This window comes from Pseudonaja textilis, chromosome 7 (genome assembly GCF_049901715.1).
Source record: "Pseudonaja textilis isolate UNSWEBS1 chromosome 7, rPseTex1.2, whole genome shotgun sequence".
NCBI lineage: Eukaryota > Metazoa > Chordata > Lepidosauria > Squamata > Elapidae > Pseudonaja > Pseudonaja textilis.
In genome coordinates, this window is record NC_141996.1 from 9367510 (window position 1) to 9511688 (window position 144179).

Here is a 144179-nt window from a genome sequence, read left to right on the forward strand (position 1 = left end):
TTGACTTCTGGGCATCCTTAACTTAATGCAGACCTGGATATGTTACAGGCCACTGGCTACATCTGGTCCTTTGTCTGGCCCTGTCTGGCCCATGTGGTGGTGATGGTAGGAGGCGGCAGTGATGAAGGCCTCCAGTCTGGAATTCACGGTCTTCCTGTCTGATCTGACCCTCATAGCCTTCACCTGATGTTTGCAAGTGGCTTCCAGGATTTGTCTTGGATCCCCAATTATCGATGAACATTAGGACTATAATTTTTCATCATTTGGAGGCAAGAAAATACACAAAAGCTTTTCTTTAAGTCATAGAAGGCTTAACAAAGTTTCAATGACACAGAATACTCTGGAATCTCTTCAAATTATCAATAAAATCAAATAGGCTTGTCCTTTTTTCATCGTCTCATCCACCTAAGCTATTGAGTTCCCCAACTCCATCCTGCAAAATGTTAAATGGAATTGATCCTCTCTGAGCTGGCTCATTTTCTTGCAGATGTTTCATTACCCAAACTAGGTAACATCCTCAGTGCTAGTGTTCATAGGTAGATTCACCATTGGACTGATGATGTGATCTGGTTTGGTAATGAATTGTCTACAAGAAAACAAGCAAGCTCAGAGCGCCAAGGGTCTCTCATTGCAACCCCAAGCTATACATATTCTCTTTCATTGGTTAAATGGAATCCTATTTGCAGCTTTACAAATTTAGTAACTAAATGAATAGGTGCTAAAAAGTATGCACCGCTGATCTCTTTGTCAGACTGGAGTTTGTTAGAAATTCTGGGCTGAGTTAGAAAGTTCCACCCAAGGAGAGAGAGTGGGAACCTCAATTTTGCTAAGTCTCCTAGCTTTCAGCTTCGGTTCACCTGCAGATATTTAACTGTAGTTTTCTTATTATTCTGATTCCTGAATTCCTCTGCTGTGTGATGAATGTGTGATGACACTACTTAGCTGCAATTCCGTCCCTTCTCAACTTCTTCTCTATACTGTACTGATATCACACAACTTGCCAAGCAAAAGGTGTAGAGTTGAGGCTAGAGGTGACAGTTTACTATTCCTTGGACAGCAAGAATGCAGGACTATAATTACTTCTTCCTTCCTCAATCAGGTTTTCACTGTCACTAGCACAGACTCCCCATCCCTTGGCTAATACTTGTCATTTCCTTAGCTAATGCATCTATTTTTTCCTGTCGTGTTCTCTGCACAAACCCTGGTTTTGAGCAACACCAATATTTATATCTCTTCTAACCGTGAGGTTTTTCTCCCGTGTGATGCCGAACGTTCAGCTTAGAAAAAGCAAGTTGAAAGAAAAAATAGGCGATGACTTCTGCAATGGCTTTATTGAAGTTTTTTATTTTTTAAAATTAGAATATGGCTCTTCTCCATTTGTTCATCCCCACAATGTGGGTTCTTTTCTGAACAATCTGGAAGTTGTTACGCATCCTTTCCTCATCCCTGCTAGCTCTTCCTCGAAGGACATACAAAGGGGATATTTAAAGAGATATACTTTGATAAACTCTTTGAAGATACTTAGCAGAAACTTGCCACAGTTAATAGCCAAAGAGTCCATCATCTGTACTACAGGTAATCCTTAACTTACAAATGTTCATTTAGTGAACATTCAAAAGTTGTAACGGCACTGAAAAAAAGTGACTTATGAACATTTTCCACACTTATGACGGTTGCAGCTTCCCCATGGTCACGTGATCAAAACTCAGACTCTTGGCAATTGGCTCAGATTTATGACGGTTGCAGTGTTCCGGGTCATGTGGTCACATTTTGTGACCTTCTGACAAGCAAAGTCCACGGGGAAGCCAGATTCGCTTAACAACCATGTTGCTAACTTAACAATGGCAGTGAATAACGGTGGCAAGCAAGCTCATAAAATGGGGCAAAACTCACTTAGCAACAGAAAGCCTGGGCTCAGTCATGGTCCTAAGTTGAGGACTACCTGTGTTTTCAGTTCATTTTGCCATTCCTCTTCCCCAATGATAAGAGTTGCAGTTTTGAGACTTCCTGATGATGCCTTATCCTGTCCTAAAATTCAGTCTCAAAGCTGCTCAAAGCCAATCAGATTGTCCCTGAATCTTTACTTGGACGTGAAGTAGGGCTGTTTGGCTTAACCCTAGGATGCCTCCTGAGAAGCCAGGATGATGGATGGAGATTTTAGGCATTAAGGTAAAGGACTGGATTATTTTTGAAAGGTTGTGAGGCTGGATATGAAGTAGCTGAGCTTGATAAGAGTTAGGCTGGACTCAAAGAAGGATCCAGTCCAATAACAGACTTCTGTGAGTAATTAGAACTACAGAAAAAACAACTACTACCAACCTGCCTTCCATCGAGGACCTGTATACTGCATGAGTCAAAAACAGGGCTGTGAAAATATCTATAGACCCTACACATCCCAGACATAAACTGTCTCAACTCCTATCTCAAAATGACTGGGTTGCCCAGGGAGCTGCCATGGCTGAGCAAGGAAATGAATCTGGGTCTCCCACTCTTAATCCTACACAACATATTGTCCTTTGTGATGACCCGGGGCATGGCATGAAGGCAACACAGCTAGAGAACCTTTATTTGCTCCAATTTTGCTCCCAACGTCCCATTTACTCTCCGGGCTGGAGAAAAGCTCTCCCACAAACCTGCAACAGCCTCTGGCTGCAGATACTCCAATCCAAACGCTATAAGCAGAATGACTACAATCGATCTCTCCAGCAGGGCAAGATAATGAGTCTAATAATTCCAGCAAGGCAGATAAGAACACAGAAGCACGGCAATAATTCAAAGTTAGGAGGAATGCTAGGAATGCAGGCTACAACTGTTAACACTAGATGAATTCAACATTTGTTCCCAACAAACACTCCTCCCAACTTCCTTTTCTTTAAACTCCATCCCCAGGTATGCCTTGTGAAGGGAATCAGGGCCCTTTCCTTCCTCATAAGCCACACAACCCACGTTGGTCTCTTCTGTGTTCTTCCCTGCACACCCTAGGATGAGGAGGGGATGGGCCTTGGTCTTCTTCTGAACCCCCTCTCCTTTGTTCTACCTCTCCCAGCCTGACTTTGCCCTTCCTCAGTTTCCTCCACAGCCAACGGAAACACTTTCCCACTCTCTGTCAGCTGTTCATCTTCCCCCTCAGATTCAGACCCAGACGGGGGCATGACAGTCCTTGATGTAGGACCATTCCTTCAGGGACCATTTGAAGTCACAACATCATTGAAAAAAGTGACTGATGACTGGCCCTCATGTTTACAAACGTCGTAGCCTCCTGACAGTTGTGTGATCAAAATTTGGCTGTGCATTTACAAGGGTTTGGTTGATAATCCTTTGTGATTATCCCAGTTCAATTCCAACATGGAAAGAGACGAGGGAAATTTTGAGCCTGAAAATTTCTTGTTGCCAACTCAGATCTTTGTTAAGTGAACTTTGCCCCCATTTTATGATGGTTCTTGCCATCGTTGTTAAGGGAATTAAGTTATTAAAGGAATCCGGCTTCCCCATTGACTCTCTTCGTCAGAAGGTCGCAAAAGGGGATCATGTGACACTCCCTCCCTGGGTTGCTGCAACCGTCATAAATAGGAGTCAGTTGTCAAGTGTCTGAACTTTGATCTCATGACCATGGGGAGGCAGCACCGGTTGTAAGTGTGAAAAATGGTTCTAAGTCACTTTTTTCATTGCAGCCATAACCTCGAATGGTCACTAATGCACTGTCGTAAGTTGAGGACTATGTATGTGCTCCCCCATCATGCAGATATTTATGTTTGGTTTGGAAAGTAAATTGTTTCCAACGGTTTCCAAAAGGCCATGGTTTCCCCAAATCCTTTGCCTTACCTATGTGTGATGATCTGGGGCATGGCACAAAGGCAACACAGTCAGATAATCAGTAGGAGTCCCTTTATTAGCTCTAACTTTGACCCCAAATGTCCTGGTTACTTTCTGGCTGGAGAAAAACTCTCTCAGGAACAGCCTTTGGCTGCAGAGAAGCAAGTCCAAAACGTGGTCAACAAAAACTGTAACTATAAGTCCAATCAAGGCAAAATGAGGTAATTAGTTCGGCAGGGCAGGAGCAAGAATTCCAGATGTGAAGGTACAACAATAACTCCACACAGTTGGGAAGATGCCAGGAACACAGATAAGCGAAGTCAACACAAGATAAACTCACGTTTGTTCCCAGCAGCTGCCCCACTAAGCATGTATCTCTTTTAAACTCTCATTCCCAGGTGTGGCTAATGAAGGGAATCAGGGCCCTTTCCTCCCCCGTAAGCCATGCGGCCTACATTGCTCTCTTCTCCGTTCCTCCCCTGCGTGCCCTAGGATGAAGAGGGAGTGGGCCTGGGTCTTCCTCTGAACTCCTTCTCCCTTATTCTATCTCCCCCCCTGCTCTGCCCAGCCAGACTTTACCCTTCCCCACTTTCCTCCACAGCCAATGGAGCCACACTCCCACTCCCTATCAGCTGTTCGTTTTCCTCCTCAGATTTAGACTCCAACAGGGGCATGACACTTATGCATGTTAAACTGGCATTGCCTCTGGGATGCTTTTGATCCCTTTCTAATTAACTGTAATTGACTGAGAATATTGGAAGCTCTTTACTTTCTCTTGTTGAAGCTGTAGCAATTTTGCCTTCTTTTTCAAGCTGCTTTATTCATCTGCCAGCAAAGGTAAAATTTTCGCTTCCATTACTTACGCCAATCTCCTGTCCCATCAAGCCATGTTATTTCCAGGGACTGAAGGAAAGTTCAAAAGTCCCAGAGATTTTTTTCTGGAAAAAACAAAGCAGCCAAAGATGCAAATCTCCTTCTCTAATTGCCTCTGTGTAGTTTGGGCAGACGGCCAATGACTGTAATAACTTCAATTTATGTTTTGTGTATCCAGGAGTGTATTTCATTTTTCTTTTTAATGCTTCCTAGATTTAAATAATTATAAATTATCAGGAAAAAGAGAAAGGAAGGGAGGAAAAAAAAAGAGAGAGGCTTTGGTACAAGTGATTAAAGTAAAGCTGTTGATTTTTTTTTTTTAAACAAAAGAAAATTGCACTCAAGTCTTCAAGCAGTCCTTGGAAAGTCCCAGATGCTCTCAGCTAAATGACTCTCTGTTGTATTCGAACCTTGTCCTGTAAGGATTGTCCCTGTTGCTTTGTCTGTGCACAGCTTTGGAGATTCCGCGGGGGCCACAGCAAAAAACGCCAACCGTTTTCCTAGGGAGACCAAGGGGAGAATGACCAAAGTCAACAATGAAAAAAATAACAATAATAATTAACACTGAGCCCACTCTTCTCCTTCCCTTCTCTGGCTTGTAAAGCCTAACAGGTGTGGTGGAATATAGTCTGGATTCCCAGGAGGGAGAGAAGCACAACAGGAAGCTCCGTTTAGATAGTTTGCATGGGAGAAAGTGGGTGAAGACAGCTTCTCCCTAAGAGTTCCCAGAATCTGAATGCCTCTCCCTTCCTCCCTCTCTCCTGAATATGATGAAAGAGTAAAGATAGAAAGTAGAATAATAGGGTTGGGAAGGGGTAATCTTCTAATCCAACCCCTTGCTCAGGCAGGAAACCCTACCTTCTGGAAAATAGGTTGTCCAGTCTCTTCTTAAAAACCTCCATTGATGAAGCACCCACAACTTCTGTAGGCAAGCTGGTTAATTGTGGTCACTGTCAGAAAATTTCTACTTATTTTTAAGTTGGAACCGTCTATTAATGATCTTCCACCCATTACATGTGGCTCCTAATTGCTCACATCTCTGAAGCGGTACCTTCAGCTTGAGCTATTTGGGGGTGTTACAATAGTTCTTTTCTTCTGAGTGAATATAATTGTGTGCATTTATCTATCCATTGATCCATCCATTGATCCGTCCATCGATCCATCCATCGATTGATTCATGCATTGATCCATCCATCGATCAATCGATCCATCCATCCATCTAAATACCTGTCCATCCATCCATCCATCTATCTCTGTATCTGTACCATTGATATTTATATCTATTTATCATCTATTTATCATATAATCTATATACCCATCCATCCATCTATCTCTGTATCTGTATCATCTATATCTATATATATCATCTCTCTCTCCCTCCCTCTCTCCCCACCTCAATCCAGTCACTCCTGGCAAGAAACAATCATAAAACATGTATATTGAATGGCTTCATTCAATCATTCAATACATAATATCTATCTATCTATCTATCTATCTATCTATCTATCTATCTATCTATCTATCTATCTATCTATCTATCTATCTATCTATCTATCTATCTCAGAGTGAGAAGCACAGAGCAGAAGACACAAGCCTGAAGATGATGAATGAGACTTCATCGAAACGTTGCCTAGACACTTCCAATTTTACGTGGGAGAAAACCCGAATAACCAAAGATCCATACACACACACACACACACACAGAGAGACAGAGAGAGAGAGAGAGAGATTCAATATAAAGTTTTATGATTGTTTACTTCCCAGAGTCACTGATCTGAGATGGGCAGTTATACAAATTGAATATGGGGAGAGAGGGGGAGGAGGAGAGAGGGAGAGAGAGAGAGAGAGAGAGAGAGAGACAGACAGACAGAGAGAATATGAATGAATGGATGAATGAATGAATGAATGAATGAATGAATGAATGAATGAATTAGAAGAGAATTTCTCCAGTTCCTTGATCATTTTAATGGAGGGAGAGAAGCACAACAGGAAGCTCCGTTTAGATAGCTTGCATGGGAGAAAGCGGGTGAAGACAGCTTCTCCCTAAGAGTTCCCAGAATCTGAATTCCTCTCCCTTCCTCCCTCTCTCCTGAATATGATGAAAGATGGGTGGATCTTGGGTGGATATCATTTCAGCTCATCCACCCAAGCTCTATTATTTTCTCCGGTTGGCCAAATCACATCGTTCCAACTTCGGCTGCACAACGTATTTGTTTGAAAGCAGTTGCCATATATATTCGGTGTGCCCTTTTTCTTAATGGCCTCAAGACAACCTTTGCCTTTTGCACGGCAGTTGCTGCTTGGAGCAACCCTATCATGCAACTGTTACTTCTCACTCAAAGTTCTCATGGGCGAGCTGTCTCCACAGCTTAGAAGCTCTGCTCTTTGGGAGGAAGAGATTCTCATCACAGTACTAGTCCAGAGAGATTTTTTTTTTCCTTTTTGGTTGGTCCATTAATTGTTAGCATCTGTCTCTCTTAGATGGGTCTAGAGTTCTGGAGCTCCTTTGGGTGACTAATTAATTTAATCGGTCTGGTGCTTGACGAGGCTGATCTTGGATTGTCGGGACCGATCACAAGTCTTATGCCCATATATAATCTCCTGTGGGAGAGTCACAATTAATAATCCTTCTAATGTTGCCAGGAACATTTCACGGTGACAGCATCTGTGCCAGATGTTCTTGTCACTTCCTAATCGTTACTGTCGTTTTGAAATAAGATGACTCAAAGATGGCACCATTTACCCCTTCTGTAGATCAGTTCTACACAGTGATTAATGACTGCTTGAGAATCAGAATTTGAATCTGCTGTTGGAGCCGCTAAGCTTCACCTGGAGATCATTCTCTTCTCTCTATATATAAAAGCGAAATACCTCTCATACATCATCACAAAATCTCCAGAACCATAAAGCCTACAAACTTGAAATTTGGCACGTATGTTCCTCTTGGCTTCTAGGTGCTCATTAAGAAAGGATTTTTTTAAAAAAAATGACTACCAGAACATGAGTAGTTCGTATATTATTATTATTATTATTAACACGCTCTGATGCTAAGGAGTTCTACTCCCCCTCCTGGCCTGAAAAGTAATCTCTTCCAAATGGAAAACACAAGCAGAGGAGTTTCAGTTTCACAGCAGCAACCAGCTTTAGTACAGAACAGTTGAGCTAAGCCGTACCCAGGCTCCTTGCTGTCTCCTTCTTGCTCACACAGCAAATACTGCTTCAGTTTCCAAACAGCCCTCAACTCTCTCACACACTGACAGGATGCTAGCCAGATGAATACCGATGGTTGCTGATAGGCAGAGGCTGAATTCCCCCCCCCCCATTTTCCTCCCCCCAAATTAAGCCCGATCATATACTTTCATAGCGAAGCATGGGTATCCAGCTAGTCATTAATATAAAAAATTTTGCCAAGGTAACCCCAACATTTCAATACCAATCATGCATCTGCAATCATAAAACATAGAACCATAGAGTTGGAAGGGACCTTGGAGGTCTTCCAGTCCAACCACCTGCTCAAACAGGAAACCTTACACAGGTAGTCCTTGACTTAACAACAATTCATTTAGTGACCGTTCAAAGTTACAACAGCACTGAAAAAAGTGACTTATGACCATTTTTCACACAGTTACGATCTTTGCAGCATCCCCAACAATCTGGGTCCTCATTTTACTGACCTTGGAAGGATGGAAGTCACAGTCAAACTTGAGCCAGTGAGACTCAAACTGCCAAACTGCCGGCATCCGGCAGTCAGCAGAAGTAGTCTGCAGTACTGCACTCTAATCACTGCGCCACCATGGCTCTTTCCAATCCAGGGAAATGGCCCCCTGCCTCCATCTGAGTGCCTTCAGTGATGCCCACACCTTAGCAGGAACATATTATCACATGTGGTGGACATGTTCAAAAGCTGTTCTGACCTAGGCTTCCCCCAAAAGCATCAAGCAGACTCTTTGTCTTGGCAAAACCCTTTTTATTAAACAAAGGTGAGTTTCTTGCATTCACATTCAACCACAGGCCTGGCAAACAGTCTTTCAAGGATGGAATTAGGAGCGCAGACCTTATCTAGCTTGGAGAGTTGCCAAGTAAATATTTCCAAACGCAGTGCTGACAAGGAAGGGCTCAGCACAGAGTCTCTGAGATGCACAGACAGATCTTCACACTGCTGCAATTAATGAATTGTTTCCTGCAAAAGCCCCCTTCTCTTTCGCTCCTCTTTTAATCCCTATGGGATGGGCCATTCAGTGTCTACCTGTAGCCTTACTCCTTAGTTCGTAATTGTTCTTTTCTTTTGGCAACTCTGTGCATGCGCAGGCTAGGAACCAGCTCCAGCTGTTCCTCCGCCTCACTGCTGTCCGACTCCACAGCTGATAACTGCCAGCCTGCTCTGGTCCCATCTCTACCTCTGATGCAGAGCCCTCATCTGAGCCTTCCTCAGCCTCCAGGACTGGCCCAGGTTCCTCCCCAACCTCCTCACTGTCTGATTCTGCTGCCAGCTCTGCTAGCCACCAATGGGCCACAACAAAAGCCAAAAAAAATGGACAAAAGTGCATATGTAGTTAGAAAAAATGTTACGGTAGCATATAGATTATAAACCAGACTTTTTTTTTTGTTAGTCCTAATACCCCCCCAAAATATGATAATGGGGATGTGTATTTAATATTACACGTTTTGACAGCAGCAAGAATTGTACTTGCATAATACTGGAAAAATGAGGAAACACCTACAGAAGAAGATATATTTTTAAAAATATTAGACTGTGCAGAAATGGATAGACTAACACTGAAGATAAAAGAAAAAGAAGACACATAATATTTTCAAATTTGGGACTTGTTTTATCAACGGTTGGATACTAGAGGTAGAAATTAGGAACTGAAAAAGTATTATTGTGTAAGCAAATTGACCCAGATAGTGTGCTGTTCACTAAGCACTTAATGTATGTAAAAAGAAAATATATAAATAAATTGATAAAAAAAATGATGCCCTCTCCCCTTTGACCCACTGGTTCCATCAAAGAAATGCTCTAAATGTAAGGAATTTTTGGAATTTGACTTGGTGTAGTTTAAATTCAATCACGGTGTAGCAGGCAGCTACTCTTGCATCGATCTTGCAGGAGTCCGTTATATTTCTCTCTCTCTCTCCAGCTGCATTCATCAACCCATTCTAAAATTGTGTGGACCCCAGAGATGCTGCAAAAGAGAGAAGTGAAGAGAGCTGAATGGGCTGGAATGCGACAATATGGAGTGGGGGAGAGAGTTGTTGCTTGCTTTCCTGCAACATCGAAAGATCCAAGAGAGCCACAAATGTTCCTTGGCGTTGGATGCACCAAGACCAGCTGCTGAAAAATGACACAGCCACAAATCCTCCTTGTACAGCTCTTCTCCAAATTGGAACTACAAAGTGGTAGAACAGAAGCTCTCTTTCTCCCTCACGGTGCTCAATGTTTTAACAGAGCAAAGGACAGCCTTGACGATGGGATGAGGATGAGGATGTTATCCGGTGGTGGGATTCAAATAATTTAACCACCGGTTCTCACCCAGGTGTCAGGCTGGCTGTGATGGGAGATGTGGCCCATCAGCATCTTCCAGCTCCACCAGACATGCGGGACGAGCCTCCCGCGACCACCAACCTGTCCCTGGGCGAACCGGTTGTTAAATTTCCACCCTTTGCCAAAAGGCTGTTTCCGAGGGTGATTGCCTGCACGTTGGTCACAGGGCTGTTTCAGTCTTCCGGATGCTGAGGCAAAGTTTCTGAGAAATGGGGGGGCTGTTACCATAGGGACAAAGAGTTGATGCTCCTGAGAGCTCAGGTGGAAGGTGAGGAATTGTGAAGAATTGCGGGGAAGTGGAGGGAGGGATTTTCCCTTCCCCGTTGAGCTGCGTGTGGGTCAGTCTGCAGACAAAAGTGAGAGGGGCGAGGAATTAAGTTGGCAGCACAATCGAAGCTGGGCCCAATGTAGGGGAGACTGTGGGGTTAGTTTGGCCAGGCAAATTATTAACACACACACACACACACACCCTGCTATCAAAGTGGATCCTGGGTACTGCGGTGCAATAGAGAAATAGGCAATGAAGTGGCCAGTACGAGGGAAGAAGGAAGGAAAGCAGCCTTCTTCTTCCCTCAGACTGGCCACTCTGGTGCCTGTTTCTCCATTGCAGCACAGCGCAGCACCCAGGAACCTCGGTGGCACAGTGGTTAGAGTGCAGTACAGCAGGCTACTTCTGCTGACTGCCGGCTGCCTGCAATCTGGCAGATTGAATCACACCAGCCTCAAGGTTGACTCAGCCTTCCGTCCTTCTGAGGTCGGTAAAATGAGAATCCAGATTGTTGGGGGCAATAGGCTGACTCTATAAACTGCTTAGAGAGAGCTGTAAAGGACTATAAAGCAGTATATACGTTTAAGTGGTATTTCTATGCACTTTGAGAGCTTAATTTAACAATCGGTTTGCTTGAACCGGTGCAAACCGGCTGAATCCCACTACTGATGTTATCCATTCAGATATGGGGCTACAAAACAGTTGGTGGTTGGAAGGCAGAAGAACCTGAGAAGGATCGGTGCAAGCTATATAGGTGCCAGTAGTGGACAAACCTTTTGATTGACAGAGCTAAACTAAAGGATTGAGGAGGCGAGCAGGATGAAATAACAAAACCAAATCCAATGGAATAGTTTCCTGCCGAAAAAATATTTCTACCAGGCTAAAAATATGCTAATCTTTTCGAAAAGACCAGGGGTTTAATTCTCCAGCAAGCTCATTTAACTGCCTCCGTTAGCATCTGTTGGAATGGAGTCACAGCAGAGCAGAACCCTGGTGGCATAGTCGTTAGAAAGAAATATTGCAGGCAAACTCTGCCCACAGCCTGGAGTTCAATCCTGATGGGGCTCAAGGTTAGCTCAGCCCTCCATCCTTCCAAGGCCGGTAAAATGAGGACCCAGATTGTTGGAGGTGATAGGCAGATAATGCTTACATTGTAAACCGTGACTGTTTCAAGTTACAGAGGCACAGGAAAAACGTGACTTATGTTGCAGCAACCCTATGGTCACATGATCAGAATTTTGGAAGCCCGGCAACTGCCTCATATTTATGACGGTTGCAGCATCCCAGGGGTCGCATGATCTCCTTTTGCAACCTTCTGACAGGCAAAGTCAACGGGCAAACAGATTCACTTAACAACCATGTGTCTAACTTAACAACTGCAGTGATTTGCTTCACCATTGTGGCAAGAAAGTTTGTAAAATGGGGCAAAACTCAATTAACGCCTGTCGCCGTGGTGGCACAGTAATTAGAATGCAGTACTGCAGGCTACTTCTGCTGACTGGTGGCCGCCTTCAATTTGGCAATTAAAATTTCACCAGGCTCAAGGTTGACTCAGCCTTCCATCTTTCCAAGGTCGGTAAAATGAGGACCCAGATTGTTGGGGGCAACATGCTGACTGTGTAAACTGCTTAGAGGGGCTGTAAAGCACTGTGGAGCGGTATATAAGTCTAAGTGCTATTGCTATTGCTATCTTACTTAATGTTCTGACCCAAACCTTGTTCCGAGGAAACAAACATGAAACAGAGGTAACAGAAAAACCTTTTAATGATTCTTTATAAATTCTGTCCCTTCATGGTTAAAAGGCTGTTTCAAATTAATTACCTCTGATAAGAACGAGCCTTGCCAAGGTTGTGCAAGGCTGCCAAGAACACCAGATAAAGTTACCAAGAAATATTTCAACACAAAGAGTCTCCAAACAGCAACCAAGATATTCTGAACGTCCACAAGGCGTGAGTGCAAACACTTCTTTGCTTCCTGCAAAGAACTCTGGTTTCTCAGCTGGCTTTTATCTCCTCAGGGAGGGGCCATTACCTTGCAGCTTTACTCCCCAGTTGCCCATGCTGCTGCAGCTGCTCTTTCCTTCGAGCAGCCCTGCGCACACGCACACTGGGCACAGGCTCCTCGGGGGCCTCTTCATCATCACTGCTGCCAGCCCCCACAGTCTCCAAAGGCAGAATTCCACTCCCTGATGGTCGTGGCCCCATCCCTGCATCACACGCAGGCCCCTCATCTGAGTCCTCGCTTTCCGAGATCTCAGCCATCCGCACCTGCTGCCAGCAAACCACAACACTTACCAACATAAATTTGGGGCTCCATTGCAGTCATAAGTCGAGGACAACCTATATACATTACCTCCCCTTGTGTTTCTTTGTGGGAAAAAAAATTCTCTATCAGTTATATCACACAAATGACTGCCTCTACTACAGCAACAGATGGTGTAGTTGTGTTTGGAATCAGTACCTGCAACCTTGAACAGCTATCCAAGGGCCATGAGGAAGCCTTGCTGATCAGTCTCCCACTGAGATAACATCTCTACCGCAGCCCTTCCGTGCACTCACAGACACACACACAAACACACACATCACATTCTGAGATTAGGTGCAAGGGAAACGCAACATGCAATAAATTAATTACAAATTCGCTGCTGGAACTGAATTGGATTAATGGTTCTAAATGGCTGGATTTCCAGACAATAGGTTCACGGACCAATCTACTTGGCTTGTGTGTTTTCAGCAGGGAATACAAGATGCATTAAAAAATAAAAAAACCAAGTTCATTTCTTGAGACCAAAGGCAGCCTTTCCTTGTTTGAAAAAAAGAAAAATCCTGTAAGCACAAAGGATGTTTTGTGCTGGATCCCTCAGCCTGAACTAACAACAAACGGCTATCCAATCTATTCAGAGAAATTGCAAATATATAAATTGGACACTTGAGAGAAGAAGCTGCACTCAATCTTCTAACCAGTTATTTACCAGCAGATACAGCATTAATGTGCCAAACAGCCTTTCTCACCTGCAGCCTCTAGATGTTCTGAGCTACACCTTCCCAGCCAGTTACCTGGAAAGGCTGCAAGTGATAATCTCACACCTCTGGAGCCCAAAATACTCGTTGGAATTCAGGTGTTGTCACTTAAACCATTTCCTCAATAAATGTCAGAACTCAAGACTTGTTCCTTGTAAGTCCATTTCCAGTCCTGGTTATTATTAAGAGTTCTGATTCTAAGGATTTGAGGAGACAGATATCTAGATCTAACACACCTGGACAGGTCCAATGTAGAGAAAGGGAGGATAGCTAGGGTTGAGAGGGTTATAGGCAGCCCTTGATATACATCAGTTCATTTAACAACTGTTTGAAGTTACGTTGGCACTGAAGAGAATGACTTCTGATTGCATTTTCCATTTCAGGCTTCCCTTAGTCACATGAGCAAATTTCAGACACTTGGCAACAGATTCATATTTATGACAGTTGCAGTGTCCTGGGGTCATGTGATCACCTTCTGATAAGCAAAGATTCACTTCACAACCAACAACAACTAGAACTAAGGAGAATTTTAGAATAGAATTAATAGGATAGGATAGGATAGGATAGGATAGGATAGGATAGGATAGGATAGGATAGGATAGGATAGGATAGGATAGGATAGAATAGAACATTTACAACTTCTGGAGGCAATTTATTCCACTGGTTAATTGTTCTATTGTCAGGAAATTTCTCCTTAGTTCTAGGTTGCTTCTCTCCTTGATTAGTTTCCACCCATTGCTTCTTGTCCTGCCTTCAGGTTCTTTGGAGAATAGCTTGACTCCCTCTTTTCACAACAAAACAATTAAATCAGTCGAATAGTTTGCCTTCAGAAGTTGTGGCTGCTCCATCACTGCAGGTTTTTAAGAAGAGCTTGGACAACCGCTTGTCTGAAATGGCATAGGGCTTCCTGCTTGAGAAGTGGGTTGGACTAGAAAACCTCCAAGACCCCACCCAATTCTGTTATTCTGTATTCTGTTATGCAAAAGATCAAGAAGCAATATATATGCTTGGCTGCTGTTAGAAACTGAGAGAGAGATTGGGTGTACTTTAGAAAGTTTGAGTAAGACCATTTTTATGTTCTCATGTACATTTCTGGGACGCAATTAGAGAATGTCAGGGCCACCTGACTCCACAATCATTTCCTTTCCCAATGATAATACTGTATATCCAGCATCTCCGCTACTTTCCCCCACAAGTCCCACCTAAATGGGGATGTGTGGGTGGAAAGGGCTACCAACAATCAGCTCCCATTCACTTCAAGAGATCCGTGCAGGAAAATTTCCCCGTGGATTGCAGATATTTTCCTAAGCTAACAAACTCAAAGACATGATAATAGCAGATGAGACAGGTGCCAGCGCCAAAGCAACACAGACTGCAAACAAGGCCAAGGTATGGAAATATAGCAGAAAGTGCAACTGTTCTGACCCAGGCTTCCCAAAATCACGAAACAGACTCCTTGTCCTGACAAAAACCCTTTTTAGTTGGCTAATGTGAATTCCTATCACTCACATCAAGCAAAGTCCCGACAAACAGTCTTTCAAGGGTGATTTACAACCACAGACCTTATCAGACAGTGGTGGGATTCAAATTTTTTTACTACTGGTTCTGTGGGCCTGGCTTGGTGGGTGTGGCAGGGGAAGGATACTGCAAAATCTCCAGTCAGAGGTGGGATTTGCCGGTTCTCCGAACTACTCAAAATTTCTGCCACCGGTTCTCCAGAACTGGTCAGAACCTGCTGAATGCCACCTCTGCTTATCAGGCTTGGAGAGTTGCCAGGCCGATAGCTTCCAAGCAAGTCACGAACTTAGATATACGAATCTTCACACTAATAAAACAAATTAATTGTCTCCTGCAAAAAAATCTTTTGCTCCTATTTATTCCCTATAGGAGTGGCCTTTAGTCCCGAGTCGACCATTGTTCCTTAACTGTTCCCTTCTCCTGGCAGCTCTGTGCATGCGCACATCGCTCACAGGCTCCAGCTGTTCTTCTGCCCCACTGATTTCTGACTCCAAAGGCAGCTGATAACTGTCAGACGGCCCTGGCCCCATCTCTGCCTCCGACGCAGAACCTTCGTCAGAGCCTTCCCCAGATTCCAGGACTGGCCCATGTTCCTGTTCCCCAACCTCCTCACTGTAAAAGTCTTCCGCCGCACTGCTGGTCACTGACAGGCCACAACAGCAAAATCTTTGATGGATGTTGAAGGAGAAGCGTTTCTTTTTCTCCCCCACCCCCGCACCAGCTGGTTAACTGGGAAGATGAAGCACTTTGATTGTGGAAACTGACAGTTCTTTGCTAAAACTCCATTTCTCAAGATACAACATATTAGATAACAGCAAGCATCAGGTGCTTTGGCATTAAATGAATGTATTTAAACCCAGACTCATTTCCATACAAATGCAGTTTATTAAAGCCCCCCCCTCCTTTCCATTCCTCAAGCTGCTGCATAAACCAAGTTGGGAATCTCACTTACTGTCTGTTATACTTGGCTATTTCATTAAATAGGAGTTTCCATCGTGGACGTCCAATGAAAAGCCGGCGGTTCAGCACTTGGTATTTCTCGCCAATTATTTTCTGCAAAAAAAAAAAAAAAAGCCCAAAATATTCCCCTTGGTGCCCTTTGCAGATTGCTGCTGATCAATCAGCCTCCATTTTGCATGTCAGCCTAAGAACGTGTCCTGAACATCATCCGGACAACCCAAAATACTGGTGCTCAGTTCAATTCATCTGTTAATATGTGTTTGTGCATGAGTGCGTGTATCTGATTATATGGAAATTCTCCTGCTTCCTTAAGCATCTCTTGAGACTCCGGTGCCCTGAGTGTCTAGACCAGCAATCCCAACCTTTTCAGCTCTGCAGATCAGTGGTGAGGGGAGGGTTTCATGCACAAATGTGCCTCTTGCAGAAATGCACTCACCTGCCACTTGCGCGTCTCGGTTCCCAATGGGCCACAGGCTGGTACTGAGCCACAGACCGGAGTTGCATACCCCTGGTCTGGACAACTAGGAATTGTGCCATCTACATCAGTGTTTCATAAAACTTGGCAACTTTAATATCTATGGCCTTCAACAATCGGAATTCTCCAGATAGCACAACAGCTAGAGAATCCTATGAGTTGAAGACCACAAATCTTAAAGCTGCCAAGTTTGAAAAACACTGATCTAATAAATGTCCCAAAGGGGCTTTTTCAGGAGGCAACTGGACTTTCTTGTTTTTTTCTTTGAAGACGTTTCGCTTCTCATCCAAGAAGCTTCTTCAGCTCTGACAGGATAGTGGGGAATTTATATTCCTTGCAGTTAGCTGGTCATTTGCATCCTTTTAGAGGCTCGTTGAGGCACTTGGAGGTTTAGCTGTGTCCTCGGGGTCACCTGAGTGGTGCAAATGGTTCCTGTAGTCTGCAATTTTTCCTCTGGAAATCCATTCCTACACCCACACCATTCAAAGCGTATTCATCCCAAATTGTATAGCTAAAATTCTGTGGAGATTCTCAGTCATTTAGATCGTGGTAATCCCAAAGGTGCTTTTTCAAGGAGGAAACTGGACTTTCTTGTTTTTAATTTGAAGACGTTTTGCTTCTCATCCAAGAAGCTTCAGCTGCCTCCTGAAAAAGCACCTTTGAGACAACCATGACCTGGATGACTGAGAATCTCTACAGACTGTTCTGAATGAAGAGTCACCCAATTCTTCAATGGTTAGTGCTGTTCTCTGTGCCAATGCTTCCAAGTATTGACAAGATACTCTGGAACAGGAGGTTTCAAAGTTTTTTCAGGCTACAGAATCTGTTTCTATTTTATTTTTTTTTAAATATTCCAAAACCTGTTTTCAACAAGCAAAGTTCAAGTAATAGAAAATGGGCAGTTTAATTTCTCTGAGGACTCTTGGATTCTGTGGAAGACATTTTGGAAAATCCCGCTCTGAACGGCAGTTCTCCACACCACTTGATGGGCTCTTGTCACACTGGCTGTCTACTTATTTCTGCTTTTTTTAAGCTTACTCTGACAGTAAGGATAAGGATGGCCAGAATCTAACGTAGAATGCCAAAGATATAATAAAAGCATTTTTTTTCCTTCCTAGCATTTTCCTACAAGTGCAGGGTCTACTTTTTCCAGATCTACAAGGTATTGATCCCTAGTTTGCAACAGGAAAGCAAACTTCCTGACGTTAAGCCTGACATTGTCACCTAGATCAGGGGTCTCCAACCTTGGCCACTTTTAAGATTTGTGGACTTCAATTCCCAGAATTCCTCAGCCAGTTTTGCTGCCTGAGGAATTCTGGGAGTTGAAGTCCACAGGTCTTAAGGTTATCAAAGATGGAGACCCCTGACCTAGATGGCTTTCATTCATAAGGTGGGACTAGAAGTCACAGTCTCCTGGTGATTGGCTCAAAGTCACCCAGGTAGCTTTCATGCCTAAGGTGGGAACTAGAACTCCTGGTTTCTAGCTTGTCGCCCTAATCTCTAGACCAGGGGTATCGAACTCAAGGCCCACGGGCCAGATCTGGCCCATGAGGTGCTTAGATCTGGCCTTCAGGGCCACCATGGAAACAGCAAAGGTTTGGCCCACAGTGCCTCTGCCAGTGACAACGGAGCTCAGGAGGGCTGCATGCGGCTGCCCAGGCTTCATTTTTAGTCACACCGGCCTCCTGCAGCGCTTTACCAATGAAAATGAAGCTTAGAGGGCCATGCACGTCCCCCTATCCTGAGCTCCATTTTCAGTGTTAGAGGGCTGCAGGAGGCTGTTGCGGCAGAAAACAGGGGCCAAAAGCCCATCTTCATTGGCAGAGAGCAGGCGCTACCACAGGCGCCCCAATCATGAGTGGCATCATGCTGGCCACACCCCTCCTAGCTATGCCCCTCCCCTCGAAGTCAAACAGAACCCTGATGCGGCCCTCAATGAAAGCAAGCTCGACACCTCTGCTCTAGACCAAACTGATTCTTTTAGGTGTAATAATAGCAATAGCACTTAGACTTATACACCACTTTATAGGGCTTTACAGCCCTCTCAAAGCGGTTTACAGAGTCAATCTATTGCTCCCAACAATATGGCTCCTCATTTTACCCACTTCGGAAGGATGGAAGGCTAAGTCAACCTTGAGCCTGGTAGGATTCGATCTGCCAAATTGCAGTAGGATTAGCTTGCAGTACTGCACTCTAACCACTGCGCCACCAAGGCTCCTTAAAACCATACTTGGTTTAAAAGAAAAGCGAAAGACAAGTTTTTCTTTCCTGAAAAACATTTTGCTGCCGAAGTGCCCCATTTGCAACCACGGGCTACCAACCCTGGACTAAGATACCGTGGCACCTCCATATTTTCCATCATTCCATTAGGTCACCAATGAGCCTAAGCAGCAGAATACTCGTGGATTCAATTCTATTTCTCAAGCTCCCAGCATCAGTGGATGATTCATGGTGCTCGAGGCAAACTCCGAATCTTAATCAGACATAGGTTTTCAACTATTTGAAGCACTGCTTCAACTGCAAACTGTATTTTGCGACATACCTGTATCCCGTCTGTTTGACTCAGGTACAGCTGAATATTGATAAAATCTGGTCGGTTTTCTTGCCAGAGCTAGTGCATAGTAGAAAAAGAAGAAGAAAAATCACAAGTGAATCAGCATATTTCCTAAATTTGTGGAAACAAAGCTATTTCTATCATTAACCTCACTCTCAAGAAAGAGTTAGATGACCACTCTATTGTGTTTTGCTGTCGTACCTTGACAGCAAGCGTGTGCATTTCAAATTTCAACTCTGTTTTTTTTTTCCTTAGCCAAGGAATTTGGCTCTTCCATTGTGATCCGACTGTGGGAAGGAGGAGATATGGATCTTCTCCATTCACTCCAATTCTCTTCCAAAGTTGAGCCATTGGCAGCTGTTCGAAAGGAGCCAAGAATCAAATGTCCGAAACAATACTAGAGGGATTGAACCAGGAACCATAGCTAAAAGAACATAGCAACACAACAGAACTGGGAACACATTCCTGAAACAAAATCTGTCTCAGCCTCTGATCTAACAGAGCCCATCCAGAACAGGTCAGAAGTTAGCTTTCAAGAGTCCCAAGATATGATGTTGGTTTGTCCAACTGAGATCCCTTTGCGTTTTTAAACAGGATAATTACAATCCTAAGGACTGCATCACACTAAATGCTAGGTGTAGTTAGGGCTTGACTTTAGTTAGATTTGGATTGGGGTGGGGGAGGCAGAGTACACTATGGATACACAGCCTACTTGGCTCAGAGTATTGTGCAAAGGAAGTGTGGCAATTCAAAAAGATGGCGAACTGAACATAGACCATCCCTAATATCTGACCGCCAATTCTAAGACAATCGTCAATTATTTTTCATGGTATTATGGGGAACTCAAAAACAGTAACCGCGAGAGGGACCTTGTGTCTGAGTCCTAGTGGATGATTACTTGAATATGAGCCAGCAGTCAAAAAAGCTACTACAACCCTTGGTTCCATGAACATAGGCATAGAATCAAAATCAGGTGAAGTATTAGTACCGCTTTATGAAACCTTAGGAAGGCCACATCTGGAATTACTGCATCCTGTTTTGGTTGTCACATTACAAAAAAGATGTTGAGATTTTGGAAAAAGTGCAGAGAAGAGCAGCTAAGAGGATTAAAGGCCTGGAGACAAAAACATATGAAGAACTATTACTGGGTATGGCCAGTCTAGAGACAAAAAGGACTAGGATTGACGTGATAGCATTATTCCAGTATCTGAAAGGCTGCCATAAAGAAAAGGGGCTCAGCTTATTTTCAAAAGCACCAGAAGGCAAGACTAGAAGCAATGGATGGAAACCAATCAAGGAGAGAAGCAACCGAGAACTAAGGAGAAACTTCCTAGCAGAGAGGACAATTAACCAGTGGAACAGCTTGCCTCCAGAAGTTGTGAATGCTCCATCACGGGAGGTTATTAAGAGAAGACTGGACAACCACCTCTCTGAAATGGTACAAGGTCTCCTGCTTCAGCAGGGGGTTGGACTAGAAGACCTCCAAGGTCCCTTCCAGCTCTATTCTGATTCACTTACTCCTTACCTTGCTATGCACTTTGCAGAGTAGATCCGCAAACCAATGGAAGGACAAGATGTCTCTGCACACCCAAATGAAGTAAAGCCTCCTCAGTTTGTAGTGGTTCCAGTCATCCCTTCGCACATGCACCACGTTTTTTTTTTGGGGGAGGGGGAGAGTAGCAATAAGAAATCACTAGTTCAAAATCAAGCAGCAGTTTAATAGCAATAGCATTTAGACTTATATACCACTCCGCAGTACTTTACAGGGTAGTTTACAATAGCACGTTGCCCCCAACAATCTGGGTCTTAATTTGACCAACCTCAGATGGATGGAAGGCTGAGTCAACCTTGATCCCCATCAAGGTCGAACTTGAGGTTGTGGGCAGAGTTAACCTGCAAATACCTGCAAGTAGTTCTAACTACTGGGCCACCAAGGTGCCTTAAAATCCCTTTGGAGACATGGTGCTGAGAAGATGCAGCTGGTACCCCAGGCAACAATGAGATGGCCAGTGAGACAACAACGCTAGCCTAGAAGGACGCCTATTTTAAAGTTGCTGCGTTATTGCCACTAAGTTCTGGGGCCAATTCAAATTTTTGGTTCTTACTTTTACAGTTCTACACAGTGCAACACCAGGCAAGGGTAGACAGAACTGAATCTGTTACCCAGCACCTATAAGGAATATGCTTACGTTCCATGAGATCTTCTGGACTAGAAGACCTTCAAGATTTATTCTATTCTATTCTATTCTATTCTATTCTATTCTATTCTATTCTATTCTATTCTATTCTGTTCTGTTCTGTTCTATTCCCTATCTTGTTCTATTCTATTCTATTCTGTTCGGTTCTATTCTATTCTATTCTATTCTATTCTATTCTATTCTATTCTATTCTATTCTATTCTATTCTATTCTATTCTATTCCTCTCTTATTCTATTCTATTCTATTCTATTCTATTCTATTCTATTCTATTCTATTCTATTCCTTTCTATTCCATTCTATTCTATTCTATTCCTTTCTTATTCTATTCTACTTTCAGAAGTAGAATACTTAGTACAATTCCTAAGTTCCTATAGTAGTGCTTAGAGTACCTAAGTACTTAGTAGAATTCCTAATTCTACTTAGGAATTACCTCTTCTAGAGGTAGATGCAGCTCCTACCTTGCTCCCATCTCTGAAGTGGTGCCTTCAGCTTGAGCTATCTGGGGTGGGTGGGTGTTACAACGTTTGCATCTTTTTCTTACATTTATTGCGCTAGCTTTAATTTTTATCGTTCACTGCCCAGATCTTTTTGGACTTTACACTGACCTAGAAATGCAATTCACCATCTTCATTTAAGGACCCCATAATCCCTTATGGGGTGGAGTCTGGGCAACTGAATAGAGCTAGCAGAGTTTTTAATGGCCGGATGCCCTTCCTGTTGCCAATGTGGAGTTTTGTTCAGCAGACATATTCTCAGTGTGCCCAGAGAGAGAAATATTTGCCTCTACTTAGGATTGAACTCACAGCCTCCTGACTGTGAGATGAGAGCTCCACCTCTAGGCCACCACACCACTTTGACCAGAAATGCAGTTAATAAATAAAAATAAATACTTTAGGTTTACTACAAGAATTGCTCTTGAAGATTGCAGCAAATCAATCAAATCCGATAAAGCCTGAATAGAACCACTTTGCTACCTATCTATTTATTTCCATCCATATATTAGTATGCTGACTAGTATGGTAGGGGAAACTGCTGGCAATAGTGTTTACTGCCAAGGAAATTGCAAGATAAAATTGTTTGGTGAACAATTTTCACACATGCTCAGCTCTTTCCTTCCTTTCTTTTTATTCTCCCAGAGTGGAAACTCAAGTTTTCAAGTTATTCAGAGGAGACAGCTGGAGTTTATTGCAAATGCCCCTGCTTGACGGGGTCACGCCAACTGGATCTTCCATGCACCAAGACTTCATATCTCTGCACAGATTTAAGATTCCAGATCTGTAAATGTTGCTGAAGAAAAATCATGTTTTTTTTTTAATATTCCAGGAGGAATCTCATTATTACAAATGAGGTATTTGGTAGAAGACTCTAGGTCAATCTTGGGGTGACATGGGGCAACATTAATGCAATGAAGCTTACATACAGCAGGGTATTGAAGATAGCTGCAAATGGAGTTACTCCGATGCCCCCAGCTATGCACAGGCTGACTTCATAATTGAAAGATTCTTCAAAAGGGCTCCCAAAGGGACCATCAACATACAGCCTAGAGGAGAAAGGAGGAACATTTTTAAGAATCAGTTAGCACAGCTCATTTTAGATAGATAGATAGATTGATAGATAGATAGATAGATAGATAGATAGATAGATAGATAGATAGATAGATAGATAGATAGATAGATAGATAGATAGATAGATAGATAGATAGATAGATAGATAGAGATAGATGGACAGACAGATAGAGAGAGAGAGAGTAGGTATAGATAGCTAGATAGACAGATAGATAGATAGATAGATAGATAGATAGATAGATAGATAGATAGATAGATAGATAGATAGATAGATAGATAGATAGATAGATAGATAGATAGATAGATAGATAGATAGATAGATAGATAGATAGATAGATAGATAGATAGATAGATAGATAGATAGATAGATAGATAGATAGATAGATAGATAGATAGATGAGAGATGGGTAGGTATAGATAGATAGATAGACAGATAGCTAGCTAGATAGCTAGATAGATAGGCAAGATAGATAGGTAGGTATAGATAGATAGATAGATAGATAGATAGATAGATAGATAGATAGATAGATGATAGATGATGATAGATAGATAGATAGATAGATAGATAGATAGATAGATAGATAGATAGATAGATAGATAGATAGATAGATAGATAGATAGATAGATAGTCAAGGACTGCCTGTAATATAAATAAATGATAATTGTAAAATTACTTTATAAATTATAAATATTCTCCCTCTACAAATCTACATCTACAAATAACAGGTCATTTCAAGGAACGTAACTTTTCATGCTACTCCCCTCTGTGAATTTATTCAATCCATTTTTTAGAAATGGTTGCCTTGATGGGGATGGAAATCCTTTGCCAAATGAAATTATTTAAGGCTTCTGCTCAGTAACCAGAATGTGAAAGGCTGCCCAAGCATGGATTTGCCCATCTTGCAATTGTTTGGCATTTAATAATGCTTAGATATTCATGAAATTTCAAAAGTGCTTTTCCGTAAGAGGTTGTCATGGCTGAGAGAAAACCAAGGCCACAGCCTCCTTTGTTTCAGAATACATATATTTAAAACAATGACAAAGGGATTAGAACTGTAATCATTTTAGCAAAGTAGTTTCAAATACTTCACCTTAAAGCTTCACCTTAAAAAAGACCCTTGAGAGCTATTAATTACACAAGTATAAAAACTCCAGACAAATAGTAGGTTCTGCTAATTGAGGAGTGAAAAGAAAGAAAGAAAAAGGGACAGCATCTTGAAACAAAATAAAACTTTCCAAGGTGACGCTAACTTCTTTCAATGACTTTTTGCATAACAATTGCTCAAAGTTACAGCAGCCTTGGAAAGGTGCTTTACGGTTGGTAAAGCACTTCCAACTGTCACAAAACGTTGCACAGTCATATGATTGCAATCTGGGCGCATGGGAATCATGTCATGCTTTACAAATCAATTGCCAAGGGCCCAGTCTGACCAGTTTGCAATCCCATGACTGCCCCTACAGAATATTATGACATTTTGTGACAGGTGGAAGTGCCTTGCAGGCCATTAAGCACTCTTTCCAAGGCTGCTGTAACTTTGAACCATTGTTAAGCACATGATTGTTAAGCAAGGACTAATTTATAAGCCAACAGAAGTGATTGCTTTCTAAGAGCTTTCATGGCACAGTGGTTAGAAGGCAGTATTGCAGGCTAATTCTGCTGGCTGACTGCCGACTGCCAGCAGTTTGGTAGTTCCATTCTCAACAGGCTCAAGATTGACTCAGCTTTCCATCCTTCCAAGGTGGGTAAAATAAGGAGCCAGATTGTTGGGGGCAATAGTCTGACTCTGTAAACTCCTTAGAAAGGGTTTATATACAGCTTAGAGAGAAGCCGTATATAAGTCTGAGTGCTATTGCAGTCTTCCTTGGTGGCCTGATTCATCAATCATGGCATATTTACCAAATGAGACGCTGAGAGAAACCAATAACGGATATATTCCTCTATCCCATTATTATAATCCAAAACTGACATTCACTCAGCCTTATCAAAGGTCATTATAATCGTCTCAATCCACTTCTAGAATTTCCTTCCTTATTGACAGTGATCAATCTATTCTATCAGCCACAACTCCTCTGAAGGCTTCTTGATATGGAAGGCATAAACTAATCTACCATGAGCATCCTGGAGATACGTTGGCCACTATGGAAGACAAGTAGCTGGATAGGTAGGCTTTAATCTAATTCATCGGCAGTATCTTACACTCTTTAGAAATCCAATTAGCTTCCTGTGTTTCTTTTTATCACTGAGATTTTACTGGATGTCAGTGAAGTGTCCTTTTCTTTCAGTGTCATCGAACATCATTTTCAAAGAAAAAAGATTTTTCACTCTTTAGTTATAGGCTTTCCTTACCTATCCTTCTTTGGCGCTTATAAACTTTACTTCTTTGGATATTTCTTAATATGGTATCAATGTTTTAATTTTAAAAAAAGATCCAGGATATAACCCAGTGGCATTAAATTGCTTGATGTCAAAACTGAAAGTGAAAGAAATACATTTTAGAGCCGTGTTTTTTTCAGTCTGGGCAGGTTTAAGATGTGTGGACTTCAACTCCCAGAATTCCCTAGTCAGCAGGTTCACAGGTCTTAAAAGCAAGGCTGGCTGGGGAATTCTGGGAGTTGAAGCCCACATGTCTTAAAGGGTCCAAGGATGAGAAACACTGTTGATTATTGTGTGATTTTGTTTAATTAATATGCATGAGCACAAAGTGTCTCTGCAGACAAATTACAAATTTTCCTCTTTCGGAACATGGCATTTATAATCTCTTTTCTTGAAAAAGATTTTTGTAAAATATTTTTATTATTTTAAGTTTGGGAAGAATGAATGTAACATGTTTTAAGGCTCACCTGTTGTTTTTTAACTTAGTCTTTTCATCACCAATATTAGCCTTTTGAATGGGTTGTTCTTACTTCATAATTCTAGAATTTTTAAAATATAGCTACCAACTGCTTTGATTTGATTGTCAGGTGTGCAACAGTGAAGACTAAACTATTCAAGCAATTAATAATATGAGTTGTACCCAGACTCCTCTCTTAACAGGATAACAGAGTTGGAAGGGACCTTGGAGGTCTTCTAGTCCAACCCCCTGCTTAGGCAGGAAACCCTACACCACTTCAGACAAATGGTTGTCTAATCTCTTCCTAAAAACTTCCAGTGTTGGAACAACCACAACTTCTGGAGGCAAGTTGTTCCACTGGTTAATTGTTCTCACTGTCATGTCAGAAAATTTCTCCTTAGTGCTAGGTTGCCTGATTAGTTTCCCTCCATTGTTTCTTGTTTTGTCTGTGGAAAGCCCCCCCCCCGTCCCCCCGAAAAATGAAATATTTTGGGGAATATTAAAAGAAGCAGAATATTATATTTCCCCAAAGGGAGAAATGGAAAAATGAGCTTTAAAAGGCAGAAAGCAGACTCTGAATCCCAGCAGATATTTTGTGCCCATTAAGAAAGATTGGGCCAGCCTATTGACAAAATAAAAGACCTTCGCCTCCAGGGATGGGATTAAAATTTACATCCTCCTTCGCCCAAATTCTAAGAACAGGACATGACCCTTCAGGACATAATAGGATTAACCTACCACTTAGCAAAAGACACAAGCCCCTTCATTGCACAACCCCCCAGAACAGTTCAGACTTCAAAGTCACAGAAACTTATAAAGATCCATCTATTCATTCAACCATGAGGTCAGCCATCCCAGAATCACATGTGGTTGGTGGTTCTGCTTCATCAATAAAGAGACTCTTTCTTTCCAATCAGCCTCCAGTCTCCATTTTATCTCCATTTTATTCCCAGCTTGGAACTGGACCTGGGATTTTTCTTTCTACATGCCTTCAAGTGCTTTGGAGAACTGGCTGACCTTCCTCTTCTGTGCGGAAGCCTCTTAGATATTGGAACTGTTAGAGTTTGCAGCAGAAATTCAAGTCCAGAAAACACACAGATGACTGATTTAGCAGGATCAAGAACTTCTTTATATTCATAACAACATGAGTAAAGTTTACAATATCATTTGTAGATTCTTTCAACGGAACATAACCCAAACAGCAAGCAGCAGCTCAGAGCAGAACTCAGTTTCAGCAAGCAAACAAGTTAGTTTCACTTTCAATTCTCAGCAAAACACACAGAGCCAAACCACACCCAGGCTGTCAGCTTCCATTGGCTGGTCTGTTGCCATGCTTACTCACTTGTTGACTTTGTTAACCATGCCTCTGCCAGTTAATGAATACACTCTGACAGGAACACTGCTGTCAGTACTGATATGCTGCCGGTTCGCACTGGTTCTAGTGATCTGGTAGCACCAGTTAGCAGTTGGCTCCACCCACCCACCCTACCCTTTCCTGTCCTATAGTTCCTTTGTTTGTAGATCAGCTGATAGGCATGGATTGTCGCGCCTCAACTGTTTTACTCACCAGCACTGACGGTAAGTTTTCATACTTAAAATTGCCCAATTTAGAACAATCCGTGTGCCTGAAGTACGCGCCCACAGAACCAGTTGTAAAATATTTTGAATTCCACCACTAACTGGTGTCATGTCACCCCTTCTTTTCATTAAACTAGAATACCCAATTCCTATAGCTGTTCTTCGTATGCTGTCAGTCACCTAACCATCTTTTTGAAACATCAATCGACTCCAGTAGGGAATTTATCCAGTTTTCTTGCATTCCTGTAGCACTGAAATTTCCACCAGGAGTTCAAAGCACCACTAGATGTAGCAAGCATTGTTTTATCACAGCTCTAACAAAGCGAGGTCAGTGCAGAGGGCAGCTTATAATGATTACTATCCAGTGAAAAATGTTTCCAACATTTCTACCAAAAGTTTTCTTTCCCCTCTCTTTTTGCAAAGTGAAACCAAAGCCAGAGGTCAGCTATTATCTCTTAACCCCTGATGACTTCGCTGTATGTTAAGATACAAAAGACGGTTGAAAAATGTGTGTGCCAGGATAAATTAACTCTGTTGTTACAAGAGAGAGAGGAGACCGAGCATTATAAGATTTGGGGAAAATGGTACGACTGGATTGAGCAAAGATAGATAAATGTATGATGAAAAAATTAATGATAAGCAACATATAAGTTGAGTATTTACATTTACATAAATTGTATATATTTGTAAATAATGCACAAAATAGTAGCATAAGATGTATGTTACAATCTGTTGAAGTTAAGATATTTACATCCTTTGTTTGTTTGTTTTAAAGTTATAAAAGATCAATAAAGTTTATTTTTAAAAAATGTGTGTGCCATTTTTTTGTTTTGTTTTGTTTTTAATCTCCTTAGAGAGCAAGGCCTAGCATTCCAGTACAGTGGAAGCTATCCCATTTTCTGAAAAGATTGCAAAGTGCGGGAAAGACTCTGAGAGAATAAACAGTACAGGCAGTCCTCGACTTACTAAAGTTTGTTTAGTGACCGTCCGAAGTTGCGACAGCGCTGGAGAAAGAAGATTTATGATCGTTTTGCACACTTAACGACCGTTGCAGCATCTCCATGGTCTCATGATCAACATTCAGATGCTTGACAAGGGACTCATACTTATGGCAGTTGCAGTACCTTGGGCATCATGGGATCAACATCCCTTTTGTGACCTTCAGACAAGCAAAGTCAATGGGGGAAGCCAAATCAATCCAAATTAACAATCATGTTGCTAACTTAACAGCTGCAGTGATTCACCTAACAACCATGGCAAGAAAGGTCATAAAATGGGGGCAAAACTCAATTAACTGTCTCGCTTAGCGACACAGATTCGGGGCTTAATTATGATCGTAAGTTGAGGGCTATCTGTAGCCATCCAAGTGTTTAGACTGGGTTTGGCTTTTTTGTCCACTTATTGAATTATTCCCAAGGACTTGGGATAGGAAGATATGGCTGTTTGCTGCTATTAATTGTTGCAGAATGAAAGCCGTTCCGAGTGATTAGAAAGCCATTCTGAAGTGTGGCCTTGATAAGACCGTGCTTAGAATATCGCATCCAATTTTGATTGCTGAGATATAAAAAAGACGTTGACACTCTAGAAAGAGTGCAGGGAAGTGCAGCAAAGATGGTTAGGGGACTGGAGGCTAAAATATACAAAGAACGGTTGCTGGAATTGGATATGTCTACTATGATGAAAAGAAGGACTAGGGGAGACATGATAACAGAGTTCCGATATCTCAGGGGCTGCCCCAAAGAAGAGGGAGTCAAGCTATTCTCCAAAGCCCCTGAGGGCAGGAGATGGAAACTAATCAAGGCAAGAAAAGCAACCTAGAACTATACTCTCAGTACACTGAGTGTATACTGAGAGTATTTACACCAAGACAAATTCCTTGTGTGTCCAATCACACTTGGCCAATAAAGTATTCTATTCTATTCTATTCTATTCTATTCTATTCTATGAAGAAATTTATTGACAGTTAGGACAATTAATCAGGGATCAGATAGAATAATAGACTATAGAACAGAATAGGAATAGAATAAAAACTGTGGTCACTTTAAATGTATACTAATCAGCATGCATTAAAATGAAATGTTGTTGCATCCAGCTCTCAAAAGATAACCATTATACATATACCCACATATGCACACATACATGACACAGAGAAACATTACGGTCTAATTCAAATATATACATAGACATGGTGGGGAAAAAAGAATCCTATGAATTTGAACAAAGCTGTTACAGAATCTGGAAGTCCTGCTCGAAATAGTTTGAAACCTCCTCCCAGAGGGGAATAGAAACAGATACTAAGAAATGGGTGTGTGGGGTCTTTATCAGTGTTTCGAGCTCTAAGCACATAGCGCTTATACGCAGTATCATGAATAACAGGAAGCAAGCTTCCTATAAACTTCTCAGCTGTCCTTACTACTCTCTGTAGGGACTTTCTATTTGAGGTGCGGCTACCACCAAACCAAAGAAGAGATTTTTTAAAGAGTTTTTTTTTAAGAGTTAAAAGAAGAGTTTTTAAGAAGAGATTGGACAAGCGTTTGTCTGAAATAGTATAGGGTTTCCTGCCTGAGCAAGGGGTTGGACTAGAAGACCTCCAAGATCCCTTCCAACTCTATTATTCTGTTATGATGATGTTTGTTGCCACCACTCGGGCAGGTATCCCAATCCATCATGCATGGTTACCAGCCAGATTGCACACAGTCTGTCACCCTCCCTTCTCACACCTGCTCTGCTGAAGGCAAGAACGTTTTCAACCTGGGAAGCACATACATCTCTCCCCTCTAACCACATTGATCTCGACATTTCCAGCAAATGGTTTGGTGACCTGGAACAGCTTTGGATCAGAGCTCGCTGGCTGCTCAGCCTCTTTGGCATCTGTCGAGCACATCTGCCAGCTGTCCTGTAAGCCTGTTCAAAGACCAGAAACCTCTTTTGCAAAGGGACAGTTCACTAGATTGGTAGCCAGAGGTGATCAGCGCTCTGGAGGGGCACAAGAATATTTAAGTTCACCGATGAAGCATCGCCTTGATTTCCTTGGCTAAAACAAAGTTTTTCTTTCCCCTCGTTTCTTTCCTCCTTAAAAAGTGGCTTTCTTTTCTTTTTCTTTCCCTATTTCTTTTCCCATTTATTCAACAAATCCGAACAGAGCAAACATTTTAAAATGCAATGGAAGTTGCATCCAGGTAGTCCTCGACTTACAACCACAATGGACCCAATTCAGTTTCGGCTGCTAAATGAGACATTTGTTAAGTGAGTTTTGCCCCCAGTTTACAATTTCTCTTGCCACATTTAAGGGAATCACTGGAGTTGTTAAGTAAGTAACACGGTTGTTAAGTGAATCTGGCTTCCCCATTGACTTCGCTTGTCAGAAGATCACAATGTGGTGGTCCCTGAGGTCCAAAAAGTTGGTGACCCCTGTTTAAGTTTTCTCTTTCCTTATCTGAAACATGTGATTCAGATACCGTGACTTTACCTGCAGAATTAATTTGAATGAATGTATCTATTTGTTGTTCATCGCAAAATCGTGTCTGACCCATCGCGACCCCATGGACAGTGTTCTTCCAGGCCTTCCTGTCCTCTACCATCTTCTGGAGTCTATTTAAGCTCACGCCGACTGCTTCAGTGACTCCATCCAGGCACCTCATTCTCTGCTGTCCCCTTCTTTTGCCCTCAATCTTTCCCAGCATGAGGCTCTTCTCCAGTGAGTCCTTCCTTCTCATTAGGTGGCCAAAGTCTTTGAGTTTCCTCTTCAGGATCTGGCCTTCTAAAAAGTAGTCAGGGTTGATCTCCTCTAGGACTGACCATCTGGATCCCCTTGCATCCCAAGGGACTCACCAAGGGAGTCTTCTCCAGCACCATAGCTCAAAGATCTCAATTCTTTGGCGCTCAGGTTAACAGAATTAGAAGGGACCTTATAGGTCATCTAGTCCAAGACCCTACCTACATCTTTTCTGATAGTGCTCAGTGAGTCCTTCCTTCTCATTAGGTAGCCAAAGTATTTGACTTTCATCTTCAGGATCTGGCCTTCTAAAGAGCAGTCAGGGTGGATCTCCTCTAGGACTGACCAGTTGACTGATGCAGTCCAAGGGACTTGCAGGAGTCTTTTCCAGCACTATAGTTCAATTCTTTGGTGCTCAGCCTTCCTTATGGTCCAACTTTCACAGCCATACATTGCAACTGGGAAAACCATAGCCTTGACTATACACACTTTTGTTGGCAGGGTGATGTCTCTGCTTTTTAGTATGCTGTCTAGTTTTGTCATAGCTTTCCTCCCCAGGAACAAGCTGTCAGAGCAGAGGTGGTACTCAGCAGGTTCTGACCAGTTCTGGAGAACCGGTAGCGGAAATTTTGAGTAGTTCGGAGAACCAGCAAATCCCACCTCTGACTGGCCCCACCCCCATCTATTCTCTGCCTCCCGAGTCCCAGCTGATCGGCTGGGTCTTCTTTTGTTGCCCTGCACAGGAGAATGGAGCTGGAAAGCAGGTTAGTGGGGTGGGGAGGGAATGGGGATTTTGCAGTATCCTTCCCCTGCCACGCCCACCAAGCCACGCCCACAGAACTGGTAGTAAAAAAATTTGAATCCCACCACTGTGTCAGAGTATATTCATGAACTGGAATAGAGCTTGGTAACAAGGTCAGCCAATGAATAAGCATAAGTCAGCCAATGAGGACTGTTTGGAAACTGAAACTGGAAGGAGCCTAGGCACGGCTCTATATTAAGTTCTGCAGCTCTGAAGCTGTGTTAAGGTCTGAGTCTTGTCTGCAACTCTGAATCAACACCGAAACTGTTCTCTGCTTGTGTTTTTGCTTGTAACCTTTACCCCGTTGGAAGAATCCACCACTGGTATTGTAAACTTTACTTCAAATATTATTTTGTGTATAAAGAAGTTAATGAATCCTGATGAATCAGTCATCTGTGTGTGTCTCCTGGGTTTGAATTCTGCTTCAAAATCTAACACAAGCATCTTTTAATTTCTTGGCTGTAGTCCCTATCTACTCTATCAGCCATGTCTCCTCTGAAGGTGATTTTATAGTTCAGCAAATAAATGCAGACCTTTTATGCATTTTAAAAGATTAGGTCTCCTTCAAAACGGACTCAACTCCTGATGGTTTACGGACAAATCCATGAAACATTGTGGGCCCTAGTAAAACAGAACTGCTTTGTTCCTAACTATTTTCTAATATATATATATATATTTTCCCCTCAATTTCCCAACCTAGCCTACAGACCTGGCGTCCCCTACTGATTTCCTTTCCAAATCCTCCCCCAAATCCAACCTGGTTACTTTTGGGACCAGAACAAGCTGCCACCTGCCTGAGCTTTAGCATTTTTATAGAAATGCTGAACATTTGTCAATGTTGACTGGCAGATGGCAAGAAAGATGTCAGGTTCCCTTCTGTTTCTCAACTGTGCCTCCAGGTAGACTGTAATTACGATATCAGTGGGTAAAATAAATTGCGGAACATATATTGCCATGCGGCAAGATGTGTAGCTAGAGAATTTTAGAAGGCTAGAGAATATTTGCTGCACTGGCTGCTCAAGATATCCTAAGACAATGATTCTTAACCTTGACAACTTTAAGGTGTGTGGATGTCAACTCCCAGAATTCCCTAGCCAGCAAGTTGGCCAGGGAATTCTGGGAGTTGATGTCCACACACCCACACATTTTAAAGGTACCAGGGTTGAGAAAAATCACCCTACGATCTCCATCATAAACTGCCTTTTTTTGGGGGGGGGGGGGGGGGAGGTTTCTAATCAAATGACATATATCTCTATATACAAAAGCGAAATACCACTTATGCATCATCACAAAATCTCCAAAACCCTAAAGCCTACAAACCTGAAATTTGGCACATATGTTCATTCCTCTTGGTTTCTAGGTGCTCACTAAGAAAAGATTTTTCGAAATGACCATCAGAGCATTAGTATTTTGTATATTATTATTATTATTATTATTATTATTATTATTATATTATTATTATTATTATTATTATTATTATTATTATTATTATTATTATTATTATTATCATTATGCTCTGATGCTACTCCCCCTCCCCACCTGAAAAGAAATCTCTTCCAAACGCAAAACACAAGCAGAGGAGAGGAGTTTCAGTTTCAGTTTTGGTTTCACAGCACCAAGCAGCTTTAGTATAGAACAGTTGAGCTAAGCCACGCCCAGGCTCCTTGCTGTCTCCTTCTTGCTCACACAGCGAATACTGCTTCAGTTTCCAAACAGCCTTCAACTCTCTCACTGACAGGACCCTAGCCAGATGAACACTGATCGCTGCTGGTAGGCAGAAGCACAATTCCCCCCACCTTATTTTCCTCCCCCAAAACTAAGCCCGATCACATAGTTTCGTAGTGAAGCACGGGTGTAGAGCTAGTTCCACATATTAGAAGCAAAATACACAGGCATATGTTCATTTTTAAGTGTCTTCAAATCTTACTTGCTCACTTGATGGGCCGTGTGGCACTGTGGTTAGGAGGCAGTACTGCAGTGTCCCAGTTGCAATATATGGCTGTGAAAGTTGGCCCATAAGGAAGGCTGAGCACCAAAGAATTGAACTATGGTGCTGGAAAAGACTCCTGCAAGTCCCTTGGACTGCATCAGTCAACTGGTCAGTCCTAGAGGAGATCCACCCTGACTGCTCTTTAGAAGGCCAGATCCTGAAGATGAAAGTCAAATACTTTGGCCACCTAATGAGAAGGAAGGACTCACTGGAGAAGAGCCTCAGGATGGGAATGATTGAGGGCAAAAGAAGAAGGGGACGACAGAGAATGAGGTGCCTGGACGGAGTCATTGAAGCAGTCGGCGTGAACTTAAATGGACTCCAGAAGATGGTAGAGGACAAGAAGGCCTAACAATTGCAGACTAACTGTGCCCACGGCCAGAAGTTCTATTCAACATTGATTCAGGCTTCTATCCTTCCAAAGTCAGTAAAATGAGGACCCAGATTGTTGGGGGGTGGGAGGGGTAAGAGGCTGACTCTATAAACCGCTTAGAGAGGGCCATAAAAGCACTGTGAAGTGGTATATAAGTCTAAGTGCTATTGCCAGTGCTACTGCTTCTAATACTCATAGGTAGGATTCAGATGATGTCCTATTTAAATTCATGTGGCTTGAATTGGTTTTCCGCAGTACCAATGGGAAGTGGGTTTTGGTATTCCATCTTTAAACATTTTGTACATTATAATAGTAGCATAATAGAAATGGAAAGGAGGACACTAGGTGATCTTTCATTAGAGAAACTAACCTTGGTGGTTCTCTTGCTCAATCTTCTTTTGCTAGATAAACAAGTTGCCAGAGACCCATAATAATAACCCTGCCACTAATGATCCAGATCTTTGTCTCTAAAACAACTACAGATAGTCCTCATCGTATGACTAGTTGCCTAGCAACCATTTGAAAAAAGGGACTTACGACCCAGATTTGAAGTTGCAACAGCTACTAACTTGAGGAGTCACGTGACCACATTTTGGTTGCTTGTCAACCCACATTTATGGCTGTTGGCAGCACCCCGTGGTCACTTGACTGCGATTTATGAAATTTAAGTCAACAGATGTTTACTTCTGTTTTCTAGCTAAATAACACCCCACCACGAAAAGTGTATTCCCTTAACAACTTCATTTGGCCTGTCCTTGCTAAATCTGTTTCATTTGACAGTTGTCCTGGATTGCCTTGCGTTATTTGTAGAAATAATAACAGTGGGATACAAATAAAATAAATAAAAAAATAAGCAAACCACAGCATTCACTTCCCAACCATTAACATTCAGCGAATGACTGCTGCAAAAATCATAAAATCAGAAGCACTTTTGTGGTGACCTGCTTATCAACCATCATGACGTACGACCAAAATTGCAGGCTCAATTATGGTCATAAGTTGAGGGTTACCTGTTACTCACACGTTTGCAGAAGTGAACTGTCGGATGACGCATTCTGGACTTTGTCCCTTTAGATTAGATTAGATTAGATTAACAGAGTTGGAAGGGACCTTGTAGGTCATCTAGTCCACCCCCCTGCCCAAGCAGGAGACCCTGCACCATTTCTGACAGATGGCAATCCAATCTCTTCTTGAAAGTCTCAAGTGATGAAGCTCTCACAACTTCCAAAGGCAAGTTGATTGTTCTCACTGTCAGAAAATTTCTCCTTATTTCCAGGTTGAATCTCTCTTTGTTCAGTTTCCATCCATTATTCCTTGTCTGGCCTACAGGCGCTTTAGAAAATAGCTTAATCCTTGCTAGGGTGAAAAATAAAATTAAAAAGACTGAAGCAAATACTGAGCCAAATAGTTATTGTTAATTAAATTTAGGGACAGGAGGCTGAAACATTGCAGGAATTGGAAATGTCTAGTTTAATGAAAAGAAGGACTGGGGGAGACATGATAAAAGTCTTCCAATATCTCAGGGGCTGCCACAAAGAAGAGGGAGTCAAGCTATTCTCCAAAGCACCTGAAAGGCAGGTTAAGAAGCAATGGATGGACATTAATCAAGGAGTGAAGCAACCCGAAACCAAGGAGAAATTTCCTGTCAGGGAGAACAATTAATCAGTGGAATTACTTGCCTCCTGAAGTTGTGGATGCTCCAACGCTGGAGGTTTTCAAGTAGAGATTAGACAAACATTTCTCTGAAATGGTACTAGAAGTCTTCTAGTCTAATGCCCTCTGTTGAAACAGGAAACCCTATATCATTTTAGACAAATGCCTGTCCAATCTCTTCTTAAAAACTTCCAGTGTTGGAGCATTCACAACTTCTGAAAGCAAGTGCTTAATTGTTTTAACTGTCAGGAAATTTCTCCTTTTTCTCCTTAGGTTGCTTCATTGCTATCATATCATCCCTAGTTCTTCTTTACTTTGATTTGTGACAGGTTGCAAGGGGTGTACCGATTATATGTTTCAGAAACAGCAGAATCAAAATTGTAGAGCTATTTTTTTTTCCATAAAAAAAAAAAAACAGAAAAACAAAAGCAGAAAATTAATCCTTCCCCTCGCAAGTTATTTGGGGATACCATTTCTGGCACAGAAAGACAATGGAGTAAGAACACTGCGCTGTACTTTAAGCAGAAAACTGATGCCTCAAGACAAGAATATGTTGGCGGGGCAAAGCAAGTGTTTACTCTTTGTGTGGGTTGTTGATAAAAATAAGATGCTGTAAATGGGGAGAGGAATTCCTGGTACGAACAGATCCCCAAGTCCTCGTGTGACTTCAAACAATGTGTAATGCTAGTTCCAAATGACACAGGGGAGTCTGAAATTTGCAAGAGCCTAACCTTAAGCAGGTGTTGGGCAGGTGTGAATTATTTCATTGCACAAGAAACCCACAAACTTATATTGGAGGGGAGAGGGAATTCAAGAGCATATTCTGCAAAAAAATAATAATAACTGCCTTGTTGTCAAATGTTTGGCGGTACTAATTTGAGGCTAGGGGTGGGTGGGAGAAATACAGCAAAATTTAAATGCCGGAAGGGCAATCAGATTTAAGCTATAAAAGAATCCACTAGATGGAAGCAGAGTTACACTTTTCTGCTTCCCTTTGCTGCCCTCTAAGGTTGAAGATTTTTTTTTTAAGCCAAGAGTTTATGATAGCCTAGTTCAGTGTTTCTCAACCCTGGCAGCTTTCAGATGGATGGATGCTGGCTGGAGAATTCTGGGAGTTGAAGTCCACCCATCTGAAAACTACCAAGGCTGAGGAACACTGTTGGTTAAGCATAGCTATTTTAAGGTCTGTGGACTTCAACTCCCAGAATTCCCCAGCTAGCAGTGCTGAGAGTTGAAGCCCGCATACTTATAAAGATGCTGTAAGTCCCAGAAAGAGTGCAAAGAAGAGCAACAAAGGTGATAAGAGGTCTGAAGGTTAAATCAACCACTTAATAAAACTAAGGTATGTTTAGATATCTATGGAGATTCTCAGTCATCCAGGTCATGATTCTTCCATAGGGGCTTTTTTCCAAAGGCAACTGGGCTTTGTTTTTCGTTGAAGAAATGTTGCTTCTCATCCAGGAAGCTTCTTCAGTTCACTTCTTTAGAAGTGAAGAATCTCCTTGGATGAGAAGCAAAACGACTTCAAGGAAAAACGAAGTCTAATTGCCTTTGAAAAAAAGCACCTTTGGAATAAGGGACGTTTAGCCTGACAAAGAGAAGGCTTAGGGGAGATAGCAGTTTTCCGATATTTGAAGGGCTGTCATAGGGAAGAAGGGGTTGATACATCTCCATTGCACCTGAGGGCAGGACAAGAAGCAAAGGGAGGAAGCTTGTCAGTGGGATATCCAACCTGGAAATAAGGAGGAATTTCCTGACTGTGAGAACGATTAATCAATGGAAAAGCTTGCCTCCTGGAGTTATCGGTGCTCCATCGCTGGAGGTTTTCAAGACAAAATTGGACAACCATTTGTCCAGGATGATATAAAGATTCTGGTTTTGGGCAGGAGTTTGAACTAGAACAGGGGTCGCCAACCTTTTGGGCTCAGGGACCACCAAACTCATAATTTTAAATCCCACGGACCAGAGACCCTGGGAAAATCCCCCCCCAAAAAGTGTGCAGGAAAATTCCCCACCCCGTTTTCCTACCGATTGATCATTCTTTATTTGGGATCGCAGGATACTGTCTCCAGCTCTGTTCTTAGAGGGATAGAGAGAGAGAGAGAGACTTTTGGCTTCATGCAAGGAAAGCAGCAGAAGCAGCAGAAGTCTTTTTTTGTCTCCCCCAAACTCCTCCAGAAATGAGTCTTTGTGAGACTTGTCATGTCAGCGCAGCCTCTTGGAGCAGGATACCTTGCAGGGTCCCAAATACTCATTTCTGGCAGAGTTTGGGGGAGAGAAAGAAAGACTTTTGCTGCTTTCCTTGCGTACAGCCAAAAGCAGAAGAAGAAAGAAGTGGAAAGAAGCAGCCCGGTGGCCAGGCCAGGCCAGGCACATGGGGTGAGTGGGGCATGTCCCCACTCTGCCTTTCCCCACTCTCTCCTCACTACCTCGAGTTGTTCGCAATGCAAGCGACGCAAGCCTTGTGTTCCCCCGGGCCAGGTGGGCGGCGTAGCCTTGTGTTCCCATGCAGCCTGGATTAATTGCTTTGGGAGTGGCATTTCTCATGGACCACCAGTGGTCCCCGGCCCACTGGTTGGCGACCACTGAACTAGAAGACTTCCGGATCCCTTCCAGTCCTAAGATTCTAGTTGATGAAAGAAACCAAGAAGTGGGGGAGGGGATCAACCTATTTTCCAAAGCACCGGAAGGGGAGATAAGAAACAACGGATGGAAACTAATCCAGGAGAGAAGCAACCTAGAACTAAGGAGGAATTTCCTGTCAGTTAGAATAATTAACCAGTGGAACAACTTGTCTTCAGAAGTTGTGGGTGCTCCAACACTGGACGTTTTTAAGAAGAGGTTGGATAACCATTTGTCTGAAGTGGTGTAGGGTTTCCTGCCTAGACAGGGGGTTGGACTAGAAGACCTCCAGGGTCCCTTCCAACTCTGTTATTCAATTGTATACAGTATCAGATTGTCTTGTTATAAGGCAATTTTTATGTTTTTAGAATAGAGTAGAATTCTTTATTGGACACACAAGGCATTCGTCTTTGTTGCATAAGCTCTCGTTGTACGTAAAAACTATGAATCATGATCATAGTCGTCATAAATACATTCATCAAGAATCTTAAGATACAACAGTTAGTGATAGTCATAGGATACTAAATAAGCAATCAAAACCACACTAGGAAACTAAATAAAGCCCTATAAATCGTAAAGGTACAAGCAACAAGGTTCTAGTCATAAGTGGAAAGAGATAGGTAATAGGAAGGATGAGAAGAAGAAGAAGAATACACTCTTAGTAAATAGTTTGACAGTATTGTAGGAATTAGCTGTTTAGCAGAGTGATGGCAAGTGGGGAGGGAAACTCTAGTTGTTCTGGTGTGCAATGCTTTATAACAGGGGGTGTCAACGTGGATGTCTTCAAGGGCTGGATCAGCATTGTAGTTCTCCTCCATGGGCTGAGGATGGGATGGATGCCTCCTGCAGGGCCCTGCTGGCCAAAACACAATGCAGGGGGTCCACATGCAGCCCCCTGCACCGTGTTTTCACCCTCCATGGCCTCCTGCAGCACTCTGCTGGCCGTTTCTCGGCCTGTTTTCAGCATGTTTTTCGGCACATTTTTAGCCTGTTTTCAGGCCTTTTGGGGGGCATTTTCTGGGCTGTGTTTGGGGCCATTTTCAGGCCATTTTCAGCCGGCAGAGTGCTGCAGTAGGCCATGAAGGGTAAAAACGAGGCACGCAGCCCATTTTAGCCACCAGAGGCTCTGCGGTTTGGTCCTTTGATATTTCCAGGCCGGCCTTGTGGGCCGGATGTAAACACCCCGTGGGGCCGGATTCAGCCCGCGGGCCTTGAGTTTGGCACCCTTGCTCTATAACGTAGTTTTGAGAATAAGATGCTGAAACAATTTATGTCCAGGGCATGAGGGGACTGTAGATATTTTCCTACCTCCACTTCATTCCATTTGAGAGAAGCTGGCCTGTTTCAGGGCTCAGCCTCCCATGGGCCACCCCCCATCTAGGGCCGAGTTTCAAGCAATTTGCAATAAAATCCCTTCTTCAGTCGATCTAATCGATTGATTCAGAGTGCAGAGGATGTCAATATACCTCTGGCTCTAGGCAGAAATAAAACGGTAGAATGGCAAAGGATTGAAATGTCAAAATATTGGAAAATGTAAAAAAGACCCCACGGAGGCCAAGAAACCCTTTGAAGAGCTTAATAGGAATTCACTCAAATGCTCCTTAGAGAAGACAAAATGAGCTTTCCAACTCTTACTGGCTCTTGTCTAATGCTCCAATAAAGGTAAAATAAATCATGAAAAAACATGCCTGTGGCAATGTACTTCACTAAGCAAAGAGGCTAAGTGGATGCCTCTCCCAGCTGGGCCATCATCGACTTAGGAAAAGCGAAATTCACAGCACATTATATGAAGATCCAAGTTTGCATCCTAATAGGAAGCAATGATAAGAAATGACTTTATAAGTCACATAATCCAAACTTAGGAACCCACTAAAACAAGTCCAGTTACCTCCTGAAAAAGCACCTTTGGGACTACCATGACCTGGATGACTGAGAATCTCTACAGAACTGTAGCTATACGATTTGGGATGAGCATCCTTTGAATGGTGTTGGTGTGGGAATGGATTTCCAGAGGGAAAAATTGCACAGACTACAGGAACTAGGAGCACTACTTGAGTGACCTTGAGTGACCATCCATTGTTTCTTGTCTTGACTTCTGGTGTTTTGGAAATTAGGTTGACCCATTCTTCTTTGTAGCAGTCCCTCAAATATTAGAATACTGCTAATTACATCATCCCAAGTTCTTTTCACTAGACTGGACATACCCAATTCCTTCAACCTTTCTTCAAATATTTTAGTCTCCAGCCCTCTAATCTTCTTTGTTGCTCTTTTCTGCACTCTTTCTAGAGTTCCTCTGTCTTTTTTAGATCTTGACTATGTATCAGAATGGTCAAAGAAATGGCAACTTCAAATCTCAACAAATAAATGCTCTGTCTTACATATTGGCAAAAAAAATCAGAAAATAAAATACAAGCTGAATAGTCAAGATCTTGTTGATGATCCAAGCTCTGTCAAGGACCTTGGAATACTCACCTCTAATGATCTAAGTGCTAGAGCCCACTGCAACTACATAGCCAAAAAGGCATTAAGAGTTGTTAACCTAATCCTACGTAGCTTTTTCTCTGGTAATATCACACTACTAACTAGAGCATACAAAACATTTGCTAGACCAATACTCGAATATAGCTCATCAGTCTGGAACCCACATTACGTATCTGATATTAGCACAATTGAGAAAGTCCAGAAATATTTCACAAGAAGAGTTCTCCACTCCTCTACTCGTTGTAGAATACCTTATGCCACCAGACTTGAAATTCTAGAACTAGAAAACCTTGAATTACGCCGTCTTCGGTCTGATTTAAGCATGGTATATAAAATCATACATTGCAATGTCCTACCTGTCAATGAATACTTCAGCTTCAACCATAACAACACAAGAGCACACAACAGATACAAACTCAAGGTTAACCGCACCAAGCTTGATTGCAGGAAATACGACTTCAGCAACAGAGTGATCAATGTCTGGAACACTCTACCTGACTCTGTAGTTTCTTCCCCAAACCCCAAAAACTTTAACCTTAGACTGTCTACTATTGACCTCACCCCTTTCGTAAGAGTTCTGTAGGGGGCGTGCATAAGCACACCAATGTGCCCATCATCCCTGTCCTATTGTTTCTTTTATTTTTCTTATATGTACCCATTTCATGTATTCATAACTATGTATACACTTATACTTATTATCTTGTAAACAATTGACAAATAAAATAAAATAAATAAAATAAAAAATAAATATGGTGACCAACACTGGATAGAACATGCTCTTGCTGAGGCTTATAAAATGGTACTAATATTTCACGTGAACTTGATTCTATCCCTTTGTTAATGCAGTTAGGATTGTGTTGGCTTTTTTTTTTTTTTTGGCTGCTGCCAAACACGGCTGGCTCATATCTAAGTGATTGTCCACTAGGACTCCAAGATCCCTTTCACAGTTACTGCTATTAAGCCAGGTTTCACATCATTTGATCAATGGAATTTCTTAAGTGTGGTGACAAAGATTTTGGAATAGTCAAATAACTATTTGCTATTTACCAACTATTTACTAAGTCTGCATTGCTATTAGTATTAAACTTCTCATCATTCCTATCACTCATCCTCTCCCACTTGTGACGGTTTGACTGTAACTTTGTCGCTTGTAACCTTAGGATTTATATTGACTGTTTCCTAGTATGATTTGATTGCTTATTTGTACCCTATGACTATCATTAAGTGTTGTACCTTATGGTTCTTGATGAATGTATCTTTTCTTTTTATGTACAGAAACCATACATGCACCAAGACAAATTCTTTGTGTGTCTAATCACATTTGGCCAATGCAGAATTCATTTATTTATTCATTCATCGGTTATCCTGCCAAATTTGTGGATCCCAAGTAGTTTTCTAGAAAAGATTCAGATCAGCTCTCATTTTTAATCCACAGTTCCTGCTTTAAGGGTCTCAATACTTGTGCACTGAATGTTCGCCTGGATTTCTTAAGAATCCGTGTATATTCTATCAATAGTCTTCAGCTTATTTGTTAATGAGTGGCAATGCCAATGACTCATTTCCTGTAACGGGCAAAATTCTTCTCTCTCTCTCTCTCTTTTAAATTAATGGCATTATAAACAGCAGTCAATGGCTCAGAACAACATAGGTAAAGATTTCTCCTTTAATTAGCTGCTGAAGAGGGGCTAGAAACATGCACGAAAGTACAAACCCACCCACACACTCAAACCATCAGCCTAGTTACAGAAAAATTTCAGCCAGTTCTGTTCCTGTGCTGTAATGAGAGACTTTCAAAGAGTGTACGACTTGTAATCTAAAGCAGCGTGAGACTGGTTCAAACAATACGGGGTTTTCAGAAAAGGGACTCCAGTGCCCACTGATTTGATGGAACTGAACAAGGAGCTAAAATGTGCGGTCCATTTTGCTCTTACTTGCAGGAAACATCAAGAGGAGAAGCAGTGGGAAGCTGTTCTTTGCATACAAATTACACAGTCAAAAATCCTGGGTTTTTTGGGGGGTAAGCAAGCATCCTACACCCACACCTACACACAGCTATTATGACAATATCTGGAGCCTGCCAATCTTTTCAATGCAGGAAGGAAGGAAGGAAGGAAGACAATGACAGAAAGGAGGAGAAAAGTGGAAGGAAGGATGGAGCGAGGGAGAAAGAGGGAGGAAGGCAGGAAAAAAGGATGGATGGAAAGAAAGCAGAAGGCAGAAGGAAGAAGTGAGTGAGAAAGGGAGGAAAGAAGGAAGGAAGGAAGGAAGGAAGGAAGGAAGGAAGGAAGGAAGTTGTAGATTGCTTTTCATTACAGTAAGCATTTCACTGAGAAGGTAAAATGATAGCTATGCATCTAGAAGAGAAAGATTTATTCCCATTCACTTCGTTTTCATTTGTTTTTGTCCAAGGCAGACTAAAAATTTAATGACAGAAAGGAGGAGCAAAGTGGAAGGAAGGATGAAGCAAGGGAGAAAGAGGGAGGAAGGCAGACTAAATTTTTTGTTTATTTGTCACAGATAGATCTTTCCAAACATCTTCTGATTCCTTTAGTTACAAGATGGTCATGGATTGTGTGTGAACAACCCATCTTTGCCTGTGTCAGCTCTTCGAGATAGACCAGCTCTGGAAATAGATTTCACAGGAATATAGAACCCTAGTTGATCAAGAGAAATACAACAAAATCTTGCAAAGTCTGCTTGCTCTTCTCCATCTCATCTTCTTACCCAAGTAGTCCTTGAGTTATGACCATAACTCATGATGGTGGCAAAGTAGATCAGTCATGTGATTGGCCCAGTTTTTAATGACCTCTTTGTAGCGGTTGTTAAGCAAACCACTGCATTGTTGTTGTTTTTTCAAAAAATATTTTAGATGCTGTAAATATTATTTATTACTTTGCTGTAATGGGTTTTATCTTGTTTTTAATTATAGTTTTAGTTTTTAATTTACTTTTTATTGTCATTGCACCTCGTACAACAAAATTAAATACCATCTTCAGTGTACATAATGACTATGAAAATAAACACAAACACACACCCTACACATTCTATACATTGAATTGAAAATCCCTGATATTGCATTAATATTGCACTATATAGAGTAGAATTCAGTACAGTTACTGCCCTGGGATCGAGGCAGTGTATTTGAAGTAAATGGTTGAATAATTGGATGAATCAATGAACTGGTCCCTTTGGGATTTTGTTTAAGTGGAAAGAAAGCCCGAGCAAACAGGGAATAATAAGAGGGGTGGAAAACAGTCTTACAAGAAAGAAGCAACTTTCATTCTTTTTGCAAAATTCAATTTATGTTACACTGCACGTATACTGCATACGCGTATTCAAATCATTTATAAGACTGCCCAGCTTGATCACTGCAATTCCGCCCAGCGTACAAGCAAGTCAAAACAACAATCAAATTAAGATAAACTATTCCAATTAAACTTCAAAATTGTAAATAGGCAACCAGGAACCCACATTCATACCCTTCGCTCAGATTTTTAATTTTTTGCAACTAACTAGAGGGCCTCTCGCTGTGTTAAAGTGAACTCAAAATGGAGTATTTTTCCATGGTCTGTAAGCTATCAAGTAACAGTTTGAGCCTCATTAATCTGTCTTCCGATTAGTCTGAAAATGTTCTCCTCCTTGAGGTTTTGGGCTCAATTGTTGTCATAAGTTGAGGACAACGTGTATTTAATTCCGGGGGAGGGGGGCTCATAATGGCACCATGGTGATGTTAATTTATTTACTTTGCTAGAGTAAATTTCTTTTGTTTCACACAAATTCAGTTCGAAAAACTACATTTCTTTTTTCCAGAAACACAAGAGCTGTTTTTATTTCATTACCGAAGAAGCCGTTTCCCTTTTAGCCTCTGTGATCTGAAACAATCTTCTAACGTTTTTCCACTTTGGTGACAATACTTTGCTAATTCCTATACATTGATCCCTTTAAAGAAAACAAAACCGGCATTTCAGTTTAAAATTAAAGGGTAAACCTATAGACATATCCTTGGAAAGAAGCATTCATGAGACCAATTAACCTCAAGAGAAGATACTTCTGGATTGCTTATAAAGCTGGAGTACTCCCCAAACACGACAAACCCTCCGAGGTGAACTCAAAAGATTCCTTTATTAGGAATTCTGGCAGCCCCAGCAAAAAGTTTATCTCACGGATTAACAAGTCCGTCTAACCGAAAGGTGACTAGTTGTTTGCCTCTTCTGATCCAAACCTGGTTCCAAGGAAGCAAACACGAGACAAAAGTAACAGCACAACCTTTTAATGTTTCTTTACAAACCCCGTTCCTTCACGGGTAAAAGGCTGCTTCAAACCAATGAGCTCCGATAAGAAAGAGCCTTGCCAAGGTTTTGCAAGGCTGCCAAGAACACCAGATAAAGTTACTAAGCAATAATTCCAACACAAAGAGTCTCCAAACACCAACTAAGATATTCCTAACATCCACCAGACTCGAGTGTAAAACTTCTTTGCCTTCTGCAAAGAACTGCGGTTTCTCAGCTGGCTTTTATCTCTTAAGGGAGGGGCCATTACCTTGCAGCCTTACTCCTAAGTCACCCGTGCTGCTGCAGCTGCTCTTTCCTTTGAGCAGCCCTGTGCACATGCGTGTAGGGCATGGGCTCCTCATCACTGCTGCCAGCCTCCACAATCTCCAAGGACAGCATTCCACTCCCTGATGGTCCTGGCCCCATCCCTACATCACATGCAGACCCTTCATCTGAGTCTTCGCTCTCTGAGCTCTCAGCCATCTGTACCTGCTGCCAGTGAACCAACACTGCCACATCTATTTATCTCCGCCCCTTGCCTTTTATCCCCAGAGCTAGGATGGGGCTTCGCTAGCAGCAATGGCTCTTCCATCCCCAAGACCGGCCCATAGATTTCCACTGCTCTCCTCTCCTCGGCCTTTTGCGCATCTGTGCATCAGGCACTGGACCCAGTTGTTCCTCCTCTTCCTCATTGGCCACCACCAGACCTGGGGGCTTGACTCTTCATATGAGTGCTGATGGAGGGCCTACTCTCTCTCTCTCTCTCTCTCTCTTTCTCTGCCAGCTCCATTCCCTCTTCCCTCTCAGAGCTCCCAGGTTTCCCTGACGCTGATCCTGACTTCCACGCCTCCTCCTCTTCCTCCTCTGATTTGGTTGCTGGAGGGGCCGGCGGCAGACAGGCCACAACACTGAGGTTTTTATTTTATAACAGAGTGGGTGGAGGGACAGTACAGGTAATCCTCAGCGTCTGATCACAATTGAGCACAAAATTTCTGTGACTACCCTGTTTCTCCAACAATACGGCCTCCCCGAATAGGAAGTCCCAGCATGTTTTATAGGCATGAAATGAAATTAAACTCCTCCCTCCAAATTAAGGCCTATATTAAAACATGCGAAATGGGGGGGAATGGTGGGGGGGCTTGCCGTTAGGAAGTATTTTTGTTGCACACCCGGATATGTTGCTGCCTGCGTTGACCCCGATACGAACTGCCCCACCAACGCTGAGGTCAACATCCAAGCCGTCGCCACCCGCCCGAAGATGCAAGTGGGGAGGGAATTAAGTCACCCTCGAAAAGACGGCCTAGCCATTTTTTCAGGGCTCAAAAAAACAATAAGACCCGGCCTTATTATATGAGAAACACAGTAGGTGAGACAGTTGTTAAAAGAGTTTTGCTCCATTTTACTACCTTTCTTGCTACTGTCGTTAAGTGAATAACTGCACTTGTTAAGTTTGTAACATGATTGTTAAATGACAGTCTTCCCCACTGATTTTGCTTGTCAGAAGATTGCAGGAAGATGGGCTTCCGTGATCCTGGACACGACAACCATCATAAATACAGGCCAATTGCCGTGCATCCAAATTTTGATCATGTGACCATGGGGGATAATGCAACTAGTCGTAAGTTTGAAAAATGATCAGAAGTCACTTTTCCCATTGTCACCGTAACTTTGAACGGTCACTACATGAATGGTTGTTAAGTCAAGGACTACTTATAAAAGAAAATTTAAAAGGCCAACCCAATGATGTGGATAACAACAGCAATGACAATCACAGCATCAGTGGCAGATACAGTTGTGTGCATCAGGTATAAACTGTTCTACAGCATATATGTATATGTTCTCTCTCTTTCTCTCTCTCTCTCTCTCTCTCTCTCTGTGTGTGTGTGAGAGAGAGAGAGAGAGAGAGAAAGAGAGAGAGAGGATGAGAGCAAGAAAGAGAGAGAGGGGGGGATGAGAGCAAGAAAGAAAAAGGAGAGAGAGAGGATGAGAGCAAGAAAGAGAGAGGATGAAAGCAAGAGAGAGAGAGAGAGAGAGAGAGAGAGAATGAGAGCAAGAAAGAGACAGAGCGAGAGGATGAGAGCAAGAAAGAAAAAGAGAGAGAGGATGAGAGCAAACGAGAGAGGGAGAGAGACAGAGAGACAGAGAGAGACAGAGAGAATTAGAAGTGAGAGAGAGAGAGACCAAAGGTGCTAAAACCATCATGATTTTACTTTGATTGTACTGTCATTGTGTTGGGCTAGGAATGTTTATTTCTGATGACTTTAATATTTTTATGCTGCCCAGAGTTGCTTTCAAATGAAGTGGGGCAGCAAATAAATTGAATAAATAAGTAAATATACTTAAAGACATGACGATACTAGCAAAACTACTTCTCCTATTTGTTTGCAAAAGTTCCCTCAAAGTTTATGAACCTGTAAAAAAAATTATCCAAAAATCTATATCAAGAAAAAGGTGAACCTCTCATACATATAAATTACACAAAGAACCATGTGTTTGATATTTAAACATACAAGGCCAAGCAAAATAAAATGCAGCTCATCAAACTAGGTGCTCAAAAGATGCTGAACCATCAGTCCAATTATCTTCCAGCAGGTATCCTTACTTCACTTTCTAACATGAGTCATATTGAAAGTTCCCCGTCTTAAAAATTCTTCCTGGATTTACTTACTTAGGATGACCTCTTTGACGGAAGACTGGCAGAATCGTAGCATCCCAGCTTGAATGTAGGAGAAGCTGATCTCGAAATCTCTCTGTAAAATGATAGCAATAATGATAAACAAACACATACTAATTTGAATCGGCCCTATCAGCACAGTCACTGAATTTAGATCCTGCCTGTATAAATAGCACATAAGGCTATAATAACTGTTATGGTCAGGTAGTAATAGCAGGCGATGAGAAATATTGGGAGACCAGTTTGTTCTAGTGGGCTAAGCTAAGTGAAATATGAAATATTGTTTCTAAAATAATGTTTTGACTTAAATAAGGAACTAGAAAGTTAAGGGACTTTTTGAAAAATTATTTAAAACATCATTTTTCTTACAGTTAACAACATGGTACAGAAAAGTGCAGAAAGAGTAGGAAGAGGCAGGGTGCTTTCTGAGCAAAATCTTAGAAAGCACATTTCAAAAATATAACCAATTCATGAAAAAGAGCAACGGGAAGTTAGAGTTTATGCAGTGAAGCATAATCATACACCTATGTCAGTTGGGAGTTTGGAGGGTATATTACTAATAGGCGTTCTGTACAAGTTGTGAGCTTGCTAGCATCCAGCCAATGGGGAAACAAGACAGTGTTGAGCATTGGATAAAAGGATATAAAAACCTGTTGCATGCTTTGATCTGGGTCCAGCTTGCGTGAGCCCAAATTTGCAAATACATTACTAAACTTTTACTACTTTTTGGTACCAGACTGCCTTCGTTACTTTATTGCTTCATTCCTATTTGTAATAGCTAGAAAACGGCAGGGGTGGGCTTCAAAAATGTTAGCGACGGGTTCTCTGCCTGGTTGCTGGGTGGGCGTGGGCGTGGTGGGTGTGGCCTAGTCAGCCTCCTGTACCATGGTGGGAGGGGCGTTTTTGCACTCCCCGGGCTCCGGAGGCTTTCCTCGAGCCTCCAGGAGGACGAAAATGGCCTCCCCTGGCTTCGGAGGGTCTCTGGAAGCCGAAAAGAGGCCCATTTCCAGCTTTCCCGAAATCCCTGGAGGCCTGTTTTTCACCTTCCCCGAAGCTCCATGTGCGCCCTGCACTTACCTGCATCTAAAATGGGGGACTCCTGGGAGCGGAGTGGTGGGGTGAGCGGGGCCAGCCAGGAGTGGGATTTGGGGGTTCTCCAAACTGCACAGCATCTTAGCCGGGGGGGGGGGGCTCTCCCGAACTCCTGTGAACCCCCATCAGCCCACCCCTGGAAAGCAGGAGTCTGTGAATTCTGGCCCCGCCTTAGGCCTCTATCTTAGCCCAATTCACCTCACAGGGTTGTTGTTGGGGGTGAAAGTAGAAGGAGGAAGGCGTGTTGGATAGGTTTGTTGTCTTGAGTGATTTGTAAAAATTATAAAGGTGGATAAAAAAATAAATAAACTCTCCCAGTGCTGACGAACTACATTTCCCAGCATCCCTCACCGCTGCCCAAATTGGCTACTTCTGCTTGAAAGTGCAATTCAAGAACCCTGGACGGTGAGTTTTCCTGCCCTTTATGTTTAGGGGATTGGATCTGAGAGAACTGAATTCAAATTTCTACTCCTCAGGCTAAACATTTTCAATGTTCAGACATCAAGCTATGCCAGAAGGCAGATTCAGTATAACTGAGCATTATGCTAAGGCACGATAGTCTTCTATTTATGACCCGTTCATTTAGTGACCGATTAAAGTAATAACAGCACTGAAAAAAAGGGGACTTATGATCGTGTTTCACACTTACGACCATTGCAACTTCCCATTGGTCAAAACTCAGGCACTTGGCAACTGACTCCTATTTATGACAGTTTCAGTGTTCTGGGCGGTCATGGGGTCCCATTTTGCAATCTTCTCACAAGGAAAATGATCGAGGGAAACTACATTCACTTTACAACTGTGCTACTACCTTAACAACTGATTCACTTAACAACTGTCTTGGTTAGCAACAGTCTATTTGGACTCTACTGTTGTTATAAGTCAAGGACTATCTGTACAATGGCAATAAATAAAATGACAATAAAGTTATCTTATGTTATCTATGGCTTAATTGATTCTATTTGACTCCTGTTCCCAGCAAACAGTTTCTTTTATGGTTTCTTTAGGAATAAAATCTTAGCTGGATTTCTGGTTTGTTCCTGTTCTAAAAAGGTAAGTGTTGAGGTCAAAGTAACTATAGATTTCTAAGCTTTTTATGAACAGATACAGGAGAACATTACATCAAATACCTTAGAACAGTGTTTCTCAATTTTGGCAACTTTAAAATGTATGGACTTCAATCCCCAGAATTCCCTAGTCTGGGAAACTCTGGGAGTTGAAGTCCACATCTTCAAATTTCCAAGGTTGAGAAACACCACCTTAAAACATCTTGGGAACATTTCAGGAAAAAAAAAAAAGCTATTTTCTGCCCCCAGCTGCATCTGAGATTCAGTGATGCTGTATAACTAAACCGAGCTGCTTTTTCTGGGAGAGTTAAAAAGAGTTACGGAGTTATGTTGATGAAATAACCAAAGATCATTTTATAAAAATAAAGATCGGCTGTTACAAGCAGCAGCGTTACACATCAGTCAGCAGAATACCTCAACTTTAAGAACTTAAAGAATAAAAGATCTTCATTCTTTAGTTAGTCAAAAGAAAATACTTTGGTCTAAAACCTATTGAGGAGGAAAAAAGAAGAAAGGAAGGAAGGAACAAGAAGTTCTTTTTCTTCTAAAAATATAAACAAGCAGGATAAGCTTACATGGGCTCAGAAGAAGAAAAAGTACCATTTTAAAATATGTATGTAAAGGGGGGGAAATCTTGAAGAATCAGATGGAAAGCAGTTTAAATACAGGTAGTCCTTGACTTACGACCACAATTGAGCCCAATTGTCAACCCTTAAGCTAACCTGATTCTGGCCATTTTGGAGCTTCATTGTTGCCACTCTGGAGCTGAGGGATAGGGAGGGTAGGGTAATAGAGATATCTGGGGTTTTGTAGCCAAAACAAAATACTTTCTCCTGGGAACCAAGGACATTCCCGCAGGAGGTCAGAGAGAGGAGTGAAGTTACCAAGCAACCAGATGGCACCTTGATTGGACAATGTGACTGATTGTTTGGGAAACTGGAAGAACTTTTAGTTTTAATTAGGTGAAAACGGGTGGGATTCAAAAATTTTAACAACCGGTTCTGTGGGCGTGGCTTAGGTGGTGGGTGTGGCTTGGTGGTCACGTGACTGGGTGGACATGGCTCAGTGGTCATTTTATTGGCTGGGTGTGGCCAACTCAATATCACTCACATCGAGGCACGGATCTCCTCGCCTGGCCTCTGGTGACTATGGGGATGCTGCAACAGTCGTAAGTGTGAAAAGGGTCATGAGTCACTTTTTTCAGTGCCATTGTAACTGTGAATGGTCACTCCACACAAGCAAAGTACCAGCAAAGGAGGGAAAAATATCTCCAGAGAGGTTCCAGAGACAGGAAGTCTAGTCCTGCCAAGAATGTCATAAGGGTTAACGGAGAGGCAGTTTCTGTAAGCAACACCAGAATGTTTCCTTCCTGCCTTCCTTACAGGATTAGGCCAGTAATTCCTTCTAACAACCGGTTGTCCGAACTGCTTAGAATGTTAACAACCAGTTCTAGCAAACAGGTGAACGCTCAGAGTCAGTTTTCACCAGTCTGTGCCAATATGATATATCCAAAAAAAACCCTATTCTTTGAGGAACCTACCTGCCTCAGAGTTTCGTTTGCTATGGATGTATTCCTTGGAATCCTGACACCAACAATTTTATTGCTAAGTGAAACACATTTGTTAAATGAATTTTTCCCCATTTTATGACCTTTCTTGCCACAAGAAAGATTCTAGTTTATGAAAGAACCAAAGAAGAGCGGGAGGGGATCAATTTATTCTCTAAAAAGCATCTGAAGGCAGGACAAGAAACAATGGTTGGAAACTAATCAAGGAGAGAAGCAATCTAGAACTAAGGAGAAATGTCCTGATAGCCAGAACAATTAATCAGTGGAACGACTTGCCTCCAGAAGTTGTGAATGCTCCAACATTGGAAATTTTTAAGAAGAGATTGGACAACCACTTGTCTGAAGTGGTGTAGGTTTCCTGCCTAGACAGGGGGTTGGACTAGAAGACCTCCAAGGTCCCCTCCAGCTCTGTTATTCTGTTCTTTCTGTTTTGATTTGGATTTATTTATTTTTTTGAATGACAAGAGCAATGCATTAATTGGATAACTCAGGGAAAGAATCTTGAAACAAAGAAAGAAGGAAATAGATTCTTTCAACAGCTGTTCAGGAATGAACAACAGCGGTGAGTCAGTTATTCTAAAGCTTGATTCCCAATAAACTTCTTGCTAACTTAGGCTCAGGAGCGTCTGCCAGGGAAGGCTGTGGAAAAGAACTGTGAATTTCCCAGAATCTCATCTCTTTGAAACTCATGTTTCTTATTATCATGCAATTCCGAGTGACAGAAATATTTGGGGAAATGCAGACGTATCTTCTCTGGGAGTTAAGCTTATAGGATCTCAAACTGAGAAAATTGCTATATTTTTTAAACGTAGACATTCAGATGAGGTCTCCTACTAGGTATGCATGTTTTGGTTGTTTGCTTTTATGTGCATTTTTAATTGTTTATTATGACTCAAGTTCATAAAACAAACAAACAAAAAAACAATCTCTCTCTGGATTTCAGGATGGCCGGATTATCTATATATATAAAAGCCAAATACCACTCACACATCACCGCAAAATCTCCAGAACCATAAAGCCTACAAACTTGAAATCTGACACGTATGTTCCTCTTGGCGTCTAGGTGCTCACTAAGAAAGGGTTTTTCGAAATGACCATCAGAGCATTAGTAGTTCCTATATTATTATTATTATTAACACGCTCTGATGCTAAGGAGTTCTACTCCCCCTCCCCACCTGAAAAGAAATCCGTTCCAAATGCAAAACACAAGCAGAGGAGAGGAGTTTCAGTTTTAGTTTCACGCCACCAAGCAGCTTTCGTACGGAACAGCTGAGCTAAGCCAAGCCCAATCCTTTAACATGAAATGGTTCCAAGCCATTTAACCATTGAAAAATAAGAATCAGCATGTTGAATTGGGTTTCAGAATCAACTGATAAAGAAAGCCACACATTTTCGGGCAAGATCTCTTCATCATTCCACTGTGCATGGGGCACAGATTCCGATTCAACTGTATGAAAAAACGTGTCTATGAACCAAGGAGCATTTCAGTCCATAGACGATGCAATTACTAAGAGAGGTAGTAGGTTCTCATTCATTGGTTATGCTCAGGCAGAGCTGAGGCATCCATCTGTCAGGGCTGCAGTAATCTGTATGTTTGTGCCAAATAGGGATTGGGATAAGATAGTCTAAATGGGCCCTTTCAGCTCTCGGAGACTAGACAGCCATCTGTCACGGATGCTCTAATTTTTATTCTGGTTACTGTACAGGAAGTTGAACTCTGTGTCTCTGATTCTACTGTAATCCTCCTGTTTCACTGTCAGCCAAAGATGACAGTTTTGTTTAAGTGATCGCTGCTCCCCCACACTGAAAAACCATTTTATTTTTCTCCCTACAACTATGAAATCTAGGAATTGTGGGAGCCTTCCTTGATCGTACTCAAAGAGTTTCCATAACAGATTTAGATCAGGGGTGTCAAACTCGGTTTCATTGAGGGTTGTATTTGACCTTGGTGTTGGGGCAGGGTGTGTGTGGCCAGCTCAACATCACTAGTGTCAGGGGCACCTGTGGTGCCCTGAATGCTCTACCAGTGAAAATAGACTCCTGAGCTCTGCTTTCGCTGGCAGAGGCACCATGGGCCGGTCCTTCGCTGTTTCCAGGATAACCCCGCAGGCCGGATCTGGCCCCGGGCCTTGAGTTTGACACCCCTGGAGTAGATCATTTTAAGTTAAGCTATTCGCTTAACAACTGTGTCAAGAAAGGTTGTAAAATGAGGCAAACTCACATAACTGTCTCGCTTAGAAACATAAATTGTGGGGTCAATTGTGGTCCTAGGTCAAGTACTACTTGTAATTTAAATTAGCCTCAACATTGTCCAACTATTTACAAAGTCTGTACTACTATTACTATTAATCTTCATCCTTCACTCCTTATCGCTCATCCCCTCCCACCTGCAACTGTATGACTGTAACCTTGTCGCTTGTATCCTTACAATCTATATTGACTGTTTCCTAGTATGATTTGATTGCTAATTGTACCCTATGACTATCATTAAATGTCATACCTTATAATTCTTGACGCTTGACGAATGTATCCTTTCTTTTATGTACACTGAGAGTATTCACACCAAGACAAATTCCTTGTGTGTCCAATCACACTTGGCCAATAAAGTATTCTATTCTACTCTCTACTCTACTCTACTCTACTCTACTCTACTCTACTCTACTCTACTCTATTCTATTCTAGCCAATAAGCAGTCATTGTCACTGTCTCTGCTCAGAAGTTACAAGTTTATTCTCACCCTGCATTTCCTTCCCTAGAAAGCTGAATCAAAGCTATCCAATGGTGGTCACTAGTGATTACATTCGCCAACACTTCATCCATTTAATCACATCCCTGGGGGTACTCAGGAAGATATATGGGTCTACTGGGAGCTCCTTCTTCTTATTGCTATCCTGTGTGCCTTCTCAGCTGACCTTAAAAAATCTAACTAAATAAATCAATACATTTACCCAGTGGAGGCCAATCCAAGGGTTGATGAGTCCCTTGAGAATTATGATGGCTATCATGATTTAAGCTAGTAAGGCATACTAGCCCACAAGACACCCATTACCTATTTTGAGCTCACCTGTGGATGCTGCTGGATTCTGCCCATGATTCCATGCAAAGATTCTTGAAAAACACATTGTACATCTTATTTGGTAACTCTTGCATTGCTCTGCTTTTTTGGCAATACTTTCTAAATGAGGAGAGGGAGTGCACTGGTCAGGAAGATATTCCCTATACTTCAGCAGGTGTTCTATCCTTCCACATTAATTATTTAGGATGGTTTCTGGAAGTTTTTTTATTGGGGGCAAACTGTATTCCTGCCAAGAATGTCTTCTACAAAGAAATACATTCTAATGAACATCTAGAGTATAATTAAAAAGAAAAAAATAAATAAGAAGAGCCGAATGCTGTTCTGATTTACTAGGAAGTTTATGATGATGTTCCTCTGTTTTTCTTTATTCCTGCATTAGAGAAAGCATCAACATGTTATTGGGTCACAGCTCCCCTCAACAGCAGAGACCTTCAAATTTCTAGGTTCTATTATATCACATGACCTAAAATGGACACCTAACATCAAAAACATCATCAAAAAAGCACAACAAAGAATGTTCTTTCTGCGCCAACTCAGAAAGCTCAAACTGCCCAAGGAGCTGCTGATCCAGTTCTACAGAGATATTATTGAGTCTATTATCTGCACCTGTATCACTGTCTGGTTTGGTTCTGCAACCCAACAGGACAAACACAGACTTCAGAGAGTAATTAGGACTGCAGAAAAAACAATTATAACCAACCTGCCTTCCATCGAGGACCTGTATACTGCACAACTCAAAAAGAGGGCTGTGAAAATATCTACAGACCTCTCACATCCTGGACATAAATTGTTTCAATTCCTTCCTTCAAAATGATGCTATAGAGCATTGCACACCAGAATAACTAGACACAAGGACAGTTTTTTCCCAAACGCCATCACTCTGCTAAACAAATAATTCCCTCAACACTGTCCAACTATTTACAAAGTCTGCACTACTATTATTGTTCATCTTCTCATCACTCCTTATCACCCATCCTCTCCCACTTGTGACTGTATGACTGTAACTTTGTCGCTTGTATACTTACAATTTATATTGACCGTTTCCTAGTATTATTGTACCCTATGACTATTATTAAGTGTTGTACCTTATGATTCTTAACTCTTGATGAATGTATCTTTTCTTTTATGTACACTGAGAGCATTTGCACCAAGACAAATTCCTCGTGCGTCCAATCATATTTGGCCAATAAAGAATTCTATTCTATTCTGTTCAAAAGGTCCTATCCAGAATTCAGATGGAGAGCCTTTAAGTGTTAAACTAAGATTGGGTAAAAGCATCCTTAACCATGGAAAATCATTGAATAACAAGATAGCGGTGCTGGAAGAGACCTTGGAGGTCTTCTAGTCCAACCACCAGCCCCCCATTCAAGCAGGAGACCCTATACCATTTCAGACAAATGGCTGTCTAATCCCTTCTCAAAAACCTCCAGTGTTGGAGCATTCACAACTTCTGGAGGCAAGTTGTTCCACTGATTGATTGTTCTCACTGTCAGGAAATTCCTCCTTAGTTCTAAGTTGCTTCTTTCCTTGATTAGTTTCCACCCATTGCTTCTTGTCCTGCCCTCAGGTGCTTTGGAGAATAAGTTGACTCCCTCTTCTTTGTGGTGGCCCCTTAGACATTGGAACACTGCTATCATGTCACCCCTAGTCCTTCTTTTCATTAAACTAGACATTGTGTCCAGCTGCGGGATCCTACCTGTTCCACTACTGGTTCAGTGATCACGGGCACATGCACGCCCACCTAATGCGCATGCACCTAACGTGCGTGCGCAGCTTTCCCCACAACAGCTGAGGCCTGCAGTGCCAATCAGCTGAGAGGATAAAGAAGACAAAAGGGCAGAGGTGGGTGGGAGGGATGACCCTGTGCTTTTCTCTCCTTTCTCCTCTCAGCTGATTGTGGAGAATTTTTTCCTCCTCTCAGCTGATCGTGGGAGGCTTTTTTTAAATTATCAGTTCAGTTGAACCGGTCCAAACCAGTGGCATGCCAACACTGATTGTGTCACTCTCAACCAGCTGTAGTTAGGTAACCCAAACTACCTGATGGAGATATTCTTCTGGGTAAAGAAAAGGAGGAGGGAGCAATATGTATGCCCTTTGAACTTCCCGAGAAAAAGCAGGGTATAAATCTAACCAACACATTAATGAGTTAAAGCCAACAAAATACAGCAAAGTAGAGTCAAGGAAAAAGCAGAACAGAAAACAAGAAGATAAGCAAGCTTTTTAGCTTTTAAAAGAGGCACTTGGGGTTCTGTCTCACCTCCGGGGACCGGAGGGGAAAATAGTCCACAGGCAGGGGCAATTCATGGACCCCACCAGTCAGAATTCTTTACTTTATGAGGTCTGCAATGTAACATTCCTGCCATAAATTGTTACTCAAGCAAAAGGTAACGGTAATGGTTGACTCTGGGGGACGATGCTCATCTTCATTCCTTAACCAAGGGATCTAGCACTGTCTGAGGATGCTTCCATGGTCATGTGGCCAGCATGACTATATGCCAAGATCTATGGAACACTGCTTTTCTCCCCACTATTTATCTACTCACATTTGCATGCTTTCAAACTGCTAGGTGGGCAGGAGCTGGAGCAAGTTACAGGAACTCACCTCATTGCACAGAGCTCGGGTCTCAAACTCGAGCTGTCAGCTCTCCAACTCAGCCTCTTTCACCAATTTAGACTTAGGACTAGTTTTTTCAAAAGACCTATCCTAACGGAATAAAACCCTTTAAGTCCATGGTTGCACTTACCCTAGGAAAGACAGAGTCAAGTTCCAAAAGCGATAGGGTATATAGTTTCAGAACAAAACAAAATCTAATTAAAGATACATTTATATTAGATGGAAATGAGTATTTTGAGAGCAGTAGACATTTTAACTCAATGGTCAGTACAATAATAGACCAGGCCATGTATCCCCTAAATAATGTGGATGAAGCAAATACATTTAGGTTAAGTTTTGTTAATTGCTTGAAATTGTCCCTGCTAGGGAGAACTTTGTGTAAAAAATGAATGTTTTGCATGGAACGATGTTTTTGTTTCAAACAATACCTGTTTTGACAACTGATGCATCATCAAGCAGTAGCAAAGTGATATTTCTAAATTTATACGGCAGGGGGAAAACTCACAACACGTAGTGTTACAAGAGGCAGAGGAAAGAGGATAGGGATTGGGTTTAGTGGATTTGAAATTGTATTTTACAGGTTGTTGCCTGGTTTGGGTGAAAGAATGGTTGTTGATGAGAAAGAAAAGATTTTTAAAATTAGAAGCACACAACCTACTCTATGGATATCAGCACTAGAAGCATGTTATAGAAAGGAAACAACAGGCAAAGGCAAAATGTTAATGTACCAAGAATTATTGGAGAATCACCAAGGGAATATAAAATTAATTCAAGAGAGCAACTAACGAGAGAAGGATATAGTTGTCAATCATTTTTCATTACAGAAAAAATTAACATAGATAAAAAGATTATGTGAAAGAAAGTAAAACAAAAATTGAGATGTAATTTTGCACCAATGATGAAAATGCCATTGTTAAAATTTGTAAACTTTTGTTGACATTTGAAATGGAAGAAGAACAGGCTAAAGAATGTATGATAAAGTGGTCTGAGAAGGTTAGAAATACAGATGGATTCATGAAAATATGTGGTAAAAAGTGTTGAAATTTAGACTCTAGAATGTATCAAGGCTGAAAATCTTGGAAGCATGAACAATGTGGAGGGACATTTTATCATGCTTGGTGGACATGTAAAAAACAAAAATATATCCTTGGAATCAAAGGGTTCCAAGGGTTTTTGGAATACAGAGAATATTAAAATTTATAATTAAATTGAAACTGGAACTTTTCCTTTAAGAACTGCTGGATAAACAATTAGAAATCATGGAATATCATTTCAATATATGATTACTGTAGTGAGATTACTACATGCACAAAGATGGGAAGATTTGACATTACCCATCATGGAGGAACGGTTGGTGAAATTGTCAGAACTTGCTAAGATGATAAACTGACTTCTTTGATTAAAGAAAGGTCATTATTCACATTTATCAATGACTGGAAACCCTGCGTGGACTTTTTGCATAAAAAGAAACTGATTTTGTGACTCAGTTTTAATGATTAGAAAGAAGAAGTCATAGAAAGAAGAAGTTAGAGAGAGGTTTAATTGTATGTATAACTGCTTAGAAGAACACCTTTGTATTTCTTTATATTTCTTTTTCATGTTTTCTTTATATTTCTTTTTCATGTTTTTGGTTTTCTTTCTTTTTCTTTTTGCTGACTTGAACCTTCTTTATCTCTTCTTCTCTCTTTTCTTTTTCACACTTTCCATTTTTTCCTTTGAATGTCTTATAGCTATAAAATCTTTTAATAAAACCTATTTTAATTTTTTGATATATTTGTGTACACAAATCACGTATACATATGCAAGTGCGATCATTTTTGTATTTGCATTATGATGCAAAGGACACATATTCGTGAGATACAAGCCTTACACACAATAAATTATTACAGCTCTAAAAAGAGGGAAAAACCGCTCTATTAACTGAATTCCCCCTTCCGCAAATAAATTAACTCTATCTGCCCTATATTTTTATAACTGTTAGGGTTCCCCCTCCCTGCACTGTTGATCCAAATGTGAAGCCATTTTCTTTCATTCAATTGCCTTTCTATCCAACCTATTTGATGTAAAAAAATTAAAAGAGAACCATAGAATTCCAGATGACTATGTCTGCTGAAAGGATGTTTCCCACCACCCAGGAGAAGAAGCAACCCGTGAAATGAAAGGTAATGTAGCAATCACAATGTGATGTGGATATTAAGTAATTGAGAAGGCAATCAAACAGCTGGTACAAAAACCTCCTTACCTAGCAAGACATATTTTCTGTGACAATTCCCAGATACGTTGCAAAGGAAATAAAGGCATAGCACACAAAATCTCTCTGGCTTATGATTGTAAGCTGCTGAGTCTTACCTTGAGGTAATGTGGGCAGCCAATAAATTTTACAAATAAAACAAGCAAACTGCCAGTGAGGCTGGAAGGAGGAGTCAAGTGAGGGTCTAGCTTGGAGTCATTTGTAACCACAAGCAACATAAAGTTTGACCTCCCACAAGATCCACGAAGCTTTACCCCACTGTTCCTAGGGAAAGGCAAGCAGTCTGATGACATTCTTGTAATGTGGGTGGTAGACAATGAAGTTGTTAACTTTAGCTATTCATGAGTAGCTCTAGGTCCTTGCATCTCTCTCTCTCTCTCTCTCTCACACACACACACACACGCACACACACACTCAAACAGAAACAAATCAAGCCACCTTACAGGTAGTCCTTGATTTACAGCCACAATTGAGCCCAAAATTTCTTTTGCTAAGTGAGTTTTGCCCCATTTTATGACTTTTCTTGCCACCGTTGTTACGTGAATCACTGCAGTTGATAAGTTAGCAACCTGGTTGTTAAGTGGATCTGGCTTCCCCCACTGACGTTGCTTGTCAGAAGGTCACCAAAGGGGATCACATGACCTTGGGACACGGCAATGGTCGTAGGTATGAACCAGTTGCCAAGCACCTGAATTTTGATCACATGATCCTAGGGATGCTGCAAAGGTCATAACTGTGACAAAACGGTCATAAGTCATACACGGTCAGTGCCGTAACTTTGAATGTTCAATAAATGAACCACTGTTAAGTCGAAGAGTACCTGTATTTATGATTAACAAGACCTGTTATCCAGTTTTAGAAGAGTAGGGTGTCTATGAGCATACTCCAATCAATTCATACCACAGTAAAATTGCTGGGAGGCCGCAGGTAGGAAACAGGAGTTACACTCTGCAATGGCACACATGGCTGGGGCTTTGTATCAAGGTATCCATTTCAAGAGAAAGTGTACAGGTGTGCTGTTCACATACCTGTCCAGTCTCCTACGACTTTAATGTGCACTCCAAACGTTGCCTGGGTGGCTGTTGGGCACTGCAAAATGAAACACGTTAAAATAGTCAGTGATAAAGCAATGCTACATTAACTCAGAAAGATGGAAGTAGGACTCCCCATTGGGTTGGCTACTAGTAATTACTAGTCTCCATCAAAATTAGTAATTCACTGTAATGCAATTATGAGGAATGGGGCATTTCCACAGAGCATTGTTTTCACTCTCTTTCTTCTCTCCATTATGGCTCGGGAGCCAAACTGAACACAACTTTTTATCTGCCTTCCTTCTGCTAGCTAACATTCCAGGGAGCATCATCAGCTATGCAGTCATTTTCTCCTTGATTAATTACCGCAATGGATCAACAAAGAAGATATATCATATCTTGCCATTTGAAGCATTAGAGATTTTAATGTAATAATAATAATCCCTTCACACCGCTTCCCCCACACCCTAGAAAAAAACATTATTATGATTCCCCCAACATACCTTTGGAGGCACTTTTCTATCTGTTTTGCAATTTAAAAAAGAGGGGCTTCTCAAGTGCAAAGAATCTGGACCTTTGGTTGGGTTGCAGCATAGAAGATTTATTCCAGTTTATGTGCAAGAATCTGGTCAACTAAAATTCAATACCAAATTGGTACCAGATAAGGGTCAGTGGTGCCATATTTTGTGTCAAGCCCAAAAGCTGACATATGTGTAGCCATTTTAGTTAGTGTAGTATTATAGTATATTGTAGTATATATTATATATATTATATTATGCTATCCCTTTTTCTTTTTTCCTGTAAGTGGGGTTTTGGGCTCACCATATTTCAATGGATGGGAGGAGGGAGTAGATAGTGAAGGTTATTTTGGCTAGGTCACATTCTTTCCCATGGGAACAGACCGTGGAGTTTGCAGTCACCATAGGTGCTGGATTGAATGTTGATTGGAGAATGTGATTTTGGTGGGACATTTCTAACTTTCAATCAAATATTGGGTGTAATTCCGGGGTCAGATCAGATCCGGAATTACAACAGACTTTGTCAATTTGATATATACCCAAATAAAAAGGAATTTGTTTTGGAAAATGGACCTTTTTGAAAAGGGTATTATCACTTGGAAACCTGACAGGTCAATAGAATTCAGGAAGGTTGGGCTTGGAGCACTTGTGGGAATGCAACAACTCTAAGCTGATGATGTGTTTAACTCCGCCCCTCACCTCTGCCTGCTCTTCTTCTACAGTACATGGCTTTTGGGATGGTCATCCTGCTGAGAAGAAGCCACTCTTTCTATTTCTATTTTGCTGGAGAAGACTCTTGAGAGTCCCTTAGTCTGCAAGGAGATCAAATCAATCGTTCCTAAAGGAAATAATCTCTGACTGTCCTTTGGAAGGACAGATCCTGAAGCTGAAGCTCAAATACTTTGGCCACCAAATGAGAAGAGAGGACTCCTTGGAAAAGACCCTTTCCATGTTGGGAAAGATAGAAGGCAATAGAAGAAGGGTATGGCAGAAGATGAGATGGTTAGATAGTGTCATCAACGCAATGAATATAAATGTGGGCAAACTCTGTGAAACTGGGTATGATGTACTGTGGTCCATGGGGTCACAAAGAGTCAGACACAACTTAGCAACTGAACACCAATTATTTCTATCTAAAACAACCTTTCCTTGGCAAATATTTGCTGGAGAACCTCAGTATTGTGGCCAACTTGATCTAAAAAAGAATCATTGAGTCATGAGATTAGCAGGATGATTTGTTTAGATTTTTCAATTTAAAACATTTGGATCAATTAAACTGAAGTTCCCAATTAGCATCGTGGAGTAGAATGTCATTTGGATCAGGGGTCTCCAACCATGGCAACTTTAAGACTTGTGGACTTCAACTCCCAGAATTCCTCAGCTGAGGAATTAAAGTCTTAAAGTTGCTTTGCTGGCTGAGGAACTCTGGGAGTTGAAATCCACAAGTCTTAGTGGCCAAGGTTGGAGACCCTTAATCTGGATACAGGAAATCAGCAGAGCTCCTGGTAAAGAGATTTAGTAAAGGAAGAGAAAGGATCTGATACCAAGTGTAGTTTTCTAATTCCATCTTTGAAAGGCATCCCTCTAACAAGAAAGGAAGAAATGGGAAAAGCCACTTCTAAAAAAACCTCCAACGGCTTCTTTTCATTTGTGGTTTCCAGGAAACCAGATGTGTGTTAAGAACACCAAGGCAGAGAGATTGTGTTTTCAGAAGAAGAACATGGATTAAAAAACCTTTCTCACATAGCACTTGGCAAGCTTTCAATGCTCTCTTCTGAATAGCGTTTACAACACCCTACATTCTTCTGAAGTCAGAGGAAAATGTACGGCCTTGTAAAACCTCACAGACATTCCAATGGTTTTCCTTTAATATTGCCCACAAAAATAACATTCCCTCCCTCCTGCACACAAGCTTTGAATTTTAGGAAACACATTTCAATGTCACCTACAGTAGCCAAGTGTTCCTCTGAAGGTTCTTAAAAGCCCCAGTCTATGGGCTGCTTCAATTCAGAGAAGAAAAGTGTTGGGAAATAGGTAATAAATGTAAGAGCCTGTCGAGACAAAGACATTGATCAATTGCCCACAGCCTGGAGTTCGATCCTGACCGACTGAAGGTAGACTCAGCTTTCCATCCTTCCGAGGGTGGTAAAACGAGGACCCAGATTGTTGAGGGCAATATGTTGACATTGTAAACTGCTCAGAGAATGCTGTAAAGCGGTGTATTGGTCTAAATCTTAGTGCTATTGCTGTCTTAAAAATCAGGGGATTTCAACATATGGCTCCTAAGATAAATATAACTTCATTGCATGTCTTTGGAATTGGACTAAGACGTTACTTCCTCCCCTCCCCTGTTCATTATCAAAACTGGACAGGTTAAGTATTCACATTATGCTGGAATGGTGGATAAATTTGTTACATTCTTGTGCCTTAGGAAATTTGTTTACCTTTCATGTGTGATTTTTTTCAGGTACCAACCAAGCACAAGCCATTTGTGATACAGGTAGTCCTTGATTTACAGCCATTCATTTAGTGACTATTCAAGGCTACAGAGGCCCTGAAAAATGAGACCTACACAACTCTCTTATTAACCACCGTCACTTATCCTTGAATCTTCTACTTTGCTAAGGGCTTACGTTAAACTCTATAAACATTTTAGTCACGGTCAGCCTAATTAAACTACTAAAATTTCACACTTAAATGAGCATCTACCCAACCACTACCCCCCAAATTACACAATTACACACAATTTTTAGAAAGTAAATATAGGCCCGCTACAACATATAATTTCGCTAAACTCTAATTTCAATCATCTGTTGCTGAGATGGAGGAGACGTAGATTCAAGGCCACCCAAACCATGGAAGTTTCCTGGATGGCTTTGGGTGAATTGCCCAGTCTAAGACCAATGTACTTCACAGGGTTACTACATAGTGTGGTGGAATGTAGTCTGGAGTCCCAGGAGGGAGGGGTTGTCTCCCAGAGGACAAAAAAAGCAGATATGCTTAGAACGTCTGGCAGGGAAAAAGACAGTGAAGCTGTCTCTTCCCTAGCAGTTCACATAATATGTTATGCAGGCAGTTGCTTTAATCAGGCAAGATTCTGTCTGTAAGTGAACAACAGCAAACTAACTCGTGTCATTTTTTTATTCCTAAGCCTGACAGATAGGGGAAAATGAGAGGAGGATATATTATGTGCAGAAGTGATAAACATAACTCAATCAATGAAACAAGAATGAATAAATCCCTCTATTCAAGATCTTGGAGATGAGTGGCGCGGTGGCCTAGAGGTGGAACTCTCGCCTCACAATCAGGAGGCTGTGAGTTTGATCCTAGGTAGAGGCAGACATTTCTCTCTCTGGGCACCACTGGGAATATATCTGCTGAAAAAAAACTCCACATTGGTGACAGGAAGGGCATCGGGCCAGGAAACACTCAGCTCCATTCAGTTGCCAGACTCCACCCCCGCAAGGGATTATGGGGTCGTTAAAAGATGATGATGATGATTCAAGATCTTGGGGAATCTGCTCTCAGTGGCAGGACTGGAAGATATTGGATTAAATGGGTAATTACACCGATCTGGGCAGAGCAGGTTCCAGGACCTTAGAAAAAGGATTTCCTCTTGAGTTATGTTAGCAAGTAGTTTTAGTTCACGGAAACAGAAAATGTCAGCAGATCCGCTTATTTTGTCTCATTGCCTTTTGCCTCCAGGGATATGTCTTATTTGCAAATATACTCTCTGCTGGCTGGTTTTTTCTTTGTTTTTTTTTAAGCTACAGATCTGTTCTACACAAATATATACAAACGTACCAACAAATCAGAAGCAAATGCATTTGTGCAATCAGCTGGATTGAAGCAGCATTCTCTGTGTTTTCTGTGCTCCTTCTCAGGAAGCCGAAAATCCCATGGGATTTCTGCTTTCTTCAGCTTCTAAAGAATTCCGTGGTTTTTTTCACTCTCAGAAAATTGACTCATGGGTACGGTTATTTTCCCCCCCATGAACTGGGAACAAAGGCATATCCAGCCATGCTACATCATAGCTAAACCAAAATATTAAAAACAACATTCAAAAAGATCAGACAGTCTTAAGTCTGACTCATGGAAAAATAGATTGGGTTGACCTGATCATCTCCTCCTTAGCTAATGAATCAGACAAATCTAGCAGCTGTCAGACAAGATAAGTGCCCTTTTTTTCTTCCTGTGTACTTGTGTTCGGGCACATGTTTGGGCCTGACTTCCAAAAAGACAGGAATCCAAAGAATATCAAGCTGTCCGAAGTTTTGTCGGGATGTGAATGGGGATAACCATATATTATGAACCTGGAGGGTTTATCACTCAGATGAGGGGCCTGCGTGTGATGCAGGGATGGGGCCGGGACCATCCGTGAGTGGAATGCTGCCTTCGGAGACTGTGGAGGCTGGCAGCAGTGATGATGAAGAGGCCCCCGAGGAGCCTGTGCCCAGCATGTGTGCGTGCAGGGCTGCTCAAAGGAAAGAGCAGCTGCAGTAGCACGGGAGACTCAGGAGTAAGGCTGCAAGGTAATGGCCCCTCCCTCAAGAGATAAAAAGCCAGCCGAGAAACCGGAGTTCTTTGTAGGAAGCAAAGAAGTTTTTGCACTCAAGCCTTGTGGACGTTCGGAATATCTTGGTTGGTGTTTGGAGACTCTTTGTGTTTGAAATATTGCTTAGTCACTTTACCTAGTGTTCTTGGCAGCCTTGCACCACCTTGGCAAGGTTCGTTCTTAGCAGACACAATTAGTTTGAAACAGCCTTTTAATCGTGAAGGAACGGAATTTGTAAAGAATCATTAAAGGTTTTGCTGTTACCTTTGTTTCGTGTTTGTTTCCTTGGAACAAGGTTTGGGTCAGAACAGAAGTGGTATATAAGTCTAAGGATTATGGCTAGTGCTAGCGCTATTAATGGCGAAGGAGGCCCTCTCAACAATTTTCCCTATATAGTTTGTATCCAATGGGTCAATTCTAGTTGAAGGAGGCAGGCCTAAAGTTCTTTTGCCCCAAGTCCCATAGGACTTCATAGGTTTAAAAAGTAGCCCTTTAGGTTGTCCCTGGAAACCTCTTTGAGCAGCCTATTTTAAAAGCTTCTCCCTGTAATTCCCCTCCTTCAAGTATAATGCGATTGTCATGCCCCTAACAGCCTCTCTCAGATCCTCAAAGTGTCACATAAATCAGGTTTCCTTTAAAATGTGAACCTTACCCCTTCAGAATATGAAAGCAGCAAGTGAGCCATTAAAGGCAGGGAGGGGGTGTCTTTGTGAAAAGATTAAAAAATAGAGGTAGCTCTGGTGGCCTAGAGGTGGAGTTCTCGCCTCACAATCAGGAGGCTGTGAGTTTGATCCTAGGTAGGGGCTAATATTTGGAATAGACCTGTGATGGCAAACCTATGGTGACACGCAGAGCCTCCTCTGTGGGCACACCAGCTGTTGCCCCAGGCCAGCTCCCATCATGCACGTCCATTTTGGTGTCTTATTCTATCAGTTTATCTGTATTTAATTTAGTTAGGCTGGATTCTATCTATCTATCATCTATCTATCTATCTCTATCTATCTAATTTATCTCTAATCTATCTACCTCAATCTAATCTATATCATCTATCTATCTATCTATCTATCTATCTATCTATCTATCTATCTATCTATCTATCTATCTATCTATCTATCTATCTTAAAAACTGTTCATTTACATCTCTAGAACAAGCAAGCAAACCAAACACTAGCTAATAATACCCAACAAAAATAAATTCCTTACCATTGTAAGAGTGAAGGGATGGCTTTCCAGAGAGGACACGCTTGGGCAGTGCAGAATGACATACTGAAATATATCAGCCAAAAAGAAAAAAAGAAAAAAAAATAAAGAACAGGAAGCAAACATCACAGGGGCTTGTTAGTCCTAATGTTGGGCTGCTCATCCCACTGGAAAGTTAATGCATACGATATTACTATACTATCATTCTCTGTGGAAGTTATATTTGTGCTAGGACTGGAAGCTCCAGCTGGTGCAGAAGACAAGCATTGCCAGGATGCTGAGAAGGAGCACCAGCTGGCTGCAGATTATACCTTTGTTGAAACAAATGCAATGACTTTCAATCACCAACCCAGCCATGTTCGAGTTTTTGTTTAGAACATACAAGGTTCTAAACAGCTTGAAGCCCTGGTGGCATAGTAGTTAGAATGCATTATTGCAGGCAAACTCTGCCCACAGTCTGGAGTTCAATCTTGAACAAGGTTGCTCAGGCTTCCATCCTTCCAAAACCAGTAAAATGAGGACCCAGATTGTTGGGGGTAATATGCTAATCTTATGAACTACCCAGAGAGTGCTATAAAGCACTATGGGGTGGAATATAAGTCTAAGTGCTATTTAATTGCTACTGAAGCCACCATATCTGGGAGGCTGAGTGTTTTGCTATGATAGATCTGGTCAATTCTTTAGGACATCTTGAAAATCCTATTGTATACTCTACAACATCAGAAGACACTCCCCTAAGATTCACGAGGCACTTAGGAACTGCATATTTCTTAAAGTGACAAATTTTAATTCAGTTACCCACAATTATAAGGAGCTATGACTGGATTAGTAGCTGGCTGGTTTAAATTAATTGTGGAATTTTTATTCCAAGCCTTGACCAGAGACATAAGGAATTCCACTATGGATCTAGTTGGAGTAGATTCTTTCACCATTAGCAAAATCATAATAGGATAAATGCTTGCAAGAACAAAGTCTAACTTCGTCTCTTCAAAAATCCAGCTCACTTTTAAACATCATGTCACCAACAGCACTATCTCTTTTCACAGGAAAAAAAACCCACAAATTACACATTCTCCATATAGCATAGAATTCACTTGTACCACTTCTTGAACTGACCATGAATCTATATCAGGGGTCTTCAAACTTGACAGCTTTAAGACTTGTGGACTTCAACTCCCAGAATTCCTCCTCCAGTCATGTTAGCTCAGGAATTCTGGAACTTGAAGTCCACAAGTCTTAAACTTACCAAGTTTGAAGACCCTTGATCTACATAATACTAGTGGAATTCCTAGTCAATCTGCAAAACACAAAACTTCCTGGCCGAGCAATTTATTTACTGTAAGCATGCAGAAGAACTCCATTCTGGCTATCTCATCCTTTCTTTAAAAAATGCATATCCAACTCTCCCTAATTTTATCCCAAAATGTTTTTTTCATTATCAGTTCAACTCTAAAACGGTGCCTGTAAAGAAAGCAGATGAACATAAGTTGCAAATCCTGAAGATCTGGAATATCAGCTGATCATTATTAGCTCACCTGTCCTGGTCTTGCCTTAAAGCCTTCCTTCATCATCTGTATTTCAAGGACATCACACGGATGGTTGATCACCGCAGTGAGTGTGACAGGTTTATAACTGCTATAGATATAGCGGTACAGTCGTTCCACACAATATAAGCATAAAGGCCCAGAAATCCAAAGCCAAGTCTGAAGATGAGAAACAAAAGCAATATTTTTTTTCCTCCTAGGAAAAGTCTGCAGGCAAGAATTAGTTGGCAATTTCAACTCAGTATGCGCAATCCAAACCAGTAGGACAAAGGATGAACGGATTGGGTTAAATCTACTCATTTCCTTCTCTGGGGGATAGACTTTCAAGCCAGCAAATTATGATATTGATTTTTCATTTACCACAGAAAAACCGAACCAACAGAAAACTAGGAATGGATGGAACATAGATTATTTCTGTGGGGTCCTTGGTGCTCTCTGAACTTGCTAGTTTTCTTGCAGACATTTCATTACCAAACTAGGTAAAATCATCAGTGTTAGCACCAAGCTCAGAGAGCTCAAAGGACCTCACACAGTTCAACTACAAGCTACAAATATTTTTCTTCTATTGATAGATTATTCCTTAAAGTGTATTAAGCCACTGAGTTTCTCTACCTTTTTTCGTTTAAGAAAAACGTACCTTTATACCAGCATCAAGTTCTTTGAATAGAGAAGTTTACAGGTAGTTCTTGACTTACGACTGTAATTGAACCCCCCTTTTATTTTTGGGTTAAGTGAGTCATTTGTTAAGTGAGTTTTGTCCCATTTTACAACCTTTCTTGCCACAGTTCTTAAGCGAATCACTGCAGCTGTTAGTAACCATGGTTGTTAAAGTGAATTTGGTTTTCCCATTGACTTTGCTTGTCAGAAGATGATCATACGATGTTGGGACACTGCAACTGTCATAAATATGAGTCGCTTGCCAAGTGTCAGAATTTTTTTAAAATTTAAATTTGTATTAAACAAACACAAAAATGAAAAAAGGACATTAAAAACAATGGACATGTGCAATCATCCTAACTCACATAGTTTGAATATAAAAAAAAATAGTACATATTTACAATCTATATACGTAGTATATAATATATACACAAACCTTAATCATTTCTTATTTTCTTACTCCTTTTCCAACCAGCGGTAAAATTTATCCCATATTGTATAATAATCCAATTTATCCTTATTTTTTAGTTCTTTTGACAATTTATCCGTTTCTTCGCACATCCAAATTTTCCTAATTATTTCTATTTCACTTGGAGTTTCTTTACATTTCTACTGTTGTGCATAGGCCAATTTGCAGTGATTACATGAATTATTAGATATATAATATCTTTATCATATTTTCTCATATTAATTCCTAACAAGAAAAATTCAGGTCTGTATTCTATTTTAATCTTACACATTTCTTCTAACAATTTCTGAATTTTCTGCCAAAACCTTGGGGCTTCTTTGCAATTCCACCATAAATGAGAATACGTTCCATTTTCCTTGTTACATTTCCAACATACAGGGGAAAGATTTGGGTACATTTTAGCCAATTTTGATGGTGGAATATGCCATCTATAAAACAATTTATATAAATTTTCTTTAAACAAGTGTCTGAATTTTAATCACGTGACCATGGGGATGCTGCAATGATTGTATGTATGAAAACCAGTCATAAATCTTTTTTCAGTGCTGTTATAGCTTCAAACAGTCAGTAAACGAACTGTTGTAAGTGCAGAACTACCTGTATTTCCCAAGCACTTAATGGAATGCCCAGGTGTCTGTGCAAATATTATCATTCCAAGAAGCATCAGAGAAGAAATACTGTTTTTCAAGAACCCTCTGCTAATGCAAGTATAATATTTATTTATTTTTTAAAGTTAAAGGTAAGCACAACTTCATCCACTTTACACATCTTAGAAAGTAAATAAAATGTCATTGCTTAGATCTGAGTTGCTGGATGGGGAATTTTGGGAGCTGAAGTCCAGACATCTTAAAGTTGCCAAAATTGAGAAATGCTAATTTAGGGAATAACAGATGCCCATTAAACTTGGATTTAATTTTTATTTAGTCAATTTCTGTAGTTGCCCATCTTAATCCAATTGACCCTTGGATTGTGCTAAAATCTTCTTAAGGTTGCTGCTAGATTCAAAACAGAAGCCAGCTGAATCATTTTTAGATAAAGGTAAAGGTTCTCCTCACACATTTGTGCTAATTGTTTCTGGCTCCAGGGGTCGGTACTCATCTCCGTTACAAAGCCGAAGAGCCAGTGCTGTCCAAAGACGTCTCCATGGTCATGTGGCCAGCATGACTAAACACCAAAAGCGCACGGAACGCTGTTACCTTCCCACCAAAGTGGTCCCCATTTTTCTACTTGCATTTTTTACATGCTTTCAAACTGCTAGGTTGGCAGAAGCTGGGACAAGGAACGGGAGCTCACTCTGTTACACAGTGCTAGGGATTCGAACCAGCGAACTGCTGATCTTTCTGATCAACAAAATGGTTTTCGACTGCACACCTAAAAACACAATTAATTTATGCAACAAATTTGAAACAGCTTTTTTAGTTAATGCTCAATATTCAGCGGAGAGTGTCGCCTTATCAAATGCATGCTTAATTGCAAACCTGGATTTGCAACTTTCAATACATTATACATGAGCAGCTCATGCCCTCCACTGGCTACTCCATGCTAAGACTGTCAGATAAGTGGAACAATAGTTGTTTATTAATGGTTTGTTTATTTTTATATTGTTTATACCTCCTGAGTGTGTACACTTGAAGAATATGTAATGCGTATTTTTAGGGTTAGACTTGGGCCTGGATTGCCTTCCTATCTCCTACCAGATCTCTTCAACCCCACAAATACACCTGTCTAAATTTGGAACTCAGCCTACATGACAACTCTCTCTTCCCTCCCAGACGTTTAGCTACAAACATTTTAACAGCTTGTTCCCTGTCAACTTGGAATATTTATGAACATTCAGAGCTTTTCATACCACAAGGGCCAACTGGTAGCAGAAGCATCATCGCCAGCAGCACAATGCAACACAGATGTTCACACAAACCTCAGGGAAACAGGCTTGGAATTTTGGCTCTTCTGCACAAACAGAGTTGCTTTTCAGAAAGGGTTCTAGCTCCATCAACGGCCCCGGGAAATGCTCCATGGCACTTCCTGTGAGAGATGGTTTGAAGCCACTTGCAAACGGAAGATCCTTTTCAATGGTCACATTGGGATTGTAACACCCAGGGGGATGCTCCTTTAGGTTAGTCTGGTATTTCAGAACTCCTCTGCAGAAATAATAATAATAATAAAAGAAAGGCAATCTGGTCATCACAATATAGAGAACATGACAATGTAGAAAGTGTGCAGGGAAGAGTGACAAAGTTGATAAAAGGGCCTGGAGACTAAATTCGTATGATGAACAGTTGAAGGAGATATGTATGTTTAGCCCATCAAAGAGAAGGATTAGAGGGGACATAAATGTCTTCCGGCACTCAAGGGACTGTCACGGAGAAGAGGGGATTGACTTGTCTTCCAAAGCACCAGAGGGCAGGAGGAAACGTTATGAGTGGAAACTTGTTAAAGAGAGATCCAGACTAGAAATATGGAGAAATTTTCTGACAGTGAGACCAATTCAGGAATGGAACAGCTTGCCTTTTTGAGGTTGTGGGTGCTCCATCACTAGAAGTTTTCAAAAATAGACCAGACAACAATTTGACCAGGATGATATAAGACCCTAGCCTTGAGCAGGAGGTTGGGGTAGAAGACCTCCAAGTCCCATGATTCTGTTCTGACCCAGGCTTTGTACATCGTAATTATTCACAAAGTTGTTTTAAAAGCAAAACCTATTTTATTGCAATGCTGGGAACTGTTTTCATTCCCAGCCAGAACTAATCTTAAACAGACCCCCAAGATAAGCACCCACCTTTCAGTTCTGTGGAATGCTGCCAAAAACAGAAGTATGAAATTAACTATAAAAGAAACCAAACAAAGTACAAGAAAAAAACCAACCAAAGTACTCAGAGCTTCAAGGATGACTCGGAACCGAACAAACTACTTTGCTTCCTGCAAAGGTTTCTTCATTTAAGCCTGACTTTTATCCCTTATGGCAGGGGCAATCACCTCCCAGCCTTACTCCCTTTCTTCCTCACTGTCTGATTCCACTGCCATCTGCACTGGCTGCCAGTGAAACACAACAGATTCTATGTCCTAAAGCACAGTACTTCTACTAGAAAAACACAGAAAAACTAGAAAAACTCCCACTGGACCAGATCAAGGGACTGTTTTGCACAGCCCAGGAGAGGACTGCAAACATTCTAGAAGCCTTTTGGAACTAAATGGCAATTCAGAGCGGAAACATCTTTAATTCCTTCTCATATGGGGTTGTTCTTCCAGGGACAGGACACATTCGTGATGTCAACCTGCAGGGTTGTCATGAAACACAAAATGGAGGCAGAAAATAGCTGCGATCAAATTGCAATGATTTTCCTTCTCACCCACGCGCTCATATACACAATTTAAATCTAATTATATTCAGCAGTTAAGTTCTGAAGTTTGCTAAGAGTCCTGCCTTATAAACACAGATGCAGACGATGATATTTCTTTATGAATTTCCCTCAGCAAAATCTAAACAACACAACCGCATACTTTTTTTGTTGTTGTTGCTTCCGTAATGATTTCCATGAGACGCCATTTTGAAAAATTATTCTTGCTCACTTAAGGAAAAAAAAACACACACTAAAAAGGGAAGTCAATTCATTTTTCTCATCCCTTTCCTTTGATCCTAGAGCTTGATTGATATCTCCTGACTGGGCAACTTGCAGACTGTGAACGAAAAACTTAAAAACAAAACAAAAAAACCAATGAAAGCCAACAAATGCAGAGGTGAAATTAACAGTCTTGTTTCTCTTTCTTGTAATTGCGCCGAGGGCTGTGCTTGTTTTTAATTATCTTTATTTACAACGGTCCCCTCTTATACAACCAACGCCCTCGCTTTAACTGTGCGAAGCCTCCTCCTCTTAAAAACAAAACAAACAAACAGTATATAATAAAGGTGGTAAGCCCACACTGTTTTATTCATTTTTACGGTGACAGGAGCCCTGGTAATTTCCACATGAAATGCCATGCTTTAAAAAAAAAAAGAAAAGAAAAAGAGGCAGTTCTTCACTGAAACAAAAGGGGACGATTCCAGTTTTTGCAGCAATTATATTTCTAGGAACCACACTGTTCTGCTGCCTTTGGAGGTACGTTTATATTAAAAGAAAAGAACCCACGCTTCAAAACTGCAGTCTGAAATCAGAAAGGAGAGGGAAGCGTGAGAATAAAACTAGTTCTGACCCCAAGATCCAGTACATAAGGATAATTTAAAATGAGGGAGAGGTTGAGCCAAGTATAAAACTCCCTCAGTCTCTTTTGGCATTTCTTCCCCTCCAGAAGTCCTTCAGATAACAAACCTACATTGCAGACATTCTGAAGCAGTGCTGCAGGAACATTACATCGCCCATTAAACCTTATCCTCCTCCTTTGGAGGAGGTGGAAACCAATGCTGCAGTGAATATTGCTAAAGCTAGTTTTCCTGCCTCTGCATTAACTCCTTGCAGGCAGCAAAATTTAAAAAAAACAAAGAAAGAAAGAAAGAAAGAAAGAAAGAAAGAAAGAAAGAAAGAAAGAAAGAAAGAAAGAAAGAAAGAAAGAAAGAAAGAGGGAGGGAGGGAGGGAGGGAGAGGGAGGGAGGGAGGAAAGAGAAAGGCAGAAGTGAGGGGGAGAGAGAAAGAGAAAGGAAGGAAAGGAAATAATGAAGGAAAGGAGAAAAGTAGACGCAAGGAAGGGGCGAAGGAGAGAGAAAGAGGGAGGAAGGCAGGAAAGAAGGAAGGATGGAAAGAAAGAGAAAGGCAGAAGGATGGAAGATGTGAGTAAGAGAGAAAGAGGGAAGAAGAAAGGAAGGAAGGAAGGAAGGAAGGAAGGAAGGAAGGAAGGAAGGAGACAGACAGAAGTGATAGGGAGGAAGGAAGGAGAAAGACAGAAGTGACAGAGAGGAAGGAAGGAAGGAAGGAAGGGGAAGGAAGGAAGGAAGGAAGGAAGGAAGGAAGGAAGGAAGGAAGGAAGGAAGGAAGGAAGGAAGGAAGGAAGGAAGGAAGGAAGGAAAACCCAGTCCCTCCAGCCAACATTGTGCCAATATTTTGCTTTCTTCATTTTTAAGAGGTAGAATTCAAAATATATAGAATATCAGATTTGGAGGAGACCTTAGAGGTCTTCTAGTCCAACCCCTACTCAAGCAGAAGATTCTATACCAGGAGTCCCCAATCCCCAGTCCACAGAGCGGTACTGGTCCACAGCCTGTTGGAAAGTGGCCCACAAAAGCACCAGGTGAGTGCAGGAAGCTTCATTTGTATATGCGCAGATCTAGGTTGTGTGCACAAAACCATCTCCCCACCCCATTCCGGCACTGTGTCCACTGTAGCCTCTACTGAGAGTGTGTGGAGCCAGAAAGCTTGGAGACTGCTGCTTTATACCATTCTGGATAAATGGCTGTCCAGTCTCTTCTTAAAAATCTCCATGATGGAGCAGCCACAACTTCTGGAAGCAAGCTGTCCCATTGATTAATTGTTTTCACTGTCAGGAAGTTTCTCCTGAGTTCTAGGCTGGATCTCTCTTTGATAAGTTTCCATCTGTTACTTCTTGTCCTGTCCTTCGATGTTTTGGAGAATAGGTTGACCCTTCTCTTCTCCTCAAATATTGGAAGAGAGAGAGAGGGAGGGATAGAGAGAGAGGGAGGGTGAGGGAGGAATGGAGGGAGGATGGGAGAGAGAGAGAGAGAGAGAGAGAGGGAGGAGTGATGTTACCAGGCAACCAGACAGCATTTTGATTGGAGAAAAACTTTTACTTTTAATTAGGTGAAAACCCCGGGAACCTTCAGAGTCGGTTTTCACTAGATCTGTGCCAATATGATCTATCCAAATAAAACTATTCTTCGAGGAATCTACCTGCCTCAGAGTTTTGCTGTGGGTGTATTACTCGGAACCCTGAAAAATGACCATAAGTATTAAAAAACATTCCTTAGTCACTTTTCAGTGTTGCTGTATCTTTGAACAGTCACTAAATGAATTGTTGTAAGTCCTGAACTACCTGTGCAGTTGTAAGTTCTGGCGATCATAAGGCAGCTAGTAAATTCTGGTTTTCAGCCAAAAAACAACAACCATTAATTATGGTCACGTGACCACAGAACACTGCAACAGATGTAGTAAATGTGGCAAGTCGCTGAGCATCCAAAATATGCTCACATGATCACAAGGAGTGGTGAGGCCAGCCATTGGAATTGGTATCTTTTGGGGAGGGATCCACTACAATTTTAAACAGTCACTAAATGACCAGTCATAAATCAAGGACACCTTTTAACTTACAGATTTTGGTTAAAATCAGAAGACAGCCTTGTACTAGTATAAACTACTTTTCCAGAGCAAATGACAAGGGAAAGTAATTTATGATCGATATTTTTACATTGAAATTTTTAAAGGAAAATCCCCAGACGATGAAGTGGTAATTATATTCCACTTCAGTGTCTTCATGAAACAGAAGTTGGGATTAAATAATTTTCAGTTCTGCAGTGCTTCATCTTCTGTTTAAGAAGAGTCCTTATAATTACATGATTCTTCTTCAAATATTAAAAATTATGGCTTAATAAAGGGAGATGGGGTTTCTCTCTTTAATTATTCCATCCCCAATCTTATAAACAAGAAAGATCTGAAAGCCAACGACTTCCCTTTTGGGAATTCTAGGTTAGGGCTACAAAGAGACATTATTTTCTCCTGTGTTTCTTCTTTCTGGTCCTTGTCATGCAATTTGAGGTCATCTGATTATCATTCGGGACCTTCCCAGATGGCTTCTAATAGATGAGGTTATTGGGAGATGTGGAATTTGTTTAACAAAGTGTGACTCAGTTCACAATTGCAGTGATTCACTTAACAATTATGGCAAAAAGGATCATTAAATTAGGTGCGACTCACTTAACATTTGCCTTGCTTTGCAACAAAAATTCTTGGTCCATTTGTAGTCATAAAGTAAGGATTACCTTACCAAAGAAGAGAATTGGAGAGAAAGGATCATGGATCGAGTGGGATGGCCTTACATTTACTCAGTTACAAGGTGGAGAAAGGGAGAAATACCTCACAAGCACACCTTTCTCTCCAGTTGGCTACACTGTCTTGATGTCCTTCAACCTCTACCGTGCTGATGTTTTCAGGAGGCAGGCTCCTGTTACTAAAAACAAGGAAAAATGGTTGTAGAACTGTCTGGAAGTTGAGTCAAGGCAACTGAGCTTCTTTTCTTTGGGGGGTTGAAATGTATCTCTGCTTATCCAAGTAGCTTCTTCAGTTTGAGCTCTGACTGAAAGATGCTACTTGGATAAGCAGGGAAATGTTACAACCCCCTAAAAAAGAAAAGAAGTCCAGTTGCCATGACTTGACTTCCAGACAACTCTATCTGGATGACTGAGAAACTTCATTGACTGGTTGAGAAAGGCAGAAGTGAGGGAAAGTAAGGAAGGAAGGAAGGAGAAAGGAAGAAGTGAGAGGGAGAGAGAAAGAAAAAGGAAGGAAAGAAGGAAAGAAGATAAGGAAGGAAATAAGGAGAAAGGAGGAAGGAAGGAAGGAAGGAAGGAAGGAAGGAAGGAAGGAAGGAAGGAAGGAAGGAAGGAAGGAAGGAAGGAAGGAAGGAAGGAAGGAAGGAGAAGGGGAGAAGTGAGAGGAAAGGAAAGGAAAGAAGGATATAAGATAAAGAAGGAAAGAATGAGAAAGGTGGAGGGAAGGAAGGAAGGAAGCATGGAAGGAGAAAGGCAGAAGAGGGAGGGAGAAAGAGAAAGGAAGAAGGAAGGAAGGAAATAAGATAAAGAAGGAAAGGAGGAGAAAGGAGGAAGGAAGGAAGGAAGGAAGGAAGGAAGGAAGGAAGGAAGGAAGGAAGGAAGGAAGGAAGGAAAGAAGGAAGGAAGACCAAATCTCTCCTGCAGAGATTAGCATTTTTTGAACCTCAAAAGGACTACATTTGGAAAAGAGAGGTGTTTGTTTCAGACTCTTTCTCCTGAGAGAAAAACACTACACCAGATCTTTTTATCACTGTCTTGAATCTTTGCCAATGTACACAATCCATTATTGCCATGTTAGAAATCCACAAAGCCCTTGACAGAAGTGGTGCTCCATTATTCACTTCCAAGCCCCTGGCCTATCTCAAGGAAGAAAACCTTAAAAGAAAAAGAAAAAAAGAATGGGTATCTATTTTTTTCATTCAAAGTTGAAATATCTTCCCCAATTATAGAGAGCCATTCAGAAACCCCAAAGTGGAATGGAGATTTGGGATTAGTTAGGGGAAAGGAAAATTTTGAGGAGTAGAGAATAAAAAACTTTCCATTCCATTTTCTGCAGAACGCCCATATTTGGAAGCATCTATTGAAGGGAGGCAGACGTGGCCTTGGGAACAAGGAAGGAGTAAACAAACCACTAAGTTGGGGGAAGAAGTTTCAGGAAAGATTACAAATTGTCCTCCAGTCACTAAGTGACTGTTCAACGTTACCACGGCGGTACCTTAGAGGTACTTGGGACCCATAAATTATGACAGTCATTCCCCTTCCCCTCATTGTCTTCCCATAACTCAATTCCTGGAACTTGGCAACAAAGCTGCACTTAGTCCTGTTTGCAATGACTAGAGGCTGAATACAGTTAATCTTCAGTTTACAACAGTTTGTTTAGTGACTGTTCAAAGTTACAGAGGCACTGAAAATATTGACTTATGACAGTTTTTTCTCACTTATAACCATTGCAGTATCCCCATGGTTATGTGATTTACATCCAGATACTTGACAACTGATTCATATTTATGAAGAAACGACGCTATAGGGCACTGCACGTCAGAACAACTAGATACAAGGACAATTTTCCCCCCATGCCATCACTCTGCTAAACAACTAATTCCCATAACACTATTCCTTCAACACTGCCCAACTATTTATAGTCTGCACTACTATTACTGTCAAACTTCTCATCACTCCTTATCACCCACTTGTGACTGTATGACTGTAACTTTGTCGCTTGTATCCTTACGATTTATATTGACTGTTTCCTAGTGTGATTTGATTGCTTATTTGTACCCTATGACTATTATTAAGTGTTGTACCTTATGATTCTTGACAAATGTATCTTTTCTTTTATGGACACTGAGAGCATTTGCACTAAGACAAATTCCTTGTGTGTCCAATCACACTTGGCCAATAAAAGATTTCTAACTATTCTATCTAACTCTCAAACTATCTAGAAAGAATATTGCCATCTCATCTTCCCTGTTGCCTATGTCCTTATCTTATTACTATAACTTTGTTGCTTGTATCTTACTATTTATATTGTTTACTTAGTATCCTAATATGATTTCTGTTGATTGCTTTTTAGTATCCATGACTATCACTAAGTATTGCATCTAATGTTTTATGATGAATGTATTTTTACAACGACTATGATAATGATCTGTCACTATTGTTGTATGTACACTGAAAGTTTATGCACCGGAGACAAATTCCTTGTTGTGTCTAATCACACTTGGCCAATAAAGAATTCTGATTCTAGTTCTAATTATAATTGTAATTGTAATTCCAACTCTAACTCTAATTATAACTCTAATTTGAATTTGAATGATGGTTACAGGGTCGTGTGATCATATATTTTGATCTTCCGACAAGCAAAGTCAGCGGGGAAGCCAAATTCACTTAACCACTGTATTACCAATTTAACAACATTTGGATGTTTGACAGCTGACTCCTATTTATGACGCTTGCATTGTTCTGAGGTCATGGGATCCTCTTTTGCAAACTTCAGAAAAGCCAAGTCAATAGGGAAGCCAGAATCTACTTAATAACCGTGGGAATTTACTTAACAAACATGGCAATAAAATGAAGCAAAAAAAACATACTTAACAGTTTCCTCATTTAGCATCATAAACTCAGTCTAGGGGTGCAAATCAAGTCAGCTAAATGCCAGTTTTAGCTCTGGGGTCTGGAGAAAAGTTCTTCACCGGGTGGAAAAAAGAAAGCCAAATGCGCCACCTTTTATATGTAACAAGAATGATACCATTTGCCATATGCTCTCCCATGTATCTACCTCAATCTTGTTGGTTAAGTGGGAGGGAAGAGATTAAGAGATACAAGGACCGCTAATGCTCCCATCTTTTGGCAATCTTCTTCTTTGTTTGGGAAATGTCAGGAAAGGTTACTCAAACATTTTGTCTTTACAATGATTTTTCTAGCCCACATAGCAACTAGGGAGAGATGACAAAAAAACCTGTCTCTTCTTTGTCTGTGCATCAAATCACCTTTTTGAAAAGCGCCTGTCACTGTTGTGGTTCACGGGCAGCCAGTGCAGATAGGAGCAGAATCGGACAGTGGGAAAAAAAGGAGATCAGTCCAGGAGTCTGGAGAGGACTCGGATGAGGGTCCTGCATCTGATGCAGAGATGGGGTCAGGACCATCTGGGAGTGGGGTGCTGCCTCCAGAGCCACCGGAGTCAGGCAGAGGAACAAGGGGAGCCTGTTCCCAGTGTGCATGTGCACAGAGCTGCTAGAAGATGAGAGCAGCTGAAACAAAAGGGGTGACTCAGGAGTAAGGCTGGGAGGTGATTGTCCCTCTCATAAGGGATAAAGGACAGGCAAAGATGATGAAACATTTGCAGGAAGCAAAGTCATTCAGTTCAGATTCATTCTTGAAGCTCTTTGTACTTCGGTTGGTTTTCATTCTAGTTCGTTTGACACTTCTGTTATTGGCAGCACTTCACGGGCAAGAAAGGTGGGTGCTTATCTTGAGGGACTGTTTGAGATTCATTATCAGCTGGGAATGAAAATAATTCCCTGCGTTGCAATAAAACAAGACTTGTTTTTAAAATAAGCATGTGCGTAATTATGGTCCCAGAAACCTTGGTCAGAACAGTCATCCTTTGAAAAACGAAATAGGAGGCATATAGGAAAATGGTGATGGGTACATCAGATTGGCCCTGTGTGGGCTCAGAAGCTCTATGGGTCAGTTCTTGTTAGTACAAGTAGTCCTCCACTTACAACAATTCATTTAGTGACCGTTCAAAGTTACAACAGCACTGAAAAAGGTGACTTACGACTGTTTTTCATAGTTATATGACCTTTGCAGCATCCCCACAATCACGTGATCAAAATTCACCTGCTTGGCTCATATTGGTTCATATTTACGACGGTTGCAGTGTCCCATGGCCATGTAATCTCCTTCTGCAACCTTCTGACAAGTAGAGTCAGTGTTGGGAGCCAGATTCACTTAACAATTGTGGCAAGAAAGGTTATAAAATGGGGCCAAACACTTTTAATAAATTCCTCGCTTGGCAACAGAAATTTTGAGCTCGGTCATAAGTCGAGGATGGCCTGTACTTAATAGAGATCTCAAAAAAAAAAAATCCCACGGTAGCACTGAAGGTTTGAGTGGCAAGTTAAAAATCATCAAGGAAGAGAGTAATGGAAACCTACATGGATCATCAGCTACAAGGCTAGTGTTCATGGAATCACAGGGTTGGAAGGGATCTTGGAGAACTTTTAGTCCAAGGTAGAAGACCTCATACCATCTCGGACAAAAGGTTGTCCAATCTTTTCTCGAACGCTTACAGCGGCAAAGCATTCACAACTCCAGAAAGCAAGCGGTTCCATTGCTTAACTCCAGGAAATTCCTCTTTATGTCCAGCTCGGATCTCCCTCTGATGACCTTCCTCTCATTGTGTCTTGTCCTACCTATGATGCTATAAGCATAAATCAATGTCCTCTTTCATGTGGCAACCCTTCAAGTGTTGGAGCGTTGTAAGCCTCCAAGAGTTGCTCTTGACAGCGAGATGAGTGGCATGTAAATTTAATATACAAGTGAAATAAACTGGAAGAATGCTATCGAACCAACCCTAGTCCTTGTTAGATTAAACCAGGGGTGTCAAATTCAAGGCTCATGGCCCGGATGAGGCCCATGGGGTGCTTAGATCTGGTCCACGCCACCATCCTGGAAATATCAACAATACGGCCCGTGGTTCCACTACTGGCCAAAACAGGGCATGGGGGGGGCGGTATGTGCCCCCCTGCCGCAGGTCTGTTTTCATCCAGTAGAGTGCTGCAGGAGGTCGTGGCCAAAAACGGGCCACAGATGGGCTGTGCGAGGTCCCCCTGTGGCCCGTTTTCAGCTGGCAGAGTGCTGCAGAAAGCTGTGGAGGCTAAAAACGGGGTACAGGTCGGCCGGCCGTGATCTCCCCACATCCTGTTTTGGCCATCGGGGTGCTGCGGGAGGCATCCATCCCGTCTCCCCCACTGGCCGGCCCATGGAGAGCTACAATGCTGATCTGGCCCTCAAAGAAATCCAGTTTGACACTCCTGGACTAGACATACCTAGTTCCCTCCGTTGGTTCACCGAACAGTTTAGTCTCCAGACCTGTTGTCATCTTTGTTGCTCTTCTCTGTACTCTTTCTAGACTCTTCAACATCTTTTTTTTGTATTGCGTCCACATGGAAAACAAGTCAAATGCGGAAGAACCGCTCCACTGTGCAATGGATATGCCGCGTTCATACATGTAGCTGTGTTCCTTGATACTCACAGGAGTTCCCTTTCAGACAGCCCTGGGGTCTAATAAGTCCACAAATAATCGGGCATGAACAAACACCTTTTACACACTTATAAAAACCTGTCCAAAACTTTCAGCATGCACAACGCATACCAAAATGGACTCGAAGTTGTGAAAGTGTAAGGCTTTTAACAAAAGTCACTATATGTATTTCCAAACTATGGATATTTGCAACTGCAGATAATGAGTTGCAAATAATAAGAGCTGCCATAATGTGGGTCCATACACTTTCCTAAAGTAACGCCACAAAGAAAGAAAAGGGATAGGGGAAAAAAATAATTGAATTAATAACTGGCAATTAGAACTAATTGCCTGTAAAATAGGATGACCCATTTTGAAAAATAGTTGTTTCCCCGTCTGCATATACTAACCATTTTCCCCCTCTGATTCACACATGCAAACCCTCTTCTACCGTACAATCAACACACAAATATTACAGCAGTAAATACAAAAACAGAAAAAGGGTGGAGACTGAATGAAGCTGGAAAGAAGAATGAAAAGAGGAAAGAATGGAGGAACCAAATTGTATGGAAATAAAGCAAAGAAAAGAATCATTTTTGGGGAGAGAAAAGAGAAAGGGAACAAGGAAACCCATATTTTTAGGATACAAAGAGTTAAGTCTCCAAGCAAAGACTACTCTCAAGCAATAGCTGGTCTTCAAAGATGTCAAAGTTTGCAGCAAAATATCAACCATCATTTTTTTCATTCTTTTACATCCAATAATTCTTATCCTTGTCTTATCAGATAATCCTTTCTCAGTTTATCTGATCTACGGGTGACATGATAGCAATGTTCCAATATCTCAGGGGCTGCCCCAAAGAAGAGGGAGTCAAGCTATTCTCCAAAGCACCTGAGGGCAGGACAAGAAGCAATGGGTGGAAACTCATCAAGGAGAGAAGCAACCTAGAACTAAGGAGAAATTTCCTGCAACTGATAACAATTAATCAGTGGGACTACTTGCCTCCAGAAGTTGTGAATGCTCCAACATTGGAAGTTTTTAAGAAGAGATTGGATAGCCATTTGTCTGAAATGGTATAGGGCTTCCTGTCTGAGCAGAGGGCTGGACTAGAAGACCTCAAGGGTCCTTTCCAAATCTGTTATTCTATTTTAATCTTTGGATGAAAAGCTTTGTCTTCCTATCAGATGGATAAACACAGGTAATCTTCAACCTACAACCACAACTGAGCCCCAAATTTCAGTTGCTAAGCAAGACAGTTGATAAGTGAGTTTTGCCCCCATTTTATGAGCTTTCTGGCCACAGCGGTTAAGTGAATCACTGCAGTTGTTAAGTTAGTAACATGGTTGTTAAGTGAATCTGGCTTCCCCATTGACTTTGCTTGTCAGAAGGTCACAAAAGGGAATCACATGACCCCAAGGACACTGCAACCGTCGTAAATACGAGTCAGATGCCAAGTGCCTGACTTCTGATCAGTGGAACAACTTGATTCCAGAAGTTGTGAATGCTCCAACATTGGAAGTTTTTAAGAAGAGATTGGATAGCCATTTGGACCATGCGGGTATTGCAAAAGTTGTGGGTGTGAAAAACGGTCATCAGTCACTTTTCCCAGCGCTGTTGTAACTTCAAATGGTTACTGATCGAACTCTTGTAACTCGAGGACTATCTGTATTCTGGTGTGTCCTGACTGCCATCTTAACGATAAGTCAATGGCATAATATCCTGACATTTTAAAAATGGAGAAGACACGGAAACGACAGCCCGGGGGTGTCAGATGTGATCCCATTGCAGGCCGTATCAGGATTTTGTTTGTGTTTGGGAGGGCTGGCGGTGTGTGGCCTGGTCATCACCGCCAACTGGGTGGGTGTGGCCAAGGAGGACCAGGGAGGCACAGGCCAGTCCCTCGCCACCTCTGGGCCGGCCCTGTGGGACAAGTGTGGGCTTCTCATGGTGTGATGACCCAGGGTGGGATACAAAACAAACACAGTCACAGAAAACAGGTGAAGCCCCTTTTATTCCTTCACTTTGCTTCCAAGCTCTGAATATCTTTGACGGAAGACAAAAAACAAAAACTTCCACACAAAAACCAACACAAACCAGGCAAGATAAGGGCTGGGGGATGTCCACAGATAACGCACACTGGGAAGGACGCCAAACTCGGAGAGGAATTATAAACTAGAAATATGTACACGCTTTGTTTCCAGCGTTCGCCAGTACGCAGGTCCATACTCTTATTCAGTTGTCACAGCTGCAGTCCATGAAGAGGTTCGAGGCCCTCTCCACTCTGCGTGCCCTAGGATGGAGAGGGGATGGGCCTGGGTCCTCCTCTGACTGCTCAGCTGGCCTCTGCCCTTCCCCAGCCTCCTCCACAACCTCCGGAGCCACACTTCCACTCCCTGTCGGCTGTTCCTCCTCTCCCTCAGAATCAGTGTCCACCAGGGGCATGATACACAGGCTGGATCTGGGCCAGTGGTGGTATTCTACCGGTTCTGCCCGGTTCTGCTGAGCAATTAGCAGCAATGAGCAGTGGAGACCAAACCGGTTCTCTCCGCCCCTCTGCTGTTGGGTCCACCCACCCACCCACCTGGGCTCCCATACTCACCTTTATCCTCTGAATTTGAAGCACAGCTGCCTTGCGCAGCACAGAAGAGTGCCGCACGGCAGCTGATGAAGCGACCGGGAGAGTGCAGGCTTGCAAGAGGTGAGTTAGAATACCTCTGCGCCTGTGCAAAGTGCGTGTTTGGCATGCGCGTGCACGCAAAGTGTGTACACGCATGCTAAGCGCGCCCCAAAAGCCATGCCCACAGAACTAGTGGTAAAAGTATTTGAATCCCACCACTGATCTGTTTAACACCTCTGCGACAGGGGTGGGATTCAAATTTCTTAACAACTGCTTCTGTGGGCATGGCCTAATTTGTGGGTGTGGTTTCGTGGTCATGTGACTGAGTGGGTGTGGCTTGCTGACTGGGCGTGGCTTGGTGGTCACGTGACTGACTGGGCATGGCTTGTATGTAAATATTGAATATATTTATATTTATTTATTTATTTTTAAAAGAGCAACTTTTACCCAAAATCAGGCAAAGCAGATTGAGTTGCTTGCAGAATCACAGATTCACTCACAGATCTACCTTTCTGCAATCTGCTGCCTGAGTCTGCACTGAAAAATAGAAGCTTCAGTCCTAGGGAAGGTTCAGCTCTGCTCTCAGGCCACTTCTCCCCCACCCCCCAATCCCCTGAATACCACCCCTGACTGGGCCTCGGGGAAGCCTCCTGGGCAAAGGCAAAGCAGTTCAACAGCGATTTAGATTAGCTAGAAAGCAGAAATCTGACAGGAGGGGAGGCGCCAGCCAGTGCCACAATTTGCCGGTTCTCCGAACTGCACAGAATCGTAACAATCAGTTCTACAGAACTGGTCCAAACTGGTAGAATCCCACCCCTGCTGTGTGATAGCTTGACAGTTTTCATCCTAATTCATCTGCAAACATGCTAGATAACTGTGACAGAATGACACTGTTTTGGAACAGTAGTTTTGCCAAACCTGTACCGACAACACAAGATTTTGATACGACGCGTTCTTTGCACAGAATCACTTACCTAGAAACATGCAATATCAGCAGCAAGTAGAAGACAAAAAAGAGGTTGTGGGTATACCAAAATATGTCATAACCTGAAACCCTGCAAAGACCAAAAAGAACAGATAAATTAGCGGGCAACCAAATAATTTTTCATTGTTATGTTCTCAGCATTGAGTAGGGCAAAAAGTAATTACTCAAACCTGGATTTATTCCAAAAGATTGCTATTGGGATTTTTTTTTCTTTCTTTCTAAAGTAAAGGTGTTTTAAAGAAAATACACCATTGTTTACCCCTGGGAGTATTTTGTGCAAAAGAGAAGATTTTTCTAAAAGATGAAGGGTGAGGAAAAGAGAAAAATGAGGAAGAAATGACAACTCTTTTCAAACACTTAATTGGATGTTAACACAGAAACGTGTCAAGGCCTGTCCTCCATCATTTTAGAGTGCAGGATATGGAATAATGGATATAAGAATAATGGATTTCAAGTCACAGGAAGGCAGATACTGAATAAATGTTAGAAGACATTTCTTAACAGTAAGAGCCGTTTGACAAGGCAATCAATTATCTTGAGAAATGGCAAACTTCTCTTTCAATTAAAATGTTTTTGGGAACTGTTTAATTTTGGGTTCCTGTCCTCAGCAAGTGCTTGATGTTGAGACTTTGGGGGAAAAAAAGTGCAAAGAAGAGCAACTAACTTTATTAAAGGCCCGGAGACTAAAATATATAAAGAATGGTTGCAGGATTTGGGTTTGGCTAGTCTAGAGAACAGAAGCACTTAGCTTTGTTGGAAACCAGCTAGGACGGTTGTAAATCATGATCACGTAACCCTGAATATATTGCAACCATCATAATACTTGCCAGTTGCTAAACAACCAAAAGTTGATCATGTGACTATGGGGATACTGTGAAAGTTACGAGAAAACCAATCACCTTTTTCCCCACAGCTGTTATAACTTCGAACATTGGTGTTGTAACATTGAACAGTTGTTTAAACCAGAGGTCTCCAAAGTTGGCAACTTTAAGACTTGTGGACTTCAACTCCCGGAATTGAAGCACAGCTGGCTGAGGAATTCTGGGAGTTGAGGAAATCCACAAGTCTTAAAGTTGCCAAGTTTGGGGACCTCTGGTTTAAACAATAGTCAAGAACTATCTGGCTGGCTGGGGGATTTTGGAAGTCCACAGCTCTTAAAGTTGATGTGATTGAGTAACCATCCTCTGGAACATTACACTGGTTGAAAAGGAATCCAGTCCCAAAAAACTGTATGCCATTTGCCTCTGAATATTTTTGTTTTAGTTCCTTTCCTACATTTATGCACTGCATGACGGAAACAAAAATAGCCAGAGTAACTATTATAATCTTTGCATTCAGTTTCAGTTCTGTTCCTTAGCATTTTCTCTTGCTTTGATCACACCCCAAAAGCTCTTTTTAGCAGCTGTTGGCATTCCTTGACATTCCTAGCTTATCCAGTTTCACTTTCCTGACAATGGAAAGTTTGAGGTTCCTTTTGAAATTCATTGTGTGGATATGTCCTTCCGTCTATTTCTTACATGCATCTTCTCACATTGTGTTATGTGCGCCCATACCAGTTTTTACTTTTAAAAAGCTTCATGTTTTTTTCATCAGGCAACAATGCATACTTAATATTTTACCTCAGGATTTCCCATCCTTGGCTAATTGAAAATGTGTGCACTTCAACTCCCAGAATTCCCTAGCTAAGCATTCTGGGAGTTGAAGTCCACACATCTTCAAGTGGCCAAGAAAGGGAAACAACTGTTTGTTTGCTTGTTTGAGCCAAACCCATGAATAGTTAAACCACTATATGCTTCATAGTGGTCAGACTGAATCTTACCTAATGGCATAAGTGGATGCAGTAGACATGAGGAACAAGATTAGCACCATAAGGACACCGGTTAATCCAGGAACTGAAACAAAAGAAAAACAGAATAGCTATTAATTGTATTTTAAAACTGTACATTTCTTTTGACACTACTATAAAAAACTACAGTGGTTAAAGCCAGATGTTTTAGAGCAGAACAGCTAGCCCTCTTTGATTTGAATGGATTTATTTGAAATATGACTACTTAGAGTAGGTGCGGTGGCTTAGAGGTGGAGTTTTCACCTCACAATCAGGAGGCTGTTAGTTCAATCCTAGGTAGAGGCAGATATTTCTCTCTCTAGGCACATTGGGAATATATCTGCTGGAAAAAAACCTCTGCATTGGCAAAAGGAAGGGCATCCGGTCAGTAAACACTCAACTTCATTCCGTTGCCCAGATTCCACCCCACAAGGGATTATGGGGTCGTTAAAAGATGATGATGATTTGAAATATGACTACTTCTGGATGCACTGGGTACAATTTTAAACATCCCATTCATTTGAGCATGTGAGAAAAGGGGGAAAAAAATGACAGACCCCTGAAAGGAGAATTAATTACAGGTAGTCCTTGACTTATAAACACATTTGACCTCAACATTTTTATTGCCAAACAAGACAGTTGTTAAGTGAAATTTTGCCCATTTTGCGACCTTTCTCTGGTTAAGTGAATCTCTGCGGTTAGTAACATGGTTGTTAAATGAATCTGCCTCCCCCATTAATTTTGATTCTCTTGAAGGTTGCTGAAAGTGATGACATGATCTTGGCAACCTGCATCTGCCATAAATACATTTTTTGAAACGTTCAAAAGATTGCGTGCATTTCACCACACAAACACACACGCACGCACACACACAAAGACACAACCAGACAGCCCTGAGGATAAATGACAGTGCTGATATTAAGAGCCCCGATTTTGCTTCTGTTTTTCAAAGCACCATCCAGAGGTTTTATTGCATAATTCAACAAAGCATCTGCTCAGTTACCTGTTGCAAAAAGGAATTTCCTGGGATCCTAGAAAGCAGAGAGAAAGAGAGAGACATAAACAGTGTGAATGATTTAGCAAAGGCAGGAATAAGTCCATCAGTATTCTTAGCCAGAAGCACGTCTCTGGAGATAAATTGCTGGGCTTGACTATAAACAAAATGTCTAAATCATACAGTTATCTCTTACCTGAACCTTTTAAAAATGTTGGTCAGGAACTGTGGGGGGTGGAGTAGATACCTCCTAAGCAATTAGGAACGAAAATGTAATTGAAAGTTAAGGGGTGCACCCTTGATACATACATTTGGGGGACACTGTCTGGCTTTAAACTGGAATTGTAACGATTTGCTGATGAGAAGCCTTGTTGTATGAAAGTGCACTCTAGGAAGACAATGTTGAGGATAGTAGATGCGGTGGCGCACTGGTTAGGATGCAGTACTGCAGGCAACTGCTGCTGACTGCCGGCTGCCAGAAGTTTGGCAGTTCGAATCTCACCAGGCACCAGGTTGACTCAGCCTTCTCGCCTTCCAAGGTCAGTAAAATGATGACCCGGATGGTTGGGGGCAATAGGCTGACCCTGTAAATCACTTAGAGAGGGCTGTAAAACTGTAAGTCTAAGTGCTATTGCTGATGCTTAACCTGAGAATAAAACTCACAATTGGGCATCCAGGTATCAGAAGAGAACACCACCTCTTTCTCCCTGACCTTCCTGAAAGTCTTTTCCTAGTCAGTGTCCTCCGGAAGAATGGACACTAGATGTCCATCTTCTAACTTCTATCTATTTATCTATCTATCTATCTATCTATCTATCTATCTATCTATCTATCTATCTATCTATCTATCTATCTATCTATCTGTCACTATATCCAGCATAACTCTGGTACACAGATTCCTTATTCTCTGGAAACAAATACTGTGGGGGTAAGGCACCCCTAACACCCCTCAGGGTGTGTTTTCTGTTAAGATACAGCCTGTTGTGCCTTAAAATGGCTACCGTACTGCCTTAAAATGGCTTCTACTGTACAGCCCTGTGGAGTTGCCATGGTAACAGCTTCACAGTACTCCACAAGGGGGCTCACTCTGGTAAGCGGGAGAATCCAACTTTAGAAATTACATTTGTTCTGGTTAATTGTTGCTGAAATCAGGGCTTTTCCTGTCGAATACAGGATTAGGATAAATAAATACCCGGGCAATGCCGGGTTATCAGCTAGTGTCGAATAAACATGGCTTTTGTTGGGAATCCTGGCTATTTTAGCTCCAAGTTATATGGATAGTAGGAGTTAGCTCCAATTTATATGGATAGTAGAAGCTCCAAGTTATATGGATAGCAGACTTCTCACTGCCTGGCTGCCAAAGGTCATCCAAGAAACAAGAATTTTAAGGAAGAAAACAAAGATTGGCCTTCTCACTTCACCACGGTAACTGGCTGCATTGAGTGCAAGGAACTCTTGGCTGTAGTTCAGAGAGAAGTTCAAGGCGTTCACCAGGTGGGCAGCAACGTGGATCACTAAAACAGAACAAAGAGACCATTTCACCGAAATGCAAAGTGGAGATGTTTTCCCCCAAATCTTCATTCCATACTTGCTGAATGTAGGTGCGCCCTTCTAAACAAGTTCAAGATTTTTATGGAGATTCCCAGGTCTCCAGATCATGGATATTTCAAAAGTGCTTTTTTTTTTCAATGTTTATTTTTTTCCCCCCTTGAAGATGAAGAAAACCTTTTGCTTCTCTTCCAAGAAGCTTCATCAGTTCAGAATGGATGATGGGGAAGGTGGAAGGATCATATTTCTTTACAGTCATCTGGTCATTAGCACTCTCATAATCCAGTTGCCTTTTGAAAAAAAGCACTTTTGAGACAAGGTCAAGATTTTTTTCTTCTATTTATTCTGTTCCTGAGATTGTTTTCTCCTAACAACCTTTCGTTACTCGTTTTATGTACTCCTTTTAATGATCCCAGAATTCCTAGCGGAGTGGAGTCTAGGCAACTGAATGGCGCAGAGTGTTTACTGGCTGGCTGCTTTTCCTGTCACCAATGTGGAATTTTATTCAGCAGATAAATTCTCATTGTGCCCAGAGAGAAATATCTGCTTCTACCTAGGATCGAACTCACAGCCTCCTGATTGTGAGGCGAGAGCTCCACCTCTAGGCCACCACATCACTCTAACAACCTCTTGGTATCCCATAATAAATAATAATTAAAAAATATTCTTTATTCTTACATTCCCTCTTCTTTCCAATTTCTGTCTCTAAAGATTATTTTAATGTCAGGAAAATATTTGGATAACCTTAAGTAAGTAGATATCTCCCTTATACAGGTAGTTCTTGACTTATAACCATTCATTTAGTGGCTGTTCAAAGTTACAATGACAGTGAAAAAAGTGATTTATGACCGTTTTTCACACTTACGACTGTTTCAGCATCTCCGCGGTCACGTGATCAAAATTTGAATGCTTGGCAACTGCATTTATGCAGTGTCCCAAGGTCATGTGGTCACCTTTTGTGACCATGTGATAAGCAAAGTCAATGGGGAAGACAACCATATTAATAATTGAACATGTGCTGATTAGTCCAAGCATGGATTCCCAGATAGAGGCCATCTTATTCTTTCTTCAATGTGAGCCACTTTATGCTTTTCCCAAAAGCACCACTACAGCTTCATTCTGTGGTGAAAGCACTTACTGCATCCCAGAACTTCGATTTCAGATTGTAAACATTCCCCATTCGCTCTTCAGGGCATTATAAAATTGTACTTTCTACATGTCTATGGAGATTGTCAGTCATCTAGATTATAATTATGCCAAATTTGTCAAGAGGCAACTGGACTTTCTGGTCTTTCTTTGAAGACATTATGCTTCTCATCCAAGAAGTTTCTTTAGCTCATCCAAGAAACTGAAGAAGCTTCTTGGATGAGAAGCGAAACGCCTTCAAAGAAAAACAAAGAAAGTCTAGTTGCCTCTTGAAAAAGCACCTTTGGATATACTTTCTATATGAAGTCTTGACTCCTAAGTCCAAAAGTGGGACAAAACCTGGAAATGTAGGGCTATTGTGTGAAAGTTGCTAACAGTGTTTCAAACCAAGCATGACCTGGTGCTTGCAGGACAAGAAGCAATGGATAGAAACTAACCAAGGAGAGACCCAACCTAGAACTAAGGAGAAATTTCCTGACAGTTAGAACAATTAATCAGTGGGACAGCTTGCTTCCAGAAGTCGTAGGTGCTCCAACATTGGAGGTTTTTAAAGAAACAATTGTCTGAAATGGTATAGGGTCTCCTGCTTGAGCAGGGGGTTGGACTAGAAGACCTCCAAGGTCCCTTCCAACTCTTGTCATTTTGTAATTTTTAGTTGCATGCTTTTACTTTTTATTTATCTTCCCCTTTTTTTCCTCGCTTTCCACTTTCCTTGCCTCTTTTCTCTCTCTCTCTCTCTCTTTTTTTTACCCGCTGGAGTAGCCCAACTCATTTTTAGGATTCAGTTTGAAATCCTATTTTTGCAAGCATTTGCTTTGACCTCCCAAAGGGTCTTCCCATGTTTTTTTTGTGTAATGTACTGAGGGTCCAATTAATTCTTCTCTTTGCCTGTTTCTAGGTGGCCTGATACTCCAGGGTATTTTAGCTGACTATCCCTGTTCAGTTCAAACTGAAAAGCTACAGAACAAGGGATAACCTGTGCTTTTTGAGTGTCCAAGTGAGGTCTTTAGGGTCCTTATTAGTCAGAAACTGGGATTACTGTACAGTATAAGTGTTTCGTTTCGCTACAGTTGTCTGAATTCACCTCTTCTTATTTAAAATGACTCACTGTATTTCTGTGCATCTAAAACTCTCCCAAAAGCAAATTACAAAACATCTACTAGATATTTCTATGGTTTCCAATTTGCTGCCGGTGGGATAAAATGAAGCAAAACTCATTTAATAACTATGTTGCTTAGCAAAGGAAATTTTGGGCTGAATGGTGGTGTTAGGTCAAGGAACGTGCAGATTTAAAAGCAGGAAATCTAGAATAGCAAGAGCAATGGAGCTTAGACTTAAAACCACTTCATGTATAAGAACTCTCTATTTCGCACAGGACTGGAAAACCGAAAAGATACCATCTGAAGAGAACCTGATACAAAAAAATAATGGACTGTGTGGAAATGGATAAATTCATAGCAGAATTAAAAGGCAAGGATGAATTGGACTATTATGCGGTTTGGGATAGGTGGTATAAATGGGTAGAATATAGAAATAATAATTGATGTATAGGTATAAAAGCAAATATATGTATTACTAACGACTCAATGCTATTAATGTATATAGATAGTTGTGAATTTTGTTTTTTAAAAATATAAATAAATAAATAAATAAAACTCTCTAAGTTCTTTGATGCTGGAGGAACGAACCTGAAAAGATGCATACAGCCAGTCCACAGGTCACATGGAAAGCCTTGCTCTTATCTAGCAGCCTCCTTGCTTTTCGGCTGGGCAACTGGAAAAGAAAGAATGCAAAACCGTCTCTTAACGGTCCTTTCCCAAAATATTTCACCAGGGGTGACAATGAACGCTGAGATATGTAAATAAAACCCAGCACAAAGTTCTAGTGCAGGGATGTCAAACCCAAGAACCACGGGCCAGGTTCGGCCCACAGGGTGCTTAGATCTGGCCTGTGGGGCCGGTCTGGAAAGAGCGAAGGACTGGCCTGCGGTGCCAGCAAAAATGGAGCTCGTATATTATATCTCTCCTGCAGTCCCCCGCCAGCGAAAACGGAGGTCAGGAGGATGCACGTGGTCCTCCCAAGCTCCATTTTCATTGGCAGAATGCTTGGGCCACAACAAGCGCTCCCGACATGAGTGATGTTGAGCTGACCACGCCCACCCCAGCCATGCCCACCCACATCCCCCCAAAAGGTTTATACAACCTTGATGAGGCCCTCAGTGAAATTGAGTTTGACACCCCTGCTCTAGGGATCGCCCCATTTTAAGCAACAGACGGATCCCATCAATCAAAATGCAATAAAATCTACTTCTCCAGTATATTTGCATACCGCCATAATCGTAAAACCGTGAAGCCACGGAAAATGCATTACAAACTCTCAATCACAGCCACGCTGTCCTGTTATTAAACTAACACAGGTAGCCCTCGACTTATAACCATAGTGGAGCCTGCCATTACAAGGCAGTCGTAAAGCAGCTTATCATGAGACTCACCCAATTTTACAAGCTTTCTTTTGGCAGCAGCCAAATCCCATTGGTTCTTAAGTGAACGCCACGGTCATTAAGCTAACCAATTGAGGACTATGGGCCGTTTTTGCCGAAATCCGGACGCAAACAACGGTTTTCATCAACAATGTTGCAAATCATGATCACGTGGCCATGGGATGCTACCAACAGCTGTAAATGCAGGTCAGTTGTTGAAATGAACTGTGAATGCATGGGGGGAGGGCAGCCACTGAAATGTCAGGACTGGGTTATAACCATCCCAAAGGTGTTTTTTTCAAGAGGAGACTAAACTTCCTCGTTTTTCTTTGAAGACGTTTCGCTTCTCATCCAAGAAGCTTCTTCAGCCCTGACTGGATGATGGGGAATGAAAGGATACCGTCAGAGCTGAAGAAGCTTCTTGGATGAGAAGTGAAACCTCTTCCAAAACAATCCCCCAAAACCAGAAAGTCCAGTTGCCTCTTGAAAAAGTATATTTTGGGACAGCCATGACCTGACGGAGAATCCCGTCATCGTTCATCCAGGTTCTAGATAATTTGAGAGGGTCTGTCATAACTTAGAATGGTTGCTATGTGACCAGTCATAAGTGTTCTGACTCAGCTCTGCAAACACGACAAACCCTCTGTGGTTGAAACCATGATTCTTTCATTAGGAGTGCCGGCAGTCCTGGCAAAAAGTTTGTCTTTCAACATCGGCTAACAAGTCCATCCGCCCTATTCATCTCTGCCCCCTGACTTTTATCCCCAGAGTTAGGGTGGGGCTTCGCTAGCAGCAGTGGCTCTTCTGTCCCAAGGATCAGCCCATAGATTTCCACTGCTTTCCTCTCCTCTGCCTTCTGTGTGTCCATGTGTCAGGCACTGGACCCGGCCATTCCTCCTCTTCCTCATCAGCCACCTTCAGACCTGGGGGCTGTTGACTCTCCATCAGAGGGCTGATGGACAGCTCAGGTTCTGTCTCTCTCTCTCTCCCCCCCCGCCCTCTCTCTCTGAGGCCTCCATTCCTTCTTCCCCCTCAGAGCTCTCAGGTTGCCTTGATGCTGACCCATGCCTCTTCCTCCTCTTCTGGTTCGACTGCTGGAGGGGCCGGTGGCTGACAAGCCACAACTATAAGTCAAGGACTACCTACGTTCTCATGCTCTTACTCAAGGCTTCTCTTACCTTCTGAGACCCACGAAGCAGCGCCAGGAGAACCCGACACACAGGCAGCAAGACCAGGCTGCAGTTGAGATTAAGAACAGCAGCAGAGGCTCTGCTGAGACACAACCCTAGCTGAACAGAAATGAAAAGCCTCAGGATCCCAACCTCCAACATATTTTCATTAGAAACAAACATGCAGGTCATGCTTTGGGATGGTGCTTGTTGCTAACAGGTTCACTTTGCGTCATTGTAATTAATTTTTTATTGGTTTCTTTTTAATCATGGATGTTTTCACAGGTAATTAACTTTTTATTGGTTTCTTTTTAATCATGGATGTTTTCACAGGTAATTATTTTTTTTTAATTGGGGTGGGGTTTATTTTTAACCATGGATGTTTTCACAGGTTAGTGATGTATTGTAATATTTTTTGTGGGGGTGTTAAATCACCAGGAATTCCTCAAGGAGGAAGTGTTGTATACCTCAGATAGTCAACCAGACTGGATGCAGACAGTGAGCCAGTTTGGTTTAGTGGTAAAGGCACCAGGCTATAAACCAGGAGACTGTGAGTTCAAGTCGTACCTGAGGCATAAAATCCAGTCCTTCCCTGTCAGCCGAACTCATCGCACAGGGCTGTTGTTGTGAGGAAAATCGAAGGAGAAAGGAGTACGAGGTATGTTCACTGCCTTACGGTATTTAAAAAGTGACAGAAGTGGAATAAAAATCAGACAAATGATGGATGGATGGATGGATGGATGGATGGATGGATAGATAGATAGATAGATAGATAGATAGATAGATAGATAGATAGATAGATAGATAGATAGATGGATGATAGACAGAGAGACAGACAGACAGATAGGGAGGGAGGGAGGAGGAGGAGGAAGAAGAAGGGATGATAAATACAACAGACAGACAGAATTATGGGCTAGAGACAAAAAGAAAACTTAAGCCCCACTATCTTGGTTTATCTCAGGGATGGGATTAAATTTACTTTAAAAAAAAAAATCTGTCAGCATACTTTCTGTGTCTGGTATCCCAAGTCCTTTCCAAATTTGCTACTACATTCCAGTGTTCACTGTGATGAAAAAAGGAATATGAGGAAAACCACAAGGGGAATTGCAGTTTTAATAAGCTCTCTTTGGTTTAATGTGCATTGCATTTAATGAAGTGTGTTTCATGAAGGGCATTTGCTTTTAATTAATTTAAAGTTAAGCTAATTCAATCCCCCTCACCTCAATCCTACTTATCAGGAGGGGAAAACATCCAGTCCTTCTCTGTCAGCCCAACCCATCTCACTGGGTTGCTTTAGTTGGGAAAATAGGAAGAGGAAAGTGTGTTTGATACCTTCATTACCTTGAATTATTTGTTTGGGATACAAACAAATCAATAAATTAGTTTTGCCCAATTAATGACTGCATGCTTTGGTGGATAAATTTCATCTCCTAATGTCAATTATCAAGAGATGGCTCAGGTACCACAAGGATTCCAGGAATGCAACTTTATTTTTGTAGAGAATATATTAACTGTCCCAAAGATGCTTTCTCAAGAGGCAACTGGACTTCCTTGTTTTTCTTTGAAGATATTTCGCTTCTCATCCAAGAAGCTTCTTCAGCTTCTTGGATTGCTGACTAGAGGAACCAGGAGCACTAACTCGGGTGACCCTGAAGACACAGATAAACCTCCAAGGGCTTCAATGACCCTCTAAATCAGGGGTGTGAAACTCAAGGCCCGCGGGGTGCTTAGATCTGGCCCGTGGTGCTGCCCTAGAAATAGTGAAGGACTGGCCCACGGTGCCTCTGCCAGTGAAAACGGAGTTCACGAGGACAGCCTGCGACCCACACAAGCTCCGTTTTCGCTGGCTGAAGCTTGCAAGAGGCCGTTGCAACCAAAAACAGAGCTTACAAGGGCCACACATGGCACCTCCAAGCTCCGTTTTCGCTGGCTTGAGGGTTGCAAGAGGCCGTTGCAGCCAAAAACAGAGCTCGGGAGCCCGTTTTCGCTGGCAGAGTGCTCAGGCTGCCACAGGCATCCCCGACGCGAGTGACGTCATGCTGGACACACCCATGCTGGAGACTCTGCTCCCCCAAAGTCAAACACAACCTTGATGTGGCCCTCAATGAAATTGAGTTTGAAGACCCCTCCTCTAAAAGGATGCAAATGACCAGCTGTCTGCAAGGAATATAAATCCTTCCACCATCCAGTCAGAACTGGATGAGAAGCGAAACGTCTTCAAAAGAAAAAAAATAAGAAAGTCCAGTTGCCTCGTGAAAAAAAGCACCTTTTGGACAACTGTGACCTGGATGGCTGAGAACTTCTACAGTCTTTCAGGTCAAACTCCACGTTACACTTCCTGATGCCTGACATTCTGATTGTCCATCCATGAAAAATTTCTCCTTTCCCAAGCTCCTCTGAAAAAGCATATTCCTAACCTTTGTGTCGCTAGAATCTCTTAGGTTCATGGGGAGTGGGAGGGATTCCCCCCCCCCCGTGGTATTGATGTTTGCAAAAGAGAAGAAGAAAAAAGTGCTGTTGATTGACAGGTTGCCAATCTCCCCCTCCATCCTAAAAATGCACTTGATATAAAATCAAATATCTGAAGGCCAAGTATTATTACTACTCCTAATAACATGGAGTTTGTTCTTTCTTTCCTAGTACTTACAGTATAACTGAACTTTTGAAGATCTCCATCAACATGAGTCTAGACCTGGGATGGCGAACCTATGGCACGCGTGCCACAGGTAGCACTTACAGCCATTTGTGCCGGCACATGAGCTACAGGCAAACCTACCTCACTGCACATGTGCGCTCCTCACAGCTGTTTTTAGGCTGGTTTTGAGGTCATTTTTGGCCTCCCAAAGACTTGAGGAAGGCTTCTGCAGGCTTCTACAAGCTTTGCAGGCTGAAATCTAGCCCCGTTTTGTTACTTCCGGTATTTTTGGAAAAACAGGAAGTGATAAAACGGGGCTCAATTTCAGCCCGCAAAGCTTGTAGAAGCCTGCAGAAGCCTTCCTCAAGCCTTTGGGAGGCCGAAAAAGGCCTCAAACCAGCCGAAAATCAGCTGTGAGGTGCAGTGAAGGTAAGGGTGCGGTATGGTGGGGTGGTGATTGCGTGTGCATGCATAGGGGATGTGGAGGGACGCACATTGCCTTCTGGATGCTGGCATGCGAGTGGGAGCGTGCAAGTGCACACCCAATTTTTGGCACAGGAGCCCAAAAAGTTTAGCCACCACTGGTCTAGACCGTCACTTATCTGAAATAGTCTAGGTTCTCCTGCTTAAGAGGGCTGGACTAGAAGACCTCCAAGGTCCCTTCCAGCTCATTCATTCAATTCTAATATATTTTCTAAATAACTCCATAGGGATTTGTCTTTAATAATCATATATACATTATGCTGTTCGGGGGAAAAAAAGGATTAGGAATTACAGCTCGTCTTCAACTTACGATCACAATTGAACCCAACATTTCGATTGCTAAGCAAGACAGCTGTTAAGTGAGTTCTGCCCCATTTACAACTTTTCTTGCCACGGTTGTTAAATGAATCATTGCAGTTAATTAGTTAATAACACGGTTGTTAAATGAATCAGGCTTCCCCATTGACTCGGCTTGTCAGATGGTCACAAAAGGGGAATCCCATGACCCCTGGACACTGCAACCGTCATAAATATGAGTCGGTTGACAAGCCTCTGAATTTTGATCACAAGACCATGGGAAGGCTGCAATGGTCATAAGTGTGAAAAATGGCCATAAATTGCATTTTTTTTAGTGCCATTGTAACACTGAACCGTCACCAAATGAATGGCTTGTAAGCCAAGGATTACTTATATCTTATTAATAACTGCATATAGATTTCTCTTCAATGGTCATAAATAAAAGTACAATGTTAGAAAAAAGGACTAGGAAGTACTGAAAACCTGGACAGCAAACAGCACAATTCTAGATAAAACAATCAGATGATCAATGAACATAATTCTCCTCTTTTTATCAACATAAAAATTTTCAGATTCTGCCGTTTAGGTTGCATTTATTAATCCTAGCATGACACCACATATCTCTGAAATTTTTGAGCTTAAAATCGTGGGAGGGAAGTCTCATTCTTATACAGATGAACCTCACACAGGAGGGAATTTTTGCAATCTGATCCCAGCAGCATTTGTTCTCACACACACACACCAGCCTGAATTTATACACTACCCTAAGACATAGCGTAACTTGTCTGGCTTCAAGTTCAGTTTAATAAGTCATATCAACTCAATCTTTTTGTGCTTTGTAATCCAGGGGGTAACTCACTACGCGATTCTAGCCAAATGTTTCGGATGCAATTGACCATATTTAAAAGAAACTGCAGCTTAATACAATGTGTGAACTCAGCCACTGACGGAGCTCTGTAGGACTTATTCCAAAGTTTACATAGATAGGAAGACACACTTTGAAATGCAAAAATTCAAAGGAGACTGGTACTACCTTTTCGGGATGAGATTGAATTAAAAGCCACAAATTTTCATGCCCTTAACACATTCATCAAATTTAGCCAACATTTGCTAGTCTGAAAAGGTTTTCTTTCTTTCTTTCTTTCTTTCTTTCTTTCTTTCTTTCTTTCTTCTCTTTCTTTCTTTCTCTTTCTTTCTTTCTTTCTTTCTTTCTTTCTTTCTTTCTTTCTTTTCCTTCCTTCCTTTCCTTCCCTCCCTCCTTTCCTTCCTTCCTGTCTTCCTTTTTCTTTCTTTCTTTCCTTCTCTCTCTCCTTTGTTCTTTTTCCTTTGTTCTTTCTTTTCCTTCCTTCCTTCCTGCCCTTCTCCTTCTTTCTTTCTTTCTTTCTTTCTTTCTTTCTTTCTTTTTCTTTCTTTCTTTCTTTCTTTCTTTCTTTCTTTCTTTCTTTCTTTCTTTCTTTCTTTCATTTTCTTTCTTTCTTTCTTTCATTTTCTTTCTTTCCTTCTCTCTCCTTTGTTCTTTCTTTCTTTCCTTTGTTCTTTCTTTCCTTTGTTCTTTCTTTCCCTTCCTTCCTTGCTTGCTTCCCTTCTTCCTTCCTCCTTTCTTTCCTTTTTTCTTTCCTTTTCTTTCTCTCTTCCTTCTCTCCCTCCCTCCCTTTATTCCATTCATTCATTTATTAAACTGTATTTATTAAATTTCTATGCTGCTCACCTCACTTACAAGGCAATGAAGTCTTTCTGATTTTGGGCTATTGTACTGGCTGCAAACTAGCTTGAAAGTGTTTCATTTGTTTAATCGCAGAACACAGAAAATCCTCAATTTACAACCACTCATTTAGTGACCCTACAATGTTATCACAGCACATTAACAGCTGACTTATAAATGGTCTTCACACTTATGATGGTGGCAGGATCCCCAAGAGTGAGCTGATCAAAATTCAAGCGTTTGGTAACTGGCATGTGTTTACGAGATTTGCTGCATTCTGGGGTTGTGTGATTGTCATTATAACATTCCCAGGGCTGTTTCCGACAAGCAAAATCAATGGGGGAAGCTGGATCTGCATAACGACTGCATGATTCAATTTACAACCACAGCCGAGGACGGAAAAAAGGTCATAAAAATCAGATGAGACTCATTTAACAACTGACATGCTTAGCAACAAAAATTCTGCTCCCAGTTGTGATTGTAAGTTGAAGTCTAATGTTTCAGCAGCCTGATCTATGATCCTGCTTGAAAAAAAATCTTGTTACTTCCTTCCCACTGAGAGAAAAGAGAAAGCAGCCTTTGGAAAGAATTTGTTTGTCCCCCTTCCTCCGCATCTTTGTTTTTTTAAATTTTGGAATGAGTTGCACAAGACAACCAAATTGAAGAGATGCAAACATGCATTTTTTAAAAAAATAATAATAACTTGTCCCCTGAGACATCCGCATTAGGAAAGGGCTGAGATGGAAGCCGTCACTGGAACGAGCCCACAAGGCTGATTAACACAATCGTAACAGAATAACAGAGTTGGAAGGGACCTTGGAGGTCTTCTAGTCCAACCCCCTGCTCAGGCAGGAAACCCTAAGCCATTTCAGACAAATGGCTGTCCAATCTCTTCTTAAAAACCTCCTGTGATGGAGCACCCACGACTTCTGAAGGCAAGTCATTCCACGGTTTCGATTGTTCTAACTATCAGGAAATTTCTCCTTAGTTCTAGGTTGCTTCTCTCCTTGATTAGTTTCCACCCATTGCTTCTGGTCCAGCCTTCAGGAGCTTTGGAGAATAGCCTGTCTCCCTCTTCTTTGTAGCAACAGAAGAAGTCAAGAACTCTCTGTTGAACTGAGTTCATATGGCAGATACCAGCATGTCAGTTTGCAGCTGGGAACAGAAGGTGGGAGTTTCTTTTTCCAGGCCCTTGGCAGACCTTTTGCCTTCCCTCCCCCTGAACCAAATATCCAGCCTCACCCCTTTCTTTGAACAGCCCTAAGAATCTCACATCTTCCATATTAGCCCATGACTTTCCCGGAGTCTCAAGAAAAAAAAGGAAGAATTCCTCCTGCGCTACTTACCCCCAGCATCTGATGCAAATAGTAATACTGCGGTTCACGATAATACAGTCGGAAAGTTTTCCAAAACATTCCTACATTGAGACCCAGCCAGAGCAGCTGAAGGAGGAAAAAAAGGGAGCGGGGAGGAGAGAGAAAATCCAGAGTAATTAGAAACCACATGTTCAAAAAAGCAGAAACTTTCTCCATCGTGGACCATACACAAATGATCAAAGACTTCAGAACTGGGCAAAAGAGAAAATGTACCCAAAGATTTATAAAAAAACCCCTTTTTTTTAAAGGAGAGGGAATATGCACAGCCTTAACCAGTTGGCTTTGGTGCATTTCTGATGTTGCCTTAAATGCATGAAGGATTAACGAAGGATTTATGGATACGATTTTTAAATCCCACCTTTTATTATTTGTATGAATAATTCAAGGTGATGAACACATACCATACTCCTTTCTATTTTCTTCACAACGTCAACCCTGTGAGCTGGGTTGGGCTGAGAAAGAAGGAAAAGTTCAAAGTCACCCAGCTTTCATGCCTAAGTGGAACCTTAAGATCTTTGCAAAAGACTTTCTTCCCCCTATACCTAGTACAGAAAGTCCTCAACTTACAACAATTCACTAATTCACCATTCAAAGTTACAATGGCATTGAAAAAAGTGACTTGTGACTGTTTTCCACACTTATGACTGTAAGTTTGTCACTTGTATCCTTACGATCTATATTGATGTTTCCCAGTATGATTTGATTGCTTATTGTACCCTATGACTATCTTGACTCTTGAAGAATGTATCCTTTCTTTAATGTATACTGAGAGCATTTGCACCAAGACAAATTCCTTGTGTGTCCAATCACACTTGGCCAATAAAGTATTCTATTCTATTCTATTCTATTCTATTCTATTCTATTCTATTCTATTCTATTCTATTCTATTCTATTCTATTCCATTCCATTCCACTCCATTCCACTCCTCCATTCCATTCTCTATTCTATTCTATTCTATTCTATTCTATTCTATTCTATTCTATTCTATTCTATTCTATTCTACTCTACTCTACTCTACTCTACTCTACTCTACTCTACTCTATTCTATTCTATTCTATTCTATTCTGACCATTGCAGCATCCTCATGATCACGTGATCAAAACGGAAATGTTAATACCACTCTATAATGTCTTAGGAAGATCGCACTTAGAATACTGCATCCACTTTTGGTTGCAATGATATAAAAAAGATGTTGAGACTCTAGAAAGAGTGCGAAGAAGAGTAACAAAGATGATTAGGGGACTGGAGGCTGAAACATATAAAGAATGGTTGCTGGAATTGGGAATGTCTGGTTTAATGAAAAGAAGGACTAGGAGAGACATGATAGCAGTGTTCCAATATCTCAGGGGCTGCCACAAAGAAGAGGGAGTCAATCTATTCTCCAAAGCACCTGAGGGCAGGACAACAAGCAGGTGGAAACTAATCAAGGAGAAAAGCAACCTAGAACTCAGGAGTAATTTCCTGATTGAGCAATTAATACATGGAAAGACTTGCTTCCGGAAGTTGTGAATTCTCCAACACTGGAAGTTTTTAAGAAGAGACTGGACTTTCACTTCTCTGAAATGATATAGGGTTTCCTGCCTGAGCAGGGGGTTGGACTAGAAGACCTCCAAGGTCCCTTCCAATTCTGTTATTCTGTGGGGCCTTTTATGAACTCTGAGTTTACTAGCACTTTTCATGTTACCTAATTTGGACAATGAAACATCCCCAAAACAACCAAGCTCAGAGAGCAGAAGTTGCATCGTGATGCCACAATGAATATTCATTCATTCGAAACCTGTTCCCCCAGATGTGCACACTTCCATTGGCATCTGGTAATTGTCATTAATGGACCTCCCTATTGACTAGGTGCCATCCAGGTGTCATGTGAAAATAAACACCCCTCATGGTTTTCTAAACCTTCTGCTAGGTCTCCCAATTTGCGCCAACAGGAGAACAAGAGAAAAAAGATTAAACCTCCTTATCCCATATTGTGAAATTTGTGACAGAGACTGTTTACCCATCCACCCTTCTGACTTCATAATTAGTTGGCACAGAGCTGTATAAAGTTCCACCGCTATCTGACGAGTTCTCTGTTCGTCCACTTGTTTTGTTTAATTTATCGTTGGTAAATCTTTCTACCCGAAATGGTTTTAATTTGAAACCCTCTAACTCAAGCATTTGGTAATCTTAACTTAATTGCATCCATGCTCTGGAATTCTTCAAATAAAACAATGGAAATTTGGGGTATACGTTTTGTAAATAGACTGCCTGTTTTGTAGGGTAAATCATGACCTCTTCGGCCTTTTTTTTTTTAGTACGTTACAATCGGTTGGATTCCCAATATGCTAGATCATAAGTCAGAGTTTACAAACCACAATGTTTGGCTCAGAGTGCTAATCCAGACCACATTAAACCACCAGATGATTTTAAGATGAGGTAGGCATCGAGTTTAGGATTCCTTCTACCCCATTTTTTTTAAAAAAGTTCACTTCATACACCCCAAACATCTGCGGGGAATCCCAGGTTAGTCATGTCTGTTCGACAGCCTTTAGTCTGGACTGATGACATTATTTTCCAATATTTTAGGGAGAGGATTTTTTTCTGCACTTCCTAATGCCATACAAACAGAGTAACAGAGTTGGGAAGAGACCTCTGGGGTCATCTAGTCCAGCCCCCTACTGAAGCAGAACACGAAGAGTGTGCATTGCCAACTGAATTGTGCTCTTCCATTTCCTGAAGTTAATAATTGCACAAGAAAATATTATTTCCCTTTTTAAAGTAGTTTCTCTTCTCTCTTAATTAACCAGTGGAACAACTCGCCTTCAAAAGTTGTGGCTGCTCCATCACTGGAGGTTTTTAAGAAGAGACTGGACAGCCATTTGTCTAAAATGGCATAAGGTCTCCTTTTTGAGCAGGGGTTGGACTAGATGACCTCCAAGGTCCCTTCCAACTCTGTTATTCTGTATTCTCTCATGACCCATTCTTGGAGATTTCATCACCTCTTGCAAAAGCAAGCAAAGCAAACGAAATGAGAGGGGGAAATGAGGGGAAAATTCTCCACCTCTTCTCGTTGTATCTAATTCTCAAAGGCCTCTTGTTAATTAAATGAGCTTCTGGGTTCAAGAGGATAATTTCCTGTCTCTTTCTCTCTCAACATGTAGTTTAGATAATAAAACCCTCTGTATTTCTTAATAAATCTACTACTTTATGTCAAATATAAAAGAATGTTTGCCAGTACTGATAGAGAGTGGGCTAAGTCCATACTCTGCATTTGAGGTAGATATATTATGATTTTTTTTAAATAAATCCTGCCGCTATTTAATTTTTAAATGAAATCAGGGGTCCCCAAACGTGGCAACTTTAAGACTTGTGGACTTCAACTCCCTGGGAGTTGAAGTCCACAAGTCTTAAAGTTGCCACGTTTGGAGACCTCGTGTGTATGTGTGTGTGTGTGTGTGTGTGTGTATACACATACACACATATATAGATACACACACACACACATATATATATGCACACATATAAACATACACAATAGATATACAGTATATACATATACAGAGATTGAATTGATTTTAAAAATTACTTATTTTTTCATAAATTCATAATTACATATTATAATGTACATGATACATACTAATTTATATTGCAATAGTACAATTAAGACTTTTAAATAAGAAAATGAAAGCTCATACATGCTGATATAAAAGAGAAAAAGAAATTTAAAAAAAAAACAAAAATGCCAACAGTTGAAGAAAAACAGAAAGGAAAAAAAAAAAAACTATATGCAGTGGTTCCTGATATTCTCCACAGCAGTTCTAAGTATAAACCAGATTTTAACCTCTCTCTCAAGTCACATCATATTTCCCTCTTTTACCCCTATCTCCTCATCAAAGCCATAAATCAAAGGGTGTTTTTTAAAAGAAAAATTATATTAAAAATGGCTTCCTGTCACCGATAAATGTGGATGTCTTTTTTTCCCAGGCGAAGAAGACAATTACCCATTTCTGCAAAACCTGTCAACTTCACCAACCATTCCTACACAGTGATTAATGTCAAAACTTTCCCGCCTCTTTTCTACTGTGGCCTTTGAATCAATTCTCACAGCTTGCTCAACTAAGCTAGAAGGGAGTTGTGTCGCTTGTGGCTTGGAACGCTGGGAAGAAGACCAGCTGTTAGCTTAACACATCAGTAAATCAGGTTATCTGATTTAACCGTAATAGGGTTTTGGAGTGGGAGTCCTTTTCTTTCTTGGCTAAGCACACCATATTACAGCCACACCGCTGACTGTCAGACTAGCTTACCACAGAGAGTTGTTGGGCGGGTGTACTATGGAGAGACCCCTTGTAAGTTGCCCTGGGCTCTGGCAGGAAAAAGATATATCAATTTAGCAAATAAAGGAAGATGATGAGTTCATTTATTATTCCCTGCTACTCTGTGGTGGGATTCTGCCGGTGTAACAACTGGTTCAGTTGTCAACTCATAAAACATTCCTATGCCTGTTTTAGTAGTTGCCATTAAAAAAAAGGAGTGGGGGGGAGAGGAAGAAAATCTGGAAGAGCAGTTGAAAGCGAAAGTACATTCCAACTCTTATCTTTAAAAGATTGTAACTAAAATACCAGAGCTTTTGCCCCTCAAATATATTTATTTGGAGAATGTGAATAATGACACCCAGTCTGTGAATGTGCTCAATTGGAGAATCTGGTTGATGAGACACCCAGTGTTCTGACCTAACTGGGTTCTCAAAGAGCAAATACAGACAAAGGGAGCAGCCCCCACCTTTTAAGGTTTAATGATGAATTCTGTTCCTTTATAGATAAAAGGCTGCTTTCCACTAATTAGCTCCAACAAGAAAGAGCCTTGCTGGTCAATGCTGCCAAAAACCTAGAGATAAGAACTAATTTATAAGATTCTCCAAACACAAACTAAGATATCCACAAGTTGAGCTTCAGAGATTCTTTGCTGTCTGCAAAGAACGCTTTTCCAAACCTGGCTTTTATCCTCTTGCGGGAGGGGCCATTACCTTCAGCCTTACTCCCGAATTGCCTGTGCTGCTGTAATTGTTCTTTCCTCTGAGTAATCCTTGGCACAGGCTCCTCGGGAACCTTCTCAACACTGCTGCCAGCCCCCACAATCTCTGAAGGCAAGAGTCCATTCCCTGATGGTCCTGGCCCCTCATCAGAGTCCTCACTCTCTTCAGCCATCTGTACCTGCTGCCAGCTAACCACAACACCCGGGGGGGGGGAAGGAGGAAAATAGGGTCAGAGGACTGTAAATTATGTATGCCAGAGTTGGTTTCGTACAGGGCAGTACCAATACATCACCTCTAAGGAATCCTTTGAAGTTTTTTGAAGTTTGGCTCGAGAATCATGATTAGAGCGATTGCTGGAATCCTGACATGGGTAATCGCATGCGTGAACAGCTTTCTGATAAAACTTACCTGTAGGTCACTACTGGGGAGTAACTCAGCTGAGGGGTGGCAATCCGCTCTGCCACGTGAATCAGCTGACAGGATATAGGTAAGTACAGCACAGGTGTGGGTGGGCAGGCTCACATGATTGTTGGAGCGAACTAGTTCGCTGCCAGCTGATCATCAGGGCTAGGAGTTCGCCTGAACCAGTCCAAACCGGGAGAATCCAACCCCTGCTGCCACTCCTGAGTCAATGGTCACTGAAGCTATGAGTTCTAGTCTAGCCTTAGGCATTAAGTCAGCAGGGGTGGTGGTCTTGAGACAGTCACTCTCTCTCAGCTCTAGGAAAGAGGCAATGGCCGAGCACTTTGGAAAAATCTTGCCAATAAAATCTCAGGGACATAACTAGGAGTCAATACTGACTCAAACACAAGCCCCTCTGTCCAAAGATAGTGGGGTGGACAATGCACTATCACCTGCAGGTTTACGGCAGGAAACTGTCAAATGTGGAAATCAGAGGGGCCATTTAATAGGTTCTGACCAATTCTGGAGAACCGGTAGTGGAAATTTTGAGTAGTTCGGAGAACCAGCAAATCCCATCTCTGACTGGCCCCGCCCCTATCCATTTGCTGCCTCCCAAGTCCCAGCTGATTGGTTGGGTCTTCTTTTGTCGCCCTGCACAGGAGAACGGAGCTGGAAAGCAGGTTAGTGGGGTGGGGAGGGAATGGAGATTTTGCAGCAACCTTCCCCCAGGAGTGTGAAGGGAATGAGGACTTTGCAATATCCTTTCCCTGTCATGCCCACCAAGCCACGCCCACCAAGCCATACCCACAGAACCAGTAGTTTAAAAAAAAATTGAATTTTTAGACTAGTGGAAATATGTAGAGGGAAAGAAAGTTACACTCCTGGCTTAAGTCATGTTATTCTTTTACTTATCTGTGATTTTGCATTAACTCGCACTGAATCTATTGTCTCGGGATGACTAAATACAGGTAATCCTTAACTTACAACAATTCATTCAGTGACCATTCAAAGACCACGTGACCACGGACATGCTGCAACGGTGGTGTGAAAAAAGCAGTCATAAGTCTCTTTTTTTCCCAGTACTGTTGTAAACTTTGAATGGTCACTATACAAATGGTTGTAAGTCGAGGGACTGCCTGAATGTTCAATTCCTGGCCCCCCAAAAAACCCAAACAACCATTGTGCTTAATGACAGCGGCATTTGTTTAACAACTGCTTTGTTCACTTAACAACCGCCATAAAATTCTGATTGGTCAGGTGATGACTTGCTTAACAACAGCCACAACTCCCAATCAGAATTCTGGGTTCAGTTATGGCCTTAGGTTGAGGATTACCTCTTCTCTGATCCATGAAAAATATCAGGCTGGCCACTCTGACAGCCAAGCAAACCTCCCCGCTTTGACTTGGGGACTTGGGGTGCAGCGCACTCCAAATTCTTGTTGCTGCTAGCACCCTGCATCCAATACAAATTTTGATTCTTCCCCAAATTTAGCAGCTCAGCAGATCTGAGAGCAGAGATTATATAGTGTCGTCTAGGAAGGTCCAAAGACTGGGGAGGAAACTGTCAGGAGTCTGGAATCTTTGTAATTGCCAAGATATTTGTATTTTTCTCATTGATGTATTTATTGTTTGATGCTTAACCATAGCAACAGTTTCCTACTTGGAGGTGATGAAATTGTAGACCACAGATCAAAGGTTTACACTTCTTTGACTTGTCCAAGATCAATTGTTTAAATTAGTAAGGCATTCTGCACTGATGAATTAGAATAGAATTGAGTAGAGTAGGAACTGGGATAGGATAGGATAGGATAGGATAGGATAGGATAGGATAGGATATTATTGTCACTTTGAATATACACTAATCGGCATACATTAAAATGAAATTTCCTTGCATATGGCTCTCAAAGGGCCACTAACTCCAATATAAACTACATAAATATAACAAAATAAATACATAAATGCAGAATTATGCATATAACCCATATATAGTATATGACACAGAAAAACAACACAGTATAGTTCAGATGTATACCTCTGCATGGCGAGAATTCCCAGTGTTGTATATAGTGCAAATAATGCATAAGATTACTGTTACTAAATGCCCGAAATCTAACAGTCCAGCAGAAAAGGGATGATTTTTATTTCTTCATAGCCATTTAGGATTCATCCTGGTTTTTGCAGGCCAAATAGCCTGTGCCCACCATATATAGAACTAATACTGCTTAAATATTACTGCATGATGAACAAATTATTTTGCTGATCTATTATTTTAATTTGATGGTACATATGAACACCCTATCCTTCACTGGTTCAGCTCATGAATATTCAGTTTATATATAATTTTTATATTAGGGATATTAATATTAAGGAAAAAAGGAGTAAAAAGTGCAAGGAAAAAGGAAGGAAGGAGGAAGGAAGGAAGGTGAAAGGCAAAAGTGAGAGGGAGAAAGAGGAAGGAAGGAAAGAAGGGAATGAGATAAGGAAAGAAGGAGAAAGATGGAAGGAAGGTGAAAGGCAGAAATGAGGGTGGGGGAGAATGAAGGTGGAAGGAAAGAAGGAAATAAGATAAGGAAAGGAGAAAGTTGAAAGGAAGGAAAGAAGGGAGGTAGGAAAGAAAGAAGGAAGGAAAGAAGGGAGGGAGGAGGAAAGAAGGAAGGTGAAAGGCAGAAGTGAGGAAGATAGAGAACGAAGAAGGAAGGAAAGAAGATAAGGAAAGGAGAAGGGTGGAAGGAAAGAAAGAAGGAAGGGAGGGAGGGAAGGAGGAAAGAAGGAAGGAAGGAAGGAAGGAAGGAAGGAAGGAAGGAAGGAAGGAAGGAAGGAAGGAAGGAAAGAAGGAAGGAAGGAAGGAAGGAAGGTAAAGTCAGTTTTCACTTATGAAGGAAAACTAAAGAAGCTTCTTGGATGAGAAGTGAAAAGTTTTCAAATAAAAAAACCCAAAGAAAGTCCCATTTGTTTTTTGGGGAAAGCACCTTTGGGACAACCAAAACTTGGATGATTGAGGATCTCCATAGATACTGAGTACAGGCAATCCTCAATTTGCCACCATAATTGAGTCCCAAATTTTTGTTGCTAACTTGGGACATTTGTTAAGTGACTGCTGTCCTATTTTACGACTTTTCTTGCCACGGTTCTTAAGGGAATCATTGCACTTGTTCAGTTGGTAACACCGTCGTTAAGTGAATCTGGCTCCCCCATTGACTTTGCTTGTCTGAAGGCTGCAAAAGGGGATCCCGTGACCCCGGGACATTGCAACGGTCATAAATATGAGTCAGTTGCCAAGCCTCTGAATTCGAATCATGCGATGCTGCAACGGGTTGTAAGTATGAAAAATGGTCATAAGTCCCTTTGTTCATCTTTTGAAATGATGACACAGATAAACTTCCAAGTGCTTTAACGACCCTCTAAAAGAACGCAAATGACCAGCAGCCTGCATGGAGTATAAATGCTTCCATTCCCTACCATCCTGTCAGAGCTGAAGAAGCTTCTTGGATGAGAAGCGAAAGGTCTTCAAAGAAAAAACAAGAAAGTCCAGTTGTCTATGGAGATTCCCACTCATTCAGGTCATGGTTGTCTCAAAGGTCCTTTTTCAAAAGGTAACCAGACTCTCTTGTTTTTACTTTGAAGACATTTCGCTTCTCATCCAAGATGCTTCTTCAGCTCTGGCTGGATGGTGGGGAATGGAAGGATTTCTACTCCTTGGAGACAGCTGGTCATTTGCGTTCTTTTAGCAGGTCATTAAGGTCACCTGGAGGTCTCCAACCTTGGCAACTTTAAGATTTGTGGACTTCAACTCCCAGAATTCCTCAGACAGCTTTCCTGGCTAAGGAATTCTGGGAGTTGAAGTCCACAAGTCTTAAAGTTGCCAAGGTTTGGAGACCCCTGATCTGGAAGTTTATCTGTGTCATCAGGGGAAATCATTTCACCCTTTGAAATGATGACACAGATAAACCTCCAAGTGGCCTCAATGACTCTCTAAAAAGGATGCAAACGACCAGCTCTCTGCCAGGAGTATAAATCCATTTCTCACCATTCCATCCGAGCTGAAGAAGCTTCTTGGATGAGAAATGAAACCTCTTCAAAGAAAAACCAGAAAGTCCAGTTGAGTGGGAATCTCCATGGACAACTGGACTTTCTTGTTTTTTTTTTTCTTTGAAGATGTTTTGCTTCTCCTCCGAGAAGCTTCTTCAGCTCGGACTGGACTATGGGAAATTCCCAAGAATGTACTTCTTGGATGAGAAGCGAAACGTCTTCAAACAAACAAACAAAAAAACAAAAAACAGAAAGGCCAGTTGCCTCTTGAAAAAAAGCACCTTTGGGACAAGAAAGTCCAGTTGCCTACAGAAAAAGCACCTTAGAGACAACCATGACCCGGGATGACTGAGAATCTTTACAAACTTTTCTCCGGACTCCCGCGCGAGAAGAGCAGCCAAACGCTAAAAAAAAAGAAAAGTTTAAAAAAAAGTTGTCGACCTTCTGCGCCCGGGCCGTCCTGCGCGCTTGCAGACAAACAACACACACACACACACACACACACACACAAAACACACACTCCTATCACCCCTTGTTTAAGCCGCTCTGGGGGGAACGGCTGGCTCTTACCAGGAAGAGATGCTTGCTTCCCTCGTTGGCGAGCCAGCTCTTGCAAGACGGAGCCATGGTGCCCGCACCGGCTCCGCTTCGCGTTTAAAGGGCAGCCCCAGACCGGGTTCTTCCTTTTTCAGCCTCCCGGGGGCCGAGCCTCCCCCCCTCCCCACTTTCTCCCCTCCTTCCGGCCTTCCCCTCTCTCGCCTCTTCCCTCGCCCCCTTCCCTTCCCTGCCCCGCGATCACCTCCCACCCTTTTCCACCTTCGCTGCGCCTTGCAGACAACTTGCGGGGTGGCGCCCAGCGACTCCTTTGTCTGCGGCCGGGCGGGGAGAAAGCGGTTCGGTTCAGACCCCGGCGCCTGCCAGCCTCTTCTCTCTCGCTTCCCCCCTCTTCGTTTCCCCTTCCCCGGGCCGGCCCAAGGGGGTCCCCGCAACGAGGGGAGGCAAGGGGGAACCCCCTGGAAGCTTCGGAGTGGAGTTCCCTCTCCCCCTCCCCTTGGGCGTGCAAGCGCTGGCTCTTTTGTTTCTTGCACGCCCGCGTGTCCTCGGCGAATCCCAGCCGGGAGGGGTCAATCCGGACCCTCTTTGTTGGGTCCGAATGAAGTTCGTGTCCGGGGAGGGGATGAGCGTGGGTTCGGATGTGAATGGACGACCCCACGCGCATAGGCACACATAGGTCCGTTGAGGTGGGGGGGTATGCGCGTGTGAGATTCAACTTCAAAGGTCGTCCCCGTCGTACTTTTGACTTTACTATCTCGTTTTACCTGTATTACCTTAGATGACATCATCGCCAAAATATTTTAAGAGCTGCTCCACGGGTATCAAAGATCAAACCAGGTAACCGTATCGGCTGCTGAACATTTTTCTAGTCTTCCAACATTTAGAAATTAGGATAGGATAGGATAGGATAGGATAGGATAGGATAGGAATAGGATAGGGAATAGAATAGAATAGAATAGGGTAGGGTAGGGTAGGGTAGGGTAGGGTAGGATAGGATAGGATAGGATAGGATAGGGAATAGAATAGAATAGGGTAGGGTAGGGTAGGGTAGGGTAGGGAATAGGATAGGATAGGATAGGGAATAGAATAGAATAGAATAGAATAGAATAGAAAAGAATGGGATGGGATGGGATGGGATGGAATAGAATAGAATAGGAAATAGAATGGAATGGAATGGAATGAGATAGGATAGGATAAGCTAGGCTAGGCTAGGCTAGAATAGAATAGGATAGGGAATAGAATAGAATAGAATAGGGAATAGAATAGAATAGAATAGAATAGAATAGAATAGAATGGAATGGAATGGAATGGAGTGGAGTGGAGTGGAGTGGAGTGGAGTGGAGTGGGATGGGATGGGATGGGATGGGATGGGATGGGATAGAATAGGATAGGATAGGATAGGATAGGATAGGATAAGATAGGGAATAGAATAGGATAGAATAGGATGGGATAGAATAGAATAGGATAGGGAATAGAATAGAATGGAATGGGATAGGATAGGATAGGATAGGATAGGATAGGGAATAGAATAGAATAGAATAGAATAGAATAGAATAGAATAGAATAGAATAGAACAGAACAGAGCAGAGGGGAGGAGAACAGAATAGAATAGTTGGAAGGGACCTTGGAGGTCTTCTAGTCCAACCCCCTGCACAGGCAGGAACCCCTATACCATTTCAGACAAACAGTTAACCAATCTCATATTAGAAACTTCCACTGTTGGAGCATCCACAACTTCTGAGGCAAGTTGTTCCACTGGTGAATTGTTCTCACTATCTGGAAATATCTCCTTAGTTCCAGGTTTCTTCTCCTCTTGATTACTTTCTATCCTGCCCTCAGGTGCCTTCGAGAGTAGCTTGACTCCCTCTTCTTTGGGGCAGCCCCTGAGATATTGGGACACTGCTATCCTGTCTCCCCTAGTCCTTCTTTTCATCAAACTAGACATACTCAGTTCCTGCAACCCTTCTTTATATGTTTTAGCCTCCGGTGCCCTAATCATCCTGGCTGCTCTTCTCTGCACTTTTTCTAGAGTCTCATCATCGTGAGTGTCCAAAACTGGATGCAGATTCCAAGTGTTTTCTCACAGAGAAAAGGCAGTCAACCTATTTTCCAAAGCACCTGAGGGCAGAACAAGAAGTAATGGATGGAAACTTACGGAGGAGAGATTCAACTTCAAACTGATGAGAAATTTCCTGTGAGAACAATTAACCAGTGGAAGAGCTTCCTGAATCACTGGAGTTGGTAAGCTTAGTAACACCGTTGTTAAGTCAATCAGGCTTCCCCATTGTCGAAAGTTCACAGAAGGAGAACAGGTGACACTGCAACCGTCATAAATAGGAGTCAGTTGCCCAACACCTGAATTTTGATCACGTGACTATGGGGATGCTGCAATAGTCATAAGTGTGAAAAACAGTTATAAGCCTCTTTTTCAGTGCTCTTGTAACTTTGAGCAGTCACTAAATGAATGGTTGTAAGTTCAGGACTACCTGTATGCAGTACATTCTAGGAGACCTAAGACTATTTTGGGATGGAATGGGACAACTCGTTGCAGCCAACTCACCGTGGACAACTCACTAAGGCTAACTCGCCACAGGAAAACCTGCTGCAGGACAATTCAACAATTCAATTTAATTATTTGAAATAGTTAAACTTATTTTAATTTTTGTCATTCACATTTTATTTTCTTTCTCCTTTGGAATCCTTTCTTTAATGATTTTATTCCTCTCTTTCTTCGATATTAATGTAACTCTTATCCTGCAGCAAGTTGACCATGATGAGTTGGCTGTGGCGAGTTGGATATGGAGAGTTGGATATGGTGACTTGGATACGGTGAGTTAGCTATGGTGAATTGGACATGGTGAGTTGGCTGTGGTAAGTTGGCCATGGAGAGTTGGACATGGCAGTTGGTCATGAAGAATTGGACATGGCAGTTGGACATGGAGAGTTGGCCATGGCAATTGGACAAGGTGAGTTGGCTGTGGTGAGTTGGCTATGGTGAATTGGCTGTAGCAAGTTGGACATGAAGAGTTGGACATGGCAGTTGGTCATGGAGACTTAGACATGGCAGTTGGGCATGGCAAGCTGGCTGTGGCAAGTTGGCCATGGAGAGTTGGCCATGTCCTACACCACTTCTGACAGAGGGCAGTCCAGTCTCTTCTTGAAAGCCTCTAGTGATGAAGCTCCCACATCTGCAGAAGGCAACTTCTGTTCCATTGGTTGATTGTTCTCACTGTCAGAGAATTTCTCCTTATTTCTAAGTTGAATCTTTTTCCTTGTTCAGTTTTCATCCATTATTCCTTGTCTGGACTTCAGGTGCTTTGGAGAATAGCTTGACCCCCTCTTCTCTGTGGCAGCCCCTTAAATATTGGAAGACTGCTATCCTGTCTCCCCTGATCCTTCTCTTCCCGAGACTAGCCATGCCCAGTTCCTGCAACCATTCTTCATATGTTTTGGTCTCCAATCCCCTAATCAACCTGGTTGCTCTTCTCTGCAATTTTTCCAAAGTCTCAACATCTTTTTTCTTTTGTAATGTGGTGACCAAATCTAGATGCAGTATTCCAGATGTGATCTTTGAAGGAAAGCCCCCTGAGAATAAGTTCAGATCTGTTTCACGGGGCAATGAGACTGTAGAAAAAAATGCAAGGCAGACTTACGTTCTTTCTGAGTTGAATTAACCTCTGAGTTCTTGTGCTGCAAAACATCTCATGCCAATTCTGTAGGCTCTAAATTCAGGAACAGGAACAGATTCAAATGCAGCCCCCGGAATCTCTGTCTTGGGAGTTCATCTCTCTCCTGTTTAATAGCCCTTCTTCTCTGAAGCATGCAACCCCATTTCCTTCCTCTAAACTCCATTCAGAATATGTCTTCCCCCCCCCCCACACACACAAATCACGTCCCCATATAACCTCTCCCACACATCCCTCCTTGAAGTTGGAGTTGAGTGAGCCAGGAGCAGCCTGGCACAGCAGCACAAAGATGGAACTGCAAACACAAAGATGTGGAATGCGTGTTTGTGAGTGGGTGGCTGGATGGATGGATGGGTGATTAGCATTGGAGTATAAACACGTGCGCGCGTGCGCACACACACACACACACACACACACACCAAGCTGTAAGGAACAATGGAAAGGAAATCAATTGTCCAGCTATCTGATGACTAAGACAGAAATTCTTCTTGGCTTGGAATGAGGTCAGTGTGTACAATGGAAGGAGAATAATTAAAAGAGCAAGGAACTTGCAAAATGTTCTTTGCAGATGTCTGGTTTTTTTTTTTAGATTAGAATTCTTTGTTGGCCAAGTGCGATTGGACACACAAAGAATTTGTCTTTGGTGCATATGCTCTCAGTGTACATAAAAAGAAAAGATTACATTCGTCGAGAATCATAAGGTGCAACATTTAATGATAGCTATAAGGTACAAATAAGCCATCAAATCACAGTAGGAAACAATCAATATAGATCGTAAGGATACACACAAGGAAGTTACATTCATATAGTCACAAGTTGGGAGAAGATGGGTGTAGGAATGATGAGAAGATTAATAGTAATTGTAATGCAGACTTAGTAAATAGTTTGACAGTGTTGAAAGAATTATTTGTTTAGCAGAGTGATGACGTTCGGGAAAAAACTGTCCTTGTGTCTAGTTTTTCTGGTGTACAGTGCTCTATAGCCATTGTTTTGAGGGTAGGAGTTGAAACAATTTATGATCAGGATGTGAGGGGTCTGTAAATATTTTCACAGCCCTCTTTTTGACTCATGCGGTATACAGTCCTCGATTGAAGGCAGGTTAGTAGTAATTGTTTTTTCTGCAGTCCTAATTATCCTCTGGGGTCTGTGCCTGTCTTGTTGGATTGTAAAACCAAACCAGACAGTTATAGAGGTGCAGATGACAGACTCAATAATTTTGGCACATGTCTACCTCTAAAAGCTTCTGGTGACAATCTAGAAGATTTTGTTGAGATGCTAGAAAGAGTGCAGAGAAGAGCAACAAAGATGATTAAAGGGATGGAGAGTAAAATATATGAAGAACGGTTGCAAGAATTGGATATACAGTATATATAGTTTAATGAAAAGAAGGAATGGGATTAATATGATAGTAGACTTGCAATATCTAAGGGGCTGTCACCAAGAAGAAGGAATCAACCTATTCTTCAAAGCTCCTGAGGGCAGGACAAGAAGCAATGTTGATGGAAACTAATCAAGGACAGAACCAACCTAAAACTAAGGAGAAATTTCCTGACAGAACAATTAATCAGTGGAACAACTTGCCTTCAGAAGTTGTGGTTGCTCCAACACTGGAAGGTTTTTAAGAAGAAACTGGACAGTCATTTGTCTGAAATGGTATAGGATTTCCTGCCCGAGCAGGGGTAGGACTAGAAGCCCTCCAAGGCCGCTTTTAATTCTGTTATTTTGTTAAGATGGTCCCACACAGCTGTGGGATATTCCTGAGGCGGCAGCATGTTTGATGAGCCTGCAGGAATCGGTAGAGAAGGCAGCTTTGGGAAGAAGAGAGGAGAAAATGTGAAAATGTGAGGAGCTGTGCAGATCTTTTGAAGGGGCTCTGAGGTTTGATGGAGGTTTGATTGTAAGTTCTTTTTTGAAGCAACATCCTGATTGAAGTTGTGCTTTTATCTGAAGTGCTGGATGGGAACAGCTTTGTGTCTTCAGTCTGAATGCTAAAAGAGCCTTCTCTTCATGTTGAGAGTCTCTTTCTGCTCAAAAGAAGCAGCCAGACAAACATTGAAGGGCAAACACCACCATTTTCTGCGACAACGTAGCACCTTCAATTGGAGAAGGCCCATGGTCTAGATGAGGCTGTCCAACTTTACAACTTTAAGACTTGTGCACTTCAATTCCCAGAATTCCCCAGCTGTCAACTCATAAAACATTTCTATGCCTGTTTTATAGTTGCCAACAGAAAGTGGGTGGTGGTGGGGAGAAAAGGAGTTCAAAAGAGAAGTTTGGAATCGAAAGTGCATTCCATTCATAACTTGCGGAGATTGTAACTAGGCGACAGGAATTTCTGCCCCACAAATCTCTTAATTGGAGAACATGATTGATGACTCTTGGCTATGGACGTGTTTCGTTGGAGAATGTGAATTATGATGCACCCAAAAGAGTGGGGGGAAACCAGGATCAAGGGTGACAGTGAATTATGTGCCTCAGAATCGGTTTCAAACAGGTCCTGCCGGCATGTTCACTCCTAATAAATTCATTATAGGCTTTGAAGTTCAGCTCGAGGCTCATGATTTAATTAGGGCAACTGCCCGAATCCTGACACCAACCATCATGTCTGGCTGAGGAATTTGGGGAGTTGAAGTCCACAAATCTTTTCAAAATTGCCAATTTTGGACACCCCTGGTCTAGACTGAGGGAAATCCACACTGTCTTTCACAGACTAGACTGAGCCAGATTCACACCGCTTTGTGTACCTCTATAAAAATAACCCCTCCCTTCCTGTGATCCTATGATCCCTTAATTCGATCAACTTAATTAAATAAGGCAATAGGTGTAGTTGTTCCATAACGGCCTCTCTGGAGGGTAGGACTTAAAGTTTCAGACCATTTCTGGAGGTGTTAGATTGCCCCATTTTTTAAAAAAAACAAAAGATGTAAATTAAATCAATGCATCTAAGACTGCATGTTTCATTGTTGAAAGGAATTAACAATTTGTCGCAACTTTTGAAGGATACAACTCTGTAAATGTAGCTCTTGACTTATGACCACAATTGGGCCCAACATTTCCATTCTTAAGTGAGACATTACTTAACTGAGGTTTGCTCTATTTTATGACCTTTCTTGCCACAGTTGTTAAGTGAATCATTGCAGTTGATAAGTTAGTAGCACGGTTAGTAAATGAGTCTGGCTTCCCCATTGACTTTTCTTGTCAGAAGGTCACAAAAAGTGATCACATGACTCCAGAACACTGCACCTGTCATAAATGTGGTCAGTTGCAGGGACCATTTCTATGGAAAAAAGGTTTTTCCATGGGTCAGAGATAGCATGATTTTACCTGCTGCATGCATTCCATGGATGGGGCTTTGCTTGTTTGTGCAGCCCTATTGTTGGCATGCCGCAGCCCAGTTCCGGTCCTGCCCTAGAGTAGATTTGGAGCATTGGATCCATTCTCCAGAACTGCTGTTCTGTCTTCACTACACATTAGTCTGCCTGCAGCTCAATGTGCAGCTAAACCCACTTATCCTCCAATAAAACAGTGCGTGTAGATCTGGATGCTTTATTGAAAGAACAGGATATGGTGAAACTGGGGAAAATAGGGATACATACAATGAGAACCAAATACAAGATAGATAGTATTGAGTTACTGCTGAACATAACGATTAATAAATACAAGCAATTTAAATGTTCTGGGTGTGGGATGTGGGTTTATCCTTGGATGACCATGTGCCACAGATTAAGATGGCTTCTTCTTTGTGCTTCTGCCTTCTCCAAATGCTAAAGGAAATAGTGTCTGGCTCCCCAGTGTGCACTTGATTTGAGAGTGTGGGCTGATGGTTAAAAAGGTGGGGTCAGCTTCAAACAATATACTTGGTATTTGTCCCTCCAGCCACTAGATGGGGCTAAAGAGCAACAACAGTATATAGAAGTTATATGCTGGGGCATGACAACTGCTAACAATTCTGTCACTTGAAACACCATCATTCTTCAGGATAGAGGTAGATAACCTGGAGGCCTCCGGACTGCTCCCAACATTGCCCACATCAGCAGAATCTGCTAAGTGTGTAGGTCCAAGAAACCTGGAGAAAATCAAATTGCCTCCTTAAACTCTTGATGGCAAGGAGCATTTGTTGTGGACTGTCAGCCCCTGCCCCCTCCATGAGCTGAATCAGAGGTGAAGGAGGAGGCGTGGGAGTCAGGGTCATCATCAAGGCAACCTGAGAGCTCCAAGGGGGAAGAGGAAGTGGAGCTGTCAGAGAGAGATAGAGAGAGAAAGAGAAAGAGAGAGAGAGAGAAAGGCGGAGTCTGGGCCATCCATCAACCCTAAGATGGAGAGTCAATAGCCCCCAGGCCTGAGGTGGCTGCTGAGGAAGAGGAGAAACAGCTGGGTCCAGTGCCTGACATGCAGCTACGCAGAAGGCAGAGGAGAGGAGAGCAGTGGAAATCTGTGGGCCGATCCTTGGGCTGGAATTTCCACTGCTAGCAACACCCCACCATAGCTTTGGGGATAAAAGGCAGGGGACAGAGAAGAATAGATGTGACAGACAACTATTCATCTTCCAGATGGACAGACTTGTTAGCCGGCGTTGAAAGAGAAACATTTTGCCAGGGCTGCCAGCACTCCTAATTAAAGGCATCTTTTGAGTTCACTTCTGAGGGTTTGTCGTGTTTGGGGATCTGGGTCAGAACAGCATCCCTGCAAGCAAAATGTGTGTTTTAGGCTTGAGTTCCCCTGTAGTCGAAGCAAACTAAAAAAAAATAGGTTTGCAGGCCGTGGGTTGGTGACAGCATTGCAATGAGCCTTGCCAGGTGCAGTCAGTATTGTATGGCTGAGCTGTTTCCCATGGGGAAATTACAATGCTTGGTTAACCTTCTAAGCTGACATGTCCTTTTCCACATCGCATAAAAATATTTCCCCCCAAGAGCGGAACAAAGGGAAGATCCTTCAGCTGGGTCTCTCTCTTTGTCTATGTGCAGGTTTACACACAGTGAGAAACATATTAATTGTAGATAGCCAGAAGTAGATTTGTGCTGAATTTTGATTGATACACATTCCCCCCTTAAATATCATTTGTACTAAACTTGAGTAGATTTCAGAAGTCTAGGGAGGAAGAAAGACTTGAACCCATGACACTTTTATATGCAGGTGGTCCTCAACTTATGGCCATAATTGAGCCCAACTTTTCGGTTGTTAAATGAGACATTTGTTAAATCACTTAGCCAACTGTAATGTTCGGCTATAACTTAAGATCACAATGTGCCAAAAATGAACTTAAGCAGAGGCTTTGAAGAACAAAATCTAACTTTAATTGATCAACAAGGTTAGGGTAAGACCTATCCTCACATACACACAAGATAGATATGTGAAGAAGATTACAAAAGCATATAGAAAAGTAAAGCCTTCTTATACCTTTAAGATTCTTTAGAAGTAGAGTAACTGCATTGTAAAACACTATAACTTAGATTCACATCTTTCCTGCAAGAGACAAATGCCCTGGCATGGTTTATCTTTAATTATCCCTTCTCCTATTGTCCTGCAAATTGATCACAATTGACCATTTAAGAAGGCTATTAACAACATACTTCAAAAGGTGTGTATTCGTCCATATGTAGGGAGTTACTTCCCAGGGAAGCACGTTCCATTCCCAAGGGGGAATGCTAGGGTGAAACAGATCCATGAAAGAAAACAGATGGATTCCGGTTGATTTAGATGGGACAATCATGTATCTTCATAGGAGAGGGATGTAACTGATTGCAGGCATGTGTTATTACTTGTTTTACAACACGTGAAAGGTTAAAGAAATATTTTCTACAATAGCAAGATAAGAAATGCCTATAGACTGATAAATACTTCTACATATATCAGAAAACAACTCCCTAACATCAAGATAAGATATGCCTATAGAGTAACTCTCTACTGAATGCTATAATATATTTTACTACATATCTTTATTTATTATCCTTCAGAACGAAATGTTGGGCTCAGGTGCGATCATAAGTTGAGGACTACCTCTGTAGACTTTCCAGTTTGTAATAGTATTCAGAACCCCAACTTCTTCCTGGATTCCCCTGAAACTGAGGGCAACTTTTCTCCAACTGCATAAAGCTTAAATTGAATTTCAATCTTCATTTCATTGGAGGTAAAGGAACAGAATTTGAGAAAAGCTGGGAAGAGAGCATCGTCATTCCAAAATCTCTTTCCTATTCTGTTGTTCGTTTGCTTGTTTGGCAAAAGTTATTGTGATGTAATCCAGCATGGCCAAAAATGACATTCCCTTCTCCATTACCTTGGCCTCTTGGTATGACTGTTTTTCTCTTCATAATCTGTTGTTGATTAAGGTTGTTTCATCATTCAGTAATCCCAAACTTGAGTTTTAGCCAGAGCTCAGTCCTGGAAGAATAATTTCTGTTGCCAACATGTAATTCTGGAATAAATCGAAGCAGCATTGAGAAAGGAAAAATGACATTGAGCGTGCTCTAAAACAGAAGCCCAGATGTGTGTGTGTGTGAGAGAGAGATGGTTTGTGTACAGAGACTGCAACAGTAATTTTTATCTAAAAAGGCCGATATATTCTAGCGTAGTGTTTCTTCACCTTGGCAACTTGTAAAAGGTGTAGACTTCAGCTCCCAGAATTCCCAGTAGGCTGGCTGGAGGAATTCTAGGAGTTGAAGTCCACATAGTTTAAAGTTGCCAAGGCTGAGGTACACCTATCTAGCCCCTTTTTGGGTGTATAGGAGGGTTGGGGTAAGATTGCAAAGTCTAACGACTAAAGACTCCGTGCACATCCTCCATGCCACAAGTGTATGCAAGGACCCCTTTCTTGTGTTAATGATCATGGATGGATGATCTTTTGTTTTTATTTTATTTTATTTCAATTTTGCTCCCCCCACGCCCGAGGCATTGATTGAGATGGGCAGCTCTACAAATAGAATGAATGAATGAACGAGCAAAACCTACCAGAGACTTAAATGCTCTTTTATTCAATTTTATTTCCTTTCTACTTCATAATGCCACTGAAAATCAACAATTTACAGCCAATTTTCAGTTGCAAAATGCCACCAAGTATCTAAGAAAAGGAAATGGGATTAGGTCTGCCTGTCCCCCAATTCAGAGGTGGTATTCAGCAGGTTCTGACCAGTTCTGGAGAGCCAGTAGCGGAAATTTTAAGTAGTTCAGAGAACCGGCAAATCCCACCTCTGACTGGAGGTTTTACAGTATCCTTCCCCTGCCACGCCCACCAAGCCACACCCACAGAACTGGTAGTAAAAAAATTTTAATCCCATAACTGCCACAGATATTATTTGGCTTTTATGAGCCATGGTGGCGCAGTGGTTAGAATGCAGTATTGCAGGCTAATTCTGCCGGCTGCCAGGAGTTCAATTCTGATCAGCTCAAGGTTTACTCAGCCTTCCATCTTTCTGAGGTCAGTAAAATGAGAACTTAGATCATTGGGGGCAATAGGTTGAATCTGTAAACTGCTTAGAAAGGGGTATAAATCACTTTGAAGCGGTATATAAGTCTAAGTGCTATTGCTATTCTTCATCCTGAAAGAATCACAGGGAAGGGGAAAAAGTAAAAAAGGTGACATTCTTGGGGATGATGATGCTTTGTGTTTTGGGATAGTGCAGTGGCCTAGAGGTGGAGCTCTCACCTCACAATCAGGAGGCTGTGAGTTCAATCCTAGGTAAAGACAGGTGTTTCTCTCTCTCTGGGCACAGAGAATATATCTGGTAAACAAATTGGTGTCAGGAAGGTCATCCGGCCATTAAACACTGTTTTTTTCTATGCTCTAAAAGCACTAGCACATTATATTTGTAAAAAAAATTACAGCTCATTCCAAAAGCAGTATTTTCCATGCGTCCCTGTCCTTTCTATAAGCCAACAATGCAGTGAGTAGCGAAAACGTCTAATAGAATGTCTAATTCTACAAAATTATAGAGACTACAAGAAATGTTTGTATGGAATATCTTATGAAACATAAAACACCAGTAAAGTTTGATATTGTATTTATTTATTCTCAATCTGTAAACCAAAATGTACTCAAAAGGTAAACTTGCAGAGTTTGGGGTGCAGAAGTGGGTAGAAAGTGATGAAGATTTTGTTTCTTTGAAAGCCAAGTTGTCTACAATCACAAATCTGTCTTTGGATTTGGGATGCTTTGGGGATTCTAATTTTTCAAGGATGCTAATCATCAAAGGCAGGTTGAAAAAACAATCATTTAGAAATGGCTTTAGATAATGCTAGAAAAACTGTCCATCACATTCCTCATAAGTACATTCCATTCTCTCCAAATTCTCCTTATTCAAACAAGCTTACATTCTTGGGCTGCTAAAAGATGAGAGCAAAATGAGGTTGTATCCGCATGATTTATTCAAAAAGATCATCCCTTCATTTCTGCTTAGCCCATCACAGCTAAGTTTCTGCTATCCTTATTTGTCAACTAGATGATTGACTGGTAAACATACCAACCCATGGTAGAATATAGGATCTGAAGGCCTCCTCCTCCTCCTCTTCTTCTTCCTCTTCCTCCTCCTCGTCCTCCTCCTCGTCCTCCTCCTCCTCCTCCTCCTCCTCCTCCTCCTCCTCCTCCTCCTCCTTTTACTTCTTCTATTTCCCCTTTCTCCTTCCCCTTCTTCTGTCTCCTCTTCTTCCTCTTGTGCATCCTCTTCTAGGGCAATTTTGCCTTGACCATTAGTTGATCACAGTCTTCTATACAGGTAGAATGCAATAAACTTGAAGTGCTTTGAACTACACTCCTGTTCCTGGTTACGTGCATCTGATAATTGTTAACAATTTGCCGTTTCCAACATCTTGCAAGTCGGAGAGTATGTCTCCCGTCCCTTGCCTTTACTTTCCAGGCAATTGGTGAGGGTCCCTTCTGAGATGCTTCCTCCACCTTTATTTCTTCTGTGGGGTGAGACCTCTCTTCTCAACCCATTCCCTGGCTGTAGTCCTTCCTCCTGTTTCCAAAGGGTTATCCTCAGAGTTGATTACAATGTCTCGCCAAAGTCTTCCTTTGATAGAAAGGAGCCGATTACTGGAAAGTGATTGTGCTGTGAAAGACAAGATATGGACCCTCTTGGAATTAAATAATGACGAAAGCATCATACTTCACTCCTAGGAAGGTCACAGAATTGCACCTCGTTTTGGAAAGAAGCTTGAAAGCAAATGCACAAGTTTCAGGGGTGGGCTTCAAAAATTTTACAGTGGGTTCTTTGCCCGGTTGCTGGGTGGGTGGGGCCATGGTGGGCATGGCCTAGTCAGCCTCCTGTACCATGGACAGGGCTTTTGCCCTCCCCGGGCTCCGGAGGCTTTCCTCGAGCCTCCAGGAGGGCGAAAACAGCCTCCCTGGGCCCTGGAGGCTCTCTGGAAGCTGGAAACAGGCCTGTTTCTGGCCTTCCTAAACTTCCAATAGGCCCGTTTTTTGCTGTCTCTGAGCATTCGCACATGCCCTGCACTTATCTGCATCCAAAATGGGCCACGTGGGGACTCCTGGGAGGGGAGGGGCAGGGTGAGCGGGGCCAGCCAGGAGTGGGATTTGGGGGTTCTCCGAACTGCACAGAGTCTTAGCTGGGGGCTCTCCTGAACCCCCGCGAACCCCACAGGAGCCTATCCCTGATCAGTTTGAAGGAGAGTTGGTACAAAAACGTGGGTAAATATCTCTTACTGGCATTACTTTTATTAAATGCCAAAAGAAGATATGAAGTCCTTCCTTTTTATATTAATTTTTAACCGTTATCATTATTATCTTGCTTTTTGTCACTTGTAGAAAACTTCAGTATTATCTGCTTGAAGATTTCCCAGGAGTCTGAGGTCATTCAAGTTTTTACTCTCAAGGTTTTTTTTCCCATCACTTCTGGGAACAGCCTTCTAAGCCTTGTTAATGTCATCAGTGCCTTACAGGGGGTTATCATAATAAACAGAGCTATTCTTTGCTAAACAATAGGTAGGAGTGTAAAAAAGAACAGCAGAAGAGCAGATATCTAGGAATGTCCTTAGATAATACTGTCAAATCTTTCATTTAAAGACTTTTAACTCTGCAAACTTGAAGTTAAGTTCTTCAAACGGCATCATTTTGAACCAAGAAAGTCTTGGAGTGAACTTTTCACTAAGCCAACATCTTTGAGAAATGCTTATGCTGATCTAGGGCGATGATAAAAGATTTGACTTGAACTGTTTGACATTAAATATTATCTTCCATATATAAACACTAAGATGAATCTCATTGAGTGGTGCGGCATCTTAACTTGAATAAAAATAGCAACAAAAAGGCCCTGCATTTTACAGACCAAAGTTAAAGTCTTTCATCTAAAGATGCATTTCAAACATTCTTTGATTGTTTTTATTGCAAAATGGACTGCCTCAGGATACTTTTATTCATTTTCAAATTTAAATACCTATTTAGGCAATTTATGGAGAGATGCTGTATCCAGGGTTGATCATGGATGGGTCAACTGAACACCACTTTATAACGCCTTGGTAAGGCCACACTTGGAATACTGCATCCAGTTTTAGTTGCCACAGTATAAAAAAGTTGTTGAGACTGGAGAAAGAGTGCAGAGAAGAGCAACAAATATGATTAGGGGGCTGCAAGCTAAAACTTATAAAGAACAATTGCTGGAATTGGGTATGATTAATTCAATGAAAAGAAGGACTAGGGCTGACATGATAGCAGTCTTCCAATATCTAAGGGGATGCCACAAAGAAGAGGGAGTCAACCTATTTTCCAAAGCACCAGAAGACAAGACAAAAAGCAATGGATGAAAACTAATGAAGGAGGTAAGCAACCAAAACTAAAGAGATCCAGAAAGGTAAGGGCTAGTGAAATTGACCTCAGCATAATTTTGTAGTTCGAAATATGCCCACATGTTTAACATAACAAGATAAGGAGAAAATCAAACACAATTTGTCTTTAATGAGCTTTGCTTCCAAGGGCTGAAGTATCTACAGGCCAGAAGTATCTATAGGCCATATTTACATTCTTACTTAAAAAGCAAAATGAAGAATTTTCATTTTGAGGATCAGGAGGAAGGTCATACGTTCAATTAAAAGAGTTTCCATAAAATAGAAATTATACAACTGACTGAGAGTTTCTTTGCTCTGCTGCAAGGAATGTACCTCATTTGAGCTTTCAGTAATTTACCAGACTTACGAGGGCTTTGGAAATGCCTGTGGGGAAAACTCATTTATCTTACACTTCTGCCTCAGATAGAATGATCATAAAGTTGGACGCACACTTTGTTGATAAATTGTATGAACAAACATTGATTCTTTATTGCTTTGAGTATTTCAGCAAAAGACAATAAATAAATAAATGAATAAATAAATTGGATGACTGGGAATATCCACAGACATTTAGTCCCGATAAAAAGCAAACCCAGATTATCCCAGAAGTACTAGCTCTTAAGTGGATACATTGACAGAATCTTGCAGTATTAGCATGCATGACTTTGATTTTCTAATCTCCCTTGAAGGGCTGGCACTTATTCGTCATTCAACCAAACAACCACAACTGAAAACCACAAGAAATAATAAAAATATGCCTTGTGCGCATTCCATTTTGATAGGCTTAATGTACCTTTCATGCATGTTCCGCAAAGTCCTCTCTTTATGTTCTGTTCTGTCCTAGTGCATTCTTCTCCACCCCCAAGGTTAAGATCTATAGCTTTCTTACATTCTTTTGATGGCACTTTCTCCTCTTTGTCTTTCCAACTAGAGTTAGTCATCAGCTTGCTTATTGGAAAACTAAGGGCACACTATTTCCTGAGCGGGCACAAGACTAACATATGTAGTTGAATTAAATGTTCTGTTTTCTTCTGAAACTTTTCTTTTCTTGGATTTACCCATGGTTGGCCTACTGGAGGTTGAAAAGCTCAGTAAATTGCATGCCGGTGAGTTTCATGCATTGACAGTTGTGACATATTTTGAGTAACAGGGAGCCACAGCAGAGGGATGAAAGAGCCGCATGCAGCTCCAGAGCCATGGGTTGCTGATTCCTGCCTTATACCTTTGAACGGTCAGTAAGCAAATGATTGTAAGAACTACCTGTATAGGCTGTTTAAATATAGGCAGCATCCCAGGAGCTGAAAAAGAGGTTGTGATATTACACATGGCATGATGTCACTGAACAAATGACATGAACTATCTATTGTCTACCACTGACATCCTGAGATAATAACAGGATTGATGCAAATTTATGTGGTCATTGAAGGGTTTTTCTGTCCTCCCCGGTTGAACTGAACATTAATGCATGACCTGAAATTTTAAACCAGGGTTAAAATGGGTTAATTTGGGCAGAAAATCAAGCTTCACACTATTTTCTATAAACTGTTTTATTTGGTCATTTAATCATACCATTTCCTGACAATGCTTTTAAAATAATGAATTGGGTTCCAGGGGACACACTTTCAAAAGGAAAGAAGCGTTAGGAGAAAAGAAAACATTTTTAATCAATTGAAACATTAATACCAGCATATTTGCAGGATGTGGTCAATTGGCTCAGCTATCTCACTGTACCAAAGGTTGCTTAATCATAATTTATAGACTAAATACCACTTGGTTGGTCTTACATAAGATACTAAGCCCTAAACTACATTCTCCCAGTGTCTGCTGAGTTCACATATTGTCCTAAGCCATTAGCAACAAAAATGATCAGGGGACTGTAGGCTAAAACTTATGAAGAATGGTTGAAGGCATGGCTAGTCTGGTGAAAAGAAGGGGAGACATGACAGCAGTCTTCCAATATCTCAGGGGCTGCCGGAAAGAAGAGGGAGTCAAGCTATTCTCCAAAGCACCTGAGGGCAGGACAAGAAGCAATAGGGTAGAATAATACTTTATTTGGCCAAGTGTGCTTAGACACACAACAAATGTGTCTCCAGTACAAAAGCACTCGGTATACTTGCAAAATAACAGATAAATTAATTTTATTAATACTAAAAGTGTGCAACCAGTAGAATGGGTACAGAAGAGGAAGGAGGAGGAAGGGGAGAGGGAGAAGGAGAAGAAGAGCCAGGTCCAAAGCACTTACTTATTTTGAATTGTAAAGGATACTATAAATTGTGATATTCTGGAGGAGGAGGAAGTGGGAGGAGAGGAGGAGAAGGAGGAGGAGGAGATTATGAAAGGGTGTTTTTTTGCCACTCCAATCATTTGGACTCTAACTGGCTCACAAATAGCAACATAAATACATTACAATACAATAATAAGCAAAATAAGGAAATATGTCAAATGGTAAAAATACCATCAATAGTCCTAATATTATTATTACCAAGGATATCCATTGAGAAGGAGAATGGAGGAAAAAGTCTGCAAGATGACAGGCATGGGGTCATGATTAAAGAATGGGACTTAGGTCATGACAGACTCCCTGTGGACACTCCTGATTATGATATCAGATTATAGAGAGGAAGAGGAGGAAGAAAACCGGAAGCAGGACCCCTTCCAGCCCTATGCTTTTCTGATTCTCTATGATTCTTCCCTCCCAGCCCAGCGTTCTTCTAAGCTCAAGAGCACTCTGCAAGAATGCTGTTTCACTCAAGGCTGGGAAAAGGGCAGGATTAGAATAGAATAACAGAGTTGGAAGGGACCTTGGAGGTCTTCTAGTCCAACCCCCTGCTTAGGCAGGAAACCCTACACCACCTGAGACAAATGGTTATCCAATATCTTTTTAAAAACTTCCAGTGTTGGAGCATTTACAACTTCTGGAGATAAGTTGTTCCACTGATTAATTGTTCTAACTGTCAGGAATGTCCACCTTAATTCCAGATTGCTCCTCTCCTTGATTAGTTTCCACCCATTGCGTCTTGTCCTGCCCTCAGGTGCTTTGGAGAATAGCTTGACTCCCTCTTCTTTGTGGCTGTCCCTTTGATATTGGAATGCCGCTATCATGTCACACCGAAGGAGCTTTTGGAGATCAAATATAAGCCACCCCAGGGTGACTGGTTTTCCGATGAAGGAAACCAAGTAGTTACCCTTATTTGTCCATTTATTTCCAGCAACACGAGCAGCGATGTGAGATGTTTCAGAATTAAACATCAAAAAGCAAGCACAGGGCAGCTCTGTCTCTCCACCACCTAGCTTATGTATTCAGATTGACTCTCCTAAGGCCACCGGCTCTCGGCGGGAAAAATATGAAGCTATCAGTAAAAAAAGAGATGGACGTTTGATTGAAAATCCATGGCTCGATCTTACATTGTTTTGACCCAACCCCCTCCCCAGCAGATACTGTGGGAAGGAAAATCCATCTGGTTCAGTTCCAAGCCGGGAGAAAGGTGCTGGAAACAAAATGGAGGCTGTTTGGAAAGAAAGTTTATTGATGAACAGAACCACAGTGTGCAGTTCTGGAACAGCTGACAAAATGGAGTTGAGAGTAGGTTAGGTTTTAATACCTTTCGTATTCCGATGGGGTCATGTAAGGGTCATGGCTGGCTCTATAGGCAAAAGGAGAAATGCAAATCCTAGGAGCTTGTCTGAGCTAATCTTGTCTTGCCTAACTGCTTATCTGGAGTTTCTGTCTAACCCAGTCTTTCTCAATGGATTACCAAATCTGCATTTCTAAAAGCTGGCCTCATTAGTTTCTGTTTGGGGGCAGGGAGACTGGGGCTGTTTTCTACCTCTCTTAAGATTTTTCTGCCATTTCTCCTTTAGGGGAAATATTCTATCCTGCCTTTTTAATATTCCCCTAAACATTTCATTCTCTAGGAGGGAGGGTGGCTGCTGACTTTCTACAATACCCAGGATACCCATATCCCTCCTCCAAAAGGTCAATTAACATTTTGTAACTCCAAAACACCTTTATCCTTGAGAAAGTTGGAGAGAGAAAGTATCTCTCACTTGCCTGCAGTTCTGATTCAGGATCTAGAAGGTAAACTTACCTTTCAAATATAAGAGAATGGCAGAGACTCTGAGCATGAAACAGACATGAAAGTTAAACTTGCTGCAGTTGTATTTCTGTGAAATTGCAAAGAAACAAAAGATTCCTTTCCTTTTATTTAGATGAGAAGAGCTCTTTTCATTTGCGTTTCATTAAAGATTATAATTACAAGGGTAAAAAAAAGAAACAATGCAAATTGAAAAAAGAAGCACAAAAAGAAAGGTACAGAAAAGAAAGAAAAAAAGTAAGTAGAAAGATAAATGGATCAACAATTTTTTTGAAGTGGCTCACTTGATTATATAACGACATTGTGTACGATAGGTAGCACGTATCTTGTACTTACCAGAAAGAAAAGACTATGTTTTTTCCCTTAAAGAATTTATCTTTAAGATAGAAAGATTGTTTCAGATTTGTATAGAAGGCAGATCTTCCTACTTTTTATTCTGGCATTATCATCTTGCATTCAGGGTCATCTTCCTTTATAATATAGCTTTTTAATATATTCCTTTTTTAACATAACATTTTATAATATAACTATAATCTAGCTTTGAGTGTAAGCAAGGAGCATAACTTTGGGATACATATGTAGGTAGGATATTGGGACTCATGCTACTGCAGTGCACGTACCTGGGCCAAATAGCTTCTGATTGAAGTTATGGGATGATCTTCTGCAGATCAAGGGTTATGATATGGTCATCTTATAGAACTGCCCCTTCTTTGCTCACTGTAGTACAATTATAATGATGGAAGCCTTCAAGCTGAGTGGGAATCTTCTTTAGTCACACAAAATATCAACACGCTCCCTTTAATTAAGGGGAAATTTCCTGTCAGTGAGAACAATTAACCAGTGGAACGTCTTGCCTCAGAAGTTGTAGGTGCTCCATCACTGAAAGTTTTTGAGAAGAGACTGGACAACCATTTGCCTGGAATGGTGTAGGGCAGGGGTCCTTGACAGCTTTAAGACCTGTGGACTTCAACTCCTAGAATTCCTCTTCCAGTCGTGTTAGCTCAGGAATTCTGGAAATTGAAGTCCACAAGTCTTAAACTTGCCAAGCTTGAAGACCTTTGGTGTAGGGTTGACTGCTTGAGAAGTGGGTCAGACTAGAAGACCTTCCCTCCTCTCCTCTCCTCTCCCCAATCTGAAATATGGAGGAATTAAAAACTGGCATTAAGCATCAAGATATATTTGTGCCTAACAATAGTAGTATTTAGCAACACAGAGGGGAAAAAATGAATTCAGTTTCTAGCTGGGCACACTGAACACATAAAACAGCCCTTACTTCTTCCTTTATATTTTAAATGAAAATTTTTCCTTGCTTGAAAGTCTACTTCAATCAGAGCATGGAGAAAATCACTCTTAGCTAATCCCTGTGGCAATACACACCTTCTCCTCCAGAGGGGGCATTCAGCAGGTTCTAACCAGTTCTGGAGAACTGATAGCGGAAATTTGAATGGTTCGGAGAACCGGCAAATACTACCTTTGACTGGAGATTTTACAGTATCCTCCCCCTGCCACACCCACCATGTCTTACAGGACAAAAAAGGACACCTTTCTCTATTGGGAATCTTGATTCTAACTCAGACACAAGCAGGCAGGCTGGCTGTGTTATGGATGGGTTGCAACCTACACGTTCACTAGGCTGAAGGTTTTAACAGTTTCTGCTGCAGTCTTATTTTCACCTACTTGAAAATCACTCGCCTAAAAGATGCTCTGTTAAAATATTTTCCTGCTCTTGAAAGTTCTTTCTCCTCTTCACGCCTGAGATATAATTTAGAAACAAGCTCAAGACAAAGCTAAGGATTTCCTTGTTGCTTCAAGGCAGAGTTATTTCACGCATAGGCATCTTGGTTAAACAAACAAAACAAAACAGGGTTTAATGATAGTTTTCAAAGATAGTAACTAGGTGACTGAAGTTTCTGCCGCACAAAATTCTAACTGGAAATTCTAATGATGACTCTTGGATATGGATGTGTCCCATTGGAGAATGTGAATTATGATACACCCGGGGGGTGGGGGAAAAACCAGGGTCAAGGGTGACAGTGAAAGATGTGTCTCAGAGTCAGCTACACCCAGGCAGTGCCAGATATGTTAACTCCAATAAATCCTTTTGAAGTTTTGGAAGTTTGGCTCGAGACTCATGATTTAATTGGGGTAACTGCTGGAATCCTGACCCTAGGAGTACTTCCCTCAAACGATCTAAGCCTCAGAGCTCACTGTAACAGCATTGCCAAAAAGGCTTTAAAAGTTGTTAACCTTATTTTGTGAAGCTTCTTCTCCGGCAACATTGAATTGTTAACTAGGACATACAAAACCTTTGCCAGATCAATTCTCGAATACAGCTCTTCCACCTGGAACCCGCACTGTATATCAGACATTAACACAATTGAGCGGGTTCAGAGGTATTTCTTGAGAAAAGTACTCCATTCCTCTACTCATAATAGAATTCCCTAGGCCTCCAGTCTTGAAATTTTGGGGCTGGACAATCTGGAACTGCGCTGCTTGCGGTCCAATCTAAGCATAGTACACAAAATTGTCTGCTATAACATCCTGCCAGTCAACGACTACTTCAGCTTCAACGAAAATAATACATGGGCAAACAACTGATACAAATTCAAGGTAAACTGCTCCAAACTCGATTGCAGAAAATACGACTTCAGCAACAGAGTGGTCAATGCCTGGAACACCCTACCTGACTCCGTTGTTACAGCCTCAACCCCTCTCAGCTTCAACCTCAAACTGTCCACCGTGGACCTCACCCCATTCCTAAGAGGTTCCTTAAAGGGACCGTGCATAAGCGCACCAGCGTGCCTAACATCCCTGTCTTACTGTCCCCATTTATCTGTATTTACTCCCTTGTTTATGTTCATACTTATACTTGTTATCTTGTACATGTTTGGCAAACAAATAAACAAATGAACAAACAAATAAATAAATAAAAGTTAGGAATGGGTGCTTTGAAACCAAAAGTGAGTAGAATTAAAATATTATGTTATAACTATCACCCGGGCTACTAATATTTAAAGACATTTCAGAATTAAAATGTATTTCAGAGACTCATGAAATGCTGGCAAACGGAATTTCTTCCATGTTCAATAAGAACAAAATACTCTCACTAGAATGGCAATAATTCAGCTGAACTTTAGAACAGCGAAAGACAGGGATAATTTTCCAGGGCATGGTAATTGTCTGAGTAGAACTGTTTAAATGTATAGGCACAAGGAAATAACAAATTAGTATTCAAAAGCCATCCATTCCAAAACAAACCTTTTTTTTTAGAAGTACAGATGGTTCAAGTAAAAATGCAAAAACTCATTATGATACAAAGGCTGTGTCTTGAAATCATTGATTTTGTGGCATTCTGAAAAGGAAAGATGAAATACCAGGCCCAGAAAAATACCAAAGAGAAAAAATATGAAATAAGTATGAAATCAAACAAAGAAGACCCGGATTTCGGTAAATGGTGTAAGTTTCAGACAATATATTATTCAAAATTAATTGTGTTAAGTGATAGCTCAGCTCTATGTTATGTTTCCTGGTCAATCCATCCTTTTCCGTTTCTTTGCTTTTTATTTAAAAGACAGTTTATGGAGGGTTTACATTTCTTCCTTCCTTCCTTCCATCCTTCTGAGGTCAGTAAAATGAGGACCCAGATTGTTGGGAGCAATATGCTAACTCTGTAAACTGCTTAGAGAGGGCTGTAAAGCACTGTGAAGCAGTATATAAGTCTAAGTGCTCGTGCTATTTCAGCTCTGAAAAAAAAGAATCATAAAGAAATATCCAGTCTTACAGTATATTTATCTACTTGTATTTGCAAGCTAGGTTGGCAGGAGCTGAGGCAAGAACAGGAGTTCAACCTACCATGTGGTGTTTGGATCTCAAACCCAGGCTATCAGCTTTCCAGCATCTTAACCACTAGAGCATTGCGCTACCCTTTGTATATATTGATTAATCATTACATTAATTAAATACCCAGTTTGATATTTGTTGGATGAATAGATGATGATATAATCAAGTCTTTATAACTACCCATTTTAACCTAGCGTTAACGGTGTAAAGATTCCTGCCTTGGAGAGGAAGTGTCGAGCTCCATATTCAACTACGCCCACCAGTAATGCAAGAATAAATAGATGTTAATCGGGGATCCCTCCCACCAGCGACGAAGTGGATGTGGAACAGAGATTCCCTATGATGCTGCTTCCCACTGCTACCTGGGAGTGGGAGGCTGAATGGGAATTCCCACATGATGTGGCTGGGGCGCTCTGCTGTAGCGTGGGGAGGGGGGATTAGTGCGGGGAGGGAAGGATTTATGCATTGGGTGTTTACAGCAGTGGTTGCCAACCAGTGAGCCGGGGACCACTGGTGGTCTGCAAGAAAATGTTGGTGGTCTGCAGAGAAATGTTACCCCCAAAGCAATTAATCCAGGCTACACGGGAACACAAGGCTGCGCCACCTACATGGCCCATGGGAGCACAAGTCTTGCGGCACTTGCATTGCAAACAACACAAGGTAGTGAGGGGAGGGGGGGAAAGGTGGAGAGGGGAACTTGTTCCACTCACCCCACGTGCCTCGCCTGGCCACCAGGCTGCTTCTTTCTGCCTCTGCTTTTGGCTGCACGCAAGGAAAGCAGCAAAAGTCTTTCTTTCTGTCCCCCCAACTCCACCAGAAATGAGTCTTTGTGACCCTGCAAGGCTTCCTGACAAAGATTTCTGGCAGAGTTTGGGGGACAGAAAGAAAGACTTCTGCTGCTTCTGCTGCTTTCATTGCATGAAGCCAAAAGTCTCTCTTTCTCTTTCTCTCTCTCTCTCCCTCCGAGAATGGGGCTGGAGACAGTATCCTGCGATCCCAAATAAAGAATGATCGATCGGTAGGAAAATGGGGTGGGGGATTTTCCTGCAGACATTTTGGGATTTTCCCAGGGTCTCTGGTCTGTGGGATTTAAAATTATGAGTTTGGTGGTCCCTGAGGACCAAAAGGTTGTTGACCCCTGGTTTACAGGGTGTTCAGGGAAGTAGAAGGGATCAGTGATAGGGAGAATTAAGAGCGTTTGAGGCTATGGCATGGGAGTACAGCCTAAGTAACTAATTAGCCATATTAGGAAACGTTGAATACATGGGTTAGAATAGGGAGGTCTACAGGAGGTAGCTGCAATTAGATGGGTGGGGTTGATGTTATAAAGAGCACTGGAAGGCAAATGCTCCCAGCGCTAACCTAGATTTGAATTCAAGCCATTAATGCCGGATGAGACATGCGTTACTTGTACAAATAAATGATTCCATACATCAATGTTTGTTGGTTTGTATCTTGGGAATACGAACACCTTGAAGACCGTCTGACAGGAAGTTGGACAAAAAGACCATCAGGGTCCCTTCCAGGCCGACATTTCTAAGATTCTAAGTACCAAGCGTTTGGCTGCTGTGTGTATTTTAATTATTGCTACATGATGTTAATTTATTTTGTGGTTGTTCACCAACCATAGTCACTTGTACTGAGATGGGCAGCTGTACAAATCTGATCCAATCCATCCAACCCAACCCAACCCAACCCAATCCAAAGCATTACTGAAATTGATTAAATACCCAGTCTGATATCTATTGGATTCATAGATGATGACACCCCCCGCCCCACCCCCAAGGTCAGGTAAACGTGATCAAAACTCAGATGCTTGGTGACTGAGTCTTGTTGATGAGTGTTGCAGTGTTCTGGGGTCATGGGATCAACTTTTGTGACCTTCTGACAAGGAAAGTCAAAAAGGAAGCTAGATTCGCTTAACAACCACATTAGTAACTTAACAACTGCAGTGATTCACTTAACAACTGTAGCAAGGAAAGTCATCAAATGGGGCAAAACTCACCTAACAAATGTCTCACTTAGCAACAGAAATGTTGGGTTTAATTGTGGTCATAAGTTTTGGACTACCTGTATCTGTATACACCAAACCTGCAAGAAGCTGGGCTTCTGGAATAGACGTAAATTGCTGTTTATTTCACTTGTTCTTATTTTCTTATTGTGTTTCACCGTAGGGAGAAATGCTTGTGAGATTTTCTGCCCCATGAGTTGGAATGATTGGATAGAGAGTTTTTTTCTTTCACATTTACCTTATTTGGGCTTGTGTTGCATATGGAGTACATCCAGTCATTGTAGTTCATGGACAACGGGAGTTTTAGCAAACTTACGATGTTTCTAACGTTATAATATCTATAACCATTCTTTGGAGATCTCTCTCTTTTGATTCTCTTTTGATATTTTAGATTTCCTTCTTCGATCTGCATAATGTTGTGGTTAGCCGGCAGCCTGTGCAGACAGCAGCAGAATTGGACAATGGGGAAGAACAGGGACCAGTCCAGCAGTCTGGCAAAGGACTTGAACGAGGGTCCTCCATCTGATGCAGCGATGGGGCCAGGACTATCTAGGAGTGGGGTACTGCCTCTGGAGCCTCCAGAGTCTGGCAGCAGCAAGGCAGAGGAGCCAGGGGAGCCTGTTCCCAGTGCGCATATGCACAGAGCTGCTAGAAGGCGAGAGCAGCTGAAACAAAAGAGGCAACTCAGGAGTAAGGCTGGGAGGTGATTGCCCCTCCCATAAGGGATAAAAGTCTGGCCAAGATGACGAAACCTTTGCAGGAAGCAAAGTTGTTCGTTTGGTTCAGACTCATTCTTGAAGCTCTTTGTAGTTTGGTTGGTTTTCTTTCTAGTTCATTTGACACTTCTGTCATTGGCACCACTTCACAGGAAAGGAAGGTGGGTACTTATTTTATTTGTTTATTTATTTTGTCAAATATAATAGAAATAAGAATAAACATAAGTTTAAATATAAGAAATAGAAACTAATAATTGGGGACAATAGGACAGAGACGGTAGGCACGATTTTGCGTTTATCTCGAAGGACTCTTTGAGATTCATTACGGCATGGAAATGAAAATAATTCCCAGCATTTCAATAAAACACGACTTGTTTTTAAAATAAGCATGTGCGTAATTACAGTCTCGGAAGTCTTGGTCAGATAATAATAATTACAAAAAGAAGAAGAAAATTATTTTGTCTTCAAGCATTATTGGGCAAATAATTGAGCTCGGCGCAAACATCTGGCAATCAGGTATTTAGAAGCTGTACTATTATATATGGTTTCACTAACCTTGCAAATGTCATTTTGAAACTATGAACGTTGATAGACACCAAAAATTTCCGCGCCTTTATTACCCGCCTGGCAGATGTGTCTCTGTTTGCATGAAATGCACTGAATGTCTTTGTGAATGTTTGGAAACAGAGAGATCGGCCAATGTTAAATTAGTTCTGCCAGGAATATCCTGGTGGATGCTGTTTTTAAGCAGCCCTGGGCATATCAGAGAAACTGGCTGTCTGAAGATAGGACTGAGCTGAATTTGGCTGTATCTTGAAAATAACATTGGTCAAGTTGGAACCAGGTTACTTTTATTGCACCAATCCACCAGAGCCTTCACCTCTTCCCTATAAACATCTTCATTGTCATATAATGGTGGTTGCCAATCAGTGGGCCGGGGACCACTGGTGGTCCATGAGAAAATTTTGGTGGTCCACAGAGAAATGTCATGCCCAAAACACCCCTCCCAAAGCAATTAATCCAGGCTGCATGGGAACACAAGGCTATGCTGCCCACATGGCCCAGGGGAACACAAGGCTTGCGTCATTTGCATTGCGAACAACATGAGGTAGTGAGGTGAGGGGAGGGGAAGGGCAGAGGGGGAGAACTTGCCCCACTCATCCCACATGCCTGGCCTGGCCACCGGACTGCTTCTTTCCGTTTCTTTCTTCTTCTGCTTTTGGTTGCACATAAAGGAAGCAGCAGAAGTCTTTCTTTTCCCCAAACTCCACCAGAAATGAATCTTTGGGATCCTGCAAGGCATCCTGCTCCAAGAAGCTGTGCTGGCAAAGACTCATTTCTGGCAGAGTTTGGGGGAGAGAAAGGACTTCTGCTGCTTCTGCTGCTTTCCTTGCATGAAGCCAAACGTCTCTCTCTCTCTCTCTCTCTCTCTCTCTCTCTCTCTGTCCCTTTGAACGGAGCTAGAGACGGTATCCTGCAATCCCAAATAAAGAATGTTCAATCAGTAGGAAAATGGGGTGGGGAATTTTCCTGCAGACTTTTTTGGGATTTTCCCAGGGTCTCTGGTCCACGGGATTTAAAATTATGAGTTTGCTGGTCCCTGAGGTCCAAAAGGTTGCCGACCGTATAAGACCCACCACTGCTGTGTCATCTGCATACCTCACAATGTGATTCGTAACATATTTGGCACAGCAATCGGGGGTCATTTTTTTTTTTGGCTGAATATTTAAAGGACACTGACAGTTTCCTTCCCAGCACGATTTGATTCACTGCCCAGTTAACCCAAAGGGAAACCGCAGGAGCTGGCAGCTTTGATTCATAGGTTGAGTGCAAAAGGCTTCTTAAAGAATTCTTGAGAATCTCTTAGAAAGTTGGGGAGGGGGCTTGGGAAAAAATGGCCACAGTCAAACAAGCCAAGACCACGATCGATTGTGTTTTGAAGACCTTGTGAGAACATGCCCTACACATAATTTCACATGCACACCATATACCAAAAAAATAAGAAAATATAGGAAAAGTTAGGGTGCCTTTCTCTGTTACCTCCAATTGCATAAAACGGAGCTGGGAGAAATCTGCATAGAAGATGTGATGTCCCAGGGTGGGGCACAAAGGCAACACAGTCACATAAGCAATAAGAGTCCCTTTATTATCTCCAACTTTGCCCTCAATGTCCAGGTTACCTTCGGCTGGAGAAAAACTCTCCCAGGAACAGCCTTTAACTGGAGAAAATTCAATCCAAAACAAGGTACACACAAACTGTAGCTAAAAATCCAGACAAACTAAGCTGAAGTAATTAGTTTGATAGGTCGGGAGAAGGAATTTCAGACTTGAAAGCATGGCAGAACTCACATAGTTGGGAAGATGCCAGGAACAGAGATAAGCCAGGACAATACAATATAAATTCACATTTGCTCCCAACAACTTTGCTGTGTGCAGCCTCCCTTTTTAAACACTGTGTTCCCAGCTGCAGCTAATGAAGGGAATCAGGGCCCTTTCCTCCTCAATAAGCCACACAACTCACGTTGCTCCCTTCTCCGGTCCTCCCTGCGTACCCTAGGATGAAGAGAGGGTGTGCCTGGGTCTTCCTCTGAATTCCCTCTCCCTTGTTCTACCTCCTCCCTGCTCTGCCCAGAGGGACTTTGCCCTTCCCCAGTTTCTTCCCCAGCCAAGGGAGCCACTCCCCCTCCCTGTCAGCTGCTCAGCCTCCCTCTTGGAATCAGATTCCGACAGGGGCATGATAGGAAAACTCAATTCTACATGTTCTACTGTACGGTAGCCCTCAACTGATGACCACAATTGACCCTGAAATTTATGTTCCTAAGTGAGAAATTTGTTAAGTGAGTTTTGCCCCATTTTACAACTTTTTTTGCCACATTTGTCAAGTGAATCACTGCAATTATTAAGTTACTAACATGGTTGTTAAGTGAATCTGGCTTCCCCCTTGATTTCACTCATCAAAAGGTTGCAAAATGCAATCCTGTGACCTCAGGGCACTGCAAATAGACATAAATAGTTGTCAAGTTGTCAAGCATCTGAATGTCAATCATGTGACCGTGGGGATGTTGTAGCGGTCATAAGTGTGAAAAATGATTGTAAGTCACTTTTTTTGATGCCGTTGTAATGTTGAATGATCACTAAATGAACTGTTGTAAGTCAAGGACTATATAGATACTGTATATATTATTCTATAAACAATTCATCAATTCATGGTATCTGCTGTGGTTCTCACCATAAGGGTTAGTTTCAATAGAAGAGAATATATATGTAGCTGAGGATTGAACTGTGGGATCCTTGGTGCTCTCTGAGTTTGGTTATCTCCTTGCAGACCTTTCATTACCCACCTAGGTAACATCATCAGTGCTAGAAGGGGATAGAGTTTTCCTCTGTTCATATACAAGTCTTTGTTATAAGAGAAAGAGAGAGAGAGAGACAGACAGACAGAGAGAGAGACAGAGAGACAAAGAGAGACAGAAAGACAGAGAAACAGAGAGAGACAGAGACACAGACAGACAGACAGACAGACAGACAGATCTGGAGTCCCTCTCCTGTTTCTTACCCTTTCCACCCACACAGGGAAGGCAAACACAATTGCCTAGCTCCTGTGCTGGCTATCCAACCACAGCTCTCATTTTCCTTTTAGGTGCTGTCTTTTTCTTTGGCTTTCCTGCTAGTTTCCACATGGATGCCTCCAACCCTCCTTCCTACATCATCTCCTTCGACTCTAAAGCAAGATCCTTTTCCTTTTCAAAGCATCTTAGCTCCGATGCCCAAATAATCAAAGCAACAAAGCAACAAGCTCTTTGTTCATTCCTACCTTATCTGGGGAAACCTTGAAGTAGGAAGAACAGATGGTTGAGCTTCATAAATAAAAAATCAAGAACAAAGCAGCAATGTTCTTTGGTTGCAAATTGAGGATTTTCGTTAAAAAAGGAAAGACTGTTTTGCAGGAATGTGTACAGCAGGTGGGGAAAGAAATGCGTGCTTCGTCCCAGTTGAGCACAGTGATAGGATTCAGCCAGTTCACACCAGTTAGGGAGAACCAGCTGTTTCAACTTTCTGAGCAGTATGGTGAACTGGTTGTTGGAAGAAATCATTAGGGCAGAGAACCGGTTGTTAAATTATTTGAATCCCAAAACTGGTTGAGCAGCGATCCAAAGCTAGTCCACTGGGAAATGTAAGAATTGAATGCGACACGAACATCTAAGGCTGAGGACATTTCATTGACTTAACTGGCCATAATTAGATCAACAATTAAACCATGGATTTAAACCAATGATTGAACTAGGAGCTTGGCAGTCCTGGATTAATGGCTGGACAGGATTGAGATTTTATGTTGGAGGGGAGCGAATACGCCAAGCGTCGCAGCCAATTGGAGCTGGGAATACGAGAAGCACCGGAGACCATCTGGAGACCTTCTGAACGGAAAGCCTTGATGATGGTACAGCAGAATTGCAAAATGGTCTCCAGATTGCAAAAACCATGCAAAATATGGAATCCTTGGTGCTTGCTGAGCTTAGCTGTTTGCCTGCAGATCTCTTATTCCCTCATTTGAGGTGCATGACCTGATGTCCACAGATGGCTCACATCGTGGCCACAAGGACCCCACAGTTACAGAATCAGAGAGTTGAAAAGCACCTTGGAGGTAGCAGATAACGGATTAACAGAGTTGGAAGGGAGCTTGTAGGTCATCTAGTCCAACCCCTCCACCATCCAAGCAGGAAACTCTACACCATTTCTGACAAATGGCAGTCCAGTCTCATCTTGAAAACTTCCAGTGATTAAGCTCCCACAACTTCCTAAGGTAAGCTGTCCCATTGATTGATTGTTGTCACTGTCAGAAAGTTTGTCCTCATTTCCAGGTTGAAACTCTCCTTGGTCAGTTTCCCATCCATTATTCCTTGTCTTGTCCTTCGGGTATTTTGGAAAACAGGTTGATCCCCCTCCTCTCTGTGACAGTCCCTCAAATATTGGAATACTGCTTTCATGTCTCCCCGGGTCCTTCTCTTCCCTAGACTAGTTCCTGAAACCGTTCTTCATATGTTTTAGCCTCCAGTCCCCTTATCATCTTTGTTGCTCTTCTCTGCACTCTTTCTAGAGTCTCAACATCTTTTTTATAGGGTGGTGACCAAAACTGGATGCAGTAGAATAGAATAGAATTCTTTATTGGCCAAGGGTGATTGGACACACAAGGAATTTGTCTTGGTGCAAATGCTCACAGTGTACATAAAAGAAAAGATACATTCATCAAGAGTCAAGAATGATAAGGTACAACGCTTAATGATAGTCAGAGGGTACAATAAGCAAGCAAATTATACTAGCAAACAGTCAATATAAATCGTAGGGATATAAGCAACAACATTACAGTCATACAGTCAGAAGTGAGAAGAGATGGGTGAAAGGAAGGATAGGAAGATTAATAGTAATAGTAATGCAGACTTTGTAAATAGTTAGACAGTTTTGAGGGAATTATTTGTTGAGCAGAGTGATGGCATTCGGGAAAAAAACTGTCCATGTGTCTAATTGTTCTGATGTGCAGGGCTCTATAGCATGGTTTTGAGGGAAGGAGTTGAAACAGTTTATGTCCAGGATGTGAGAGGTCTCTAAATATTTTCAGTATTCAGACTAGGTCTTCCAATCCAACCTCCTCATCCTCATGCAGGAAACTCTATACCATTTCAGACAAACGGTTGTCCAGTCTCTTCTTAATTACCTCCGGTGTTGGAGCAGCCACAGTTTCTGGAGGCAAGTTGTTCCCACCAATTAATTGTTCTGTCAGAAAATTCCTCCTTAGTTTTGGGTTGCTTCTCTCCTTGATTAAGTTACCAGCCGTTGCTTCTTGTCCTCCCTTCAGGTGCTTTGGAGAATAGTTTGACCCCCTCTCCTTTGGGGCAGCCCCTGAGATCATGTGACTTAAGGCAGTCTCCTCTCGTCATGTGATCAAAATTCAGGCACTTGGCAACTGGCATGTACTTATGACAGTTGCACTGTCCCGGGGTTACCTGATCACCATTTGTGACCCTCCCAACCAGTTACTAACAAGCAAAGCCAATGAGTGAAGCCAGATTCACTTCAATGATTTCTCCACACTGATTTGCTTAACAACGGTGGTAAGAAAACTGAGGCAAAACTCAACTGAATAACCTTTGCCTTGTTCGGCAATGGAAATTTTGGCCTCGATTGTAGCTAGAGAACCACCTGTATGCTAAATCCAGGCTAAGCCATGATGTAATGGTGAGGGTGCAATTGTGCTCTGGCTTTCGAGTCTAAAGGTTCTCAACCCATGATATCATTAAGATTTGTGCAAATGACACAAACCGTTCACTTTCCTAAAAGCAAATAGAGCCAGTATTGTACTGTGAAATCCACTGCTGTTTTAGCAAATAATGACCTCTTGAAAACATGACAGAACATTTTTCCCTCTTTTAATATTAGAATATGCCAGAAACACCTGAGGCCTGTTTTAAATGTAGATCTTTCTCTTTGGGTGTTTGTTTAGCGGTGAGGGGCACTCAGTGACTTGATTTTTTCAAACGTATTATTGCTTCTGTCTTTAACTCCAAGCCTCACTTCTACTTGAAATATGGCCTCGTAATGCTTTCTAGCCTTCTTGAGATTTCCCCATGATTTAAGGGATATTCTTGCAAAACGTGGTGTAAATCACCTCTGAATTTAATAACAACAACTTTTAGGAAGGTAGAGAGAGAAGTAAAGCACTGTCTTTTCTGGTCTGCAGAATTGTTGGGCCAAGATTCTTGTTGGGTACAGTCAGGTAGGCAAAGACTGCATAAGTAGGTATTCTTATCTTACTACTTTTTCCAAATCACTTCCATCAAAGATGTTTGGAAGGTCTGAAGGATTATCTGAAATAAAGGCAAGGTCAGGCCTTGGGCAAACATAATCTCATGGGATCCAAGCGTCTTCTAGATATAGCTAAGGTTAACAAGCAAGACCAGTAAGAAAATAATCATTGTCAACTACCACATTTCCGTGGTAATGAATAATAGGGTTAGAAAGCCATTTTCAAAGCAAAGTGACCTCCCGAGGACTATAATGCTAACTCTGGAAGTTTGAATCTTCCTTCCTTCCTTCCTTCCTTCCTTCCTTCCTTCCTTCCTTCCTTCCTTCCTTCCTTCCTTTCCTTTCTTCCTTTCCTTTCCACTCTCCCTCTCTCTCTCTCTCCCTCTCTCTTTCTTTTCATTTATTTATAATCTGCCTTTATTATTTTCACAAGTAGCTCAAGGCAACAAACATATTCACTTTCCTTTTCTTATTTTCCCCACAACAACAACCCTGTGAGGTGGGATGGGCAGAGAGAGAGGGACTAGCCCAAAGTCACTCAGCTGCCTTTCAAGGCTAACACAGGGCTTGAATTCACAGTCTCTTGCTTTACAGTCTGGTGCCTTAACCACTAGAGCAAACTGGCTTCCTTCCTTCCTTCCTTCCTTCCTTCCTTCCTTCCTTCCTTCCTTCCTTCCTTCCTTCTACCTTTCTCCTTCTTTCCTTCCTTATCTTACTTCCTTCTTTCATTCCTTTTTCTTCCTCCCTCCCTCACTTCTGCCTTTCTTCTTCCTTCCTTCCTTCCTTCCTTCCTTCCTTCCTTCCTTCCTTCCTTCCTTCCTTCCTTCCTTCCTTCCTTCCTTCCTTCCTTTCTTTCTTTCTTTCTTTCTTTCTTTCTTTCTTTCTTTCTTTCTTTCTTTCTTTCTTTATCCAGTTTTGCCCTTTCTCCGTACCTGTGTGAAGCCTCTCTCTAACTTAATATAAGAACACCTCTGCTGGGATCCAATTTAAGGCTTAATAATCTGCTACGGCTGTGGGAGGACTTTCCCACAAATCCTCTTCAACCTCCTTTCGTTTCCAGGAAAGTCTTTGGCACAACAAACAGGAAGAACTTCACAGCAATGCAAAACCTGGATTTTTCCCCAGCCATCA

At 41.8% G+C, this 144179-nt stretch overlaps 1 protein-coding gene across 1 annotated transcript; it reads right to left on the bottom strand.

Moving 5' to 3' along the window:
* Positions 1-4878: 4878 nt before the first annotated feature.
* On the bottom strand, positions 4879-111266 carry NOX4 (NADPH oxidase 4). Its single transcript, XM_026706773.2, has 18 exons — positions 111146-111266; positions 101101-101196; positions 94647-94757; positions 92678-92762; positions 89712-89809; positions 88305-88332; positions 87296-87368; positions 85466-85546; positions 71337-71559; positions 68284-68451; positions 66752-66814; positions 60473-60533; positions 47772-47853; positions 22643-22762; positions 20549-20657; positions 19012-19080; positions 15987-16087; positions 4879-5186 (listed from the first exon to the last, which is right to left on the bottom strand). Exons 1-18 carry the CDS (start codon positions 111200-111202, stop codon positions 5066-5068), a joined length of 1746 nt encoding a protein of 581 aa, XP_026562558.1. The 5' UTR covers positions 111203-111266; the 3' UTR covers positions 4879-5065.
* Between the last annotated feature and the right edge of the window lie 32913 nt (positions 111267-144179).

Excerpts from the sequence above, each read along its gene's own strand:
- NOX4 (XM_026706773.2), bottom strand. The coding sequence starts at position 111,202 with ATGGCTCCGTCTTGCAAGAGCTGGCTCGCCAACGAGGGAAGCAAGCAT. Across the intron at positions 87,369-88,304 it reads GAAATTCCTTTTTGCAACAG|TTCCTGGATTAACCGGTGTC; the intron begins GTAACTGAGCAG and ends CTTTTGTTTCAG. Across the intron at positions 22,763-47,771 it reads CGTCAAAGAGGTCATCCTAA|GCTGTATGTTGATGGTCCCT; the intron begins GTAAGTAAATCC and ends TTTCTCCTCTAG.